This window comes from Ammospiza nelsoni, chromosome 6, assembly GCF_027579445.1.
Source record: "Ammospiza nelsoni isolate bAmmNel1 chromosome 6, bAmmNel1.pri, whole genome shotgun sequence".
NCBI classification, from domain to species: Eukaryota; Metazoa; Chordata; class Aves; order Passeriformes; family Passerellidae; genus Ammospiza; species Ammospiza nelsoni.
In genome coordinates, this window is record NC_080638.1 from 49866838 (window position 1) to 49988733 (window position 121896).

Consider the following 121896-nt stretch of genomic DNA (forward strand, 5'->3'; position numbering starts at 1 on the left):
TTGAAAATAGGATTAATGTGCTAAAGTGTGATTAGAATGGTTAAACACGATTAATTGGAACAGACTTGTATTGCCAAGGGAGCTCCGCTGTTACTGGCCAGCCTCCAGTTTACCAAGTGAACAAAGCAGGCCAACTGTCCAAGTTTTTCCATGTCTTTGCTTATGTGCCTTTTCCTTTGCATTTTCTCATAGCCAGCTTGTCTCAGAGCAGATTAAATACAGCTGAGAATGTTGGTCTAGGTCTGCAGCAAGGATCCTCGGGGAATAAGCAGGAACCTCAGGCCCAGACTTGGCTTTTCCAGTGCTGGTTGAAAACTGCCATGCACCTAGGGCAAGGGTCCAGGTGGATCGACTAGGGAGTGGGAGTAATTTGGGGTTTTTAAAATGATCTATTAAACCCCTGAACTTTAATCAAGCTGCTACCATACTGACAGCTGTGATTTACTCACACATGGCTGCGAGGGGTAAAAGGGGCAAGGACTGCAGAGCTCAGGCACTTGTCCCCAGCTTCAGAGCACATGCGTGGGCCACACGTGCATGTCTCCCCCCTCAAATTAGCACATTGGTGTGCTTTTTTCATGGGCAAATTCGTATGTATCTGTGCCATAGAAAATCTATTTCTGTTTTTTTAGTGGATGCTTGGCTGGACATTCAGAAAATGCTGCCCCTCTCCACTAACTGCCCTCCCCTCCCCCCTTGCCTTTTCCAAGCACAGATTAAGGATTTAAAGCTTAGGTAATCAAAGCTTTAAACTGATCCTGCCTGGAGAAGTCAAAATGGTTTAGTATATTGTTCTAAAAACAGAAATACCTCAGTGGTTTATTGCATGAAGATATTAGACTTTGCACAAATTAAACTCAGGAGTGCAGACATTTTGAGCTAAATTCCTGGCTATAAGCAACTAAAACCTTCACAGCAATTAAAACCATGTTTGATTTTTTTTTAATAACTCCAGGCACAATTCAAATCACAAAGGGATTGCGTTTCTCAATAACGAAATCATTGTACAGCTCATGGAGTAATGGCATTCTATCTGGGAAGGGGCTTGGAAAACACATATGCATTCACGAGCTCCGAGACAGCGTGCACGTATGTATACAACTGTCTTTTAATATTTAGTATCCTTCTTTAAAAACTATCTAACCACTAGGAACAGAAGAGTAACCATATATTTATCCTCTGGGATTTGAGATCCTGAAGCAATTATTAGAAAAAAGAAATGGAAGATAAATTCAGGGATATTTCTTGCTGCACTCTAGTTCATTTACGTGACTGTACATAAATTTCCATCTCTCTGAACAATGCAAACAGAGAGGCAAACAGCATGTGCTATCTTTGCTCATAATTTACAAACTTGCCTTGGAGTCAGTTCACTGTCACTTCCCCCTCAGGGGCTCAACAACAACCTCTTCCCTTGCTTCCTTCTGGCTTTCCCTTCTCTGCCTTCCTGCCTCCCATTCTCTCTGCCTCATACACAATACTCCATTGCATTGGGTAGATCACACTGCTTCAGGTGCAGAATGGATGTCTTTCCATTTTTCATTTGAGAGGGTGGTAGCACATAAAATCAGACCTTAGTTTCTGTTCAAAGGCACCTTAAAGACTATGCTATGGGGTCTTTCACTAGACCAAGTTTATCAAAGCCCCATCCAGCCTGGCCTTGAACACTGCCAGGGATGGGGCATCCGCAGCTTCCCTGGCCACCCTCTTCCAGTGCCTCCCCACCCACATAGTGAGGAAATTCTTCCTAATATCTAATCTAAACCTAGCCTCTTCCAAGATACATCAAAGTATGCTAGAAAAAAAAGGGAGACTCTTGTCAAGCCTCTTCACAAGCTTTCTACCTTCCCTTCGTGTAAACACAGCAACTTCCTCTAGTGCTGGGCAGTCCACCCTGGTGGCAGCAATTCCCTTGCAGAGGTTTGATTTTAAGCTGCTGCCACATGTAAGCTGGAGTCCTAAGGTTTTCTTGTATAATTAGATCAGCACTTTTAAAAATTAACTGCAGCTGCAGAAGAAGAGTTAATTACTGTTAACAACAGCAATTGCACACATTATAAGCTTGATAGCTATCCAGGTGGTCCTGCTAACCTGTCATCTCAGTGGTTGCAATGAGTGACCCATCCCAATAAAGATACTCTCAGAGTTTCCTTTTGTAAATTCTTGGGAGTCATTAAAGCCTTCCTGGCAGTCTGGGACTACACCTTTCACTGAGCAGAGTTCAAGGTGTGCCTCTGCACCTTATCAAGCCTGCTGCACACACAGGTACTCTCCCAGCTGCCCTCCCTCTTTGAACATGAATCTGGTCAAACTTGTCAGCCCCAAACCCAGAGCACAGAGGTGAGCATCCATCAGGAGAAGAACACATCCAGAATCAAAGGCCAATCCACCCTGTCAAAAATGCCAGTTGAAAGGAAGATTCAAAGCCCTCTGCATGGACAGTCCTTTGAAGCAGTCCAGTTTGTCACCGAAGCAATGAAGTCATCGTCCAGGTGCTTTGAAAACCTCTCATAAGGGCTTGCTTCAATCAAAACACGCTCAGTTCACAATGCTGCTTTCTTTTGTGGTGGCAGAAGCTGTTTCTCCCTGCAGTACATGGATGTAGATGAGATGTGGTGCAGCAAGAATGGAGAAGCCTGTGGTCCACAGGTTCTGCCAGGTCAAGTGGTGGCAAATAAAATTTCTGCTCCATACCTGGCCAAGCTCTCCACCTAAGTTATGGTACCCATGGAGAGATGGGAATATCAAGCAGTTTTCCTGTTCAGAAGCCTTCAATGTTCACAGCCTAGTATACAAACAAAAATATCAACATCTATTTCAGTTTGTATTACTGTGCTGGTCTGGGAACTGTCTCAAAACTCCCATCAGGTGTAGCTGCTCTGGCTGACACAGGCATCATTCAAATTACTTCCTTGGCTACCACAGCCTAACCTGACAGGGCTTGTGAGCACTGAGAGGGCATTGTGCCTTTTAAGACTTCCCTGGAAGGGAAGACTCAACAGAGGTGATGTCACACAGAGAACCTCTGGTGATCTGAGTTATACAGCCGTGTGGATGCCCCATCTTGGTTAAGAGCAAATATTTCAGTAACATCTCCCAGACAGCTCTTGTACTTTCAACCCATCAGAACACAAAATGAAAGGTCAATGTTTATATCTTTGATGTGGTACAAAATGGAAAAACCCATTATGTTTTAAACTACTGTGGCACCAAGCTAAAGAAGGTTTTAAGAAGAGAAATTCCATTGTCAGATGGGTCTTATAGCTCCTCACCACAGAAAGTTTGGATGTGACAAAGTCATCAGGTCATAACAGTACTTGTAGCAGTCCCAAAGGTCTAGGCAGACCCATGTCCTATCTTTAGCACCAACTAGTTACATTTTTCATAACCAAAATGTTTGCAAAGACAGTTTTTGATTGAAACTGGATTTTTGCATTCCTTGTGTAGGACACTAAGAAAGCACAAGGTACAACCTGCCCTCCACACCACTGCTGTGTATTGGAAGCTGCTGGTGCTAAGAAGCAGAAAGCTGCTGCTGTGGGTCCCAGGGTGCCCAGTGTGAGCCATGTGACCATCCACACATTCTGTGTCTTAATCATGCATTTGGGGGCCTTGCCTTAGGGGAGGTTTCCATTTTTGCTTTTTTGTCAGATATGATCAGTGTTTAGTGCATGTGCAGACACACATGACACCACCTCCAGATTAGTGTAGAACAAAACCATAACTCTCTGAGAGGAGGCTGTTCATTTGTGCACTTAGGGATGCTGCAAGCCTTGCTTTAGTTATCCAACCTCAGCTTAGGGGAGCTAATCCATCATCTCCTCACCAAAAAGGAGATCTGTCAGCAGAGAACCTGAAGCTGAACTGGAAGTGTTCCTACAAGAGAATGGAGCAGAGACATGTACGTGGAGGGGACAGAGATACAGGAATGTAGGTGGAAGCAGAACTGGGACCCAGCTTATTTATAGCACCAAGTTAAGGCATTTCAGAAGTTACAGCCTGAGTAGGACACCTGGGTCTTTGCATGGCCATTGATTTTTTTTGTGACCTATGGAAGTCACTTAGCTTTCCTTAGCCTTAAATCCATAAAGCTGGGATTATCAGTGTGACCTTGCACAACATAGTGACAATAATTGCCCAGAAGATGTAAATGAATGATGGTAGCAGCCATTGTGCAAGTAGAATGGATATATCACATTTATTTTTCTATTAACACTTCCTAAAATAATACATTGACATTTATAATTCACTTTGCTGAGTTTTTCTCTTGCATAATGTGTAGCATTATAAAATCTTTACAGGCTGAGTACCATTACATGCATATTTACAGACAGTGAAGGAAAGAGAGCTGGAACAAAATCATGAAGTACTGGATGCAATAAGGAGCTGAATGCTCCAACCCTGTTCAAGGAAAGCAAAAGCACTGGTCACACTGAAGCCAGTGAGTCCTTCTTTTGATTTCAATAACAAGCTTAAGTGTTTTTTCAGAAGGGGCCAAGGGCCCTCAACACCTAGCAGGGCACTGCACTACCTGTGTTGCCTGAAGCAGCAGCAAAGTGGTCATGTTGGGGAAATATCTCCTCTGCTTCCTGAATAGGACAACTGAGAAATTAAAGCTAAGAATGAGAGTCTGTCCCAGGTTTTACACAAAGATCTGTGCACTCCAGAGAAGAATTTGGAGAGCTTAGTAACTGCTGGCTCAATACATATTCAGAGCAAAATTCTTTTCTGCATGCACCTGGTTTGCATGAATGCCAGGCTTGTGTATGCAAGGGAGGTGTGTGCACAACTGAAAAGAGAAGTCAGAATAAAAATTATCCCTAATTTCATACGGCTCAGCAAGGGGAAAAGAGCAGCTCTGCACAGACAGGTGTATATGGCTTTCTTTAGGTTCAAAATCTGCTATAGGACACTGAGGTCTGATATGGTCTCTCTAGTTAAATGGAGTGAGCCCTTTCAACTTGAGAGTGATCCTTGTCCTTTTCAGTAACACAGAAGGAACACATTGCCCACTCTATCTGTTAAAACAGAGGGAGGAAAATAATCAGTCATCAATTCTTTGATTTTTCTGTGTAGTCCTGCTAAATCCTCCCACTTTTGGGGAGGATAAACCATACCTTTTTGGGGAGTAGAGGGCTATCATGACACATGTGGAAAACACGCAGAGTTGGAGAGCAGCATTTGGAGATGAGGAGAGCTGACCCTGGGACCAGCAGTCCTTGGAGCTGCTGACAGCCCCGCTCAGGCATCCTCTCCTCCAGGGCTCCCCAGAGCAGAGTCAGGTCCTTGAACAGGGCCTGATGTGACGTGCAGGCATTCAGCAGCTTTTCATACATCTTTATCTCTTCTGTAAGATTCAGTGCGCTACACAGATTTATGGGAATTCTTTCCATGTTCACAACTTATAAGTATTAATAACCCGTCCAAGTTGGAAAATAATACACCATTCCTAACTCTATTAACTACAGAAAATCTGGCTTCAGTTAAAATAAGATCCCCTTTAGCAATGCCCAATATCCAATAAATATTATATATAAAAAAAGCCAGGCTGCATCTTATCTGACGTGTGGTACCAGCAATGTTTTTGCCTGAGGCACTGCAAACTTCAGGCTTAAGAAGTCAAAATGACAGGGTACAGACGATCACTTGAAAGTTATAAATTTTAACCTAAAGAGTTACCTTTAAGTCTTTTATTTTTTATCTAATAATGACTACAGACAGGCAAATTCAGCAGGCTCACAAATCTACAAAGAGATATTAAAGTCATAGATAAAATTCAAAAACTGTTTTCTTAATACTTGGGGTTCTGCCACTGACCTGCAAGGAAAAATGGTATTAACATTTCTGTCACTGGTATATAAAATGGGCTCTGAGTTTTCCAAACAAGCAGTTCCATCCAGTTAGTGATGGTTTGAAAACTACTTGCCTTCGAAGTTAAGACTTAATCCTTTGGTCCTTACTCTGACAAAACTCCTGTTGCTGTTAGTGAAGGTCTTTGATTCAGTTAAGTCTTCTTCTTTCAGGTTAAGGTGTTCTGAGGTACTTAAATGACAGATTTACATGTTTTCAGTAGATATTTGGTACTTGAATACCCAGGTCTGGACCTTACTTCTACATAAAAATTACATTAGTGTGTTACTGTATCTCAGTATCTTTTGGGATTAAATATGCCAAGAGATGTCCTCAGAGTTATTCAGTGAGTCTTTAAACTGGAAATGCTTCAGACCAGCACAGCCTAACTAGAGCTACAACTTTCACCCTGCTTTAAACCAGCAGAAGTGACTTGCAGCATACCCTGCCTTAGCAAAGTCACTTGCAGTCAGCTGCCAAATCTGTCCTATTGAAGCCTGTTGGAGAATGCAAATTCCTCCAGCTATTTACTGAGAGCAGTCTGTCTCTGGCCTCACAAGTTCAATTAACCTGATAGACAGTTAATTGAAAGTTAAAATCAAATATAGTTTCAGGTACTCCTCAGATACCCTACTGTGTCCTGTGACTGTCACTACATTTCAGCCTTTTCTCCTCCCCTTTGCTCAGGGAACCTGCAATGCCACTGCAAGGACAGTGCTGGGGCAATGGCCTGTCCAGGAGCTGTGTCACAGACCAGGTACAGAATCCATCAGTAGCTAAGATTACTGCTTGCTCCATTTCTGATATCCTCAAGAATTCACAGCATTCATTCATCCATCCATCCATCCATCCATCCATCCATCCATCCATCCATCCATCCATCCATCCATCCATCCATCCATCCATCCACTTTCTTGCTTTACTTTGTGCATTACTCTATAGGCTACATGCCATTTTTAAAGGTTAGGACCAAAATGACCCAAAATTTGGTTTTATTTGAGAGTGTGGATTAAACCTTTTTAAAAGGAAGCAAGCTAGTGATGCTATTCATGGAGCTCATGGACCCTTCTGCACCTATGGATGTTGAATCAGAACATTATTTGATTACATTTTTGTTACTTACATTGCAGCACTGGCTGTCTCAGTATTGCTTATTTTAGGGAGATTTTTTCTGATCAGAGAAAGTAAGAAAACTATCTATTCAGCAAACTTATATATCATCTTTGTCTGAGGGAGCAGTCTAGTAAGCTTAGAATGACCAAAAATTAAAGTCAATTGAGAAACTGAAAGGTTTCACATGCACACCAGAAAGGAAACACATTTTCAGAATGAGATCTGGACAGTTATCTCACTGGGAACATGACCTCATGAATTTGGCAGCTCTGACCCTTCAGCAGGCTTTGAACTCTTTGGTGGATCAGTGGCCTAATCTTTGACTTTCTTTTCTTTGTAAGAATGAGGGGGAACCCTCAATAAATTCACAGGATTTTGCAAGAAACCGTCTAATCACTCATTCATTAGACTTATAAAGAGCTTGAAACTGCTGGGATTTTTATCCAGTTAATGTGTGTTCTTTACTTATTTTGTTTCTGATTATTTTTCTCTTTGTATTTTTTGTTTGTTTTGATTTTGTTTTGGGTTTTTTTTTTTAATTTATTTTATTATTTTAGTGGTTTTGTTTTGATTTTTTTTTTTTTTTGGTTTTTTGTCTTTTTTTTGGTCTTTTTTCTGTGAGTTGAGTGAGGAATTTTTTAGGGTCCCTGTGAATTCAAAGAGATATGGCACTTTTACCCTAGAGACGCCATCTTGGCCAGATTTCACTACAGCTGAAGTCCCCAGGGCCAACATTTTCAGTTGAATGATGTCCATTTGAAGCATCAGTGCCATCACTGGCTGCAGCAGTGACAGCAAGCACAAGCCACAGCAGGGAAATGTGCCTCCAGAGGCACTGCCCACACTGCTGCCCCAGTGCTACTGGGCTTTTCTGCTGGCCCAAAGCTTTCAGACATAATGAGAAGCAAGTGCAGGACACCCTGGCATGGGTTCAGACACACCTCACCTTTCCCATATGAAATCTGGCAAAGAGAAAAGCCCCATGGTGATATCTTTCCACCTTTGCACCATATAAGCCTCAGCCTAGAAAAGCTGGTGTCTTTCCATATGACAAATGGCAGCTTTCCAGTGAATACCCTAAAATTTTGGTTGGCATTTCCTCTCACAGGTGTGTAACTTGGGAAAAGAAGGAAAACCTCTTGCAGCAGCTTTTGAGTGATGTAGTGGCAATGGGATACAGCTGCCCCTCGTGTGTGCCCCACAGCCAGCCCTGCTACACCACAGTGGTCACTCACACATCTCAGGGCTGCTGGGCATCATGGACAGAGGTCCTCACACCCCCAGCCACCAAGGGTCATCATTCTAACCAAGGAGCAGGAAACTTGAGGGGAAAATGTTTCCACTGTAAATTGGACGTTCAACAGTGTCTTGGGAAAGAGCCTGACACCAAGTTACAGGCAGGGCCAGAGCAAGGGGGAGTTAAATACAGCCTGTTTTCCTCTTACAGTGTTTGAGGGCTAAATGGGAGTCTGTCAGGGTGGAGAAAGCTCTTCTTTTTATTTCCCATTATAGCTTTCATCTGCGAAAGAGGTTTGGCCAAATTCACTACTTTCTGAGCAGCAGCACTCATAGCTAAGGAAAAGATGCTGTGAAAACTGTAAAAATTGAAAAATATATTTTTTCATTAAAAAGTCTGAACTAATGGGTTGTTTGGGTCTCAATAAAATTGATATAAATCTGTAAAAGACACTAAAAACAGTAAGAACAGGAGTTTGCTTTGATCAATAGATATTCTGACATTTGTATTTCTAAGTTTTCCTAGACAGTTCCAGCAGGTTTTGAAAGTCATTAAAAGATCCTTTCACAAAAAGAGTTAGGATTGTCATTCCTTCAAATAGCTTCCTTTCACAACCAAATGAATTTTTAAAAGGGTCTTTAATTATGACAATTGTTATGGAGGCCAGATGTGCTTCCTGTTCAAAATGGCAGGAAAGCATTTTATAGTTTTCAGTTTGGACTCAGGGAGTATCTGCAGAGTATCTTAGGAGTAGGACAGGGCTGGGTAAGCCCAGTGACTGCCTGGAGCCAAGGCTGGTGTGGGGGTGGCAGCAGAGGGATGTTCTGGCACAGCCCATGCCCCAAGCTCCATGCTTGGCACAGGGATATCCCATCTCCAGCCCCAGGCTGACCACAAAGCCCAGGGCCCCTTCTGCAACAGCACCTGCTCCCAGAAATGTCCTTTTTGTAAACAACAGGAGTTAAAGATGGTTCCCTTCATCCTTGTCCAGTCCTGGCTTTCCCTTGGGAAGGAAAGCAGGAGCTTTCACATTAATTTGGGGACTCAGACTAATAGTATTTAACTCACATACTAGTTCCATTGAAGTGAGCTGAAATTATTCACTTGTGCAGAAATCAAATCTCTTGAGAAGCTGTAGAAAAAATAAAGTCCTGCTCTTAATAAATACTAGAAATATCCAGACTCCTTAAGCACAGCCATTTTTAGTAATTAATTTGCTATAGATGTAGCTAGCTGATTTAAAGAGTCAGATTTATTCTGATTAAAGCATTTACTTCCATGTCAGCAGAAGGAAAATTTACTGCCTCATGAAAACATAAATGTCAAATGTTTGCTTGAATATACAGAGTATGGTAGATAGAAAGAAGACGATGTTTTCACAGGTCATGTGCTTAAAGGTCAGCAGGGTTAAAGAGTACTTTTTGTGTTATTTTAAAGCTGCCATACATGAAGAAGGAGCTGTGCAGCTGAAGGGAAAATGGCAAGAAGGAATGTGCTCTAATGTCCACGGGAAGAGCACCAGGCACATGCACACAAACAATACCTGAACTGGCCTCAAGACTCATAAAGAAGACTTTTATATAAAATTGTGCTAGTGCCAGAACTACTCTTTTCTGTTCCAATGCACATTGGCACTTCTGCTTTTTCTGACAACAGTAACCATAGGTACTCTTCACAGAACTGCAATGTTTAACATCACTATACTTGTGGGGAAAATTGCTACATCCCAATCAATTCCTATCCAGGGAGAATTCCAGTCTTCAGAAGACTAAGCCAGGAATATTTCACCTGCACAAATGCAGTGGGGACATCGGAGAGAAAATACTGAAATAAGTTGAAACCAAGCTCTTGCAGCCAGAAATTCCTGCTGGAACTTTGGGAGCAGTCCTGGAGCCTAGCTGTAGGTGCTGAGTGCCATCCTGGAACCCTGAGAGTGCCTAGGACACTTGCACAAGACCAGCAGCAATGACAGGCGGCTCCTGCAAGAAACTCATGTCCTTATGGAGTGGTGTCTGGAAGCCAGCTGTATTTAGAGACCTGAATGTCTCCCTAAATAACTCTAAGAATGGGAATTTTTAAAGAAGAAATTAGTACAAAGCCTATGAAATTCAGGCAACTATAGACAGAAACATTAATGGGGCAATGAATTCCTGGATTTTGTGTGTTCTGGAGACCAGATCTCACTTTCCCACCACAAGTGCTGTCAGGGAGTGAAATCCTGCTCTGTGTTCTCTGTAACTTCAGGTCTTATCCTGCATAGGCTGCTGCTGCTGGCTGTGGTCAGTTTTGACCCTCTCACCCAGCACCTCAAAAAGGTGCTTCAGGATGGGGCCATTAGCCTGTATTTACATTGCCTGGTAATGCCATCAAACATCCTGCTTCCAGTCATTAGCAATCCATCCCTGCTGCCTTTCCTCTCCCTGAGGAAGTGCTCACTGAACCTGCCTCATGGATTTCTGCTTTTTCATTATTGTTGTAGTCTCCCCAGTTTATCTTGCTCTTCCATGAAACAACAAACCACAGATATGGTTTCAACCTAACAGCCTGTTTGTAAGAAACCAACCATCCTGGAGCAGGAGCACATCCTTCCCACATGCTTCAAAAATTCACTTAACTTGATTCATTGCTTTATTCTTTGCTTGAAGCATGTTTCACTTACATTAATAATATTTTACCTTTCACTTATAATTACAAACACAAAAGTGGCTGCCATACTCCAAATAATCATATCCATAAAATATTACAAGGCTATCACTTCCCAAAGGTCAAGTTCTCTTCTTTCCCTTAATTAGGATTCAAGATTTTCAACAATAAGCTGTTGCAGCAGCAGTATAGCTCTTTTGTGTTCATTAATTCACATCTCTGCTTTTTCGCTTTGCAAAGAGGAAAAAGGAAATGGTTTTAAGTGGGATAAGTATGATTTTCCTAAACAAAATAAGAAAAGGAAGTTCCAAATATGGAGGAAACAGAAGTGATCTGATTCAGTAAGAATTTACACACAAAGTCCTTGGTTTTTGAAGAGTTTATCAGTCAGTCCTTCACAATGAAGTGGTATCAGCATCTGATGTGCTGTGTCTCATGTGCCTGAAAATGAAAGTCAGAGTTCCTTTTTAATAAATTTCCAGTCAAGAAATGGATCTTCTCACACCTAAAATGGAAATAGCAATATCTTGCCTTCTAAATATTTTTTTAATGTTCTTGCAAGAGCAGACTTCATTTTGTGACTGATTAAAATAAAGCATAATTTTTCATTATGGAATTATACCTAACTTTTTAGATAATACCTGAAAGGAACTAAATCTGGAGTGAAAAAGGTGTGTTAAATCAGCCAACCTGTCTGAGAGGACAAAGATAAACATAGTAAGCAGTGTGATTTCCTGTAACATGATTTTGCTACATCTAAATATAAAAAAACCTCATGTAACAGGAACCATACCTTTTGTGTTCCACAAGAACCTTTCCAAGGAGCTAGAGAAAAAGCTTATAATGTGCTCTTACCAAAATTGTCTGTTTAAAAAATAAAATTCAGTAATCGGGAGAAGAACAAACAGTCCCTACAAAATTTAATATCTTACCATTAATAAATTTTCTTTATGAATTTCCTATTTTTCTGATTTCATGTATATGTATGTATATATATATATATATATATATATAGTATTTCCTCTAAGCTGGCTGTGCTACAAATAAAGGGAGGTTTTGCACTTTGGTTACGTACCTGGACTTAAGGATCTGAGCTAGATGCCCACCTCTGTTGGAAATCCTCTCTGTGTCCCTGAGCAGGGGAATCCACTTCTCCCATGTCTTTGTCAGACATTTGCAGGATACTACATCTGAGGAATAGTGTCTGTAAAGTGGGACTTGGACTTTGTCAGCAGTTCAAGGTGCAGTAGCTCTTCATCTTCAGCCTTGCAGGCACTGGTGCCCCCAAAAAGCAAAGTTCTGGCTGATGAGGAGGAGGGTGCAGGTTCCCAACACCAGTGCCAGCGCTTTGCCAGCACTGGGAGGTGCTGAGAGCCCTCTCAAGGTGCAGAATGCTTCTCAGGCAGTGCCCTGGCATTTTGGCTCCCCACTGCCACTTCCAGCCCCACATTTCGAGGTTTCCAGTCCTGCTGAAGAGATGACTCAGCTGCCTGTGAAGCTCTAGCAAAACCATGTCATTTTACAGCCTAATGTAAACCAGCTCTGTCTCCAATTTGCCTTCATATACCAGCCAAAAATTGTGCCAGTTCTGATGCAAGTCAGAGTTCTGAGTCACTGTCTCATTAATTTCTAGATACAAGTTTTAGGTGCTTTAAAACTTTCCTCAAAATCCAATTCCCCCAGATTCCCAGTCACTTTAACATGTCTTCTTTGAAGTCCTTCCAGTTCTAGATATTTTGGGTAGTAGGGTGCCCAGCACTGAATGTAATTTTGCTTCACTATATATTTTCTAAATCCTAGCTCTTAAAGCATTAGGGGTTTATGTGTGTGTATATATTGTACTATATATTATAGTATGTCATATAATATATAATGTGAAGAATTTGCCTTCATATCAGTGATACCAATTTTATTGGGAGAGAAATATTAGCAGGATTTGATTTTGAGTCACCAGCTGTTTTTTCTTTAGGGTTATTTCTTTTTTATTGGTGTCCCAGTGAATGACTAAAATGTAAACTAAGTTAAGACTTAACAAAACACCAGGATGATTCATACAAGCATAAAATTATATTGGTCCAAATTTTACTGAACTCTCTCCAGAATGCTTTGAGTTTACTGGACTGATTTCAGGTTGCCATCACAAAAGTGCAAAACCAGACTGAAGGTTCTCAGATATCAAAGCTGCTAGTGCCATTTCTCCAATAAGAGAAATGCCGAGCTTGAACAGAGGATAAACAACAGCAATGGTCACAGTACAACCTCAGTTTGCAAATCTGAGCAATTCTTTACTCCAGGTCAGTCATAATGATGGACCTTCAACTGATTTCAGTGGGAATTAGCCCTTATATTCACAGACAAGAAGTGTCTATATCAGCAGACATCCCCTAAACTGTGATGGCTAACAGGCATTGACTCAGCAGATGTGAGTGCCTCTGTAAGAAAGCTGTGCCAACGTGACCCTAAAATGTAGGTGGTGGGAAGGCTTAAGCAGAGCTACTTCAGAGAGCTGAAGAAATGCAGAAAAGTTTTACGTGAGATATGAACTTCAATTCTGAATAGCACAGACTCCTTGATGATTCTGGGAAACCTGCTTAGTCTGTCCCTGGATTCTCCATCAAAATGGAAGTCTTCCTCATATATTTCTAAAAGGAGAGCCATAGGATCCACCAGTGACTGGTCACCCACTATGACCTTCTTTGCTGTTGTAATAACAGCTATTGATTTCAGTGTCTTGGTTTCTGCAATAATTTGTCAGTTGGTTGTTTTGTTTTTTTTCCTGTTTGGACATAAAACTTTTCAGGAAGTGGACTGCTTTTCTACCAAGTGAGACAACAGCAAAGACCCCCCGCTTGTAGCTCACTTCCAGCTGGAAGATGGAGGATACACAAGAAAACATGGTGAAAGCATTTGTTTCTCCACAAAGAAAACACCAGTGAAGGCATTTTGAGTGTGGAAAGGTGCCTGGAAAGCAGAACTGCCCCTGAGCTCCATTCACAGTCAGAACAGGCCTCATGTCCTCACACCCAGTGAGCTGCTGCTGCTGGCCTGGAGCTGGTACCAGCTGTGCTTTGGGGGGTACCAGCTGTGCTTTGGGGGGTACCAGCCAGTGAACAGTGAAACAAAACCATCCACCACGGCACGGAGCTGCAGAAGTTTTCCTGTGTTGCCCAACACACCCAGAGTAAGAACAGCTTGCTATAAACTTGTTATATGAACCTGGAAAAGGACTTAACAAACTTAACAATGTGTTTTAAGATAGTAGTATTTAGTTTTCCAATTAGCTGAAAAAAAATTCTCTGCTGTCCCACACCTTGTGAAACAGCCTGCCTTAAAAGCTCACGCTAATTTTGCACTGGTGTAAATAACAGCAGAGAGTAATAAAAATAAAAAAAATAATTAAAAAAAAATCACTCTTTTTCAGGCTGAAACAGGCAAAACTCCATCCTTCCATTAAACAGCCATGACTGTTAGAATGCATTCAAATAACCTCTCCAGCCCAGTAAAGGGCTGCATGGAGCAAGTTGCTCAGGCTGAAAGTCTTTATCTCTACTAGAGATAACAGATGCTGATGATAACATCCAGAAGATTAATCAGTGCTGAGCTAGCTATATTTTTTGAATATGGGGTTTGAAGGTTTTAAGCAATTACATCTTAAAAATCCAACTTTCCTTTGTAAGCTACACAGTTACATACTATTGCAACCCACTCTGAAACTATTAAGCTAAAGGCAAGAAATAGGAAAACATGAGGACTTTTGAATAGTGAGAATTTGCACAGGGAATCAAAGAGGTTTCAAGTTCACTTAGTGCAGATGTTTCTATAATTGAGACACACTAGAAAAATGCATTAATGCACAAATCAGTCTTTCCTACAGTTATCTGAACCATGAAAAAATGTCCATAGCCAGGATATAATTCCCTATTAAATCCTATAGGATACTTTAAAAAAATAACACAGGTTCTTTTTTCCTATTAAACTCTTCAGGACTTTTTCAGTAGGGGAGTCCACAGGGAGCACAAACAAACCTAAAATCTGTTGACCAATTCACCCCATAACCCCTTTTCATACACTTGCCCACAGATACGAAGGATCTGAATTTTAATGAGGCCAGCTAAGTGCAGCTGGTGACCTGAAAGATTTATTACTCCCATTTAAACCAGTAAGACTTCCTTTGGAACAGGCTCGAGCTCCCTTTACTGTATGTGCCCAGCCATCCATCCAGCCCAAGCACAGACCCCTGCATGCAAAGGCAGGAACTTGCACCTACAGATTTGCTGCTGATGCAAAACACACAGCAGCCTCACAGAGGGAGAACATGGAGCCTCAGGCTTTTGACTTCTCAAAACTGTAATATGGTTGAAGCATTCAAAGGAAAGAAAATGTCTAGGACAGATCTGAGGCACCTTGACAAGAACATTTTTTTCTGATCTTTCTAAGCATGGCATAATTGTCTACTTTTAGTGTCCAACACATATAAATAGAACTGATGTGTTCTTCTCAGCAATAAAACACAGCTCCCTAAAATCGGCAGGGACCAGCTGTACCCTGCTGTAACATCCTTCAGGAAAGTTGTCTTTGATGGAAGCCTAAACCCCCAGGAGTGACTCCTACCTGCAGGTTGCACATCTGTTTGCTCCCTTCAGGCACACAGCCTCCTGCTGTTATGCTAAATTTAAACAAAGATCGCCCAACCTCAAATCCAGAGGTCAATTAAGATTATCAGGTGCTGGTCCCCAAACATACCTGCTTGTCCAGGAATGCTTCCCTAAAAGAACAGCAAACCCTACTTTTTTTTTTTTCTTTCCATCCAGACTTGCCTTGATTGCGGTGATGGACTAAAATAATGATACAAACAAGGAGGAAATTGTGTATCTCTTTATCTCAGCCCAGCAGGAGGCAGATGGATAAGTATGAATAACAAATTACCTTGCAGTGGTTTCCACTAATCAGCCTCAGGGCCGGGCTGGTTTAGCGTGAAACCATTCCTAGCCATTTTTGACAGTGCTGGTTCAGGCGTTGGACAGAGGACTCTACCCCCTAATTAAGAACCTGAAACAAATTGAAAACAGCTGTGAATAATTAGACAATTTAAGTGCTGTTAAGAAGGAATAATTTTTGTAGCCATCGTAATAAATCTTATGCTGTCCGAACCCATACATTTTATGTGAATTTTTTTCTGCTGGTGGGTTAGTGCATTACTCATAAAAGAAACAGTATCCCTTTTGTTTTGATTGGGCCTGCTTAATAACAAAAGAGCATATCACTATAAGTGGAAGTGTGATGACAAAGAGAATAGCCTTTACTTCCCTTAATTTTCAGTCGTTGTGGTTCAGATCCTGTGTCAGATTCCTGGCATATGAGTTTGGTGAAAAAAAAAAAGGATTCTTGATTTGCACTGTAAATAATACCTGAACCCAAAATACTTGACGTTTTTTAGATTTCTCTGGAAAAAAAAAAAAGTCAGAAAAATACTTAAAAATTCAGCCACTGGCCTATCAGCTTTATGCAGCAGATAAGGTCTTGAAGTATTAGCTAAGACTAGGGAAATCTATTTTTCTCTGAAATTTTCCACCTTCTTTTTCAATCTTCCAACTTGTCTGGAATTTGGTTAAAGTGTTTCACAGAAAGTAATTTACAGGTGGGGAGCTTTCGTTATGCACTGCCAAACTATTCAGGGCCTGATTCAGCAACCCATAACCGGCTTAATTAGAAATTTGTGCTGTGAACACCTATATTTATATTTAATTTTATGTTGTGTATAGCTTTTCTGAAGGCAATGTATCTGCTCACTCACTTAATGGCAACACAATTCTTAAGTCTTTGTAGGATCCAGGCCTTGCTTGAATAATGGAATTACTTGTAAACAGGATATGGAAGGAACTTGATTATTTAGAAGCACACTTTGGCTTTAAAGCTATCTTAGAATAGCATACATTCTTCTGTAATTTTGGTGGACTTGCATAATGTAATTCCAATCTGAGCACAGATTCTGAACAGCCAGTTTTTTGAGGATTCATGAGGTGCTGTTCTGTTTTTCTTATATTTTCAGAGAAAAGAAAACAGAGCTCACTGTGCCAGCCATGTTTTCACAGTTTTTCAAACCAGCCAGCAGAAATGACATGGTGAGAAAATTCCTGGTGCAAAGTACTTGGTTCTGCACTCCTATGGCCCTGACTTAAGTACAAAGAAAGGAGAAAGGGTGTTGTGCAAAGCCTCAGAAAATGAACCTTATGAAGGTGGTGGGAGTGGGAGTAAGAGTTAAGATCTGTTTTCTTCTCAGCTCAGAAAGTGGCAGGCAGCTCTGCCCTTGCCGCACCCCTTCCTGCACTGGGTCCTGGGACAGCCTTCGCTGTTCAGCATCTGCCCATGCATGGGATCTGTGGCAGTGGCTCCTGTTCCTGAAGCTCTCCCCATCCTTAACACTATTTAACCAAGGCCCTGGGGGGCATTTCTTCAACTCTGAATTACCCTTTTATGGCTTATGCTTAAAGTAGTATGACTTCATAAGGATGTTGCTATGGGATGACTCCTTACTGAGATTTCCATGACCCTGCTTCTGTCCTTACATTAGTATTTGGACATTCTGCATATGGAACCAGGGTCCCCACCGGGTTTGAGTGTGTATGAGGAGCTGAAATTTAAATTTCAGATGTTGTATCATCTGACTATATGTAAGAACTATTAATCTGCTTTGTACTAAAATGCTTTTTTTTGGAAATTGTTTTGAAAAATCCAGGATGCCACAAAAGCAGGGCAACTGTGCTGAACCAGGGCAAATATTTCCATCATTGAAGTTATTTACAACTTTCAAATTCCTTTAGGAGAAAAAAAGAGAAATAATGATTTAGATTCTAGTAATGCTTTAAAAATAGTAGCACTATAAATACACTAACCTTAATTTTCCACCCTTCACTTTTAATTCACCTACTTGCAAGTGCATGTATGAACTTTTTTCAAGAACAAAGGTTGAATGTCTTCCCTAGAAAAGAGATGCAGCACTGACAAGGATGGAATTAATAGATTTCCTCTGCATCCAGCAGGAGCAGAGGAAATATCAGCAGAAACACACCTATCTATTCATAGGTGCTTCTCCTCTTTCCTCCCTGACTACTGCTCTTTTTGGAGACCTAGTGACTAAAGAAGATCCCCAGTGGCTTCCTAATTTTGGCCTAGGATGCAGCAAGAGTTTACAGTAGCCAAAAGAAGAATTTGATGTTTCAACAATACAGCCTTTGGCAACACTGAGTTCAGGAAGCATTTGGGCAATGTGCTCTCAGGCACATGGTGGGATTCTTGGGATGTCCTGTCCAGGACCAGGAGTTGGACTTGATGATCCTGACAGGTCCCTTCCAACTTGTCATATTCTATGATTCTGTGATAATCAGTTTAGGCAGGAGTCATCAGTCACATCCGTGCTTGGGGCTTGCTGTTAACCCCAGGGATGACTTCTGGATGGGTCAGTGCAAGTCTTTGGGGGCAAACAGCCAGATACAGAGGGAAGCAGATGCAAATTAAAACCAGCCCCTTTGGTTCCTGTTGGCCTTGATGGAGTTGTGGTAGGGAAGGAGTGGTTTTGGTCACCAAAGGAAATGCCTGTGTGTCTCCCACCAGCAGCACCTCTTGCCCTCAGCTTCTCGTTCCATAAAATGCAGCTAATAGTTCCTTACCCTGTACATGGCTGCGAGCTTAATCGACTGAGGTTTATAAGGTGCTTTAGGAGCCTTGACTGCAAGTTGCTGCAGACTTGCTAACTACATTATTTCAAAATAAAATAAACACATTTTATACAATCAAAAGGAAAAGGGGAAAAAAAATTCACCACCCCTTTCTCCCCTCCAAGTCAGCTTCTCAGAATTTCTCCAGCATAAGCTACACTGCGCTCCTTGCTCACGGTTTCACAAATAGACATAGCTGGTTGGCCAAGAGATTTTTTTACCCTGGTGTTTATAATTCCAATTGGTGTAAAATTTCCTGATGGTTAACACATCCCGTTACAGACACTTTTGAATGAATGACTCATTCCCAAATAATTGACTAGCTTTGTAATTTGGGAAGTAAAAATCACATTTATGAGTCCCTGGGGGGAAGGCCTATAATGTTGTGCATAAAAAGTAGATAAATCATAAAACCTGACTTTTTTTTCATTTGTAAAAGCTTCCATTAGCCTTTGTGTGCACATTAAAGCAATGCCCTCTAAATATGTGCAGCTGCTTTAAATCACTGGTGCACTTTAAAATCAAGTCTTTTTATATCTGATGTTAAAATTACATGTTGGTTACTGTAATTCTGTCTTGTTTTTTGTGGGACATCCTTGGATCAGATCTGCTTCTGGGAAAACCTCTCCCTTTGCACTAAGTTTTCTAATCCCTGTAAGCAGAAGCCTAAGCATTTTGCAGCCAGTGGAAATGGTGTTTACCAGGTAAACAAGGAAGACAAACAGAAAGGACCAGTCAGTGCCAGCGCAAATAGGGCCCCATCCTCACTTTGCAGATGCATGAATTTTAGACTGAGGTTTCAAATAAATGCACAATGTGATTCTAATGGGATTTGACAAGGGTATTTGATGGCTGCAAGGCAAATCTATTATTATCTACAGAATATCTAGTTACAAATGTAACCCCCCCAAAGGTGGTACCGAAACTACACAGAATTTAAACTCCTGAATGAAATGGCCATGCCACTTGCCTTGCCTCTGCAGTCTAAAAGTCCCATGCACCTTTATGTTAGCAAGACCTTTTCCCACATTTTCAGAGTACTGTAAATTAGTTTAGTATGCTTGAAAGAACCTGTAATTGTAACTGCTCTTGTTGACACATCAGCTTGATGCCACACAGAGCACGACTGGGACCATATCCTTTGGTTTTGCAGCTACAGTGCATTTCAAGTGCTTGACAGGTCCAGCGCTAAGATGTTCTGAATTAGATTTGAATTACAACCGCTAAATGCCCTTGTCAAAGCTTGTTATGCCTGAAACTAGCCATATACATTTAACTGACTATTCCTATGGAAGATATACTGCTTAAACAAAGACATACTCCAAAGTTTCATACAGAATTGTCAAAATATAATTGAGTTAAAAAAACAACTAAAGCATAAGAAGAGCAATCTTTACTGCCTTTTCCCCCCTTTTCCTTCTTTGAAATAAATCCAAAGGACAATTTAGTGGAGTCTTAGTAAAAAATAAAAAGAGTGTTTGCAGTTTCCGCAGAGACATTGAAATTTATACAAACAGCAGATTCATCCATACATTGATCCTCGTGTCAGGAAAGACCACAGCAGAACTTTAGGATCTTACCCTGTGAAAAACCTTTCCCATCACGTTGCTGGCATCGGAGAGCATCTGGTGCTTCAGGAAGAAAATGAACTAAAGCTAGCAGATCGATGAGAATCAGGATCAAGCCTTGAATTCTGGAGGACTCCAAATTCATGCTTCATCAAATAAGGGAAGCACAATATTTATACATCTGGACACGTGCATGGAAGCATATACCTCAATGCCCATGTGCAGTGTGTAATGCACGTATGCAATGTTTATACAATTCAATAGAAACATAATAGAAACTTCCTTCTAACTTGCAGATACAGTTGGGATCACATACTGGTTCTACAAGGCCATAACCATACCTTCTTGGGCTAGAAAATAGCAACCAAAGAGCACAAAGCTGCTTTTGACAGTGTTTGAAACTCCGTTGGTGCCATGGGGATGTCAGTAGCTCACAGGGGGCTGCTGGTTTTTAAACCCTGGGTGCTGACACGGGCTGTGTGACTGCTGGAGGGCCCTGCTGAGTCTGTGTGACTGCTGGAGGGCCCTGCTGAGGCTGTGTGACTGCTGGGGTGTCCTGCTGAGGCTGTGTGACTGCTGGAGGGCCCTGCTGAGGCTGTGTGACTGCTGGGGTGCCCTGCTCAGGCTGTGTGACTGCTGGGGTGCCCTGCTCAGGCTGTGTGACTGCTGGGGTGCCCTGCTGCATCTGTGTGACTGCTGGGGTGCCCTGCTGAGTCTGTGTGACTGCTGGGGTGCCCTGCTCAGGCTGTGTGACTGCTGGGGTGCCCTGCTGCATCTGTGTGACTGCTGGAGGGCCCTGCTGAGTCTGTGTGACTGCTGGAGGGCCCTGCTGAGTCTGTGTGACTGCTGGAGGGCCCTGCTGAGTCTGTGTGACTGCTGGGGTGCCCTGCTGAGGCTGTGTGACTGCTGGGGTGCCCTGCTCAGGCTGTGTGACTGCTGGGGTGCCCTGCTGAGTCTGTGTGACTGCTGGGGTGCCCTGCTGAGGCTGTGTGACTGCTGGGGTGCCCTGCTGAAGCTGTGTGACTGCTGGAGGGCCCTGCTGAGTCTGTGTGACTGCAGGAGCCCGTGCTGGTTGTGAGTACTGCAATGGGCAAAGACATGGCCTAAAGCTGAAGGCTGAGAGAAAAGAGTGAAGGCTTCCTGCAGCAAAGCTGACTGCCTCAAACCATTTCTGAGCACAAAAAGCAGGACAGATTTGCTTAACCTAAACCCACAAAGTCTCAGGCAGCAGAGAAGAGGAGGAGCAACTGTAGAAGACGAGACAACCACAGGCCTGCATGCGTATGTGAGTTAACATCATCAACTTCTCTTCCAAATTCTCCTGCATGAATGAAACAAAACATCTTGGGAAAATATCTGTTACTCCATCATAGATAAGAATCACATACTTCTGGAAGTTTTCTAGACTGGAGGGCAGGTCTACTATGATTTGCTCCCAGGTTTGCCTTTGCTGACCTAAGCGCAGACACAGCCCCTGGAGCCCTGGCTTGCTGCTCCTCCCTTTCTTACAATGGGGTCTGTGAGCACACAGCATTTCAAGAGGGCTGAAATTCCCAACAGGGAGCCAGCACATGGCAGAGGCAGATGTTCTGAAGGATCCCATGCCCTTCCAGCCACTGTAGATGTAGACTCAACATCAGTCCTTTTTTCCACAATAAGGATAAAGGCCCTTCCTGTGTGTGCCTTGGCCTGTAGGTTGTGGCTCCTCTGGGGAAGAGGCTGTCCATGCCTGGGAAGTGAAGGGAACACCCAGCACAGCGGCGTGCCATTTCACCCAGGGCCTCTAGAAGGTACTGTAAGACAAACAGAGAATAATCCTGCTTTATGGATAAGGGCCAGACAAAGACCAGGACACTGCTCAGGGCTGTGTTCCCATCTCTGGTGGAGCAGTGGTGCAAACAGACTGGGAACACACTACCAAGATTTCTCCCATCTGAAGCTGCCCTAAGCATTACCTCAAAAGATGAATTCTCCAGCAGCAGCAACTACAAAAGGGTTTCTAACCCCATTCCAAGAGCAAAATGTGGCTTGAACTGGTCAAAACCTGCTGACAGCCTTAAGCAGCATGAGAAACCTGTTTCATGATGGCAGTTGGTTATTTTAAAACTGAGCTGAAAGATTAATGGTGAGATTTTCAAAAAATGTAGGCTCTCAATGACAGGAACTGACAATTTGCTCATGCAATTTCCCATCGCTGTGTGTGCAGTAGGGAGGAACGGGTGGGCAAAATGACACACAGCCATTCTGTGCCTACACTTTTTCTTGAAATCCTAGCCCTGAAAAGGCAATAAGCAAATAAGATAAGTATTTATATGAAAGGCAGAAAGACTTAGGCTGAGAAATACATTGATATTCTTTGTTAATTTTTTTATTCAATTAAAAGGCACATGCTGATTATTTTTAGCAGTGTCCCCCTGATACAATTCAGATGTAAATCACATTTCTGTAGTCAGCTGCTGCTGTTTAAGCAGAAATATTTTGACACTATAATTATAGGGTTGAAACTATGCTTTACATTAGTGTATAAAACACTCATTAAATTAAAATTCCTCCATGAAATCATGAAAATAAACAGTCTGTCTGAACTAGCATCAACAAATTCACAGGATGCTTCTGCGTTTTCTCAGGGCTGGCCTTCAAGTGACTGTGTTACAAGGCCCTTATTTAACCGTGAAGTGTTAAAGGTTCACATTCTTTTGAAGGTCCCATTCTGCTTATTTTAAAAATTATTGCTTTAATTGTTTTTACAACTTGTAAGATTTTAAAGCTATTAAGCCTCAAAGTTGTGGGAAAAATTAAAATTGTGATTATTACGACTTGCATAAGTCTGTGAGATGCCTGTGGCACTGCATTTTTTTCCAAGCTGGATTAAATAAAAGGTGTCCATGGCACCATATGTGCCATGTCACATTGGTCTAATGTGGCTGAGAAGCAGGATACATAATGTATACACAGCACCTTGAGGGATGGAAAAGAATCCAAAAACTTGGGATGGTAATGTGTTAGGGGATCCTTCTTGTCCTCTCCTTTGTTCCCCACCATCTCCCTGCCTTTCATTTCTCTTCTGTCCATCATGAACCTGATAGTCCTGAAGACAGCAGGTCCAACTGTCTGTGCCCAAAGCAGGGAGAAGTTTCTGGCAGGAGATGCCAGGACAGGAGCATCCCAGTGAGGTTCATCCACACTGCAGGAGTGGGAACAAGGGAAACAGTGCCTTAGCCCTGCCTTACCAACAGGGGGATTCATTTACTAGGTCTGTTTTCATTTGCTTTGCTCCCCGAGGATAAGTCAAAAAGAGAAGTCACTGGCCATGGGAAGAGAGTCTCCTCTGGCCTGAGGGTCCCATTAGAGGGACTCACTGATGAGCAATTGCATCAATCCAGGTTCCTCCACCACCCCTCTTGGGCAAAGCTTCCTGGGTGGGACCACTGTCAGGACCCCCGAGCCTCACAGGCATTCCCTGAGGATGCTGGAAAACCTGCATATGTTGGCACACGAATCCCTGTAAGCCCTGACTGGGTTTTGTTTGTTTTCTCTTCATCTGTACAGTGTCACTGGGCTCTTCCCAGTGCACAGAGAGAGCTGTGGCTGTGCTGGGCTGGGGAGTGAATGCACGGGATCTTCAAGATGCAGATGTTGTAATCACAGCAGTCTGAGACATTTTTGCTACATCTATATTCCACTGAAATCCACAATTATGGTTGACTTTTCTTTGATTGAAGATATTCCAGAAAGATGGACTGCAATGGTAATTGCACCATTTTATCTTAAGATATGAATCTGAGACTGATCCCTCTGGTCTTACGAAATTACAGTCAACATGTTATTTTCTCCATTTGTGCGTGAAACGTATATGCAACAGTGGTTGCTGCAATGTATATTTAGCCTTAACTTGTCAGAGCCATCAGCTAGAAAATATTCAAACCCTTCAACCATTTTATTAATCGGGATTATGCGCAAGAAAGTCTGTTTCAGAGTGTAAGTTTTACTACACGTTGTAATTTAATAGTAAAGCTTTTTTTAATGTTATAGTTGTTTTCTTTCAGCCGCTGCATGGATGATTGTTTTTTCTGTCCGGTATTACTAGCATTATGGTTAGCCCTCCTCTACCACAGGATGACATTTTCCAAACTGGATAGGAATAACCTTCTTTTCAGACCCTAGATATTACAGTCTAGTGAATTAAATTAAAGAAAGTAAAACATTTTATCACTGGAAAACATTAATGTATTATTCTGGCTTTACATTATCATGATACTTGTGGGGTATATTCAGTGTGATTTTGAGAAATCCCACTAATAACAGCAGAAATTACCCTTTTATTTTTGTTCCAGGTCATTCCACAAAATACATTTAGTTCTCAAATTAGATAACTAAAAATTTATTTTTTTTACTTAATATGTTTATTTGGATGAATTATTGGAACTCTTGGTCTTGGATTTTCAGGTTATAAACAGAATCTCATGATGATTCCTTTGGATTTTTAAATACTTAATGCAGTTTCAGTGTTGAAAGAGGAAAGAAAGCCCAGAAAGAAGCCCAGAAAAACAATTCTTGCCTAATACAGGCTTCTTCAGAAGAAGGACAAAGAATTTTAAAAATCTATTTTTTTATTTCTAGAAAAAAGAAAAACAGGTCAAAAATACTGTTTCAAAAATACTTACTTCTAGTAAGTTATTAAAAGTATCCAGCATTAAGTTTCTCATGCACATTATTTTTACTGCCTCTGTTTGGATTACCACAGGATAGGTGTTAATGAACCCTTCTGCGTGGTTATATTTTGCTTTCTGTTGATATTTTCTGGTGTCTGCTCACCACTCTTTTTTCATAAAAACATCACTGTTAGCAAAGTTCCTCTCTATAACAGCCACAGAAGACCAACAGCTGAACTCAGGACTTGTTTTAAGAAAAATATTTTTCTAGAAATTCTTTGCTGGGTCTATCTCTTATTAAAGACATTACATACATAAAATTTAGTGAGAAATAAATGATGACACATTGGTGTAAGAGTGAGTGTAAACTCTGAGGGCAGAGTGACTTAAAACAGTACCTACTGATGGCAGCATAAACAGACATTAGTAAACACTTGCCATGACCAATGCCCAAATAAATCAGATTACTCCGCAGTATATATGTTTACAGAAATAGTCATTTTGATGAATTTAAGGCACTTAAGATATTAGCCTTGCATTTCAGAGCTGTGTGATGCCCACTGATGTCACAGAATTTAACTGCCTTGTCTTGCCTCTTTGGGCACAGCTTTTGGAATATTTTTGAGTAACTCCACAAACACAACTCCATAATCTTAATTTTCCAATGGCTATTCTACCTTCCCATTTCCCCCCTGTGACTGGAGCAGCTCTAGGGATACTCAGGAAACACAAAGCTACTTCTGGTTGTAGACCTGTCACTGACCACGAGAACCAAATGTCCAGCCCTGCATCTTTCAAGAAGGGCAGTTTGGCTCCCATTTTGCATTCAGTTTCTGCTTCTTGTTGCTTCCTCTCCCTCAGGAACAACTCAATTTCTCCCACCGTGTGGTAGGGTGGTCCATTTAACAGTGATGATGGAGACATCTGAATTCCTCTGTGTCCAAGATCAACAGCTGACACAGCCATGACTACAGACTTCATCTTCTTGCCCATACCTACCCCAGCTGTGGAAATTCAGGAGCTTGTGGCTTCCTTAGCTTCCCCATGGCCAGGAAACACCAAGATAGTCCAAACCATTGGGAAATACTAGCTCTTCCCCTACTTTCTACACATCCTTCCACATTTTCTTACATTCTCCAGGAAGAAGCTTGCTCTTCTCTACCTTTTCACATGCAGGGGTTGGAAGAGTAAAGTAGGGACTAGATCCCTGTCCTTATAACACCCCAAAGGATGATTGCTGCTGTGGGGTGGCTGGCTCAGCACCATCAGCTGGCTCTGCTGGCAGCCAACTCAAGGAACACACAGCTCAAGTATGCAGAATGAGGAGTTATGACCAATGACCTGCTCATCCTCTCAGTAAAGCAGATTTCTGTAGGGATTAGGATTTTACTCCTTTTTAAAGTTGAGGAAGCTGCAGCCTAAGTCCTCCAGTGGTACAGCCATCATGCCAGCTGGAAGGCCTTGGTGGGAGGTAGGAGTGGAGGTGACAGACAGACAATCTTTGGAAAATGTGAATGTATGATGTGCACACACTCCCCACCATGGTGACAAAGAGTGTTGACAGATCACTGGTAGCAGATTTCAATTTAATGCTCACATTTTTCCTGAAAACTGAAGGGGTGCCCCAGGCTCCTCTACTTTAGAGACATGGGAAATATTTAGGAGGCAAAAGAGGGACTCCTTTTAGTGCCCAGGACTTCTCCTGGATTTGCTCCAGCGTGGCTTGAAGGCCAATTTCCATACAAGTCCTCTGCCTGAGCAAAGTGCAAGAGTCTCCTGCAACATCCAGTGGAGAGCAAAGCTTGAGCCAGAGATGCAGTGTTGTACTGCTTCTCCTCCCTCTTGGCAGCCAGCTGTGAGGCAGGAATAAACAACTCAAGCTTTGGAAACATCCCTTACCTCCACTGTGTCCCCAGGGGGTTGGAAGGCGCTAGACGGTAACTCCTGAGTGTGAGGGGTAAAACCTCCAGGGCAGCACCCACAAAGGGGCCTCTGGCTGCCCTTCTATCAGCAAGCTTTTGGCAATTAGGTGTTAATGGCCATCTTCACCTCAGCTGACTGTCCAATGATGAGGTTAGGGCATTAACACTCAGACTGACACAGAAAAATCCGATGGAAACACTTCTTGGCCTTGCTGGCAGCTACAAGTCCCTCTCTCCACCACCTCCACCTCCCTCAGCCTCTCACTCTCATGTCCCTAGGCACACTTGCAGCCTCTGATTGCTTTATTGGTTCCAGGGGAAGAACTTTACTTGTTCTTTGCACAGATCTCTCTGCCTTCCCCTACCTCTCTCTTTCTTCCCATCCTCAATTCCTGAATATGTGAGTAGTACTACATAAGCAGCACATCAAATGGTTTTGAAGCTTCCTCTGGCAAAACCATAAAATCTGCACTGGTAAAATATATATATATTTCTGTCCCAGATTCCCAATCTGTTTCCTTTAAATCCAATAAAATTTATATCATAGGGCTTAAGGGCAGAGAGCTTCATACAATTGAAACTGATTCAGTAAATGCAAAACATAAAAATAAAGTATTGGCATTCGGTATTCCTATGCTTCAATACTGCTTTGATATTTCACTATGAAACTTAAACTGGGCTGGGGTTTTATGCATTCTTTTCCCCCCTCTTTTGTTCCCCCACTTTTTCCTTTGAATTTCATCTCTTTAATCACTGGACCATGGATCAGAAATTCTCACAACTTGTTTGTAGATGGCCAGAGTCTAAAGCAACAGCTTGTTTAGGAGTTATTTCACCATCTGTTCTTGCTTTTTCCATTAGATGGCTGGTTTTACACAGAGATTCATTTTATCGCTCTCTCTGTAGTGCATTATCTTGTTTCATTCACATACTCACACAATTGCTCACTTATCTTCCTGTTTGTGCACAGTACCTGTTTGTACAGGGAGTGCACATACTTCAGCAGGCAATACTCCCCACTGACTTTCACCAGGACCACATGGAACTCATGGGAGCCAGGGCTGGGATTTCCTAAAATTGTATAATAGATCCAAAGTTCTGGTGGCTGAAAGGGGCTGTTATGATTATCTAGTCTGACTTTTGATATAACAAAGGCCATAAAACAACAAAGGCCAAGAAGCAATTCCTGAGCCAAACAAAAACCCTTCGGCTAAGCTGGAAAATGTTAACAGAGATCTCCAGTTTGGGTAATCCACTACAGCTTTGGAGAAGTCGTTCCAGCAGTCAGAGGTAGCTGGCCTCTTTTTGTGAAGAAAACCTCAGTGCCTTCTAAAGTTTCCCTTTGCAGACACTGATTTGTATTTCCTTTGCACTGATAAAATCAAGACCTATCTGATACACAGAATTTTGTCCCCATAATGGATTCTGGGTGTGCTGGTGGCCCCCAGAGGAGAGAGCAGGCACCCAGGCTATCCTTCTGAGCAGCAGTGAACTGTTGGAGTTGCTCCTCTTTCATCTGCAACCATGCCCAGTTTCTGTCTGACAAAATAAATAGGTTGCATTGGTTTCAATTTTTGTTATAAAGCAGGTTTTGAAGACCTTATCAGCTCATACATTTCTGAACATTTCTCAGTCATAATCCTGCAACAAACCTGCAAGAAATGGTGTTGCAAAATGCTCTCAGTTCTGGCTGAGGAAGCTTTTTCAGCATCAAGGTGAATCACCCATTTCTGCCTGTATCACAGCAAGGTGTGAGCTCTGCTGTCTGAAAGCAAGGACAGATGCCCATGTGCATAGGTTACACACTTCTGATCACTTCACCTGCATAGGAAAATGCTGATTAGACTCCACAGGACATATAAAGTTGATCTCACCCCAGCAGAGAAAGTTGGAATAAGTAACTTTTTTAATTTCTTCCCAGCCCTGTTTCCCATGTGTCTAAAATACATTTAATTCACAAGGCTGTGTAATTAATGTTTATTTTCCTACCATCTCCTTCATTCAATGAGTTAAACATCTCCCTAAGACTTCCCCAGGCAATTTCAAACAGCCATTTAAAATACTTATATAGATATACTAGAAAAATCTTTTCTTTCCTGGGATTCTATATCAATATGACAATTTCTTGATGTCTTCTCCTTTCAACATTTAATGTGATATAGTGACACCATTTCCATAAGTAAAACTACAATAAACTGAGAGGATGACAACTGACAGCCTGAAAAGTGAGAGATTGGAGCCTTGTACTCCTGGGAGGGTGAGTGGAGCTGGACCATAGCAGGGTCAGCCAGTACTTGCCCCAGCCCTGGACTAAACAAGGGATTAGACATAAAAACCTGAATGTTTTTAGCTCTAGAAAAACTATTTTTAATACAACTGTTTTTCTGTTACTTGGTAAAATTTTCCACCCAAATAGTGGTATTTGTCAATAAGCTTTTTTCAGAACATCTAGTATTGAGCTTCTCAAGAAAGTTTTTCTAAGGGGAAGATTTGTGCTGTTCACTGAGGAAAGCAAAAAAAATAATCAGGTAACTTTATCATTCTTTTTCTTGATAATCCCTTTACATTCCTGGTTTATTTAATCTTATGAACTATTCTTGAAGTTACCAAGAACAGCACCAGGACTATGATTTCCTCTCCTGCAGAGGATGTGTGTCACCTTTCTTGTCATACTTGGTGGCTCATGGAATTTTTCAGGGTTTTATCTGATGTACAGTTATTTTCAGAAAATAATTTTTTCTTGTACACTGAAACATTTTGCAACGGGGGTCTAAAACAGACAGAATTCAACTGGAGTATCACAAATTCTGAAGCATCCTTTCAATGGCCAGACAGCTGACCTCTCATTATTGGGAAGGAGTCCTGGAAAATTCAGCCTTTTCTGGGGTGTGGCTGCCATCTGAAGTCATATCATGCCTTTTGCTAGTGCAAATTGCTTAACACATCCAACTCTTTGAAGACAGCAAGAAATCAGTTTGACAAGCACTCATTATTCTGAAATCACATATTAAAGAGAGTAACATTTGCAAAAGCACCACAACTATTAAGGGAGAAGGACTTATATGAGGTATAACCTTACAGTGCAGCGGTAACAGAAGCATTAATAGGAAAAACCTAAGTGGAAACACTTGACAAAATAAATTAAAGCACAGCTCTCCTCTGAAAAGTGACTAAAAATGGCATCCTAGGGTCCCATGTTTATTATGTGTTACCAAGGCCAGATCAGATTTTCTCAGTGTACAAATAAGGGGCGAAATTCTAGCTGGGTTGAATTCAAGTAGAGCTTTGCAGATTACTTCAATGGGGCCAGGATTTCATCCTAGGAAACTTTTTTTTTCCTTTTTGAGAAGTCTGTGGAGACTTGACTTGGAAGATCACAAGACTGGTTGAAATGTGAAGCAAAAATCCTAAAAAATTTTAAAATTGTTTCCATTTTGTAGGGATGAAAACAGGCCAGTGTTTCATTTCTGTATTTTATAGCTGAAGATTTTGCATATGGTGTTTTTTATCACTCTTCTTATCACTGACATGTTTATTGGTGTTCCTTTCTGCCGGAAACACAGAATTTGGAAAAATGAAAAATTAAAATGAAATGATCATGTTGGCATTGATTTTGATACCCTTGTCAGTAAAAATGTCAACAAAAAAAAGAAGCCAAATCATGATGTGAAAAAGTCCACTTTTTTCAAATGACTTTTATCTTGAGAAAAAGTGAAGTTCTGAAAGAGAAAACGGCTTTCCCAAAACTCGGACTCGCATTCCCCAGTGGTTTGTGTATGTGGACTGGTTTTTTGGGTGCCTTGGTGACTTCTCTGCAGCCCATGAAGGCTGGTGGCTGCTTGTCCTGAGTACTGTAAGACATTTTAGAAGCCTGTGGAGAAGGACAGCCCCTGTGCTTCTCTCCTCTCGGGCACGGATGGGGCTGTGGCTCGGGCTGGGGAAGGAAGTTTGTTTTGCCATTTCCCATGCTGAACTCTTTCTGTGGTTAAAAAGGGGCTCCAGACTCCAGAGCTGTCAATCTGGCACTTTTCACTAGCACTTAAAAACAATTTCAAAATCTATTAAAGAAATGAGACCCCAAACCTGCAGTATGTGAACAGACAACAGCAAGAGCCATATCAAGGGCTTTGATTGCAGGCGAGGCTGGCTGGAAAGAGCCGCTGCCGTGCGGATATTGCATTTTATTCTTGATAGCACAGGACCTCGCTGGGCTTCTGTCATGTTTAAGCTGTCTGCTTCCATCAGGGAAAGGTCTTACAAGCACAAAACACATGGTCAGCCTCTCAGCCCTGTTTCAAATTTCTGCAACACAATAAATCCGTTTGTTTTTATTTCTTCTTTCTGTAAACATTTCTCCATCTAACATAGTAACTGCTGTTTATACAGTGCAGTAAAAGCACAGGTCAGAGCACAATAAGATTATAGTCTTACTTCAATATGTCCAATCCACAATAAAATAAAACCTTACAAAATATCCAGAGGAACAGTTTGGGGTTCTCTTCATATTAATGTATGTCGTATGGGAGGGTTGTATTGGGGCATAATATTTTCCACAGCTGTCAGGACTTATTTAAAAGGCAATATCCTTTTTCTGGGATTTTATTTAGGTTCTGTTTATACCATATGTAGGATTGTTAATCCCATGATGTATGACTCAGTGGTGTATGATTACTTGAAGGTAATATGTACAAAATGAGCTAAATATTTTGGGATAGATCCTTGGGATTAAACACACTGGGCTCACAACAGAGGGGCAGTATGATAAGGAGAGGACAGAAAGGTAACTGCAATCTGCTTTTGTGTCATGTGCTTGGCCCAAAGGCAAACAACATCAGTCCTGCTCAAGGGCATTCCTCATTCTCTGTGGCCCCTGAGCTCCCTTCCACAGGGAGGCTCAGATGCTTTGAAAGTCTGGAATCCTTTTCCACAGCTCTCTGTGCTATACCCCTCTGGGAAGGAAGGTGCATTTATCCCCCCTGCCCTGGCTCTGTTCCATTCACTGGGGCATGCCTGAAGAGGCAGAAATCCTAAAAGGTCAGCTACCTCAGCTTTCATGGGTGAGTTAACCATGCAGGTTGATACAGCATTCTGGGGGCTATTTGATAAGAAACACAAAACATTTAGTGTGCCTTCAGGTTTAGAGAACATGAAAGGTGGGTTCATTTCATGGCAGCGTGACTGTCCTGAGATGTGTTTCTGATCAGCTGAGAGTTCTTTGAGGTGGAAAACAGAGGCATACCTAAATCCACTGAGCTAAACTTGTCCTAAGTGTAAATTCTTCAGCCTTACACCAGGAATGTATTTGGCCTGGTGACTCCACAGGTTCTTATCTTTGCCATTTAATCACATTATTTCCAAGTGAATGGAAATGAAAGAACACACTAAAAGGCCATAAAGGAACTGTACTATTAGGTTGCTAATTTTCTCAGTGTGTTTGGTAACCAACTTGTTTGGTTAGAGAATTTGCAGAGACATCAACTTCAGTACTACCAAACTCTGGGTACCCCTGGAAAAAGATGAAATATGAAGAAATATAGACTTGTTGAGGTACCAATAAGCACCAGAGCAACAAGGTGCAACAAGGCCAGAGCCTTGTAAGTATTTAAGTGCCTGGAAAAGAAGACAGACTCCCAAGGGGATTGTTTTACAGTGCCCACAAACCTGACTCCTCCAGGTCACGCAGGTGTGGTTGAGATGGGAAGGAAGAGCTCAGACATCTGAGTAAGATGCCTGGCCAAGAGATTTAGCAGCTGAGATCCACCTGGATATCAGTGGTTTTGCCATTTTAATACATAATATAGTCAGCTTTTGAAGGGTATAAAGCTATACAATTCTCTTGAAGGAAACAGGAGCTTCAAAGAACTTAGTTGCTGGGAGCATCACCAGGAGATATCAATGTGAAACCTTGAAATCTCTGAGACCTTGGCTCATCCCAGCCCTGCAGTTACCTTGAATGATGCTTTTGAGCTCTGGGCACCCCTCTAATCTTACACAGGTGCATAAAACCACCAGGAACAGCCTGCACTCTGTACAGTGTTCAAGGTCTCCTACCAGAAAGCACACTAAGAGAGGTGCCCCACCAAGGCAAGGCTGCTCAGGAGGCTGGGAGGAGGCTCCAGCCCCAGCCATGGGCAGGCAAGGAAAAAGAGGCAACAGCAAAGAAGGAGGAGAGGGGGTGACCCCCATGGCAGAACAGGCCTGCTTGGCTTGAGATTTCAGAGGCACCTGGAGAAATGCCCTGTGTGGGGCTGGAGGGTGCAGCCCCCTGCATTGCTGCCTTGGGATGATGCACAGAGTAACACAGGGGCACAGGGAGAGAAAGCAGCACCCCTGGGAAGGGTCCATGAAATACTGGGAGAGACAATATGGGACAGCAAGGGACATGGACACTGCTGCTTTGCCTCAGCATGAGGGAGCTGGGGAGGATGTGGCCTGTTGCAGAGAAAATAGATGGGTTTGAGGTGCTTTCATCACTTCAAGCCAGATTCAGAAGTATTTACGTATCCCTAGGTAGAGATCTGAAACCTGATTAGAGGGAAAGGCTGGAAGGTATTCCATGCAGCACAGCTGTGGTAGGCTGTATTTGTGCATTCCCCAGGTGGAAACTCATGTTCAAACTTTGCTCTTATCATGGAATGAGGTATTAGTTTGGGTTGGAAGGCACCTTTGAGATCACCTAATTCCAACCTCCCTGCCATGGGCAGGGGCAGTTTCCGCTAGACTAAGTTGCTCCAAGCCCTGTCTGGTCTGGCCTTGGACACTTCCAGGGATGGGACATCCACAGCTTCTCTGGGACAACGTGTGCCAGTGTCTGACCACCCTCACAGTGAAAATTTTCTTCCTAATATCTGATTTAAATCTACTTTCTTTCACTTTTCTGCAACAATTAGCTCTTTTTAAGCTCAAAGAGCCACATGGGCAGCCTTGGCACCACAGCTGAGGCAGGAACTGAGAGGAGGCTGTGAAGAACTGTGGGGAGAAGTGAGCAGACGTCTAGGACAGCAGGCAGGGTGCTGAAAGCTCTCCCTAGGCTGAGCCAGGTGATCCAGGCAGTGGTTTCACCACCAGACCCCTGCACACACCTACAGGCAGCATTCCACCAGCAGTGCAAACATCAGCCTTGGTCACAGCTGAGCTGTGACTGCCCTGATGGAAAACAGCTCTTAATGGGATGAGTTTGGTGACTGCAATTTCCCTCCCAACTGTCAGTGTGAGATTTACTCAGCAGGGAAATGGCTCCTAAGGAGAGGGGCAGAGCTTTTCTCACACAGGATGTTAAACACAGCAGGATGCCACCAGGGATGCTGCTCAAAAACCTGTAGGTGAGATTCCAGCCAGCACACTTTGTGCTGGCCACTGGCAAACCAGGGGGCACCTGCTGGTTCCTCACACAGCCTCTTCTTCCCTCTTATTCCCACATGTTACCCTTCATTTAAAAAAAAATAAAGAAGAAAAATGGGGAGTAAAATTATTTTTCTCATGTTGAAGTGTTTGTTGGAAAATCACAGGGAGACAATGTGATTCCAGAGAGGGGGAATAGGCAGTGGGATGAATCTCTCCTGTGCAGGAACAGCAATGAATCCTCACAAAATTGGGACAGTGACTTAAAAATAATCCATGTGTTTCATTTGCTTAAAAATGCAGGGCAACTGCTGCCTGCTATCCTGCTTTTCAACCTTGAATAATGAGCTTGCTTCCAGTTCCAAAGTTTTCTGTGTCATCTAGAAATTTACATTTCTTCATTCAGAAGTTAAGGAATATTGATTGTTCAGGCTTTCTTTTTTTTTTCCCTACCAACACAGTGGGGCATTATGCAATATACTGGATATCATAATATTGAGTAGCTTTTGACATTGTGTCTCCATTAACATACAGCCACAGCTAGAAAAAAAACCTGAGAAGTCTTATGTACACTTCATAATCTGACAGACCTATTCCATTTATCATTTCTATGGGCCAAATCCTGAAGGTATTTATTAGCTATGGATAAGATTCTTGTTTATTTTTCAGTGCAGATAAAAGACCTTGTCCCAGAGCAAGACCTTCTGCTGGATGCTGTACAAGCCTTCCTTTTAGTTTAGGGAAAAGAACATTTACAGAGTGTTTTCCAGGCAAACACTGCCTCGCTCTGCCCATGCTCAGAGCAGACTGAATGCAATGGGGTTGTGCTAGTACAGTGTGCTATCTGTCCTAATCTACATTTCAAACAATTAATAGAGCTGCAGCAGCCATAAGTTCTGCTCAGGACAGGCCATAGGAGAGAAAGTTTGTGTTTGTACAGTGAGATGTTAAATCACTTCAGAAAATGGACAGAGCAGGGTCAGATATAGGCAAACTCTACTAGTGCCTTGCAGTAGCTGTTATTTTAAGTTGGTGAAAGATGCAGGATTTTCTGCTGCAATTTAATATTTTTTACACATAAAAGAGGCTGAAGATCTTCTGAAGCCATAAATGTGTCTGATGAAAACCATGGAAATTTTGCCTAACCTTCCTGTAAGCACTGTTTGATGATGAAGGCAAGGCCAGAGTAGTACCTGGTGTAGCTAACTCTTGTGGTTGTTTCTTTGGAGTTCCATCACCACCAAAACCACATGGTTTCTACAAAAACCCCAGCACTTTCCCATGCCCCATGTTCCCCCTCCCACTGTACTCTGGAGCTGACTGCCCTCTGAAGAGGAACCTGCCTGGACAGATGATATTTGGAAGCTGACACTGTGACCAGGTTTTAGGCCCAGTCAGAAGATGCAGTCCCCAGTTTTCTGCAGCACAAAAAAAAAAAAATTAAGCTTCTATGTTGGAATTCTTAAGACAAAGAATTCTATGGTGTGCTTGGTATCCAAGGGCAGGGGCTTTCCTCTAATTCTCATTACTTTGACAAGCTCTGCTTGCATGTAAATAACTCCTGCACACAATAATGCTATTATCCGGTAGTGTCTTTTTCTTGCCTTTCAATATCATTGTCAAGTTTATTTACATGGCCCCTTGGTCTTCAGTTAACACCCTTCCAGACATAGTATTTTCTTGCTCTATAATTATCTAGCCATTGTAAGGCTGAATTGGCAGACATTATATTGTAATTCTGGCACTTTTAGCCTGATTGGGGATAACTACATCAAGAGAAGACAGTCAGTGGCAAATGAGCACTTTTTTACCCTGAAAAATAATAGTTAGCTGCTACTTCAATCGTTTTTTTGACAGCTCAACATTTTTATATTTTTTGAATATATATTTCTACAAGGAGAAAGCTATTACCAATACACCATGCAAGCATATCCTGTCCATAAATTTATATTTTTTTTATTATAGTACTGCTTCACAACTCAAAAGAGTGTGGGTGACTTTCTGCATTAATTTCAGTGGACATGTCTAGCAAGAACTACAGCCTCTCCACCTGGTGAAGCAGGACCAAGAACTGCTGGACATCCTGTGGGCATGGAACAGCTTAATGGACAAATCAGAGAAATCACTGACTTTTTCTGGGCTCAGGAGAAACATGTGATGGCAGCAATGTGAAAATCTGGGACTGCTGTCCCTGGGATTAAAGAGGTTTTTCTACACTTTGCAAAGCCTTGCATCTCACTCATGACGTAAGGGCCTTGGAAGCCAGACAAGTCTTGTGAGATATTAAATATTCAATGCCTTGTGATGACAAATGTACACTGCTGAGCAGAGGGTAGCAGGGGCCATGTTTTGGGACAGCTTGTTTTGTCCTCTCTTTGTGGGGGTTGGTGTGAGCACAGAGCTCAGTGCTGGGATGTGCCAGTGCAAACATTCTCCATGACCTATCCAGCATCCCAGCCAGCACACATCCCCATGGGCTCTCAGAAGGGACTGCAGATCCTCCAGAAAACTTCTCATGACACCACGAGGCCCATTGGGATGCAAGAGACCTCCTGCTCCTCCAAAGTCTTTCTTCTCACCTCAGGTCAGCTTCAAAATCCCTTTGGTCTGTGGGAACCCAAAGCCCTCTCAATGAAACACTCTTCCATTTGCTTCTTGTGTTGGTATCTAGTGCAGCACAATAAAATAACTCAAATCTTTCATAGGCCTTTAATGTAAGAGTTTCAACACACACATTTGTACCTTTACTAAATATCTTGCTTATTCCATCTCCAAATTTCTGCTTAATCCATCCATCCAATACACCCTATAGCAAATATTTTGCCCTGTCATCTCCTTGTAAAGAGAGGGTGTCAAATACATGGCCGCCTCATTGGACACAGCTAGGGAAATAGTTTAGTCTTCCCAGAAGAGCAATTAGAGAAATCATCCCACCTAGCTGGTCAGCTCCAGCCACACACCTAATCAGCCAGGCTGGAAGCAGGAAACTTGTGATACACATGGGCTGAAAGGGAAGGACATGCAGCACATGCAGTCATACATGGAGAATTCATGTTTTTGACTCCTGTGCTCTCAAGGATCCTGCAATGGGAGTCAGTCTGATAGAAGTGGCTCTGAATCCTGGGAGCTGTTAAAAGGCCTGTGATGAACTCTCCTGGTAACCTCTCCAGGGAAGGCAAACCTGTGAGCTCAGCTGTGGGTTTGTGCATTGTGTCCCTGGTTGATAGAATTGCTATCATCCTTAGAGAAGCAGCACTCCAGCTGCAGCCACAGGCTAGGAGTCTTGCCCACCCAAACATGAAGCAAGTTATCCACAAAACTTCTTTTGGGCCAGTATTTGTATAGTATAGTTCAACAAGGACTGTACCACATTGTATCCCACCACATGCCTGCTGCAAACCCTGGGCAAAAAGGATCTGATAACCCAAAGACTGGAGATTCCTCCTTTCCTCATTTTCTTGAAGTTTCTTTTTGCCCTACTTAGATTTTTGCTGCATGTCAAAAACCCCCAAATTCTCCAAACCAATAATTGTCTGTTGTGACAATACTCCAACTCAATAACAACTCTGGAATTTAATTAAAATCTCTTATTGCAGTCCTTCTGTGTACAGGTTAGTAATCCTTGAACTTTTCATGAACTTTTTCTAAGAGCCAGGCATTTTGGCAGAGGAATGAATGGAGATGAGTAAACTTGAGAAGTGGATTGGCATCACTGCTCTTGCTGTGTCTTCAGTTCTTGGAACGGAGACAAGAAAAGGAACGTGACCAATATTGACAGACAACACTCATTTTTACTGTGTCCTGTGGTGGCAGTGCAGGAATTTTTTCTTGTCTTTTTTATTTAGTACTGGGGTTTTAATGGCTTTCTTATTTTTCTTCTTCATCTCCATAGGGAAGAATATTTCTTTTCCTTTCCATTTTATTTCCATTTGCCTTACCAAAGGAACTCTTCATAGAAAAAAGAGGAAACTACAACAGAACTGTTCATCCTCATGTGCTTCTAGCATGGTTCCATGTTTATAGATGAAACTTAGCTGTGCTTCTCTTATGTGCTTTAATTAAGTCAAAGTGTAAAGTCCCACCATACCTAATAGAAACCTTTGGCTTGGAAGTGTGACTGGTGGCATCGAGGGAAACAAGGAATTCAGTGAAACAAGGTAGTCAGTGCACTAATTAGTATCCAACATCTGCATCAGAATTCTGAAAAATGTGATTTTGAGCCTGCTCCTGAAAGGGCATGAACTGTTCTTTCCTTTGAGCTCAGCCACGTGTACTTGTGCCTTGTTGTGCTCCCAGCAGGACTCAAGGAGCTGAGGACAATGGATGAGGGAACTGATCTGACTGACCTAAGGAAACACAAAGCAAAAGGATGGGAAAATCCAGTTCAACCAGTACATCTCTAGGATGATGAGGAGGCAACAGCTGGCTGTAAAACTGCACCCAGGTATATGGAAAATACCATTTAAAACATCTGATCTATAATTATTTAATGCTGTGCATCAGCAGAATATCCTGCTAGCATAGAATAAATTCACTCCAGAATTCTCCTGCCTCAGCTCACCAGAAAAATTGTATGTTTAAGTTCTCAAACTCAAACACAGACAAGTTTCTTTGAAGAGTAAAGTCTGCTTGGAACTCATAAAAATTGTTCTTGCATTATGGGTTTTAATATTTATTTTAACTTTCTGAAGAACTGAAGAAAAGGCTCATTTATCAGTGGCACATTTCAGCAGGACAAATTTGCTTCTGTAGGGGTGCCTGTCAGCTGCTCTTAGGAGGGGAATGGCAGCAGCTTTGCCTATTCTCAAAGTTTGTGCTTCTGGTACAAACTTTGTCTATTTGTACCAGAGGTCTCAGTTAGGTCAGGGTACCCTGCTTGCTGAAACAGGCTGCAATGAGGTTTCCAAGCTGACACAACTAAAATGCTGTAGCAGAAAGAAAAACTGTGACTTGTGAACTGAAATGAGGCTTTTAATAACTGCAGAAGCAAAATAATACATCCTATTCATCAGTGATGTTCAGAAGGGTCACAGTGTAAAACACATTTCAGAATCATTGATTAGACATCTGTCAGAGAAAGGCAAGCAAACCTCAAAGGAGAAGACATTTTTCAATCAGTAGTGCTCAAAACACTGCCCATGGAAGCTGTTCCATTACAAACAGCTCTGCTTCCTCTGCTGAAGGTATAGTGGAAACATCTCATTTTTATTTAGCTGATCAGACAACCATTTCTTTGCAAAGTGGAGTGTGCTATAAAACATGCAGAATGAGGTCTTTAAGAAGTTATACATTTTCTGGGACAGTTTTTAATTTTAGACGTCTGAGTCTTATTGCTGTCCAGTCAGAGCTTGCTGGCACTTGGGGAGTGCCAGCTTCCTCAGTGTTTGAAGTGACAACTACATGAACTGTGACATTTTAAAAGCATGATGTCTGCTAGGCATGTCCCAAAAGTTGTATGTGTTTGTTAAGCCCATAAATCTTCATGTCCACTTGCTGCATTACAGTTTTAAATTCAGATTCCAACTTTTGCTTCTTTTTGCCAAAAAAAATGTATATGCCAGTGTTAAATATTTCACTGCAAATTTATTAAAACTGGGAGAACTCATGTGGAGTAAGACTCTGAGACAGGGTGTGTCTATACTGCAGCCTGGAGGTGTGACTGTGGCTTGAGCAGGCAGCAGGAGTAGCTCTTATCTGGCTGGCTGGGTACTGATAACAGGGCAGTGATGGCAGCAGAAGGCTGAGGAGCCCATGGAGATCTGGTGTGCACCTTCCCATCCTTTACAAGAGCTCTGAGGCTGCTGGCTTCAAGCTGGGTTGGACAGTTTTCGTGAGCTGCAATCCTCTTTGGGTTTCTACATGTGGACAGACAAAAGCAAAAGGAGACCATATTAGAACTTTTAATATACTATATTAGTACTTTGAACTTCTTTACTGTGCAGTGACCACACACTGGAACAGAATATCCAGAGAGGCTGTGGAGTGTCCCTCACTGGAGGTGTTCAAGAGCTGTCTGGACACATTCTGTGATTCTGTGTTTCTTGCTGAGCCCATCCGATTAGAGGAGCTTCAGCTCTTGTTTGGAAGAGGAGAGTAAGGGAGCAGCAGAGGCTCTGGGATGCCTCAGGACCTGCTGGGTGAAAAGCTGTGATGAGGCAGGAAGAAGAAGGTACAAGAAATGCCCATGGGGCCATATATCTCGTGTGTAGACTGTTCCCTCTACTCCATCCCATGGGGCTGCACCAGGCAAGCTCAGAACAACCAAGGGGAGGCACCTTCTTACCCAGAAGGTGAGACAACATGGGATGATACTGCTACAGCATGTAGTGACGGCCAAATTATTAAAAGGATTCAAGAAGAAATAAAAATTTTTAAAAGTTTGTATTAATCCCTGTGGTGGGGACATAACCTGAAGCTCCACTAGGAATCCACAAGGTATGAAGCCCCATGACTGGATGGTTTGCCAGGAAGGATAACTCTTCACTAACTCCATTGCTTATGTTCTTTCCCCAGACACCTACAGACAGCTGCAAAGGTCCCTCCTGGCAGGGCAGCCTCCCAGTCTGATCTTTTCTGACAACTGCATTTAGCTCATCCCCCAAACAGATTGGCTTCCTCCATATATATATGTTTTCATTTCTAGTGAACAACTTGCCAGTGAGACAAAGTGACAATGAACCATTTGTATAGTGGCAATCTACAAGAGTGACAGATCTGGGACACAATAAGATATTGTTTTTTACATTGTTTGAACAAGCAGTTATTTTCCAGAGCACAGAAAGAACCAGAGTGAGTGCTGCTCTAATAGCTCCAGAGTACATCTGCAATACTGTGTATTTAAGAGGAAATGTACTTGACAGAGTGGATCAGACCAGTGGTCTACTGTCTTCATCAGTAGTTATTCCCAGAGAGTTCACAGGAATGTGAGAGATATCCCACAACAGACCACTAGAAAATAATCTATTCATAAGAAAACCATCTCCTTAACTCACTTTGTTTAATGGTCTCCTCCCTACTTTGAAGGCTGATACCTTTTCCACTTTGAACCTCTTATTATTCATATAAATTCCAAACCCTGCAGAGCGGTTGGCCTCAGTAATACTTCCTGGCAGAAAGTTCCACAGGTTAATTATGTGCTAATTATTTCCCATGTTCCCTTTAAAATACCTGCATCCAAGTCAAAGAAAATGCTCACCTCCCTTTGGTTTCAGTGGACTCAGGGGCTCTCGGCCTTGGCAGCTGGGGGTGGCACTGACAAGGTGGTAAGGAATCCAGCTATACACGCAGCTTACATTAAATGGAGCGTACTCCAGCTGCCCTCATTTTTGATAGAGATCTGAGCGCTGCAGAGATTTAAGGTTCCCCACAGTGATCCATCACAGCTCTGGACACAAGCAGAGCTGCATTCTGGGATGTGCAGCTCCCCGTGGAGCATTTTTCCACTCCAACAAAGAAGTCATTGTGTGTGTCTGTGTCTGTGTGTGGGGGGGGTTGAACAGGGAGCAGGGAGCCAGCCACAGCACACTGACTGTTACCTGCAGAAGTATTGAGTAAATTGCTTCTGTCCCATCCTCAAGGCACATTGTTAAATGCTTGCTTGTGTCTGACATGAGGATGCTGAGCTGGTGCTTTGATTCCTGCCTTCATGCAGGTTCAGTTTCACACCACACCTACTCTGACCCACTGTCCACCTGAAAGAGATGGCCCAGCTCTCCCTCACCTGTCCACTGCCAACCATCTCCAATGAGTTCCTTGTGCTGGGACCACAGGACCTCTCTCTACACTGACACATCAGCTCACTGAGTAACCCAAGCAGCAGGACAGCAGCTGCTCCTGGTGGCACTGCCATGGCTGGTGTGATGGGACACACGCTGGGAGCACATGGCCACAGGTCTCACAGAAACTCACAGCCAGGGGCACGGGAGATCTGTGTCAGCTCCTGAAATTTTTATGCAGTAGGTCAGATGAGGAACCTGATCCAGCTTAAAGCTAACATGACCTTAAAACAGAAAAATACCTTAAGACAGGCTGAGATGAGAACAGTTCCCTTGCCCAGCTCAGTGTGCAGGGGCAGGAACACAGTGCTGGGAGGGCAGGAAAGCAAGGTTGGATGTCAGCCTACACAGTGATTAGATTACAGGGATTGAAAAATTATAATCTTTTTCACCTTTTAGTCCTTTCATTTGGGAATGTCTAAACATGCTACTGACAGAGCCAGCAGCCTTGGGCTTGCACAGCATGTTGTGCACAGATGCTGGCCCCTCAGTGAGGCTGAGGGTCCCAGCACAGGCTGCACTGATCCCTCCACAGCACAGGGGCAGGATGTGAACGGGAACATGAGATTCAGCAGGAGTCCAGATAAGGGGAGCCTTGCAAAGAAAAGGAAAACAAGCAGCACAAGAGAGTATAGGGACATGAAATCAGAAGAGAACGAGGTGAGCAAGAAGCAGATTTGCTTTCCAGGGTACTCAAGCTTTATCACAAGAGCTCTGAAACATCATATGTTCACTTGTTCTCTCCCTCTGGGGACAGTAGCTGCTCAGGCGTGGTGGGAGGTGACATCTGATAGCCTGGAACCTCTCACCCAAGTCTGAGAGACCAGACCAACACAATGGCCCTGCTAGACAGGATGGGCATTTTTTGCAGACCAGAACACCAAAGCTATTATAACTGTGCTTAATGTCACCAGAGTTTCAGTCTTATCTTAATGGATAGGCTGGCCCTATTTTTAGAATCAGTCAAGAATCTAAGATCAGCTCACAAACCTGTTTCCTCCAACACCCAGGTTACATTGCTCTGACTTTGAGGAAAGAGAATAAACCCAGAGACTGAAATTTCAAAATAGAAACACATGAACAGGGATATTTTAGGATATAATTTTCACAGGCCATGGAGTGCTTGATGGATGTGTCTGATGTGTGTCAGAACTGCTGGCTCCTGATCCAGTAGCCATTTCCTTCCATATTTCCAGAGGCAGAATATTTTTTTCCACAGTCTTAGGGATACATTAAGGATGGCAGCAAAGGGGACAAGGACCATTGGCTCTGCACCTACTGGAGCTTTCCTAGGGAATGGTGAAATGACAAATTTACCCATTCTAGCCTTAAAGACAAAGTCTGAAAACCCAGCCTTCATTCTTTCCCTCTGTAAATGTTGGGTTTTCCTAGCAAGCCAAAAATCATAGCACCTAAATACTTGGGAGAGAACAGTCATCAAGAACAGTATAAGCACTTTTGCTACACCTTGGCATTAGCAGTGACTGCACTGTTTTCTTTAGAAGCTTCCGAGTGGCAGGAAAGTGGATATAAAAAAAAGAAGAAATAGTTAGAAATTGTACAATATTCAAGCAGACTGTAATAATGTTAAATACCATTTTAAAGCCCCTAAACTACTTTAAAAACAACAAAAAAGGGACTGATTTACAATCTGCTTCACAGCTGAAGGGTGGAGTCCAGTAGGAATATTTGCCTTTGGATATGCTATTAAAATAACATACATATATTAATCCAGTCTTGAACCTAACTGCCAACATTTTGAGTGTATCCGTCTGTTAACAGTACAGCAGAACAGTCAAAACAGACTTTATTTTAAAAAGGAATAAAAAGATGAAGGCACCACTAAGACAGAAGTCAGTTATTCATTATGATACTTTTTGCAGCAGTGCCTCACTTCAGAAGCTGAAGAGCTGGTGGTTTCCTTTGCTTTGTCATCAGATGTTTGACTTGCAAGTCATAGGACAACAAGTCATGTACACACCCACTTACAGCGCGTGTGTGTAAATGAGTATGTACAGATATATATGAACTAAAGATTGAATTAGCAAACTTTTTTACTTGGGGAAGAGGCATGAGGTATAGACACAAGTCCCAATCCACAGAGAAAATCATATTTTGATCATGGTTCGTGGGCACCATGATAGAATTCGGCCACCAATCATGAACTCCCTTGTGACCAGCTTATCACAATGTCAGCAGCTCATGGGAATGAAGGAAGAGAGCATGCTTGCTTCTTTGAAATACCTTCAAAGCCATGGAGCAGAGCAAGCATGCTTGAATTGAAGTGTTACATGGTGGGGCACAGTCATGACTGGCAAGCACAAGGGGGAAGAGCTGCCTAACACCAGCAGCTCCCACATTACACTGCCCTGTAGGAAGAGATGAACTGCCAGAGCAAAGTGAGTGACTGTGAGAGACAGAACAGCTCAGTGACTCTCTGCAAAGCTCAGCTGATCAGCTCATGGTGCTAACAGCCTTGCTCAAAATTGCTGACAGATTGCAATGATTCACACCACACAGAGTACTGGGAGTGAGCTGAGATGTCTCTTATGGAAACCATTACAGAGCAAACCACTGGGCCCTATCTTGTCTGCCTAAACGAACAGAGCTTGACTGAGTCAGCAGAAGTTCCCCTTTTAACATGAGCAAAGAATGTGCCCCCCCTGCTTCAAGCCCTCAAAACATGCCAAAACTGTCACCTTTAAGGTCTAAGTGATCAAGATTTGCTCTTTACCTCCCCAACAATTCTTTCACCAAGTTTCCCAAACAGGAGACCAAAATAAATTGAAATATTCCAAACCATACTTGAAAAATTAAATCATAAAAAAAGACAGACAGCAAGAGAACAGGTTGTGCTTGATTCTTGGTACCAAACTCTTCCTCAGTGAGAAGTTTGATTTTTGTCTGTTTCACATGCAGTTGAAGACAATGTGGTGGAGACACAGGCCTGCCCCAGCACCAATACCTGGCAGATGACACAAGGCACATGACAAGAGGAAAACACCTTTCTGAATGTGCTGGGATCTTGAAGACCCACACTGCTTATTGCCCTCACTGCCAGTAGTTTGTGACTAAATAATAGCATCCAAAGATGTCAGTAATATCTTTTCACTGTAGGGATTACTCTAAAAATGTGGGAAGAAACCTCCCCTTCACCACATAACTTCAAACACAAAAAGCAGAAGTCTCAGGGCATAAGCACAGGCAATTTTAAAATAAAACAATTCATTCTAACAAACAGGTCCCCTACACATCTGTCCCAAAAGTACTTGTTGGGCATCCCTCATTGTTCATGGCAGAATAGGAACATTTTGGGTTGAAGACAAGTGCTGTCACCATTCTTTTGTTTTGCTTCACTGTACAGAAAAGCAGCCCTCCTCCTCAGCACCATTCTCCAGTTAGCTTTCTTCTGGCACATCCATGTCAAATTCAGGATGACACTGACACCTATCTTGGTCAGTCAGCTCCAAAATGACAGCTCTCACTTTAATGACAAAAGTTTATAATTATGTGGTAATTATCTGCGACTTGGGCTTCTGGGTACCATCCTTACGTAAAGCAAAAGAAAACGCTGGTGAGCTCCTGAGCACATTGAAGCCAAAGGGTCTGATGGATTGATGGGCTGAGGCCAAGAGCAGAGGTTCAAGGCCAATTGCTGCATTTGGCCACAACAACCCCACAGTGCCACAGGCTGGGGCAGAGTGGCTGCAAAGCTGCCTGGTGCCAAAGGAGCTGGGGGTGCCCTCTGACAGCAGCTGAACAGGAGCCAGCTGTGCCCAGGGGGCCAGGAAGGCCAATGGCATCCTGGCCTGTGCCAGCAATGGTGTGGCCAGCAGGACCAGGGCAGGGATTGTCCCCATGATTGTCAGTACTGGTGAGATCACACCTCGAATGCTGTGCTCAGTTCTGGGGCCCTCAGGACAAGAAAGACATTGAGGGGCTGGAGCATCGAGGGCAACAGAGCTGGGGAAGGGTCCAGAACACAAATCCTGTGAGGAGCAGCTGAGGGAGCTGAGGGTGTTTAGCTTGGAGGAAAGGAGGCTCCGAAAGGACCCTGCTGCTTTCTACAACCACCTGAAAAAAGCTTCTAGGTGGGGATTGGTGCCTTTTCCCAGACAAGAAGTGATAGGACAAGAGGACACCGTCTCAAACCATAGGAGGTTTCAATATCAGGAAGAATTTGTTCTCTGAAGGAGTTGTGCATTAGGCTGCCCAGGAAGTGATGGAATCACCATCCCTGGAGGTGTTCAGGAAATCACTGGACATGGCATTTAGTGCTGTGGTCTAGTCGACAGGGAGGTGATCAGTCCAAGATTGAACTTCATGATCTTGGAGGTCTTTTCCAACTTAAATAATTTTGTGATTCTGTGACCATTAGTATCAAAGAATCAGGATTTCAATCCATACTCTAGCTCAGTCTACAAACTGGGCTGGGCAAATCACTTAACAAACCATTTAACAATTTATTGCTTTTGAGTGAGTTACTTATTTTCCCCTGCCTTTGTTTTCTCCTCTGATAGAACACTCAGAGCTTTATAAATCATGAATAGCAAGTTTTGAAAGCGCTTAGAGATCTTGAGATAGCAGCACTCTACAGGTGCACGGTGCATTTATTCTTAACACTTCAGGCCAGCGGTCCTCAGCCTAAGAGCTGCAAAGCCACAGCTTACAGAGTTGGGTTGCAAGTTCATTGGAAATAAAATGGCTCACAAGTAGAAACCTTGACATGAACCTAGAAGTGGTATTGGGAATGAGGTCAGGAACATGGTGGTGAAATCAGAAGAAATGTCCATCAGTTTTGCTAGTTCCAGAAGAGCTTAAAATAGCAGGCTTTGTGCTGATAAATATGTTTCCACTCAAGGCTACAATGCAAAGTCCCACAAATGTACTTTTCTGCTGAGCTCTCCCTCAAGAACAACAACAGAAAGTTCTGCCTATGCCAGTGATCTACTCAATTAGATTTTACTTCAATATGTGTTAAGAGATTGGAACAAGATTTTAAACAAATGTTTACCCCCAAAAAGAGCCTTAACAGACTCAAACCTGTATTTCCCATGTGTGTACATCATCCAAATAATAATAATAAAAAGTCTCTGGGACATACTGTGAATATCACTTTGGCTACCAGCTTTACTGCATGGAAAGCTTCCCAGCAGGTGGTTGTAATCCTTCTGGAGAGGAACCTGGATCAGCAGTGCCTTGGGGTGTTAGGTGCCCGTCTCTTATTGGATTTATACTGTGATAATCTAAGCACAAACCCACTGCTTCTTGGGTTCCTTCATTAAAAACCTGACATTTTGGTTCATGAAGCCATGTCTAATCTAAGTACTTGGTTTGCATTTGGTTTATCATTGGCAAACAACTGCTGTCTTCAGCTTTTACAAAGCTTACTGGTTTTTCCTGGGCCTTAGACTCTCTCTTTGTCCTAAAAGTATATTTCATTTTCCAGGAACATTATGCCCTGGAAAACATTTTTCATAGGGCAATAATAAATAAATAAATAAATCTCCCTCTCCAAAGGGTTTTCATTTGTCACATATAATTTATGCCCACATAAGATTCGTTCCTTAAAATAAATACTGAAACCTCAGAGAAAGCCCTTGTTCAGGTCTGCAAAGGGAAAAAGTACGGTGCAAATGGGAGTGGTGGCTCAGAGCAGCCTGAGCCCCAGTGGTACCCTCAGAGAGCAGAGCAGCAGAGCAGGGTTTTTACTGGCCTCTGTTGTGTCTGTTGAACTGTTGCTCCGTCTTTAGTGAAATCTCAAGCAACAGGAATCCTCTATTAAAACCACCTGCACAGCTTTGTCAGCCGAGCTCCGTGCTGTCAAGTGACTTAGCTTCTTAAGCCAATACAAGTCATTAAGAAGAAGGTGAATTAGAGATTTAGACATTGCCGATAGTAACTATCTCTGATCAATTGATATCTTCCTCTGATAGAGCGGCGCTCCCCGGCCGCCCCCTCCCCTGCCTCATCCACAGAGCCCGACCCCTGGATCTAATTAGGGCTGAGGAACACCAGGCCCTCGTCAGCGCTGAAAGGCCATCAGTAGGCCTATCCATTAATAACTCTCCTGTGCGCTGTACATTGTAATTGTCAGACTGCAATTTACAGTAATCCTCCAATGCAAAAACTTAAATAGCTGCAGCTGATTTGAAATTCATACAACCAGTTGAAAGAGAGAAAAACAAGATGCACGGGTTAAAAGGCCAAATTGTGCAAGTGTGTGCGCTGAGTGACAGACATTTTAGTACTAGCCTGGGACCATATTTTAAAAGGTCACTGAAAACTTTTGGCTTGGGCCCTCTGACAAACAATGAACTTTCCATATATTTATTTGCCATCTCTTTGTTTTTACAGCAAGCAGAATAAATGAGTTAAATGACGTTGTGCGGGTCTGCACATTGTCAGCACAGGTTATAAGTCATTATTAAACTCCATCAAATCAGACCAAACCCGGTCTAGGCAATGAGACTAAAAGTTATTTGCATTCCTTCTGTCATAAAAAATCATATCCCCTTACCCAAGACTTTCGTTTCTTTATTAAATGCAGCCACAAGAGTATTTCAGGTCTGGCAATGTGAGCTCAGGAAAACCTACTCTGTATAACTCAGTGTAACAGCTTAGAACCGATTCCACTAAAATGTCCCAGTTGAGTGTATCTGGGCACTCAATCAAGACACACATATTACTTTTAAATAAGATTAGCCTTTATATTTTGCTGCTTAAGTTAAAACTTTTCATGTCATTCTCTCATTTTATGTAAACTCCAACATAATTCTGTTTTAGAGAATACTTCAAACAAATTAAAATCCTCAACTTGAATGTGTCTAGCAAAACTCACCTAATGGCATAGCAAGCTGTTTGGTGACACTAAAACACTTTTAAATAAGATGAATTTTCCCTGCGTTGCCCTGGCTTTGTAATTACTGCTGCTGAACAGCAGACGCCTTTGGTTACAATGGCAAAAGCAGCGGCTTGTGCTCTGAAACTTATTTGACAAATAACTTACAAGTGACCTGCAACATCTGTTTAAAAAATCGTCCTTTCGTATCTGCCTCGAGTTCAGCATCAATTATGAAATGCAAACATATCATCTGGGGCCAAGAGCAGCTTTTACACATACACAAGGCTCGGTGTGGGGAGGGGGCGGGCTGCAGGCGCCTTCCTTACACCATTCAGGGGAAAGAAAATGTGTGAGTGAGACTCCATCCCAGCTACCAGCTTGCAGCATCACCATCCCAGCTACCAGCTTGCAGCATCACACCAGTGAGACCCAGTGGTGCTCAGCCATGGGCCTGATGCTGTGGTGCTCAGCTCCTGGCACTCAGGAGGGCATGAGCCCTGGTGGGGTGGGATTTGGAGAGCTGGGCAGTGATGACCAAGGACTTTCAGCCCCCCTGGACATCAGCTGGAGCAGTAGGAGCACAGAACCTCCGACACCCAGCCATGAGCTCGGCTCTTCTGGAAGGTGCCAGCAATGGCCATGGAGGTGTGGGAGTCACATCCACCCCTCTGGAGCTGAAACACTGACTTAGCAAGCAAAGGACTCCACACTCCAAAGAACACCAGCAAAAGGCATTCATAAAACTAATGACAGCCTGGTTTACACTCACAAAATCCTACAGTGATGGAGATGATGCTCTTCAGCTTCTAAAACTCTCCTCAACCCTACCTCTCCATAGTTTAATACTGTGCTGCTTGGCATAACATCAGATCAGGCTGAGATTTAGCTCATGGTACAAAAGCAAATGGGAGAGTGAAATAGAGCTTCTCTCTTCTTCAGAGATTGGAAAAATTTTTCAAGTTCTTATAAGCCTTTTTATGTGGAAGTCAGTAAAAAATAAAAATAAGAAATTCTGACTGTATGTAATCCCGAATTACATTATCTTGGATCTGATTTAAAAGCTATACTACAAGGTTTGATCCAAGTAACATGTGCAGTACAGATATCCCTTCACATCAATAAATATAAATAGTTTAACTATTGAATATAAACTTTTAGAGAACTATTTCATTATTGCAATCCAAATAGTCTGCTTCTAACTTATGTGAAAGCACATGTAAAATACAGGTTGAACAACACTGAAAATATTGATTTCTGCAGCTTTAAAAGATATTTGCTTGAAAGAGATCAAAGGCAGATCTAAAAGCTTACTTGTGCAGGTCTCTTTTCCTCTCTGCTGCTCTTTTCATTTACCTTCTTATACAAGAACTTAATCAGCCACCAAGCTCAACCATCAAGTGATAACATTTCTGCAGCTAATTGTAGCATATTGGAGTCTAGTAAGGAATATTATTAAACTGTCCTATAACTCACGTTTTGTGTGAAAAACTGGGACTTGAAAAACACCTGCCCAAACAATTCATAAACACACAGCACAGCAAATACCTATGGTAATTCACTGGATTTACAACCGTCATATTATATTAAACATACAGTATCAAAATTTATCACCTATTACACAGATTCCTGTTTTAATAATATCTTGTTCTTGCACAATTGCACCTTCTCTTCCAAAGGGTCCCAAAGCACTTTAAAATCATGCATACAGGAATTGCTTCATTCGCTGTGGAAATACAGCTGCCTCTGGGGTGGAGCAGGGTTAGGGGAGCAGAGGAATTGTGCACATTGTGCTCAGTCACTAAAAACACTGACACACAGAGATGATGGCTGGGGATGGGGAGCACAGAAAATCATACCCAGGTCTCAGGAGCATTGTATAAAGGCACGATCACAGTTGCAGGTGAGGGAGGTGCACAGGCAGCTGTGGCAGGACTCAGCACAATTTAGGGCATTCTTGCCCTAGCCATCACTGGTGAGCAATCCCACCATCACTGTGAGCAACCCTGCCATCACTGGTGAGCAATCCCACCATCACTGGTAGCAACCCTGCCATCACTGTGAGCAACCCTGCCATCACTGTGAGCAACCCTGCCATCACTGTGAGCAATCCCGCCATCACTGTGAGCAACCCTGCCATCACTGTGAGCAATCCCACCATCACTATGAGCAATCCTGCCATCACTGTGAGCAACCCTGCCATCACTGTGAGCAACCCTGCCATCACTGTGAGCAATCCTGCCATCACTGTGAGCAACCCTGCCATCACTGTGAGCAATCCTGCCATCACTGTGAGCAACCCTGCCATCACTGGTGAGCAATCCCACCATCACTGTGAGCAATCCCACCATCACTGTGAGCAATCCCGTCATCACTGGTAGCAACCCTGCCATCACTGGTGAGCAACCCTGCCATCACTGTGAGCAACCCTGCCATCACTGTGAGCAACCCTGCCATCACTGGTGAGCAATCCCACCATCACTGTGAGCAATCCCGTCATCACTGGTAGCAACCCTGCCATCACTGTGAGCAACCCTGCCATCACTGGTGAGCAATCCCACCATCACTGTGAGCAATCCCGTCATCACTGGTAGCAACCCTGCCATCACTGTGAGCAACCCTGCCATCACTGTGAGCAACCCTGCCATCACTGTGAGCAATCCCACCATCACTATGAGCAATCCCACCATCACTGTGAGCAATCCCACCATCACTGGTGAGCAATCCCGCCATCACTGTGAGCAATCCTGCCATCACTGTGAGCAATCCTGCCATCACTGTGAGCAATCCCACCATCACTGGTGAGCAATCCTGCCATCACTGTGAGCAATCCCACCATCACTGTGAGCAATCCCACCATCACTGTGAGCAATCCTGCCATCACTGCAGGGCCAGCCCTCAGCTCCAGCCCTCAGGCAGTGGGCCATGGACAGGGATACAGGGATGAGCTCCCCATGGTGCAGCTCTGGCTGGTGAGGGCTTGAGCTGAAAGTTTGAAGGATCTGTCTCCAAGATCACCACCTGCAGTGCCCAGATCCCCCAGAGATAACCCCAGCTGTGTTTCTAGGAAACCACAGGAAAATGGGAGCGTGCTGATAGATATCTCTGTGGTGGGCAATGGGATGAAATTGTACAAAAATAATGCAATATTAGAAGAGATCAGGAAATGCATGGATGTTTGCTAGGCTGTTTACTCAGTTAGAAGTTGCCTGTCAAAGACTGCTGCTACCTACACCACTGAAAAATGTTTGTGCTCCTCAGCTGGCTCCAACTGCAGCTTCATCTCCTTCATACCTACCATAATTGCCAAAGTCATCTCTTATGCCTTCATGTCAGCCCCAAGTCTCTCCAGCTCACCCTCATTCAGGACCTTCTCTAACCCTCTTCGATCCAGGCAAGGAATCAACTTTGAATCATTAGATTTAGCTTTACAAGGAAATCAAGTGAGAAGCTTAAAACTGGCTTAAAACTGAAAATACTACCAATGGATTTACCCCTGCCTACTAGATTAGTCTGGTTCTGCCTGTTTCCACCACTGCCCAGCTCTTCCCCACAGTGCTCACCCCTTTCTGGGGGTGTTATTTATCTGCTGGGTTGCCCAGGTCTGTTTTCTTTCCTCTGTATATTTGAAGTGTCTCTGAATATTGGCATTTCTTCCAGCATATTTTCAGTCTGCACCTTTCTCTATTTGTTGATACATTTCAGGTGTTTATGCAGGTCCCCCATTACTCCTTGCCTCAGTGATTGCAGTTTCTGGGATTTCCTGACACACATCAACACAGTATCCTATAGAAAAAGCAGCTGCTGTATATCTAGCACGGACTATGTACTCACATCTAGTTTAGTACAGCCTATGTGCCAGAAGGCTCCGCTGGGATTTATTCAGCTGCTGCATTAAGTAACCCTTCACCTTAGCTTACCTGCCAATAAACCAACATCGCTTTACAAGAAACCTTCCACAGAGGTTGCTGTATGGTTATTTTACACTAAATTCAACAGCTTGCAATTAAATGTTGAGGAAAATAAGGATTTCCCTCTCAATGTGCATGCACAATGATATGTGTTTGATTCAGCCCTGCAAGGTGGATAGGAAAGGTCTCATTGCCTTTCTCTGCCTTGTTGTACCTGCTGAGAAGAGGGGAATTCTTTGGGAATTCAGCCCTCTGTGACAGGCAGTATATTCAGTGCTCTGTGCAGGAACCCTCCTACTGACAGATTCCACAGAAAGAGCAACATTTAAAATCCAACAAAGGCATTTGGTCCAGCAAAAAGTGGTTACTAAATGTTCCACAGATCCCTTCCCATCTCCACCAGGAGCAATTTCCACACCATTGTTGAGGCAGAGTCCCAGGAAGGTTTGCCCTTGTTCTGTGTGAGGTTTTTGCTGGCACAGCCCTGCACAGCAGCCAGACAGGGAGCACAGCTGCCTATGCCATGCTTGTTTGTATAATGAGCTCTCTTTTGCCTAGAGCACATGTACTATGTAAAGCTGGGAAAAAGGTGGTGAGTGTTGCTGGCAGGGACATAATGCCCTGCTATTTCAGCTAGAATCACCCTGAAAGCAATAATTTCTAAACTTGAAATTGGTGCTGCAAAATAGCATAAATTGGTATGGTTGTGTGAGAATAGGGCAGATCTTGGAATAGGCAGAGAAGTTGTGGATGCCTGGTCCCTGGAAGTGTTGAAGGCCAGCCTGGATGGGGCTATGAGCAAACTGGGATGGTGGAAGGTGTCCCTGACCATTGTGGGGCAGGGTGAAACTACACTTTAAGATCCCTTTCATTCCAAACTATGACTCTCTAATCTTAACCATCAAGCTCCCGAGGCTCTACTGAATTCAGGGAGGGTTCCATTCAGACCCGTTAGACAGACAGGTCTTGTCTAAAGTCAGGTGGCAACTGGAGAATGAATACACAAAAGTAAAGATAACTGACCTAGGTGGCTGTGGTATAAGAGCATGGGAGCAGATGTCTGTGCTTAACAAGAGGTGTTTGCTGCTTTTTGTCTAATGATGGTGGTGAGACAGGCAACACATACAAATAGCTCTGCTCTGCTCTTCTCTTGATGTTGCTGTATAGATGAGAAGCTAAGTAAAGTTAAAAGCCTTACCCTACAAGTGATGTGAAAATGCCACTCAAGCACTTCTGTGAAAACTACTTTTTAAAAGGAATATACAGTTGAGGACTGGACTGGTGATTCTGCAGCCTCCTCATGGAACTCAGTGCCTCAGTTAGGTAAGTCTGCAACTTAGCACCAGTTTATTACAAATGCTGGCACAGCTGCAGCAGTCCATCTCCCCTGCTTCAGGCCAAGTGGCTGTAAAGAAGAGAGGATGACCCTCACTTTGGCAAGAGATGAGAGTGGTCCTGGAGTCACAGGTGATTCCCTGGCCATGCTGCCCTCTGATGAAATCTTTTCTCTTTGTTCCATCACTTACCCTGGAAGAACATTTCCAGCTTCAGGCTACTCTGTGAGATCCATGTCATCACCTGTGTGCCATCCTTAGGTTAGGGAGGAAGAGGATTCATTCTCATTCAACTCACCTCATTTTGAGAGGGTGATCTCAGCCAGGAAAACCAAATGGTGCCCTGCAGCTCCACTGACAGCACAGAAATGGGTGGGAATTAGCCCCAACACTGTCTGCAGAGGGCATGCCTGAATTGTCATAGAATCATTGAGCTGTTTAGGGTAAAAAAGATCTCAGAGAGCATCAAGTCCAACCATTAACCCAGCAGCACTGTGTTCACTACAAAACCATGTCCCAAGTGCCACATCCATGCCTTTTGAACACTGGTGATTCTACCAGTTCCCTGAGCAGCCTGTTTCAGTGCCTGACCACTCTTTCAGTAAAGAATTTTTTCCTAATATCCAACAACCCACACAGCTCAAGGCCGTATCCTCCAGTTCTGTCACTTGTTACCTGGGAGAAGAGACTGGGTTATCTCAGGAGCAGGCAGCTAAGGAGTGTGCCACACTTTATTGAAAAGCTTGAAAAAATAGAAGCAGAACAGCAGAGGTTGCCTTTGCACATCCCTGTGTCTCTCACCTTTTGCTTGACATCTGGAATTTACACTTATCATGTCCGAAGGACCTTTGTGTTAAATTCAAATGCACACAAGTTACAGACCCCAAGTGGATGTCTTCCCAGTGACTTCAGTGAGAGCCAGACAGGAACTCAGAACTACAGGAAATTTTCAAGCTAACAGAAGAAAATTACTTCAATTTAAAAGCTAGCATGAGACTTCCAATAAAATACACATAAAAAGTCATGTTAAAAATATAGTATAAGCCAGGTAAGTGGAGATGGTTAAGCAGCAAAGTAAATGATACTGTTTCCATAAAGCTGGGAAGGTTCTTGGTTATTTTACTCACCAAAATGAAATTATTGTTCACATTCTACAATAAGGAAGGACCTAATCACTGCTATGAGGAAAATAAAACGTGCTTACATGTCAGTACTGCCTGTGTCCACTGACATGGAGATTTCCTCTAAGGAACAGATCCTGCACCTGGACTCTGGCAGCAGTGCTAAGGGAAGCCCATACATTCACCAAACCCACTCTGTGTTTTTGGATTTGGAGTTATGATGAACTTTGTTACTGCCTCTTTTCAGACAAACATTGTCCAAAACTTGCTCCTCTCAGTTTTCAAACTCCTTTTTTTGGTATGATCTTAGTTGAGAGTAATAACAGCTAACCAAATGCATCTTATTTCAACTGATGCAATTATGAAACACATTTTTTTCTTGTAATAAGGAGATGAGAAACCAGTACCTGTAGACTCTTCCACAGATAGACAGGTGTGTTCTCTCTTCAATTCCTCTGAGGTGAGCACTGAGGATTGTCAGAAGGACAGAGAGCAGAGCTTTAAACTGGCATTGAAGAAGGAAAGGGGCAAAACCAGGCTCACCAGTGATGAGTGGTGGGATGATTTGCCAGAACTTGAGGAAAGGAGCACTAATGGGATCTCTCAATGTGCTTCACCAGGCATTGGCTAAGCTGCACCACACCTGAAATGTTTCTACACTAATGCACACACCATGAGGAGCAAATGAGGAGCTGAAGGCTTTGGCCTAGTCCCAGAGATCTGACATCACTGGCATAAGTGAAAACTGGCGGGATGAGTCCTGTGACTGGAATGGCCTGTTAGAGGGTTCCAGGCTCTTCAGGAGGGACAGGCAGGGCAGAAGAGGCAGGCAGCGGTACTGCAGGTAATAAAAGGGATGGTAGAATGTATGGAGATCACAGCTGGCAATGGCACAGTTGAGAGCCTCTGGGTAAGAATCAAGAAGCAAACAAATAATGTGGATGTCATAATGGGAGCCTCTAATGGACCTCCCAGCCAGGACAATGGCAATGACAAATTATTCTGAGGAACAAAGTGTCATTTTCAAGTCAAGTTCCTTTGTCCTTATGGGAACTTCAACTTGCCAGGAATCAGTTGGGAGCATCACACAGCTGGTACAACCCAGGCCGGAAGATTCCTAAAAAACCTGGATGACTTTGTGAAAGAGGTCCTAAGTGAGCCAGCTCAGAAAGGCACCCTCCTTGATTTGCTGCTTGTCAGCAGACAGGATCCCACAAACCAAGTGGAGACTGGTGACCACAAAGTGATGAAGTTTGAAATCTCTGGTGACACGAGGAAAAGCACCAGCAAAACCTCAACTCTAGACTTCAGGATGCTCACATTACTAGTAAGTAAAATCTCCTTGGACAATGTCTTTGCAGGTGCTGGGGTCCATCAGTGCTGGTCATTTTTTAAACATCACCCCCTAATGGCACAAGAACACACAATTCCCAAATGTTGGAAGTCAAGCAGGGGAGGCAGAAGGCTTGACTTGGAAATAAGGCAAAAAAAAAAAAGAAGGTGCATACCTAGTGGAAGCCAGGTCAGGTGACACAGAGGAACACAGAGATGCTGCTGGCCACTGGAGGGAGAATCCCTGTGGCCAAAGCTCAGCTGGAGTTGAAGCTGACAGAAATATGGGGGACAATAAGGTTTTTTCAAATATATTCATGGCAATAGCCAGTGTAGAAACAGCATCAGCCCATTCCAGGATGAGGATGGTCACCTCACAAACAGGGACAGAAATGAGGCAGAGGTGTTCAATGCATTCCTTACCTCTGTCCTCAGCATTAATGATGGACTAAGGGAGTCTCAGGTGCCCTGAGCTGGAGGACAATGACTGAGAATGGTCAAACCCCAGTCAACCTTGAATTTGTGAGGGATCTGCTGCTCCAGCTGGATCCCTATAAACCTATGGGGCCTGATGGGATTAAACTAAGAATCCTCAAAGGGCTGGCTGATGTCATCACAAAATGACATCATAATTTTGTCTTTATGACATCATAATTTCAGAATCTTTCATAATTTTTAGCAGTCTTGGGAATCCAGAGAGGTCCCAGCTGACTGGAAGCTGGTGCATGTTGTCCTCATTTTCCAGAAGGGCAAGGAGGACCCTGGAAACTACAGGCCTGTCAGTCTCACTCCAGTGCCTGGTAAAGTTATGGAGATTATTCAGGGAGGTATTGAAAAACTCCTGAAAGGCAACACAGTCACTCACTGGTCACAGCCAGCACAGCTCCATGAAGGGGAAGTCCTGCTTATCAAGCCTGATTTCCTTTTATGACAATGTAACCTACATAATTGATACAGGAAAGCCAGTAGATGTAATCTTTTAGGATTTCAGTAAAGCTTTTGATACTCTCTCTCAAAAGAGTTCTTCTGGACAAAATATCCAGCACACAGCTGGATAAACACATCATGGGATGGGTGAGCAACTGGCCCACAGGTCAGGCACAAAGGGTTGACATCAGAATGGGCACCTGTGACTAGTTGGGTTCCACAAAGCTCCATCCTTGGCCCTGCTCTTCAAATTCATAAATGTCTTGGATGCAGGACTGGAAAGGATACTGAAGTTTCTACTAAAAGAGATGCCTTTGAAGCAGAACCTCTACTGCTCTTGCACCTTGACTTTCTGGAGAACTCCATCTGCTTCACAGTGCTACTCAGCAAGGGAAGGGATGGATCACTTTCTTGCAGACACCAGATGAGGCGGCCATCCCTTACCTCATTTTGCCACAGTTAACAGGATATAATGGCATCCTCAAACAATTTTTAATATTATTTTCAGACCAATTTTCCTGCAGAAAATTTGGGGAAAATTTTCTCATTTGACTCACTTGCTAGAATTGGGGAGGAGGGTGCTGTGTTGTCATCCCTACTAGCCCACACAATGGAGGGCCTGGCCCTTAAAGGCACCTTTTCCAAATCCAAGAAAAAGCTGTCTGTCACCATGCCTACCAGCAGCCTAGCAGGCTTTTCTCTATAACTTGAGACAAAATGTGCAGTAAAAGATGCTCACTGCAGATGCCAAACAAGTGACTGCTACATTGTGAAGATTTCAGAAAGGAAGACTCCTGATCTTTGTCTGGTAGGTCTGACTTGTCTCCATAAAAGATACGTGACACTGCTGTGCCAGTCAAAACATTCTACAAACACACTGCCAATATTCAGGATAAGCAGAATACTAACAGAAACCAATGAAAAATAATGAAATTGACGTTGTTAATGTTGAGACTATTAGGTCAAATTAACATAACATTTTTAAACCATGTGGCAGTCATGCAAACCTCTGTTCCAGAACCCTTGTGCTGTGGGGCTTCCCAGCTCCAACAGACATTTTGCAGGTATAACAGTCAACACAGAGATCAAATTGTACCACATACACCATCATTTTTAACTTGAGTGTCCCTTAAGAGTCTTCACATAGCTCTGAAGACAGTTCATTCATCAGAGGAAAGAGACAAGCAGACTTGTCTTTAAACAAGGTGAAGAAATATTGTTTTCACAAATGTTTTCCCATTTAAAAAAAATTTAGACTGAACAGCAATTTTTTTGTAAACTCTGGAAGATTTATGGACATATTAACAGGAATTTTAAAAAAAGCAAAACGACAATACAAGGTGAACAGACCATAACTTTATTGGAGATATACTCAGCTACAATTATTACAAAAAACTATTAAAGGTAATTGTGATCCATAAGGTGCAGATTGCAAACTTCTGCAGCATGATTACAGTATGAATGAATTACATTTTATGTCCCTTAAAGACAGCTGCAGCATGTGATGGTAAATATTTTATTGTCCATCAAATTATATTTGTTATTCTTTCTACTTGATTTTAACCATCTTTTCAGTCACACTATTTACAATAAAAATGCCTGCAATTTCCAATTATTGTTCACAAACATTTTTCTCGCTAACTTGCTGCTGCAGTAAATTCTGAGTGCATCTACAAAGCAATTAAAGTAGTCTGTGGTTGCCATTCAAATAAAAGAGGAAAAACCCCAAGGACTTTATTGGATGAAATTTATTTTTAAGAACTGTAGTTAGCTTTGATAAAAAATTTTAACTGCTAGTGGAGTATACTACAATGACCTCTAGATATTTGCTAACATAATTCATATTGAGTTACAGCTGATATTTAGATTACGTTTGATGGTCATGAACTGTAGTGTTTAAAGTTTAAAATCTAATATGAAAGTAAAGAAATTAACTTCTTGAATATTAGAGCAATTGAAAAAGGATCAATGTCAGTAATTAAGTACCGAAAATCAAAATGCTTCTTGCTTCATTCATATAAAAAAATACAGAGATTTCTGTGAGAATGTGTTCATGGGGAACCCCATCCAAAACAAACCCAGAATACTGTCAGAGTCAAGTGCAGTATCACAGCAGACCACAATGCTATTTGTCATTTTTGGACTGCACGTGCTGCTGTGACCGGGATACAAAGAGTTCATGTTCTGTACAGATAAATGCATAGAATATGTAGCATATGTTATGTCATATGCAGTAACATAAACCCCCCACATTTTCCAGTTGATGGTTCTGTATTTGCTCACAAGGAGGAAAAATGAAACTCTGAAACATACATAAAAGCACAAGATCTTCAGATATGTAAATGAATGCAGTTCCATTGACTAAAATGATACAACATCAATTTGCACCAGCTGAGGATCCAGCACCTCATCCCTGGGCTACCACTCTATTCCCCCCCAGCACTGAAACTGGTTCTTGTTCAAGTTCTGCACTTGGCAGTTGCAACACACTACTGTGTAATGAGACTTAAAAATACTAGGTTTTTTTTTTTGTATGGAACTTTAGCAGCATCAAGCTGAACAAACACTTCAGAAGTCACTACTGAGCACTGAATATTCAGACTGGACAGATTTAGTTGAGGTTGACCAAATTGCTAGGGGCTGTCTTCTCCCAGAAATTACATTATATGTGTAAAATGTTGGTTTGTTCAGAGATAATTACTGGAGTGTCAGTCAGAGGTCATTCTAATTTTAATTACTTCACGTAACAGTAAAATGATGCAGTAGAAAAATAATAGCTTTAAAATACAATCAAGAGTTGTTGCACATCTTTGTTGTATTTTTTCCACGTACAGTAAAAATGCCACAGACGTTACAAATGACCTATTTAAGTTGTGCAAGTAAATGACACATTGCAGGCATTAAAAACTATCTTTTTCAAAGTCATTAAATCAGAACAGCAGCAAGGCCAAACCACATTTTTCCTCTCTGTTAAGCATTTTTTCCTTGAAATGAGGTAAAGCATGGTACCAAGTGCAATGCTTATTTGTGCTACATGAACAGAACAGCGCAAAAAAAAGCCATAAAAATAAAAACGCAGCATAGTTAGGAGGACTGTTTAAAGTACAGTATAACAGGACTTAGATAAAAAACCCCAAGGTTCATGCCAATTAACCCCCACACCATTTATGATGAGCCTGTGTGGTTGCTTTCGAAGATGGGCTGCAACAGTCCGCTTACACTTGTGCTTATAGCATGTCAAGTGATTTCTACCCCAACCTTCAAATGATCAGATTTAGGTCTTTAATAGCGTACACTGTCCAGTACCAAAATCATATCAACTGCAGGGTAAAACACACAGATGTGGAACATGGAAACTAATATGGATTTTTCTGCCTCAAAGGATAAAAAGTATTTCAATGAGGTCACACTGGAAAAAATGGTGGCATTTAAAACGCATTTAAAAATGCATCAGCAGCAGCAACTACTTTATAGTCAGCCACTACACATTTCAGATGTCCAATTCATATGCTTTATCTAGTAACAAAGTGATCATTAAACTGTTCTGAAACACAGAGTAGGTTCAGCTGATTTTGTCTGCACCCAAACACTCCATAACCACTTCACTGCTAACAATTACCTGAAACCCCTGAGAATCTATAACCTTGTAACAATCAGTAAGCATTTTAGGCATTCAAAGAATAACTGAAATTTTAGCTTTTCATAATGCAACTAAAACTACTTAAGACTTTCTAGATGGTCTGATTTAATCTGCTGATTGATGTGAGGCCAGAAACACAGAATTGTTGACATGAGTAATCATGTATTTTCACTAAGAAAATTCAGTCCTACTACAAAGAGCAAGCTACAGCTTAAATCAGTGACCTTTTTTAAACAGCTAACGCAAAGCAATTTACATTTGAGAATTTGGACTGCATGTTTTTATTGTTCCATATCACCATTGTCATCTACTTGCTGTTCTTATACCTCCTTTTATGACTGAAGTACCAAATACTAGACTTTTTCATAAGCTAGTATTTTAATTGTTGGTTTGACTCCTATAACAAGCAGCTTTCAAATACAAGAACAGTCTTTTTCACAGACTGAGAAGTGACTGAGATAGCAATTATATGAACTTTTGAAAACTGTATTTCAGAAAAGCTTAATGTCTGCCCCTTGTCACTAAGGCATTTACTTTATTTTTTTGTTAAGAAAGCAAGAGCTGACAGTTTTGTTTTAGTGTGCATTTGTGAGGAAAGGAATAGGGTTTAAAAGCAGGAAATACAGTATTTGTTTGTAATTTAGTTCATAAGACACAGCATCAAGTTCAAACTATTGTGCTGGAAAACGTTAAAACACCTTGCTCTGCTTTCTCAAACTTCAAGCATAATTAACAGGGCAAAATTGCAGCAAACCTCTACTGATACTGGTGGGAATACAAGACCCACAGCTTTTTTTAAAAGGTAAATTAAGAGGTATTATAGTTACAGTGCAAAAAATTAAAATTTCAAGCATAATATATAAACATAGCACCAAAACAGAAAAAAACCCAATGCATGCAAAAATAAAAAGGAAAAGAAGAGAAAAAAAGAACTGAGGTATTTAAGTGAAGAGTGCCTACAAAAATCTAATTAAAGAAGTATAGGCAAAGCCTAAAAAATACAAGTATGATTTCCCCCCACGCTCCCAGTAGACCAAAACATCAATGAGCTAGTTTCTCTAAATTAAGGACCTAAATCACAGATGTATCAAAAGTACGGCAGTTATATCTCAAACATCAACTTTCATGTTATTTAACAGCACAGCTTTGGTAGATGAAATATGCATGCAATTCTGAAAAGTACAGTAAGAAATTTACGTGGAAATATCTCTAAGTGTAAAGGTGCTCTGTTTGTTAAATACGTAACCAATTGACTATAAAATCTGCAGCATATCTTAGGTGTGATATGTCTAAGGTTGTTTTGTTAGTGACAGTTTGCACTGTGCAATTATTTGTTGCTGTTTCCAGTATTGGAACTATCTAGCTTGCAGGTTTGTGTAAAACTGGAATTTTAGCCAAAGACCATATTTTGTTTATGGTATAAAAAAAACTGTAGACTAACCACCTCCTCAGAATTGTTAAAAATAACCTAATTACATATATATGAATATAATTTCTATTATAATCCTGTAATAAGTCACAGCTATAGTAATGAGTTGTACTGTAAATATAGAGCTGTATCATTGTAAAATGCATAAGAAAATGAAGGGAATGTAAAACAGTTTGTTCCAAAAAAGATCAGAAATTAAAGATTATTAATGAGGGTTTATTTATTTTTAAGGCAAGAACCTTTTTTTATGCAAGACTGTGTGGCATAAGGAAACCGAAGTTTCACTCTACCAGTATGCCAGCCATTTCAATTAAAATCTGTCCCTAACAAATAAGTGCAATAATGATTGGGAATGCCATCTTAATGTAAAAAGATGACATGGAGAGAAAAAAAAAGGAAAATAAAAAGGAGAATACTGGCACACTTAATCTTTCTTATACCCAATCATCCAGTACAGTTTATCAACTGCTTTATGACTGGCACTAGTGCACAGATTGAAGAATTCCAAGATTACTATATATATAAATCTAGCAACTGCATTAGGCATAAGCTCCCTGGCCTTCTAATACTAAGCAAAGCTGTACTGACAAGAAAAGTAAACCAAAAAGACCTGACAACAATTATTCTGAACACTTGCTAAATGTCATCATTAAAGCACTCTCGTGATTAAACAAAGCAGAAGTGAGGAAAGAAGACAAGATTGTGTTTGCGCAAAAAACTATAACTACAATTAGTTCCAAAATTTTATACATGTTAAATGTTTTGTTATTTATTCTGTTATCAAACAAACTTTAAATTCTGTCTTCCAATTTGTTCCTCTCAACATCAACTTTTAAAAATTTGCTTTATTTGTATGTTATTTTTTTCCCCATTTCATTTATTTTTAAGAGGAGTCTCAGCTGTTTGGGACCTGAGGTTGATTTGCTTTGAGGCTTCGTAGTGCTCTTCTCGCAGCTGCAGATTTGGCAATCCTGTAGCTTCTGCCAACACCTTTAAACTTTCCCTTTCCTACAACTTCCACTGTAACTCTGACCTTCCCATCGTAAGTTCTCTCTGCAGGACTGCAAAAATATACACAAGAATTACTTACTGCCAAGGCAAGGTAACGTGAAATTAGAGACCTACATTCTTTTTTCTACAGAAGTTAAAGCAGTAAAATTAAACAGAAATCATTACATTTCTCAGAAAGCTATGCAAGGGAAAAAAAAAGAACAGTGCACACAATGGTGATTAGGTTAGCTGTTTAATCCAAAAGAAATTACAAGTACTTTGTGACATTTAAAAATTCTCTGTAGTTCATGAAGCACAATTTAGAAACACTTTCTGTCAGTGTGTATGTTAGAAAGCATATTCTTACCTAAATTTGGCTGTCTCTGGCTCCATTTCCAGCAGCTCTCGCACTGGGGAACGGGGCACATTAGCAGAAAATTTTTCTATTTGATAAAAAAAGTGAAAAACAAAGATTAGCTTTGTTCTTTTCATAGCAGATGGCACTTTATTAGTAGTAATTTTATGAAAGGGCAATACCTATTAGTGGCCTCATCATTGGATAGTACACTTGCCAAACCATTTCCAAAGACATTCCACTATCCATATAAATGGCACCAGCAAGGGACTCAAATATATCCCCCATGGCCTTTGGTACTTCAATGTCTTCCTCTTTTTCTTCATCTTCTTCAGATCTTCTGAGCTGTTGGCAATTAAAAAAAAGACAAGGGTCGGAGGGAGAGAGAAGGGGAGGGGGAAAGAAAGAAATGATTGCTTCACTTACAGTAAAACAAAGATCTGCAGAAGTGTAAGATCTCCTACATCCTATATCCTGTGATGCTTCCTTCCTTTAAGTTTCTCTAATTGACAACCTTCCACAGCAAAACTGTTGCTTTATTCCCCAGTGAAACCAAGCTGCTGGTTATATCATTTTTCAAATATGGAAAAAAAAATCCCAAACACCATTGTGTACAGAATACTTTCATACTTTGTGAATTCCTTCTGTGATAATTCTGTAGGATTTCACCATGGGTCTGTTCTTCCCAATTAGAAGCAGACTTCCATCAGTTAATACTAGAAAGCTACCCATAACAAAGGAAGAGTTAACGCATCATATATCTCCCAAAAAGAGACTTCCAAAATCTCTTTAAGTCCAGTCTCTGGATGAAAGTTGCATGTACCTCTCCTTACCTTACTTACCCCTCAAGACAAGCATGAAACAAGCACTAGTAAAATAAGACATTAATAACTGAAAAACACCACCACCAGACTGAGCTAAAAGACACATTTAGGTGTTTAATGCAGCAGGCAGTGTATTCTTCTATGCTACCAATTTAAGACAATAATCTATTCTCATTATCAAAAATAAACTTTCAGTGTATGTCTTAAAGGTCTTGAGCTAATCTAATCCTTTACTAAAACACTTTAAACACACGTAATATACATTTGCCTAACTCCAAACAAAGTAACTTGAAAACAAAGATTTGACCATTATGCTACGCTGCTTGAAGAGAAGTAAGTTTCTGTCAGTTTTCTCCCCAGCAGCTACACTCTCACTCAGTTTGGGGCTTAAAATCCAATCCAGTTCTCTTAAGAGAGTGACCATAATACTTCATAAATGTGTTCCACCCAATATCTCTACCTGAAATAAATCAAACAAGTAGTCAGACCTGACACATACAGCAATACAAATGGGAATTTTGATGTTAAAAACCAAGTCCAACTGTTTTGAATAGGGCACTTCATACCAAATGTAAACTGAAGCACTTTTGCATTATACTGAAATAACAGAAGAAGAGAAAAAACTAAGAGCTGTAAGGCAAGGGACAGATGTTTCATGAGTGAGATTTGAAAAAACAGAAAAGCAGATGACGTGGAGATACACATGGAAAGCAGTCTAGCTGGCATGAACTGCAGAAACAAAGAGTCTTACATGAAACGATGAAATAAGAGTTTCAGTAATTCAGTGCCAGACCAAGATAGGGAGCAGACGGAGGGAGAGTGAAACAAGGATTTTATTTGAAACAGCTATCACACAATTTGGTTGCAACTTTGGTGAAAGTTTCTTTTTGCATACTTGCAAAAACTGAACAAGGCAAAAACCAACACAGTAAGCTCTGAAAATAAGTTCCTAGCCTTTTCACTCATAAAACAAGAGAGGTAAGAGTTTGATCTTCTAATGTAAAGTAATTTCTATTATCTGATCTTCAGGGGCATATTTCTTATTTCATGTTTAATGAATTTTTCCCTTAAAACATGGTTTTCACTTTGCAACAGAGTGCAAGGGATGTGAACACATATGTGACTGAAATATTTTGATTACTAAAGTTTTAAATTGTCTATCAGGAAAAAAAAACCCTACTAAATACAAAAATAACATGCTTACTTAGTGCTGGCATGTTATCAGACAGAATACTTTTTAAAAGACTGGTCAGTTTTTCAGAAGACAAATTATTATGGACACCTATTGGGTAACACTTTTAAAGCAGGATAATGAGTAGTCCCTGTCTTCCCGATCTTGATTAGAACTTGACTCACAAGATCCTTGTTCTCACAGATTTCCTAACCATCTTATGTAGATGAATTACTTTTACCACATTCTCCCAAAAATAGAAGTTCAGTATCATCAGCTTTCCTGCACAGCACAAAATATGACCTGGTGCTCTGCAATGCAGCTGATTTCCTCACAGCCTATTTTTTGAAGACATGAAAATTCCCGATTTTCTGGTTTTTTCAATTGCATTTCATTTGAACCTATCTCCTTTCCAGAGTGTTTGTAAGCCTTTCTTTTGGGATTCGCAAGATGCCTTTTCCCTGAGCTTGCAGGTCTTCAGTGAAACTATTTTTCAAGTGGCTCACTTGAAAGATGCATATAATGTTTCCCTGGCTTGCAGAATGCCTTTAGGAGCATGTCAGACATACTTAAGTATAGTACAGCAACATCTCCAGTAGAAGTCATAAGAAAAACAGCAGAAATTTCCTGTCAGTGTACTATATTTAATAACCCCAGCATTGTGCCAAGGTAGTTTTGTTCATGGTGTTGTAGGGATACCCTACCCTGAGTCAGCACTACTTGATTTAGCAACTCTTCACCACAATTTCATGTTGTAGCAGTGCTTCCTATCAGCTGGTGAAAGCAGCAAGCTAAGTGTGTGCCCCACATTGTTCTAACACCACAAGAGCAAAAACAATAACTAAAATGAAGTGCTACAGAAAAACCTAGAGGCAAATGGCTTTCAAATTAATTAAGTGCTGTAAATTCTAACTGATTTTATACTTTCTGAAGGCTGTATTTTACTTTACAGATTGCATCCTTTTACTACTGGGAGCCTGCTTGTTTGGCTGCTGTATGCATAAAACATTACAAAAATGTTAAGAAATCCAGTGACATGCTTCAAATCAGATACTGAACATATTTCTTCTACTTCCACTAACCTCAGAATCCATTCCTTGCATTTCATTCTTTTCCATTTGAAACTGCACGAAGTCATCAATAACATGAAACAGTTCAGGAGAGACAGCTTTGAAGTACTTGTGGTAGTCATACTTTACAGCTAATGATGCAAAAATGGTATTATTGACTAGAGCAGATCGCAGGTCAGTGAGAACTCCTGGAGAGTGTTGCCGTGGGTCTTCATAAAGGTGCTTGGTTATGAGGTAGTCCAAAATTGCATCTCCCAGGAATTCTAAGCGCTGGTAACAATCTTAAAGCATTGGAAATAAAAGAATGTACAACACCACAATTAAGTTTAACACACACAGTTTTTCCAGGCTTTCTGGATAAGAAGTTTGGTACAGTGCCATGTAAATTCCACAAACTAACATAATGGTCAGAGAAGACAATCTGTTTTTTAAAAGAAGTATCCTTGTGTTTAAAGAGATTCCTAATGAAATACTAAAAAAAAAATAATCAGGAAAACCAGGAGCTGTAGCTAATAATAAAGCCAATTTTGAACAAATTGTTAATTTGGTAGGCTAGAAAAACAGCTGTGTTTATAATCAAATAATGTTTTTACTCAAGGTCATCAAGTGCTGAGAAACATCAAAAAGTAAATTTATGAGATTCTGCCAGCAGGCTGATCTGAGCATTGTAACAGTTAAAACTTTAAAAAAAATTAAAACATAACCCCAATTAATATAAAAATCAATGTATTAAAAGCAGGGGAATACTGCTTTTAATCTGAAAATCTGAATTTTTGGTCTGATTTGCCACACATTAAGACACCTTCAAAAAAGATCCCTTTTTAGGATATGTCTTTTAAACTGGAAATTAAAAATGTCAAGCCTTTGCTTTTTTGACAGTTGCCAGGGGACATGGGAACAGAGAGCTAAGGACATCTATTTTTAGAACAAACAAAAGCAAAAACCCTCTTGAACGCAAATACAGGTAGGTAGGTTGAAAAGGAAGAAGACAAACGAGTAAGAAGTTACCATGAGAGTGAACTGACTAGCACTAAGTTGCTTTTATACCAGCTGAACCTATGACACTGCCAGATCTCTACTGCTAACTATGCCTTAAAGAGAAAAAGTTACAGGTAACAGCTATTCACAGCTGTCTCACTTGGTAAACAGAACTGAAATCTGAAGTTTTCCTACAGTTTCAACAATGTAATTTTAACTGGACACTATGCCTCAAGGTTTCTGGTAGTGTATATATATTTATCATGTATGTCTAAAAATAAATACATAATTTACTTTCAATACATTTTGTGAAATATTTGTAAAAAGTAAATACATATGTGGGTAATATCCCCTACAACAAAAAACCAAAAGAGTGCTTCTGCGTTTGGTCAGAATTGTTTCTCAATGCAGTAGCATTTAAAAATTACTTATTTCTTTAATGAAAGTACATCTTTCTCACTCTTTGGAATAAGGGTCCAATTCACTATGGGAAAAATTCAGACTGCTGACTGCAAAGAAATTTGCCAGTCACTACAAATAGGGCTGGAATTTTACCATGGTTTGCTTTTGATTGCATATTATTGTAGAAAAATGCATGCAGGTTTTACAATGAACAAATATTACATCAATTAGTATAAGCAAGAGCAATTAAAGATCACAGAAATACAAACTTCTACTGCTGTAAAATCTTTTATGAGATCATGTACAGAAACATTAAACGTTAATCTGAAACTAGTATTTAGTCTGATTTAGACAATTACTCCAAATTTTGACTTTAAATATTTAGTCAGTGAAATGCCTACACCTTAATTAAGACTTTGAATTCACAGCTTCAAAGGGAAGTCTCCCCATTCTGCACTCCTACAGATTAAACAGCTAATAAAAGCTGTAGTCTACAGTTCATCTTCAGAAGTACAAAGTGTAACATTCTTGGGATTCAATTACAGAACAAATTTGCCAAATATATTTGGAAAATATGACTGCTATTTCCTGAAGTACATGGCAATTTTCCAGAGTTCTACCAGAATTTATTTCCATTAAACGAGGATCTAATGTCAGTCATACACAGCTAGTGATACAGCATTTATCACTGATGCTGTTTCTCAAAACTTGATGAGGTCTCAGCAAATATACTTTATCTGCATCAAGTCAAAATATGAATAATCACTGAGATACAAATTGAACAAGCATCCCCCTCTAAACAGTAAGCAAAGCACTATTTTTAAGACACTGTATTCCAAGACTACTGTAACATGTGATGTCTAAAAAAAATCTATACATGAGAACACAAGATACTACTTCTCTTGCATATGCAGTATAGAGAAAAAAACTATAGAGCTTTTTGAAAACAACTTACCAGTAATGGTATTATAATGGTAAGAGGCATGAGTAAATGCCTGAAGAAGATAAGCCTTGTTCTTAAAACTGTAATTTATTTTCTTCTCAAAGTTTTCAAAACCAGAAATAAGGTGATTCAGGGTTTTTTCAGCATCTGGGTGATCAAACATACACCTTGGTGGAATCTTCAAACAGCCATACTCCAGGTCTTTACACAGAAAAGGCTCTGAATTAACTACAGAAGCAGCAACAGAATTTGGTGAAAGATTTTTCTGCTCACTGTTACAGTTCTCTCTGGTAGCACACAGAGTGCCTTCCCAATCAGTCTTTTTAATTACAGGGAGAACTTTCAGCCCCAATGAGCACAGGAAAAGCTGAGCAGCTCTTTCACCACAGCTGGTCAGATAGCAGCCCAACAGGGCCTCCACACAGTCTGCAATGCTCTTGTCAGCAATACACTGCTCTGTATGCAGGTCATAGGAGATGGACTGCTTTCCTGCATCAACACCACAGTTTTCTTCTGAGGGATTCCAGAAGCCCACTACAAAATCATCCTCTTCAACAGCCTTGCTAGGATCCAGATAGCACATAGCATCCCAAGAGCTATAGTCAAAATCATCAAAATCTGATGAACACTGAACATTACCCATGGATGACTTTTTGGGTGCTTTCCATTCATAGTTTGAATCAGTGGTTGAAAAGTGTGAGAGTGAAATTTTCTTCACAAAAGCCCCTGATCCCATTAACATATTATCAATGAATTTGATATGCTCCTGATCATACTCCAGAAAATCATCTTCAAAGTCTGTTTCTTCCTTGGGCAACCTCCACATTAGGTCTTCATTCTCTTCATCATCATTATAATCATCAAGTTTACCATTAGCCAACATGTTTTCCTTTGTCTATGAAAAAACAGAAAAAAAGAGGGTGCTGAAGAGGGAAATGAGACACTTTTACTGCAGAAAGATCAGAAAAGCAGGATTTGAGAAGTATCTCCTAATTGTAACACTGCTTTTTTATGTTCCTAAGTACATTGTCTAATCAGATGCACAAAACAAGGACTGGAATAATTGTCCTGGAATACAAACTATTTGTTACTAACCTACAGCAGTGCATGTTCTACACACAGCACATGCTGCATTTTGTGGGAACCTGTGCTTGTACTTGAATGTTAGGGACACACAATGAATTTTATATCCACTAAACACTGTACACTTGCACACCAAAGTAAACAACAGAAAATTCTAAATTAACAAATTTTAGGAAATATAAGAAAGTTCTGGATGCATCCTTCTCTCAAGCTGCTAAGTAAGGCTATTACAAACGTACGCAAATCTTCAATGCAATTTTGAAGATTTTTTCCTACATCTTTCTACACAGAAAATTAATTCAGTGGGGCTTTCTTGAGTTTTTTGGTTTTTTTTCACAAGCTATACTTCTAGCCCTAACTAATAAAAGAGAAGGCAAAAATGGTCATCAATTTTCTAATACTTACATATACACCCCCAACAGCAAAATCAATGACATATTATGTCTTTTCCCTCCTCATAATGAACAAATTGGTATGGACTGACATAAATTAAAACTTGAACACAAATATTCCCAAACTATATAATTCTTTACAATTTGTCATGGCCTCTATCCAGGAAAGCACTTAAATGTGCTGAGCTAAATGCACTGGTAGTCTCCCTAACATCAAAAGGACTATTAACAGGCTCAACACAGCAGCACTGATGTCAGCAGGAATTCTGCCACTGAATTTGATAGGAGCAAGATCAGATTCAAAGCACTTTCCTGGACTGGGTTCTGAAAACCAACACTATTTTGGATCAAGCAAAACAGCCTCTATCTGCCCTGAACCTATGCATGTCATATTGCAGGGCTCAGTCACCAATCTTGCAAATGTGTGAACCAGATGCTGCCACGGGGGGATTTTACCCTTTGGGCAAAATGCACACCCATCCAGAGGTGTGGATGGGTGGCAGCTGTAGGGGGCACTGGGCAGCACTTAAAACTGCCTAAGGATCAAACAGATCTCAGTGTTCTTCACTGGGATGGACCAGGCTTAGTCAGGTTTAGTTATCAGAGGGGAGGTAAAAAAAGTGGCTATGTAAGTTCTTAGTTTAGACATTCTACTGAAAGAATTCCTGCTGCTGCAATTCTTTATCTCTCACACACACAGCAGGGACTTCTGTAACTTAAACTGCTCAGAAAGAGACATCAAAACTGGATTTGAGATAGTTATTATAGATACTTGCAGTAATATAAAACTTAAAATAAGAATTTAACCAGTCCCAACAAGGACAAGTGCTGCTTTTTTCTTGTTACACACCACCCATCACATTTACTACTGAAATAAAATAGATGTATCTCTGAATGAGACACATCTATATGGATGCTCCAAAACAGATTTTGGCATCTGTTTTTACAAAAATGGAACAAATTATAAATTATAAATTTTTACTGTGGTTTCATTCACAAGTTTATTAAAATGAAATTGTAAGTAGCAGGACAGCTACATGAACTATCTTAACATTGTCTGTACATTATTTCTTGTACATTAGAAAAATATTCTAAGGGATAAGGATGAGCAATGGCTAAAGGAAATAGAAAGCAATTCTGATCATTAATTCTTTTGTCATTAGCATTTTTTAAAAAAATCAACTATGAACCCCCGAAGAATGATTTTTTTCTTAAATAATACCTGACTAATTTTCAGGAAGTTATTGCCAATTCAAAGGTGACGCAAAATACAGGTTAAGTGCTTTTTTAATGCTCTTTTGTAAATCGGCCATTTGATAAAATGAATGAAGAAAGGTTCTTCCCCTTAATAAAGCTTGATAAATACTAACATTTGACTACTATGTTTCAGTAATAATTTGTCATAATGAGATCTCTATTTTCAATTATAGATAATCAGCCCATGGATGGAGAATGAAATTTACAACCAGAAAAGCAAAATATCTACTTGGCACAAACCCCTACCCCCACTATTTAGTTGTGTCACTCTCTGCACTTTTGTCTGAAATCATACGTTTTATTTACAAATAAACAGTGACAATTATCACAGTGGAAGCAGCCACTGAAACTTGTGGAAAACTGAAACCTTCTAGAAACCAACAATTAGCTCCAGTCCCAAACGTACTATCTCATTTGCCAGAAAGGTACAGCAGGAAGTCTCTTTGAAATGAAATCTTGGCACAGTACAGAACCACAATAATCAGGTTTATTGTGCAATAAACATTTATTTGCACAGCACATCCACCTAACAGTACTCTCATGTGCCCTCTGGTGGTTCTAGAGCCTGAGTGTGGTCTTCAGAACTGGGAAAATGAAAGATGTCCTTGCACCTCCTTCCCCTGAGCTCCAAACCAGTCTGAAATACTTCAAGGTCATGTTACTGATTACTGACTCTGTGATCACTGGTATATGTGAACATGTCCTCCTACTCCTAGAATGTCAGAAAATAGTGTGAACCTTTCCTCAGTAAGATTTCTCACTGTGAAGAGTTTGACAAGACAGTGAGGATGTCAGACAGTGAGAGAGCTTAAGCCAGCACTGTATTTGACCTGAGAAGCAGCTCTCAGTCATACCCATGGTGCAGCCACTAGCCATCAATATTGAACATTATCTCAAGGGAGTTCTACTCTTCAATCCGCCTCAGCACTATGAAAAACATCAACTCTTTTTCATATATTCTATAAAGGTGAACTCATTATTAAAAAGCAGACAGTGTTCTGCCTGAACATATTACAGCTAAAGCAGTGTGGTAATATCACTTAAAATTTCCAACAGAAACTTCTGAAAAATTCCTGGGAGCAGACTAAATATCAGCAGAAAAGCTTTTCTTCTCTGCTTCTCCCTTAATACCTACACTCAATACTGGATGATGTGTAATAAATTTCCTTACTTCAGGTTCTGGTTAGAATCAGTTTTCCTCTAATTTTCATACAGAGAAGTTTTGGAAATTTGGATTTACCTTCTCTTTGCTGAGAACAGCAAAGTAACTGGGGGTGGTGGGATGAGGTAGGGCCAAAAGAATACAGACACACAAAAGATTACTTGTCAACACAGTTAAATAAATTCTTACCATTTCATCTTTCTCCCACTTGTCAGTGTTGCTCTTGTCCTGATTTACTATGTAACCAGGAGGAAGCCAATTGACCGGGGGATCAAAAATCGACACCACCATGCGACTTGGCAGTCCTTTCTTTTTTCCAAGGCGATACAAGTTACAGTTGCTGACCTTTAAGAAGAACATTCTGATAAACCTTTGGACATACATATACATAAATAGGCTAAAAGGCAAAAGGACCAAAAAAGTGTTATGAGTCAACCTGGATCTTATATTATTATGCATTTTCTCCACCTCTTAAAAGGGGGTTCAGTTTTTGTAATACAGTAGAACCCACTCAAAGCAAGATACACATCTTCCTTTCTTTTTTTTCCTGAGGCCAAGCATATTAGGTGCAACTGTTTCAGTTAAAGAAATTTAATATATTACATTCTCCTCACAAAACAAACTGATTGCTACTTTTAAAATAATAGTAAATAGAACCTGTACAAGTGTCATTTATTACCAGCATAAATAATCATCATTCAGACTACATTTGGAATGAAAAATTTTATTTATAGGTAGATTGACCTAAACCTTGGCAGTAAAAAGTGTTAAAACAGTTCCATATAACACTTATTGAGTCATAATCCAGATGTTATTTTAATAGCCTCTAAAATGATTATAAGTATTTTAAAGGGAAGGGAAAAAAGCATTCTCAGATACAAATATATTTCCTTTTCTTTTTTAACTAACAACCATTGATCTTTTTTTCTCTTTTTAAATGCACTTTGCATGTTTTAAACTCTTGAAATTTGAACTTGAATACTCAAGTATTCAAGTTTATTTGAATACTTTTATTTGAACAGTGCAACTTATTTAGCCCTCCTTATTTTCCAAGATAAAATTATACAATAATTTCATTTTCGGAGTGATGCATTTTATTAGAGGTCAATAGTCAATGCTCTGGCATTTAATTGAAATTATCACATTCATTTGGAAGAAAAAACAAAGAAAAGTTTTTATGGTGAATATTTCTAGCAGCAGCAGAACATAAAGACTCTGCTCCCTACTGTTTACATTTACTCTAAAATACTTCCACAAGTTTTATTTTGCAACAGTTCTGTAAGATTTCTTTGTTGTTTCATTTTTAAGTAAGACACTAAAAATTTCAAGAGAAGTTTCTTCTTGAGGAAACAAAGGAAAGTTCAAGTAAAGAAGCAAACTAAGGCTCTATGCTGCTAATTCAATCCTTCATTCAAGCATTGCTGTTTAAGAGCTTCTATTCAATACAGCTCTAGAAGTTCAGTGCACCACATGTTCTCACTAATCCAGAACTTTTAGTTTCACTCAATTTGTAATCAGATGGTTCATATTTCAAACTGAACTGCAGAAAACAGTTTCAATCAATCATAGTTACGGCAACATGAAGCCCACAGACCTGAATTTTTATTCTGATGTGCATGCTACTCAATGTATAATGAACAAAGCTGTGGAATTAAATCAACCTGCTCCCATTCAACCTTCCAGCGAAAATGTAATTTATATGGCTTGTTACAGCATGCCTTTTACACAGTATGAATGGATTGTTTCTACTCACTTTTTTGCTTCTCATGTATGACAGCCGTCCCTCGTGAGCATCAGGGTAAGTGCAAAACAAGTATGTAGTGATGGCATGCTTTAAAAATGAATCACCAAGCATCTCTAGCCGCTCCAGGTTAAACCCATCACTAGCATTTGAGAGAGTCAAAGCTTGAAGAATGAGACCAGGATTAGGACCGAGAGTTTTTGAGGAGTACCCACTGCAAGGGCTCTTTTCAGAATCTGCTCTGTCTTTTGAAAGATTAATAGCTTTTGAAGTACTGGTGGTCACTGCCATTATGGGGCATCCATCTGAGGTAGATCTGTTAGCATTTCCATCAAGGTATTTATTACTCGGTAGAGTACATTCATTGCTGGGCTTGGGCTGGTTCTCACTGTTGTATAAATTCTGAATGGGATATGAGGTAGTTGGTTGTACAGGTATGTCCTGCCTGCAGTAATTCAGCTGATTTCCTTGGCAAAAGTCTCTGTTAACTAAATCACAATTGCCATTGGCAAGATTTTTATTATAAGAAACACCATTAATTGCTGCAAGTTCTACCGAGACATCAATTTGGAGTTTACTGGGTGACTCATTGAGCAATGTTCTGTAACTCACAGACATTTGGTCATGGTTTTCTGCAGAAGAGGTTCTATTAGCACCTTGATGTGCAGCATTTTCAGGGACTACAATTGTGCTGTGCTTACAGTAATTTTCATTCTCTACTACAGAGGAGTTAGGAAGAGAGATGAAGGACTTGCTGTCAATAGACTTTTTCCATCCAAAGTCCAAGTTAGGATATCTGTAAAGATAAACAGGAGATTTGTTAACAAAAAATATTAGCAGAAGACAAGAAGACTCTACATGCACATACACGTTTTAAAAAAGCCACAGCCTTTTGAAAAGAACAGAGACTGCAACATGTAACTTCATTTCTCACAAGCAAATATTTTTCAACTGTGTTTCACTGAAAAGTGCTATGAGTTAAACAAGAGTTGCCAGTTTCATAAACCATACAGTAATAGTTGTTTCCACCTTGCAAATTACAGATCATACTGAAAAATACCTATTGAGAAAATACATGCCTGAAATCTGCAGGAAGTGATTTAACCCCTACACCAGCATCAGTGGCTGTTTGAGCTCTCAGTTCCTCTGCTGTCAAAAGGCAGTGCAGGCGGTAAAGGATGCTGGGGAGGCAAACTGCTTTTCTCCACAACGATGCTGGAATAGGATGTATAGCACAGAGCTCAGGAACCAGTATCTGGGAGAGGAGGGGGAAGAAAAGAATATTCCTGGTAAAGGTAGCCATCAGACAACTATTAAGAGAGTCCACTTGAATTCGATGCTTCTATTTTACCTGTTTATTCTGCAAACTTTCCCACTTTGCTTTCCTCTTCTCAGCACTGCTTAGTGGAAGTGCTTTTCCCTTCTGATTCAAATGGCGAGGAGTCAAAAGATTAAGTCTAAAAACCATGTGAAAATACTGTGGTGTAAGTACATAATTAATGACTAGAACTTTCTAGCCTAAATTTTCTTAAGTTTCTTAGCATTCAACTTCAAAGCACTGTGAAGTGACAGCACCATTATCTCTGGTAAAAACCAGATTCAATTAATGGTTCTTGTTACACAAGTTAAGTATCTCTCAATAAAAAAAAAACAAACCAGCAACTATTTTGGAAGACACAAATCCTCAGCTTTATCCCATATTTTAAAGAAAAAAAAAGGCACTTTACTGTCAAACTACAAACATCAGACACAAAATATGACTGTTGTTACCTCGAAGATGTGTGGTCCACATCCAGCAGTGGCTGGTTAAGATTGGTAAGGTCAAGATTATACTTTGTTTTATAATATTCAGCAAAAGTTTCATATTCAGGGGAAGGGAATTTACTCAGTGGAGTAAGATCAGTGTATACATCAGCTACGTAGAATCGATGAGGCTGATCAAAATTTCGGTATCTAAAAAAATAATATTTTGGCATTAAAGCTTTTGTTAAGTTCTTCATGTTCTAACATAATCAAGAGATTAACAGTTGAACAGTGCACTAGAGTTTTTTGGTTAATGAGGGTTCTTTTTGTTGTAGAAAACGCTTATCAACCTAACTCAAATGCTAAATGAGAAATGTGCTTTAAGACAAAGATGAATAAAGTCAATCTATAATCTGTGAAATTTCCTCTACAAGATAAACATTTAAATTAAATGGAGGATTTAGGTCTTCAGTATGTAATACAAAATCAAGCTCTGGACAACAGTAATGCTGAAAATGATAATTTCTTAATTCAGAACACCTAACAATAAAGTTTGATAATTTGGATTTTTAGCATCTGGTCTCCAATGTGATATTCTGCATCAGTAGAATTCCTCTGAGTTCCTCTACATACAAATACTGTACTACCGCATGTCTAAACTGGCATTTTAACCAAGTCATCCCCTAAATAAAGTTAAAATACAAAACCTTAAATACATAACAAGGTAAATTCACAAGCCTTTCAAGGACAGTGAAGTTCTTGCATTACAGGCAGAATATTAATATTAAAGCCAGACTGTGGCAACATTTTTTTGTGGATATCCTACTAATATCCTACTAATATAAGATTAACTACTGATTTAAAAATCTTTAAATTATTTGAAATGCTACCACATACCTTCAGACTAACAGCATACAGTTCTTTAAAAGCAATTCTGCTGCAGATACTACTAACATGCCCTTATTACAAGTATTTGTATAAATACAACAGGTACACACCTACACTATGTAGAATACTCACCGTGGAATGATAACTGCATCCTGGTAATCTTCTAACTTGAAAATAAAAGGCATTTCTTTTGTATATTGTGTACTGGGAATGCCTGTACGTGCCTCAGATTTCTCAATGTCTTCCATAAACTTAAAGTCAATGTCCAAAGTGCTGGAGTCATCAACTTAAAAAGGAAAATGCATAATTCAGTTTTCTAGGCTGAACTTTTCTGACAAGCTGTAAATTCTAAAATTTCTGTTCTTACCAACATTTAGAGGTAGAACACAATAGGCTGAATCAGCTTCTGTAGGTTTGAACTCTAGTGCAGGTTTCTCAAGACGAAGAATATGTGAAAAAATGTACTGGTGGAGTCGTGTTATCAGCTCAAGCATTTGCAGAGACAGAGTAAAACCAGATTTCTTAAGTTCAATGGATATTGTAACCTCTCCAGAGCGAGTATACACAGGAAAGTGAGGAATCTAAACAAGAACAAAATTGAAAGAAATCACAAAAGAGAATCCAAAGTGGGATTCCTTTACAGAGTACTGTCTGCTTAGTGCGGATTCTGAGGTAATGCTTGACTGACTCTACAGCAAATGGGAACAAACAGGATCAGAATTTTGAACTGCGATGATCCTTCAATTACAGATGAGACTCTGAAGGTTAAAGAATGACTGAATTGGTTTTCTCAATAGTTCTCCTTGTGTTTTACAGTTCTTCTCTTTATTAAAGCTAAGCAGAAAAGGAAGTATTTTCAATTATAAAGTGAGAAATGTGAAAGCCAGGAATATTCCTGTAACATCTTCTTATGTGGACAGCAGAAAACACCATTTAAAAAAATCATCTTCAGCTGAGTCTCACCATGAGAAAATGCCTACTAAAAAATTTCTGAAGCAAGAGATGCCAATTTCAACTAACATAGCCCACTTTTTCTGCTGCTGCTGCAGACTAGGAATGCTGAGAGAATTTGTTACCTTAGCTTTTGTATAGATAAGGTAGTACAGTGCAGGCCACCTCCATAGCTGGTATGTCTACTCCTATCATATCTCATACAAGAAAGGAGAGAAATTTTGGATTTGCCAATGCTAAATACTAAATTTCTAAACCAAAAGTTTGGCAAAAATAGATGATTCCATCTCTAAAGGCAGAAAAAGAAGTGGTGACTTGACTGGATGGACAGTGTTGCTTACTTTCTGAGGATTACTTGATACAAGCATAATTTATGGTCATTTCCAACTCTTCACTCTGTTGGGTGGGGAGTAAGTATATATGGAAAATAACAGGTTGCAAGGCATGCAGAACAAGGAAACAGTTCCTTACTTGAGGTATAGGTTTGGCTGTCAATATGCCAAAACATCTTGTAGTATCCTCAGGAGGATATAGCTTTCGTCTCCTGAAGTTGAGCTCATCAGGTAGAGGAGTCGTTAACACCATTCCTATTACATACAAGTAACAGGGCTGATCAGGTTTGGGATAACTATCCCTCAAACACTCTGGAATCTGAAAAAAAAAAAAAATTAAAACATTAACATGACAAAAATCAGCAAAGTCCACCTAGTTGTTTTTCTCTGAATAAGTCCTCTTAGGTTTATTTGGAAACACACTGTTAAAAATAAGGAACAAAAAAAAATTTTTCTGGGCTCAAGTAGTGTTTTCCTTCTTAAGCAAAAATGTTTGGCCAGCAGCCTGGCATAACAGCCATGAGATTTCCTTTGTCCTCAGTAGGTGAGCTGGGTTTTCATAAGACGACTTACCAAAAATTCTAAAGGAGAATTACTAACAACCTGTCCTATCAGTCCCCATAAAGTTCCTGTAACTTTTCAAGTCGATACTAGAGCTCAAGTGTCTGCCCCCAAAGTTGAAGATGCCTCTTCACATGGAATCATTCCCTCAAATAGGTATATAGGTGGTAAGTGCATTTGGACACATGCAGCCTCAAAAGATTGCTAAGGTAAGGTGCTGGTTCCTTGTGCCCCCTTCCCCCCCGTGCTGGTCCTGCTGCTGTGGCTCTGGGAGGGACTTCACCAGAGAGACACATCACACTCTGTAAGCCAGCACCAGGGTAGTGGCAGCCCCTTTCCCGTGCTTCTCATAATTATTCTGGGCATTCTCCTACTTTGCTATTTTCTCTTTCCTTCCTCTTTTATAAAGTTGTATTATGGCTTTGGATCACACCATTTAAGCTTGCTTGTATTTTAATCCTGCTTTCAGGTATGCTTAGAACCTTCCTTTCTGCAGTAGTGGATGGAGGCAAAACATGCCTTTTCTCACTTCAGGCAGATTGAAACAAGCTTTGATGCAAATGTCTGCATTTAACCAGCAACACTAGAGCACATTTTATGTCCAAGACCTTTGAAACTTAACAGTAGAACAGGAAAAAGAAGGAAAGTGTACATACTCAGGAAAAAAAAAAGCTTGACTGAACTTACATCTTCATTAACACAGATTCTTTTTCCAGCAGAATTATTTTAAAGTATCAAAAATGTTTTGATACACTTGGGACAAAGACACAAGCAAAATTCAATACACTGCCCTTTCATCCAGGTACTACACTATATGAGTTCTCTCATTACAATTCTAGCTGGCAGATGTGAATACTTGCAACAGCCACAAGCACTTTTAATTCTGCTGCTCATATTTGTCATGGACGTTAAGAAACCATGCTTCATGTTTGGTAGAAGCTCATTACTTTGCAGGTCTCAAAATTATCCTCCTGTTTATCTAAAAGTAAAGTGCAATACATGTAGTCCTGGATTTTAAAGTTACACTGCAGTAAAACTATGGCCTTGGCTTAATGGAAAATTACTCATAAATTTAATAACTACATTAAACCCAAGAGGATCTTGCAGACCTTAAACATTCGCCAAAGCTTCTTTTCCAGATGTGAGAAGCTGGGACAAAGGCAAAGGAAAGTATTCTTAGATTCCCTATTAAAAAAGAAATAACTGAGAAAGAATGATGCATCACTTGACAAATCAACTCCTCTGAATGAGACATCATAATCTTGCATTTTATGAATCACCCCAACTCCAATCACTGGTGAGGTAAAAGGACAGAGAAAAGCATTTGTAACAAGAAATACTGTGCAAAAATGCAAACTGTGCATCTTTGTGAAATGCAAAGATTATCAGATTCTATGAGTTACCTGTCCTATTCAAAGGACCTTAGACAGAACCTGTAACAACTGCAGAGGAAAAAGGAAGGTTCCAGAGTAGTTGCAAAATACTCTTACAAAGCTTATTTTCTCCATTTTCTCCTAAAGTATTTCCAATTCCCCCCCAAATACCATTTAAGAAGTCCAATTTTACAAGCTGGTGTAGTTGAAACTTGTTGCAACAGACTGTGAATACATTACTTAACACAGAGCTGTACTTTCTTTCAACAGATCAAGTATAATATTATAAATTATAATATTTAGAACTACTTTAAAAGTAATAAAAAAATACAGGTACACTTATTTGATATTCTAAGATTTAAACCAGGAAATATGAAATTCTGTGTTCAACCAGTAAACCAGGCATCCAAAAAAACCCCCAAACATATTTCTGTATTAAGCCCGGGGCACATCCTTAGTGTTCAATTATTTGTCCTGAAAGCCAGTAACAAGGTACAGATTTTACAGATTATTAATGCAGGTCTATTTTCTTCTCAGTTATTTTCACACTAGGCAAATAAGTGTTTGCCAACAAGCCCTACAGAAAGTGAATGTTCTCTGAGCTTACAGGCATGTTTCCAAAGCATGTGGTACCATAAACTCAGGCAGCACTGCAGGCTTCCACAGAATTAGAACATCAAAGTAAATACAAGACTTGTAAAAATTTCTGATCAGCTAAGATTAAGAGTTGGCAATTCTGTCTTATTAGTACATAAAGTATTAGATCAGAGATCTGGACAGCAGTAAGTGATACTAACAGCTTTAGGATAGCACTGTCTTCGTTTTGTAGAGCCTGGCCTTCCTGGAACACTGGTTTCTTCTTCATCATGTAAATCGAGTTCCTCCTCATATTTAACCGTTTCTTTACCAACTGGCATCAAATGATCATCCAGTTCACCTGAATATTACAACAGAGTACAAAGAAATAGCATTATGAACAACCAAATCTTGGTTCCTTCAGATACTACACAGTAGTGAAACTGCTTGTGAAAACACCTCACATGTAGAGTTCTAAAATACATGGACTACTGCAAGGCTCCAAAAGAGCAACTTTGCGGAAAGAGTGATGAAGACTGAATTTTCAGAAAAACAAATGCTTATTTTTAGTAAAAAAAAGTCTTATATTTAATTTAAAAATTGAATTCTTTAATGAAAATATCCAAAAATTCTTTTTGCCCAAAAGTGATCTCTGACTAACACACTTACTTTAAAATCACTCATATGGAGTAATACAAAGGAAGAGAGAAAATTTATATTTCTCTATCATTCTAAAGAGTAAATCACTGCTGTTGAATGTGCATTTCCAACACTGGGTAGAGCTGCCATCAGGGTGCCATTCTTGGGTATATTTGTTGGTATGAATTCAGTGTTCAAATGGTTTAACTCAGAAAAAAAATACAAACCTCAGGCCTGAAATTCTTTTTTGCTTAAAAATACATAAATACTTCCATACTTCATTAAAAAAAAACAGTAACACAGAATTATCTTTAAAATGTTCCACAATTAAGAACATGCTCCATTATCCTTACTACATAAAAAAGCTGAACTACAAAGTTCTATTTTTGGACCATGTCTTAGAATACAGTAGAGAAACCAATAAATTTAGGGTTGCATATTTTACATTTTGTCACAACTCACATAGAAAACCATGTTCTTTCAGCTGTAGGGTGCGATCCCTGAACTATAATCAGTATCCTCTACAGAACAAGACTTTTTTCCCTATTAAGTATACTCAATGCCCAAATCTTCGTCGCTTGTACTAATATTCATTTTGCTGTTTAATATGAAATTTGTTAAGCAACCAGATTTCCCTGGAAAATTTACTTCAGCTTACAAGTGTAAGCTAAATTACTAAGTACATGACCACATCACAAAACAAGGCAAGTGAAAGCAAGTGGCAATAGATGGCTACAGGAGAAGGGCATGTACATATACAACATCCATATCATATGCAACTTCTCATCTATAAAATACACTTTAACAAAGAGTTTGTTTTTCTAGTTCTTACCAATTTTGTGCAGTTTTTCACAGCATATAAGAGCGACAACTCTCTCAGCCAGTCTTGCACAACTCATTGGAGGGCCCTATAAACATTTAAACACTTTGTAAAAACTGCGGTTTACTAGCAAGTTACTTATTGTGTTTAGTGTAACACAAACATTTCAAGCAAGCAAAATTTTTGTAAAAACCACATTGATGGCAGTTTTGTGAAGATATTCAGGCTTGTTTTTCCATAGAAACCAAAATTACAAGAACTCAACTATACTACTGATCAAAACCAATAAAGGACAAGTGCATGAAACAACAATGTACAGGGGAGAATATCTAAATATTTTTGCCTTTGGCATAACAAGTAACTGATGAAAAAAGAATTATAACAAAAACAGACAGTGATCTAAAACCAGTTAGAGAGTACTGTACAGAAAAATCTAGCTTTCATTACCAACAGTGCAACTAAATCAAGAAAAGGCACAGATCATTCTTAGCCCAACATATTTATGTATTTCCATGCTTTTCCTTGCCCAAATACCTACAACAATTGAAGCTCGAAGAGGTGAGTTGATTGGCAGGTAGAGAGTAGAGTAAAATGTATGGTCAGGCAGTTCCCAGGTCTTACACTTGGGAGCCAGGTGTGTAAATGGATCACTTGGTAATCTAGCGCAGTACCTGAAGGGACAAAACATTTTACACATCATCAAAACGTGCAAATTGAAACCTGAACACATTTCAGTGGAACCTCACAGTATTGGTATGAATGCTAGAGAAGATGATGTACACTGTAAAGGTACACTACTGACTCACATTCAACTAACTTCTGAGCAGAAGACCTCCAAGTCCTTTATTACAAACCTGGTCTCCAGAAAGGTCACTCCAGCTTGTAATGATGCACAAGGCTGTTTCCTGCCAGGTCCCAGGGTTCCCATTATGTCTCCTGAGTTTACTGTTGTCTTACTCCTCCTGTTTATCATGGTTTCCCCCTCCTGCCTTTCCTCCCTTGTACTGACTTCCCTCTCTCCCAGCTTGGTATTAAATAACAACAGCCTGATGTTAAACTGTGCTAGATCGCTTAACAGTCCAGAAGCAATGCCACATACACCCAGCTGCCAGACAGCCTCTGAACCATTTACCATCTGCCATTCATGCTTCAAATCTGACTGCTTTGAAAGGCTTTATTTATCAGACAATCCATCAAAGTGGTCTGCATCTCCAGAATTTAGCTGCTAAGGTAGTACTTTGGCAATTGCATCACAAGCTTTACTTAAGTAAATGACATTCACTGTTTTTCATAGTCAACCACTTCATGACACCAGAGATAAAAATCCCTCAGTAAAACTTGGTTTCTGCCAACCCCCTTTTATTTATGGACCTAAAAACCATTGCCACAAGGACTTTGTCCACAGCATTCCACATGACTATAGTTACATTGACTGGTCCATAGCTCCCTCGATCTTCTTCCTTGTCTTGTCTTCCACTGAGAACCTTCTCTAATTACCACTCCCTTACAGAGTTGATATTTGAGTAGCTCCCATTCTGTCTGGTGGACTTTAGTTACTGTGGTTTTGTTTGTAAAGAGGGGAACAGACTGCTACCACAAGTGTGAATATTAGAACTGGAAGATTTAACTACTGTTTTAACAGTTTGTTTATTTATTTTTAAAACTAGCTTGACAAGAGCAAAAATGCAAATTTACTACACATTTTGAAGCTGAATGTTTTCAGAGAATTTAATTAAACAGGAATCAATGTCACTATATTTGTTATCAGAGCTAGAACCTCTGGTAGGATAAAGACAAAGAAAGCAAATAATCCCTTCAAACCTCTGTGACCACTTTTTTTAGGAGAGAAGATTCTGTCAAGGTGCCTAAGAGTAAATGTGTATGAGTATAATACCCCATGCATCCATGTTGCGAGATCGACTAAGAAATCTTTCAGTCAATGATATGAAGTAAGAAGTGAATATATCTCTTACCTATTTATGTGTCCAATAGCAGTGTTAATAGTAACCCTTGGACTGTTCTCATCTGGCCTCAATACATAGGGTGGAAAGACATCATCATCATCAACAATGGGTTCAGTTTCAGTTTCATTGGCATCAACAGATTTTGAGCATTTGTTTCGGAGGATCTAAACATTTCAAGAAAAGAACATCATGAGAGGTCTTTCCCTGAAAATGTAGTAAGATACACTTAAAATCCCTAGGCCCATTCCTTTGACCTCATACCTTCTCAATTGCTTTGTATGTCTTAAGATCTTCTTCAAAACTTTTGATTTTGTCTGTATCTGCTAACATAATGTAATTGGAAATTGGTGCTCTAGCTCTTCCTTTTGACTGCACATAGGAACGGTACTCTGTGGGCAGATCAAAACGCACCACCAAGTTGCATTTGGGTATGTCAACACCCTCTTCCACAATACTAGTAGCAATAAGCAGGTTGGTCTCATGTGCTCGAAATTTTCTAAGAACCTGCAAAAGTAAGGAAGGCAAATTTTACAAGATCTGTTTCCATCATGGAATTCAACAAAAGATAATAAAACCAAGATGAGTGGCTCAAACACTCCCAAAACATGTCCAGACATGGAAACACAAAACTATTACAAAGAATCTTTTCAGAAACATAACAAGACTATTTATCAGAACCAGCAGATTTCTAAGAATAAAATTAGGTATCACAGGTGTCTAAGAAGCTACTATAACCACTAGGAATGGAGAGGATCCCCCTTATTTACTTAGAAGTTTTCAGTTGTGATGTTAATGAAAAAACAAATTGTATTTTCAGGACACCATCTTTTCCCAAACACTCCTGAGGGCTGAAGCATCCTCAGGGGACAGAGCTCATTCTAGAACTGGCACTTCTGATATTTATACTATATATGAAACAATACTAAGGAAAAGTGTGGTGTCTGGAGCACAACCCAGCCAGGATGAGCTGTAATAATGTAAAATCAGGGGGTTTTTTAAACATTTTAACATTTAATAATTAAACAAATTCACATTTAGAAAAGATAAATATTAAAATCAGCTGAACTACTGAAAATGTCAGTAAGCCTGACATTCTTTACATTTGTAACATATTATATTACCACTAACACAATGCAGAAAAATTAGATAATGATCTGACTAGATATAAACATGAATTTACATGAAGTTTTAATTTGTTTGTGCAATGTGTCTCCAAAACATTTTATTGTTTTACAAACAGCTGTATCTCCAATAAGTAAGCATTATTGTTAAAAAAAGCTATAAACTTCTAGTGACTGTGCCCCAGACTCTGCCTGTTGATTTGTTTTCAAAGGCACACACACACACACAAAAAGGGTATTGCCAGTTTATTTTTTTTTTGAAGTTACCTCTTCCTGTTTTCTAAATTCTACTTCCATCTGCTTGTTACGAGGCTGGTTCTTGCCAATGCCATGTCCAGTTATAAAATTGCTACTGATGTAAGCCAGTTCTGGATCTTGCTTGCCAGCTTCTTTTATCAACCTAAAAATATTACACGTGTTTTTAGAAGTTACACAACCTACAAAATGGAGGAAAATCTATTATTTGTACGACCTATGTTAAAAGGAAAAGTGGAAGCACGACAATTAAGTCATGTTAACACATAAACTGACTGCAGTCTTCTCAAAAACCACTGTAAGGTTATCACAAGATAGACTGCATACAGAAACACATGGAGAGCTCATGCATTTTGTGCTTCACACACATTTCAGACCTATCATGCTAAAACTCCATATTTTTAAACCAATCTATTAAGGCTCTCTGTTGTTAAAGCACTCTACTCAAAATTACTTTGTTAATCTTTTTCTGTAGGCTCTAGCTGATTTTAGAAGATCTGTATCTGCTTCCTCAACAAAAGTATGTTTCTTCAGTATAAAATGTTAATTTCTAGGTTAAAATGTAAGATTGTAATTCTACTTACTATCAGAATATACATTCTGTTCAAGTACACTGGTGACAAAATGTTGACCTGTTTTTCTCAGGGGTGATGCTCAGCCTACACAGTGAGATGTTCACTACTTGTGAAATTAACCCAAATAGAGGATGTAATACAATTCTTTTAAAGGAGTAATTGACAGGGATGTGAGGAACTCTCATGCTCTCTCTTTATTTCCACTCAGTTTATCCTTTATGTCATAGAAGCAGAAAAGGCTGGCTTCTGCGTTGTTCTGATTTCACACATAAGGTAAAAGATAGCTCACCTAAATAATGCATGAAATCTAAAAATGAGTCATTTATGGATTTAGAACCACAATTACAGTGTGCAATCCAAGTAAGTATGCTGAAGCATCATTAGTCAATCAGTTTTCAGGATGAACAGAATTTGGAATTACTTAACTGCAACAGGCTTGTGAACAGGACAGCCAATAAAAATCAAGGTATTATATACAACAAATAATCCCTTGCATGTGTCACTACAGCCATCCCACTACTACTCTGCTCAAAGCACATCTATCATGTCCATTACCAGATGCTCCCCACAGCCAAAGAACAGACTGTCTCTCTCTACACCTCCAGCAGTAACTCAAACCTTTCCCCAAAAAGTCTCTAGCATTTCTGTCTCACACAGAAGTAGATGGATGCTGTGCCAGCCCCCAGCTATAAGCCTACCATCTGCCCAGCAAGCTGCTGCCAAACCAGAGGGAAAATGCAAAGCTCTCCCTGCTCTTTCTACCCTTGGGAAACTACTCAAGTCTAGCCCCCTTTCCTAGTACCCATTTTAAAAAAAATTTATGGGAACATAAACCTTGAAGGCTTTCCTCTTTTGCAATCTGTTAAAACTGGAATGAACAGAGAGATAGGCAAGAGGACAGAAAACAGGCATACAACTTGCCATCCTTAAGGAAACAAGACTAGAAGGACCCTCCTGTGCTGAAGTGCAAATGTGGTTTGCTAGTTCAGGGCCAAATGGAGTTACATTTCTGTATTTGGAGTTACATTTCTGTATGCAGTCCAGGCTCTTGAGACACAGTCAAAGAAAGTATGGGTTAATAACTGGATAGAAATATTTTTTTATTTCTTTTTCGATATGACATTTCTGTGAGGTCATACAAATTGAGTTCCTACTTAACATTTCAAACATTCTTACTTTAGTTTACTTGTATAGAAATAGACAATAAAAAGCATCTGAATAAACACTTCATAGCAAATCTTAGCCAAGTTCCTGAGAAACATATAGGACTCCAAACTAATGATTAAAAAAACTATTTGTGGTAGGTAACAGGTGGTGTTTTTCAAACACACAACTTCTGCTTTTCAAACTTCTGCTTTCAAACCCTTCTCTTAAGGGAGCTAAGAAGCACTTACAATGCAAATGGAAGGGAACTGGGCTTTAGAAAATGTCTTCTATTCTGAAAAGAAGCTTATAGGCATCAGAACTGAACTGTATACATCAACTTAAACACTGAGCGAGCCACTCCACCGAGTGCAATAATAAAGACAGAAAGTACAACTCATGCCATCAATTTTGCCCATCCTAGATTTCATAAAATGGTATTCTAAATGTACCATAATTGTGTTTTAAGAAAAATTATACTTCTGTTTGAACTCAGTTCCATTACTGGAAGTAGCTATGATACAGTAATTCAAACACTCATGACTTTCTCATTCAGTAGAGAGTCCTTCCCCTATACATAGCCTAGGTATAGCTGTCATCAGCAGAGGCCCTTGAAATCAAATGCACTCTGCTGAAGAAGGCCTACAGTGAGCTTCTACACCAAAGGCTTCCAGTCTGATGGTCAATACAATATCATGTGTTCTGAAATCAGGTGCTACATGAGGTAAAGGAGCATTTTGAGAGTCTGGCAGCTAGCTTTCAGAAGGTGACAAAAAGTTACATATAGTTTTATATTTTGCTGCCAATAACCTCTACAAAAGGCGCCTAAAGCTCAAAGATGGCAGAATTTGATCATCTATTTAATCTAGACTCTGTATTCTGTCAGGTTCAACAGCAGTTAGGATATTGTATAAATCACAGAATACAAGAATGAATGCACAGTGGAAAACCAGTATGATTTAAATCACATTCATAACAGAACAGAGAAGAAAAAAGTTTTCAGAATTCTGTTCATTCCCTATAGGGAAATGAAATACTCATTTCAGCTCAGCAAAAGACTGTTAATGTCATTTCTTCAGGACATATTAACAGAATATGTTCATTATGCTGAACAGCTTGGTTTGCCTCATACTGCAGATTTATCTGAACATATTTAAAATGCAAAAAAGGAAAAGAGAAAAGATAAAAGTTGACAGAAGTTGACATAGGCAAGTCTGCAGATGAAAGGATGTGTTATGCACTTATTAACTCAAGCAAAAATGTACCAATAGAGGGGTCAGATTTAGAGGTATCCAGAATGCAATGAACACCTGGCACAGGACATTTGCTACACTATCAGAGAAACCTGAAAAAACCTGAAAACCAAAACCAGGATAGGTGAATCAATCATGTCATTCACAGTTTGTGGCAAATGGCTTTTAAAAATTAAGTGCTATACATAACTAACATGTATCATATTCAAGAATAAGAACTGATAAGGAACTACAATACTGCCAGTTGGCAAATACTCCCACATTGATATTTTTCTTGGTGGAGACTTTAAGAAAGCACTCAGTGTTTGACTAAATAGGTGCTTTATAAACATCAACTGTGAAAGCAGTACTGGTAAATCTTGAGAGATATTTGGGCAAGGGTAAATTTGATTTTCTCTAGACTTGGATCATATAATATTGTGATTTAGTAGGGTAGTGGTGAGATTTCCAGAAGTACTGAACTCAGTAGGCTAGAGAAATTTTCAACATCCATTGAAAATATAAATCTAAAGGCCAATTATAACAAATCAGTATATGCTTATTTTACAGGTTTAGTACAGTATTTAACAATTTGCTTTCTAAAGGAATCAAATTAAAAACTCAGGTCTGAAACAAGTCCTTGAGTACAACTTTCAAAGACATACACTCTTCTCATATGCTTTAGAAATATTCTGTACGATCTCCTAAACCAGCTTTATGAAAAGAGTTCTGAAAATACAAAGAAATCCCCTACATATTCATGATATTAACATCCTGGCAGCTAAGTCTGCCTTTCTCCATCAGAATATTTTTTTTGTTAAATAAAAAGCTTTACCTATTTAGAACAACTGCTGTGTATCTTCTTTCCACAAAAATAATTCCACATAAAATATTAGTAAAGGGAGATGGGAAATTAGTCTCTGGCTTCTCTTTCTCCTCAATTTCTTCATCCTCATCATCATCTTCAGAATCACTCCAAGATACGTAATTATCCTGATTCCTATTGTTATACCATTCAACACTTTCAAACTGCTGCCGTTCATATGGTTTGTATTTGCGCAAGATTTCAAGCAGCTTTATTACTTTTGGGGTCACAAATTTCAGGTCAAGTGAGGCAGGCGAGAAGTGCTCTTCACAGAGTGCATGTATTTTCCTTAGGAAAGTGTCTGTAAACAATAAAAATTTCCTGTGCAGCTCCTCTTGTTCATGTTTGATATACTTCTGCAGCTCTCTCACCATCATCCCAGCTACCTTATCTGCACACCACGGTCCCAGAACAACCAACACAGCTCGACAGTCTGACAATATCTACAACAAATGAATTCAAGTATCAGTTCAAAGAGTACATTCATTAACTATTCATTTAAGACTAGGGGCTTTTTTTCTCTTACAGCAAAGTCTTTGTAAGGATTATGGCAATTTTTCTACTTAAAAAAATGCAGAAGTCTGTTTTTCTTATTTAGATGACCTTGGGAAATTTGCTGTTTCTAATGGAGCAAGTTCCCCTCCCCCCTTCCCCTTAAAATTATTACCAATCAACTTCAAACTGTACATTTCTGAATCTCCAAAAAACCCCAAACTTAATCAAAATTTTGTCATTTTTTACAACTGCAATTTGAAATTTATACTAAAAAGAATACTTTTTGAAGCAGCTAGATAAACAAAGCAAAAATTCTTATCTTTACTACATAACACAGAACTTATAGAATAAACAGTTTACTGGGCATTTTTACTTTATTTACTACTGACAGCTGGCAGGGTTTCAGAAGTATTTAATCAGAAAGTCGCACGGTAGCCTTAAGGTAGCCTTAGGAATTCTAGCCTAGGAAAAACAGAACACAGTATGTGTGGGTGGAATAGTAAAAAAGAGAAAACTATATCCTATTCATAGAAACAGAATAGGCAGTAGAGTACCATCATAATCTTATCTTATGAGATTGTTTCCTCCAGAAGAATGAAGCTGTCAGAAAATAAACTAGGAATTCAGAAATGGGGTACACTGATAACACTACTAAAAGGACTTATCATTTGGATGCCCTATATTGTACCAGAAGAACTACAATGGTACCATAACAGGACACTGGTTTTCAGCTGCTGCTTTCTCTTCCTTCTTCCCTTCTGTGAGGAAATAAAGAACAGGCTATCATCCTCTTGATGCTATCTTATCCTCTGTGGAGTTTATTAGTTCTAAGACTTGAGGGCAAAACTATCTAGACTAGGTGTAACTGCAATATAGAGGTTTAATACTCTACACTGCCAAGACATAAAGCACCTCAGTCTGAAACTTGTTTCTTTTCTTAATATGGGTGTCTCCATCTTCCAGAGAGCTACTGGTTTAAAACAAGCACAGAGGGCTACAAGCTTTAGATGCAGAGCAGTTAACCAACTCTTCTGAACTCTCTAAGTCATGAAGATTGCCTCCAGCCAGCATTCCTTATGTATTTTAGCCTATTATAATTTAGTACAAAAGTAAACAGGACTTCCAACTCTCATGCACTGTGATAGACTGCCTTATGTACCATCTTTCCCTCTGGCACAAATAATATTTTATAGACAGAGTCCCCAGTTTCTGAGAATGCTAAAGGAAACTGAAATATTTTGGGCTGAAGAAAGAAATACATTCTCCAAATTTCTCATGGACTGTTACAGGAATAGCCACAGTAGTGATTCACTACTGACTTCTTGTTCAAAGACTTACATCCCTACACAGCTGGCAATTAGCAGGCAGTTCCAAACCAGGAAGGCCAAGCAGGGTTAAAAAAGGTACCTGGACCCCCTGTGTGAGAGGTTCCTGCTAAACACTCCACACCTTATGGACCATCCTCTGCCAAAGGTCAGGACAACACAGGGGCAAACACAGAGAAGTCAAGTAAGACTTGAAATTCAAATTCTGTCCAAGGTGTGACACTAGTGCAATATTGTTCTAAGATAAATTACAGACACTGTACATCTCTGGCTGGAATTTTGGCCTAAATTCTTCCTTTACCAACTTTTAATACAACAGGGAAGAGTCCAAATTCTTGCTGAAGCCTTATTTCCTCTGTACTGAATTTTCAAAGATTATAGGAGATTGTGAAAATGTAAAATTTCTGATTTCAGAGATAAGGACCTACAACATCAGGGTGCAAAATTGTTTTAATGCTTTAAGCAAATCTGAATCTCAACTAAATGGAATTCTAATCAATGCTTGATATTGAAGCCCCACTCATTAATGGAAACAACTGCGTGTTAATGAACACAAAAATCAGAAGTCTTTTTGTTTCAGATCATCAAGGATGGCTAGCTAAGGAGGTTTCAGTTATGTAACATACATGGCAAAGAAAAACAGTAGCAAGGTTTCTATTCCCAGGCTTCTCACATTTCTTGATATCCTTACCTGCTTAGGAATTAAGGTAGAATCTCTTTCTTTTGAATGTACAGATATGTTGCAGTCATTCAGAAAAGCAAGTGCTTCGTCCAATTCCTTTAATAATCTTCCATACAACCCACTTTTGTCAGTATATGGTCCACAGTCTACAACAATCTCACATGGCTGAGAAGTATATCTGAATGAGGGCAAAGATCAAGTTAAACACAGCTTCTGAAAGCCAGAGCTATTTCAGCTCTTAAGGTTATACAGCAAACACAACAGCAACATGACATGTATTCAAGAACATTTCCTTCCCCACCATGAATCAATAATTAAAAATTATACAGTTAAACACTTCAGAAAAACCTCCACCTCCCAAAATACTGAACTACTTGAATCTAGATACTGTTCTAATACACTCCTAAAAAGAAGGCTAATATTGCTATTCTCATTTCAAATACTGGAAAATTTAAGCAAATTCTAATTATTTCACCAACATCTTCACTTGTTTTTCAATAGTGCACTCTCTTGCAATACAAAAGAAAACCAATCTACATAATGTAAATTTATCTCTCTAAATACATTGACACAAGTAAAGTAATTCTTATTCTTGAATGGCAGCAGGAAATGCTTAAAAGGAAATGGTTCAGACAAGTTCAAAAAAAAGCATTTAAAATGCTTATGCGTGGACAAAACACCTGTTCCATAACTTTCAACCTTTAACTTAACTTGAAACTCAACAATGCAGTACAGGTGGTAGAAGAAAACATGCTACACAGGAATCATTTCACCCTACTTTCCCCTACAACAGGTTGTTCCATTATCACCACCCTTAGTTTAAACAACACTCACAGGATTCTAGGTTCTGTAACTCACTTGCTCTGTTATTTAAGTATTTATTAGCTCCTCTCATATTCCTCTATCTTTCATTAGCTTTTAAAACCCAGGCTATGCATTTCAGGGGAAATAAAAAAGGCAACTTCTCTTGCATTAAGAGCACATTGTACTGTGGATGTTGCCACATTTTCCTAAATAGTGACATTATGGCATACACTGGATATGAAACAGTTACACTCCACACAAAAGAGTGCATTTTAAAAGTTCAGAAGTATTTTGTGAAATGTCAGGTTTTTAGCTTGGTGGTGTGTTGAGGGCTTTTTTTGGTTGTTTTGGGTTGGGTTTTTTCGTTAGAGGATCTGTTTTGTTCTATCTTTTGTTTTTTAACAACAGAAAATCACTCCCTACCAAGACCAATCAACCTTTATACTCCAAAGCCATTTAACATTCTATCTCCATCCTAAATGGACTATCAGCATCATATACACACAAACTTTTCTAAAATTTAGAAGACTAAATATTGCTACTGGTTTACTCCTCTATCCAAAATGAAAATGCAGGCATCAATTTACCAACAATCATTATAAAACACACCTGTCCAAGACCACCAAATCAGTTGCAGTTTCAGCATTGCTCTTCAAAATTTTCTCCAGTTTCTGGATCTTCTCCTCTAACTCAGCAGGATCACATTTCCCATTTAAAATGGAAGCTGTTAATCCCAAAATTCGAGGACATGATGGATAATCCTCACAGATCTGTGAAATCAAATCAAATTAAATTAATTAAAAAAGGTATCCTGCTAATTTACCTGGAAATTTACGATGCTTAGGCTGGAAACTTTTATTTCGATAGCAGGTGTTGCAAAAGGACCCAAACATTGAATTAATATTTTCTGTTCTACTGACTGGAAGTTAAACAGCCATCACATTTAAAGGTAAGTATTTACAACATGGAAAAATGGAAACAGTTAGCATTAAACAGAATACTCTTGTCATACCTACAATACATAACATAATACTTCCATGCCATATAAAAAGGTACATACGTTTGAAAAGGAATTTGGAAAGATACTTATTATGCAGGTATCTCTCACTTATATGCCAAAAAATAACATGGAGCCAATAATATTCTGGAAAGAGCCCCGCTAATACCTTTAGAGATAAGCATTTCAAAAAATAATAAAAAGTGATTAGCATATCTCATTCCCTAACTCAAATATTTTATTGATGAATTTTAAAAATTCCACTAATTCATTAAATTTAGCTTCTTTGTTAAAGACAGATTTGTCTTTAATCCCCACTGTAAAAATACAGTAAATACATTATTTTTCAACCACACAGTATCACTGAAGTCTTAATACAGTAATTTCACAGTCCCAGTAACATGCTAACATTGGTTCCACTAATATCTTTTTTGGTTTCCAATTCTCCAGCTCTCCCACTCACTTTTCTTCCTCAACCAATATATTAAACATTCATGCAATAAATGCACCTTCATAATCTCACGGTATGGATGATCCTGGATTGCAAGATGGCACTCATCAAACACCAGAAGATTAATATTTGACAGGGATAAATACTCATTTCTCAAAACAGTCAAAGCAACATGACATGTCATAACCAGAACCTAGATTGAAAGGAAAAACATGTCAGTACAAGATAAGTACAAGCTATCAGAGGTCAAGGTGAAGAAGGAAAAGTTTTCTGCAGGTCCTGTGAGACAGCATTGGCAAATACCAATCCCCACTGATATACCTACACCAGGACAAAAGAGACTAAAACATTCTCTACTGGAGAAAGCCATCTCTCTGGATGGGGGTGTATTTATATATGTCTGTATCTCTCCAGGCACGTGCTTAGTTAAAAAATGAACACAACAGACAACCTCAACAGCAACCAGACCACACAGTACAAGTATCATTAAATAATCCTAATAAATTAAGTTAGTGTCCTTATATGTGTCCCATCATCATGTGTCCAGCAAAAAAGATAGTTCTTCATAAGCTCTTAACTATCTGCAGCAGTAATATAAGCAGGATGTTATCAGAATTCTTTTTAAAGAAAAACTTATTTCTTGTACACTGACACACAAAAATTGAGTTTGTTGATAAAATTACATAGTTTTTACACTCATTTTGAACTTTACTAAGTATGGTAACACTTCCTTCTGTCAGAGTTCCTCAGACATATTCCATAAAGCATTACTAATGCTTTTACCAGAAAGTAAACCCCAAAACCCTAAAATTTAATAAAATTTTAATAGTATTTAAAGTACCGAATGCATACTCAAAATCTGTTCTGCAATTGACATAATGAACAAGTCAGGGAGATTGAAAAGAAAGGATTTAGAGATGGCTTTTTAAAAACAACCTGAAAACACCTATATATATTTGCCTCAAAATTAACATTCAAATATACCAATATGCTGGATTTCTCTTTAAAGAAGACTGAATGCATAATTGGAAGGAATCACTTTTGATCCAACCTCTCTGTTGCTTTGCTTATAGTTCTTACTTAATGCATTACCTGATGCTTAGAGAATTCCTGACTCCATTTCTCTTTTGTCCATGATTCAGTTATCTCCAAACTCGAATACTCTCCCACTTTAAGGTCTGAATGTGTCCTGACAGCTGACACTTGTTGAGCAACTTGATTCGCTTACGGAAAAAAAATAAATCTCATTTACATAAAGGTCTTCTTATACTTTACACATAACCTAGCACCACATTTCATAATGTGTTCTTTAGCTTAGTCTGTTAAACCATGTGCACATGGCAACTGACTCTATGAAGAACCATATCAAAGAAACAGAGTGCTAACTAAATTGCACTTCAGATTCAATGTCTTAACTGCAAACTAGAAAACAGAACATGTTTTATACATAAACAGATTACACTAAAAAGACAATGGAAACAAAAGATAAAAGTTATCACATCCTTGCTGTTGAAGGCTTTACACAAAAGTTTCTCCCAGCTTTGCTTTCAAAGAACTGCTGTTACAGAATATTCCACGGAAGTATTAGCAGTGTGTTTCCTCTTACCCGAGTTGACCAAGAACACAGTTCTTTTTCCATTTTTGTTGAAATCTCCCCTGATCTGATAGGACAGCTCTTTAGTGAGTAGTACTGCAATAAAAGTCTTCCCTGAGCCAGTGTTTAAGCAGACTATTGTATTATGATCCAAAGCTGCTTCAAGCAGTTCAACCTAGGTTAAAAAATAAGAATGTCCTTACTTAGAGTAATGCAGTGAAAAAGCTGACAAGAAAATAACAAAAGTGGTATATAAACTCAATAAAAGTAAAAAAAAAAAAAAAAACAAAAGTGATAAATAAATTAAATAAATTTAATAAAGTCAAGAAATAAAGTTAAGTATCACTTGAAATCTTTCAAGTGCCATACAATTAACACGTCTCTTTCATAATAATGTGTTCTCACAATCCTTCAAAAATACTAGCACATTATATATAGCCCAGCTTTTAAATCTAAAATCCTTCAGTACCACAATCTGCTCTCAGGTAGCTTTCTGCATGTATCTTTTTAATAGATGATTCTGTTGCTATATGCATGGTATGAAGAAAGAAACTACAGCTTTTAAATCCAATTGCACACATCAATTCAGCCCAATAAGCAAGCAGACTAGCTGAAGGTGATCCAAGTTTCTCAGTAACGCTAACAAAATGCTTCTGGGCACCTCTGCAGTGTAAAGAGAATTGGTATTCTAGAACTGTTTACCTGAAGGTGAAAAATCAGAGTACCCTGATGGGGTCTCTGACTTTAGAGGGCTGCTTTGAACAGGATGTGAACCAAAAATCAAAATTACTATACCATGTGGAAGACAAAGTGAGAGGTGGAAGGAGACATGATGTATGCATTCAATTGAGAGGCACAGTTTATTTGTCCCTAGCAGCATTCTGCAGAGAGTGGCAGGAGAACACTCAGCTTAAAAGCTGTTCTGCTCATTAGAGCAAACTTAGAAGAGGGAAGAGGGGATATAACAAATGTGAAACAAAGCCAAACTAAAGAATTAGCTCCTAACAGGTGGAGCTGAGAGACACATCCTGACAGTCTGCATCACACCACATTCTCCACCTGCTCTTGTTCTTTTTCCATTAATTAATGGATTTAATTGTACTTTTTTGGATGTTACTGTATTAGTACTACCACTAGTACCTGATATTTTCTTGGCGTGTAAATGTTATCATGAATTGCTTCTTGTTGCCATGGTAGTCCAAAAAATGGACCCATTGGGGAGGAAGCAGGGGTCATGAGCTGCAGTCCTGCCATGCTGAGGGATTGCAAAGCAGGGCTTTTCATTCATTCATCCAGTGTTTCTTTCATTGCATTTTTGTTCCAGCACAGCCTACTATGAGAAGAAAATGAAATGGCATTAGATACACTTGCAATCTCAAGCAGTAAGAGAAAATCTTTACCAAGAAAAGGACATTACTTGATTTTACTTACAGAAGTGTTTCTTCTCATACTATTTTCAGCAGAAAATGTTAATTTTAAATTTACAGGCACTTCTCCACTTGAAGATGTATGCTTATCAAAGTACCCCAGAAATTCAAAAGGAGTTGTACTTTATAGGACAATGCTCATTACAGGCATTTGGATTTACACACTTACATTTTAATATGAAGTTCCATTTATGGTCTGACAGAATTTCATTTTAAATTTACGCTTTAAAAAGTAAAGCTGTCTTAGCTTTATTTCAGGAAAGAAAAACACTGAAATCTACAGCACAGGCACAAGCATCAGATTTTCCATTTTTCTTTCCAACCAAAAAGGCCTTTGACAAATTAAAGCTATAAATACACAGGAATTTTATTCTAATTGCTAGGAAAATAACAGAAACTATACAAGAATGTCAGTATTTTCAAATAATCAGATTCTGATTAGATTCTTTTTAAGAACTGGCAGAATTATAGGTAATTGCTGATGACTCTAGTAAGGACTAATAGAGAATGGAATCCTTACCAGGTTAACCACCAACTTCCATAAGAAGACTGTAATTCATAAACAAACAAAGCATTCAGAACTTCATGACAACTGAGCACTACAGAACACCTTCCTACTGAGGCTATGAAGTTCTCATCATCAGGGTGTGTGTGCTAAAAACATCTGCTATTTGTCAGGAATTATCAAGGTTACAACAAACAAGACTAAACAAAAAAATTGCCAAGTAAAACAAACAAACAAACCCCACAACATAAAAACCTTTAGCCTGGGAAAGTGATTACGGCCTGATGATATAGAAAAATATTGCTGAAGTACACAGAAACATACTACATGAAATCTAAGAAATTTTGAATACTCTCCCTCCTTAAATTGGATACATATCCTATTAAAAAATCAGTATCTTCAAAAGTTAGTTTCCCTCAAAATTCCTACAAGCTCTATACTAATTTTAGCATCAATATGTGTTGAGAAATGCATAAAACTGATGATGTATTAATATTTAATAATTCATTAAAAAGGCATGAGGAAAAGCTAATTATTTTATTGCATTGAATGTTCTTGCTCTTCTATACAATAGGAAAGTTGCTAAAGTTTTGCAGATGTGCAGTAAGGAATAAAATAAATAAGAGCAGTATAATATGCTATCTAAGACAGAACCAGTAATGGTTATCAGAAATAACTGAAGAGAGAGAGTAAAAAAGGAAGCGGTACAATTAAATAAAAAATGGGGCACTGACTAGATTTCCAGAGGTCCCTTCCAACCCTAGTAATAATGTAATTCTGTAATTAAGAAAAGTATTCATTACACTGTTGCACTGTTATATGTTAATATTTTTAAATTAAATATTATAATCTGGACCATATCTAGACACTGATATTAAACTAGTATTAAATAATTATAGGAAGCCCTAAAAAGATATTAAACCAATGATCTCACTTTCCATCTCAGGTAAATATTGTAAAATAAAGAGAAGGCAATACATTGAACTACATGATCACTCCCCCTGCAGTCAGAAGTAATTTCACTTTACAGTAAGTGGTCAGATAAAGCTTCGTCTAAATTTGTTCAAGTGGCAGGGGAAGCCCTGAAGGACAGTGTGGTTAAGCTGAAATAACATTATACACACAGCTCTATTATAAAAACATATTTATCTTTTGTAGACAAACATTCAGTACTACATGCTACTTAGTGAACAAGGATATATGTAACTTCTTGAATTTAAGATCAGCAATAAACACACTTCCCCCTCCATCCAAAATGTTCCTCTTTAATATACAAAGTATGTTGATACCACTGGAATACTGTCTGATATTTTTATTTGAATGTCACCAAAACTGTCATAGTGAGAAGAAGCTTTAAAATCCTAAAAAAACTCAAAAGGAACAAATGTGCATTTCCACAGGACATAGTAAAGAACATGCCTGACATTTTATGTTTTTTTCAATTGCTTTAGGATGATCTCCAAACTCATGGCAACCTCCTCATTTACTTTTCACTCCTGTAATGTAAGCTACCATTTGAGACCAAGTATTTCATATTACCTAAACAGATAAAATGGATCAATATTGCTTTATTTAGCTGTAAATAAAGAAGAACAGTCTACATAAATCACAAAATCAGTATTATGTCATTATTCATTTCAGTTGTAATACAAAAAAAGGTTCCTGTAGATTCTTAAATTGTTTCTAAACATTTCAAAGAATGCATACAAGCACATGGAGGTTCTAACAAGGCAACTACAGCAACTTTATCTATAGAGTGTTCTAATCTGGCACAACTAAAGATGTTTTGGCTCATACTGTTCAAACCCCCTGCAGTGTCTGAAGAACACAAAGGTCTTCTGCATGACTACAGGATTTCACTGAAACAGTCTCAATCATACTTCTCTACTTGCACAGAGTAAATGGTGAAAAACAACTAATATTTGCTTTGTTTAAAATGAGACCTCACTGTCATAATAATTGCTAGAATGAACCAGGTAACCAAACGTTTTCCATAGTAATAGCTGAAGCTGATTCCTCAATCATTCTTGTACATAAGCCCAGCCACTTCAGTTATTTATAAATCACTTTAGATGAGCAGCTCCTCTTCTTTGTTTACTGCTCCACCTGCCATGTGTTTCTTTTTCAAATGATAAATACAACTTTGGGAACATATAAAATAGCTATATCACAACACCAGAAGGGAATTAAGGAGAGAAAACCAACTGTTTTTAAAAGGCTGCTAATACAAAACAAGTACAGGATCCAATATTACAAATAATTCACTTCTTTTGCTATGCATCTAGTAACTGTGATACCAGTTCAGCTACCCTGCTGTAAGAAGTAAGAGGATTTATGCTCACCTATGGCTCCAGCTTTATCTGGAAAGGCTGTGAAACAACATATACTCTAAACTACAACTTTGGTTTCTGTGTACCAAAACAGCACTGTGGGCCACTGCAATCATACCTGGGCAGAGCCTGCATGAGTCACAACATATTTGAAAGAACATATACAGAGAGGGAATTTAAGCAAAGTCAGGTAAAAAGAAAAAGTTATCCACCCAAATCAATGTTTCTTTCTGCTATACTAAGATTTCCTAGTCCTGGCCCTCATTTCTATGATTTGTATTGGAAGTATATAACGTCTGACAAGATCAATGTCAACATTATTATGGGAGTAAGCCAGAATAATGCAGTAATTGTATCATTCTAGAGTCTCTATTTCAATAGCAAGGAAAAATATCAAGTTCTTCAATAAAAGAAAAGCAGAACAGGATCATCTAGAAATAAAAAGGGAAAGAGCACATCTACTTGAAGAACAGATTTTAAATTGAAAACATTTGAGAGGTAAGCACATATGTTCAGAATCTATGGACAGAAAACTGAACATGAGCTAACTGAAACCAGCTAACAGTGAAGTGTAACAAAAAGTCAAACTAGTCCTGCTCAGCCAGTGTTGGGTAATAAAGATACTTTTTAAGAGGTTCAGTCTTTGTTCACTGCATTATTTTGAAACCTGACAGAACAAGAAACTGTAAGAACTTGCTGAAGCTCAACTTGGAGTGAGAAACACCTGAAACAAATCATACTTCCTGTGACTCTAGACTAGTTATGGAAGCTGGGTAAGGCTCAAGCTTATTTGTTCTACTTAAATAATAGAGAAAGTTTCAGTTTCATGGCCAGCAATCTTGAGGGTTTTAAGAGCAAAATTCACAACCTAGTGTCCTTATTTTAACGCACATTTATGTGAACAGATCATGATTCCATCGTTTAAAGAACTGTTTTTCAGAAAAATACACAATGTTGGAAATGAAGTTAACAACATGCAACAGCAATTTTTTCCAGTCTTCAATAAATCTGGAGCTGTGATGTAGGTTTTTCAGTCACATGACTATACCAATTTGAAGCCATCCCCTGGCGCACAAAAGGTTTAATTCAAGGTTTACTGCACTAGGGAATACAAGCCAAACCAACCAGAGGCTTCACCTGCAATGAGACATCCTGGATCCACTCCTGCTTGGAGGCCAGTTTAAAAGATTTTTGGAACAGCAGTGAGGTGCACAGAGAAGAGAGCAGTGTCCTGGGGATGCAACTTTCAAGGTTTTATCACCATTCATGAGCTTAGCTTGTGCTGTATTCACAAGTTAATGCAAACTATAATCATCTCCAATTAACAACAAAAACTTCTTACTGCCATTTGCAGTGTATTTAATTTGTTTCCTATACTGATTTGTAAATTTGTACGGAATATAATCCTTGTGATACAAACATTATTTCTGATGCTTTAAGATTTCATCTTTGTCCTGGAATGTCTAATTTATCCTCTAAAAACACTCTCAGCATCAGCCAAAACAAGTTAGCCTCAAGAGGTAAAAATAATCCACTTACTCTAAATGAAATAAACCACAATTTATAAAAAAATATTAATAGAACCTTGCTGCTTGAAAATTCTCTCACATGAACGCTTGAAGAGTCTGAATGCAATTTCTTTATAGCACTTTCTATGTTCAAGTGCTACATGAAATATTAACTTGCTGAATGATCTAACACAGAATTCTTACTTGGGTAAAGGAGGACCAAATAAAAAGAAAAAATGTAAAATATTACAAATACAAAATACAGAGTTGAAAATGAATGTAAATGTTAATATGCAAAATGTAAAATGTCACTGAGAATGTTCCATACCAACTTACATTGTAAGCATTCAAAGACAAGAATTGGTGAACTTGCAATATTTCTATGTTGTCTGCTTTCTAAGCTTTCTTTCAAAGTGTACTTTTTAAAAGGATTTGACTTTTTCAGTGATAGCCCAGAAAAGCACACTACTTCTTCCTAAAAAAGCAGTTGATTTTGTTAATATTACTCTGGCAACTTCAGTTCTCTTAAGAGAACTTAAAAATCCCAAACCAAACACTCTCAGTTTTATATGCCAAAGAAAAAGTCCACAACTCAAACATCAAACAACTGTCAATATTACTCAGTAAGATGAATCAGGAATCTCTTTTGTATTGTGCTCTCTTTAACACAGAACATATCTTATGAGACATTCTTTCTCTCTCATCCTTCTAAGATCTTTATCCCATGCATTGCCTAACAGCAATTTTTACATTTGGTCTTACAATACTCTTAAATAAAAAAAAATGTATTTCAGATGTGCTCCTTTCCAAGAAGGGAATGTGTAGACACTTACAAATCTCAAATATAAGTATTCCTTTAAGGACCATCTTCCCTGGTTTCCCTAGCACAATCAGAAATATACTTTGTGAATATTAATTTTGACTGCAAGAATTCTATTTTTTCTATTCTTCTGATACATAACCAGTGACACATTGGTCTTTAATAGCCTACCAAGGCATACCAGCACAACAACAGCTGCTTTCTGCTGTCCAGGAAAAGTTTCATTACAGAGCTTATTAAAACAAAAGTTAAATTGAGGCTCTACATTTGGATGAGCTGATTCTGAAGCACTTCTACAAGCAGTACAAGAGTTAACAGGTGAAATTCCTGGCAGACACTTCCTAAATGTCTGCTTGTAGGAGAGAAATGGAGTACAACATGACACTCAGCAGACTCAGAAAACCCCTTAAGTCCTTCATGAAGTGTTCAGTATGACCAAACCTGGACTTGGGGCAAAAGCTCAATAAACACTTTGTGTTGCATTCAGTCCACCTCAACCAACAGAGACAGAAAGTCAGCATTCACATGGAAGTTGTGCTGCTGCACAAATGCAAAAGGATTATGCCAATATTTATCAGCATGACACACACAGGCTGCAGGGCATTTACAAGTAAAGCAATGCAACGTAAAAACAAAAATCAGTTTTGTAGCACATCTGCAGTGATTCCAGTGCATGAGGCACTCAGAATAAACATTCAGAAAGGGGATGTTTCTGCTTTAAAGAATACAGACCTGCAGCCAGATTCTGGAACAAACTTTCATTTATTAAAATGATGTGTACAAGGCCAATGCAACAATCCTAACTATGCAGTTGCCTAATCAGCAGTGTAGAACTGGTGCTATGCAGACTCCTTTCACCTCCCTAACAGATGACAAAAGATACAACATGAAGTATATGGATCTAAGATGCAAGGCGAGCACAGCAGAACAAGATACATTTCTGTCTTCCCTATGTTATCAAAGCACATTTTTCTGCTATGTAGTTTTAATCAGATAGCCTCTTTGCCTATTTTTGCTGTACTCATATTTCAAACTGAAGCATACTATTGAAACTAAGACCTTGATTTACCTGTCATATCTTTTCCTTACCATTTACTTGGTATCTCCTACCTGGAACAACATATGAATTCAATTCTAATTCTAACCCCTTTGTACCCAGTCTTTTTTTTTTTTTTAAGCTGATCATATTTCACCAACACAACCACATTTGAATATAAGATCCAGAAGAAGAGCACACAACCATCCTTACAAAAAACTGAATAGATTTCTGATTATATTTAACTTCATAAGAAGTATCAGGGCAAGAGTTTCATGGTAAACATCTAAACTTCTACTAATAAAATGAAGTAGCTACTTTCGTTTTTCTTTCCAAAGAAATTCAGTCAATTTCTATAAACTCACATATGGAAGTTACTTTACTCTACGGTTCTGAAGCATCTTTAAATACAAGCCAGGAGAACACAGTGCAGTGATACATCAAAACCTGCTTCTCCCATACCACAAAGCTCAGTCTTACCGTTTTAATTTCCGCAGTCTCTGTGTTTATGCTTCCTGAACTGCATTTTGACATCATGATATCAGCTTGTAGAGTAATCACATAATTTGTAAGCCTTGACTATTAAAAAAAAACAAGAACAAAAACCTATGAACCATAAAAATTATTTGAAAAGGGAACTACAATAGCAAGATTAATTGCAGTTAATTCAGTTGCTTAAAAGCATTTATGTGTGTTGAGTCTACAACACAAGTTGCTGACAGAAACAAATCACTTAGGTTCACTATGAACATGAATTATTTTAATTTACTATCAGAACCTAAAATTTAAAAGATAATTTAGTTTAAATGTGTACATACTTCCCCAGTCCTATTTCTAGGTTACTTTCATTAGTTACTAGGCTCATGTGGGAAATACATAAGTAGAGTGATACAATTTTGCTGTTTTTATAACTGTACTGCTTTTTCTATCCACATGTATTTTCACTTTGATTTAAGACATTAAAAAAACCAGAGTTCAAACTTCTTTAAGCTATTTCAATTTAAAACTGCAAGAAATACAGTCAACTCATGAAAAAGCAGCACCCATTTCTCTTGATGTATATTGGTCTTTTTAGTAAAAGAAAAAATACAGTGCACTTAAGATGGTGATTTAAACACAGAAGTAAAATTCAGAAACAGATAAATTCATGACAGTGAATTTCTAGATATATTAGCCAAACACAAATACTGTATATTTATACTGAATATATTATATATATATGCACACATATGTAAAACTAGACTTTAAAGCAAAAATACCATATTTCAGCAGATCAAGAGTCTTCTTAAAGCGAAAAATTTAAGAAAATTGCACAATACATACACCTGAAAGTGTGAGTTTTGCCAGACCTAAAAAGAGATTGTGAAGCCCAATTTTTTAAAATCAATACTGAAAACTTAAACACAAAATGGATCTTGATGAAAATCTCTCCTCCAATCAATTCCATAAAGTTAACAAAGAGGACACTCCCAAGATTAGTTCAGTATGTTCATTTTTACCTCAAACGCTGATGCTGAGCTTTTCCAGAGTCTCCAATCCCGTAATTTTGTTTCACCCTAGGTAACCTAAAAGGTAACATAAAGAGAGAGCATTTTACCATGAACTGCCATTAAAATCAACTGTGCCATGTGGTAGTTAGTCTGCTTTCTTGCATTTTAATATTTAGCTCTGTAGCAAGAGCACATGGTCCTTCAAAATCTAATTATCATATGCCCCTTTTTGGCCAGGGATACAGTCAGTGTCTGAAAGATCAGCTTTACGTGCTCAGGAGATATTTGCATGTTTTGTTTTATCTGCTGAAGTAATTGCTAGCTAAGGCCAATTACATTCACACTTTTCTCCCCTGTGCTCCATGCATGTTTCACCTAACACAGTAGGGAAATCCAGAAGAAAATTATTATTCAACACATTTAAGAGAGACATCTGAAAGAACATATGTTTTCCCAGAAAACAAAGTAAACAATTATTATTTTATAAGAATACAAAAGGAATGCAGCACAGAAAATCTGATGGATACTGCATTCATGTACAAAATAGACTGACAAAAAATTAATTCCCTGGGCCACACGTAAAATTTGTGCTTGCAGCATACATAAATATATCCTTTATTTTAAGCAAAAAATACAGCAAATTGCTTCTAAGATGTAGTAAGTAGAACTTAGATTTATTATAGCATATTCCTGTTATGTCTAGGTTATTAATTTATTCACTACCTCTAAACATGAACCAGAATATATATATTCCATTGAACCAGAAAATAACCTAACAACAGAAAACTGCCACATCCACGGTAAAAATATAGAAATATACTCCACTCTCTATATATTTGCAAGAGAAGCTGAAGGGAACAACGCAGCATTTGGACACCCCAGCAAAAAGCAAACACGAACAGAAAGAAAGGTTCAACCCTTGTCAGTAAAGCTACTGCCGCATGCGTGGCTTAACAGAGCAAATTTACTTTACTGCCAAATGGCAGATGGCAAGCACGAAGCACAGAGAGCAGCAGGTAAGATCTGAGAACCAGAAAAGAGTATAAATCTAATTCTCCACCAGCACAACCGCTTCCTTCGGCACACGGAAGCCAAAGACCTGGGCTTGAACCAATCGACCGGCGGGCAGGAGTTTGAATGCCAACCTAAAACCAGACAGGCCACATTCCTGAGATGCAGTCAAGGTCTAGCACAAAACAGCCGCGTCTGTGCCATTAACATCTCAATGGCGCTGCTGCACCCGCCCAGACAAAGCCGGGCGCGATCCTTCCCCGGCGGGCCGCGGGCACTGCCCAGGGACAGCGGCACCGCCGCGGCCCCCGGCGCCCAGCGGCCCCCGGGCTGCAGCCACAGCCCGCAAAGTACCACAAACCGCATGAGAAAGAACAAAATAAGCAATATTATATATGTGTGTGTATATATATACGCATACATACATATATACATATATACATACATATATATGTGTGTTTAATTTTGCTCTATAGTTTCTGAGAATCTTGTTAAAAACAAGCAAAAAACACAAAAAGGAAAAATTAGCGACATTTTAGAAACCTAATGTTTAGCAATGTCAATGCCTTCTGTGAAATACCACGGCTGCCCCTTTTTTTTAAATGTCACCTTTTAAGAGCTCAATATTCACGTATTTTATCAACAGGTAGAAGGAAAGAGTTACAAGATAAGCAGACAGACACTCCTCTGAAACACACCACAAACACAATAAATACTCAAAGTATTAACATAAAAACAAAAATCAGTTCCTATAAAGACATCAGGAGAAGCATCCAAGAAGTGACACAGCAGGCACTTGCACAAATCTCCAGCGCTCTAGAAATCCGCGAGCAACCACAAGTTACTTCTGCAAATCTCAGCCAAGATCTTCAAGTATCTTGACTACTTCCTACTGAACACTACTAATGCAAAAACCAAGTATCCAAATATTTCAAAGAACACAAAATATATCAACAGGTTTTATTTTTATTTCATGGGATTGTAATTCAGTCCTTGAAAATAATCACTTTCATACGATACCTAACTTGCTATTCAAAAAGGATGGTCTGGAAAAGGATAACTGAAGTTTACAGGGTAACACTTGCTGTCACACTAAGCAACAGGCTGAATCTGAAAGACTATCAATGTTCTTGCTCTTCAACATCTTTGACAATTTGAAATTAAACAACTAGTACCTAGAGCAATCAAGTCATTATGGAGACTGTTAACAACTTGAAAATGAAGTTATTTTGTAGTAAGTTCTATGCAACTGAACTTTTAAAATCACATGGTTTATTTAGTGAATAAGGCAATACAACTGAATTCCAGCAGGAACAAAGTCCTGCATGATCTTTAGGGGGGTAAGGTAAAAACTTCATTTATTATTGGGAAGAAAAAGTACATCTAGGCTAGCATCTTGCCTCTATAATCACAGCTGGTAGCTGAGGGCAGGGGGGAAGGGGTGACTACAGAACAGGACTTATCCTTTTCTTCCTTTTGTTATTTCAGCAACTTAATATTTCAACTATTTTTCTTTGGTTTATTATGGTACAAACAATAAAGTTACATCAGAAACCATAGTACAAAATCCCTATTGCCTCAGATTAATTTGAAAGCAAAATATTCTTTGACATCCAAGGACCTAAGCCTTCATGGAAGTCAGGAAAAAAATTATGCCCAGGACACACACCTCTATAAATATAAAAAAATCTGAACTATACAAACACTCTGAAACACATGCATTGGTTTTAACAGCAATTAGAATTAAATTATGCCACATATTTGAGGGCTTTTTGCTGCATAGGAAAACTGCAGCTCAATGTGTAGATTCTAACTCATGGGTAACTATAATATCAGTATCACTTGTAGGGATAACTGACCATATCTGTGAATTTATTTATCATTTGGTCATTTACTTGGGTACCAAATTATTTACTTGTGACGATTTAGTTAATTTAAAGGTTATGTTCAAGCTTTTCAGGCACTTATGCCTTTCTACAGGAAGGCAATTAAGCAGACATTAGAGCAGGGATTTCTCTCTTCCCCAATTTGGGGGCAAGCTGTGAGGCAAGTACAGTTCCAAAGCATTAATTATTCTTGCTTTGGATAAGTAAAAGCAGCAGCTGCCCCCTGAATATAACCCCATGTGGAGACTTCAATCCCATTATTTGCATAAACATAAACCCTTTCTCTGCATGGGGCTGAAAGTCAAGCTCCTCAAAACAGGGGTATTCAACAGTTCACTGTTACCACTGTGCCACAACATCCAAAATTACCAAGTTCCCTACATTACACAAGGCTTTCTCTGAAGTCCTTAACTGTTTGATGCAAGGCCAGCAGACATTTGGATTGTAAATCAAGCTCTAAAATTTCTAGCAATTCTAAAATGAGCCATCACATCTACTGCAGTCAGCCATATCAATTTATGTACCACCCAAGAACTGGTGCTCAAATTCTAGCCCTAGTTTCAATAAAAACACTAACAAAATAAAAAAGTATTTATCATCAATGGTGAATTAAGCCAACTCTTCCTAGTGCAACCTTAAAATGTGTATTATATGTTGAGTAGCACATTATTTACTCCACATTTTATGTTCTGTTGTTTTCAATTTCATCCTAAAAAAGAACAACTTCTCACCAGTGACACTACTGGGCTTCACGTGGCCTTTCCCTGAAGTGAACTTGTAGGCACACTACTGAAATTTTCTTTAATGTGAAGCTGGGGTGAAGTCAGTATTAAATTAATACAAATATGTAGTACAAAGAAACCTTTTTCCTCCCAAATTTAGAGGACATTCAAAGCTCCTCAGCTGTCGAGAATTCATCAAAGAGAAAAAAACCCACAACAACCAAAAAACATACTTGATTATTTTATTGAAGGAAAATATGTGAATTAACTTTCAAAGACAGGCCCACTAGGGTTGTTATTTTTGTTCTGTTTGCTTCTTGTTGGGTTTGTCTTTGTTTTTCTTTTGGAGTATGTAAGAAGAATATGTAAAGGTGAGGATGCTAACCAGGTTGAGTCAACACCCCTGGAGGTGTTTAATGAAATGTGTCCATGTGGCACTTAGGGACGTGGCTTTGGGTGGACTGGCCAGTCTTACATTGTTAGCTGGATTTTAAGGGTCTTTTACCTAAATCACATGGAATTCTACAATCCTATGAAAATGCTCTGTGGCAAACTAAGAGCGTTGCAAGGGCTCTCACACAAGACACGAGCAGAATAAATGTGCCTCATGTAAAATAATGTGACTCAATTCCAAAGTAGAGAAGCTATAGTTACTTCCCTGTATGTAAATACATACACTTAGACAAGGACATGAGCATTCCTTCACATTCTTTACAGTTAAACTAATATAAGACTTCAGCAGATCTTACCAATTATCAGCTTTTATCTTTTAATGCAATCTTTATTTTTCAATATTGTCCAATAAAGCAAACATTTCCACACTGGCTGGGGTTCAAAAGTGGTGAGAAGCCATAAATATTACATTTTACCAGTATAATGCTCCAAGCCTCATGTAGCAATTTCATACCACAGGTTATCTGGAGCACTGCTGACCTTCCAAAACAACTGACACAACACTGAAGCTGAATAAAAAATATCCAACAATTTACTTGGCAAAAAGATAGTGACAGAAGAGCTGAATCCCTTATTTAAGGCAAAGTGGTAAAAATACCTACATGATAAGACATGTTCTGTGTACTGTCAGTCCTGAGCTATTGGTAGGAAAAACTGGAATGATTTGTAGAGACTTGAGGACTTCCTCTTGTGCTAAGTAACTCCAAAGGTTTTTATCTTCAATTACAGCTTCTTTTTTAATAGATGCCTTAAATAAAATTCTAAGGTTTAGGAGTAAACAAGGAATCCTAACTGAATTTGAAAAATAAAAATATTTAAGATCTACAAAATGCCATGTGGACAGTTTCTTTTCCCTGATATGTGGGGTCAGAGGTGTCCAAATATTGACTGAGAAGCTTTGTATTTTCTTTCCTTCTTTGAAAGCTTTTCATATTATGATCAACCATGAAAGCTGGAACAAGGTCAAACATACTTCACTGCTAAAAGAGGAGGTGGTTTAACCAGTTCATAAAGGTCCCTTAGCTCCAATCCTGCTGCAACTAAGCACCACTAAACCTTGCAGAGATCCAAATCAGAAAACAGACCCATCCCTGATTCATCCATCAATCTTGCTCAGTAGCAAAACAAATTCAGGACGAAAAAGAATAAAGTGAGAAAATAGGTGTACTTGAGAGAGTTCTCTGAATGTATATTGATAGGTATCTTTTCCTTATGCCAAATGTAGATTACAGTTCAGAGCAGTATTACTCCAATTTTCTACATTAGGTCTGCTAACACAATATAGTGATGGATACTCTTAATTATGTGGGTTAAAAAAAAAATCTATGTAAGTTGTTCCTGCTCATTGAATGCTAACAAAAGCTCTAAAACCTGAAATGAGCTGCTTTGCTACAGCAATCATTTAAAAAAATATTTGGGAGGCATGAAGGTGGAGGTAACTTTTTACCTTTAATTTTCCAGAATGGAGTGAGAGCTATTCCTGCATATATACAAAAGCATTCCCAGATATGCAAATGACAGGATTGTTCCAGACATTGAAGCAGTTGTAAATACTGGATATAGTATTTACTGAATACTCATTTAAAATTATTATAGAGGCAATTTAGAAGGAAAGAGAAACTAAATTATTGTTAATTCAATTTTTTATATTATTATCTAAAACTACTCAGGCCTGAGAAATAATGTTTTAAAGGAGTTAAATCCCTGTAAATAGTGCAACTGAAGGTTTCTGACACTATGCTGGGTTCTGGAAGCAATATAACAAAGTTACTTTAGTACTAAACCTGTCAATTAACTTTTCCGCTAAGCACAACTCAGAATTAATATATTCCTAAACTCGTTTCCATTCCAGTCCCTGTTTGTATTATTGACACAATATTACATTAAAAAAGACACATATGTACAGGACCCTAGTCCACAGCCATTAGTTGAAGAGAGTTCCTTTCTTCTGTAGTATTAACAGACAGTCCTGCAATTCAGTCAGTTGTGAACTGCATTTCAGAGCAGAACACAAACATACAAGTTTGAGTAGAGACTCCTATCAAAAACAACAGGGCAGATTTTGCTGTATTCAAGATTACTGGCTCCACAAATCCTGGTTTTTAAAAACCAGAAAATACAAAGTGAAAGAAAGAAATCCTTCCTGTTCTTACCACATTAGCTGTAGTTTGCATTGATGTTGCCAAACCACCAATTATTATGCCTGGTATCATCTAATTAACAGAAGTACAGTAGCTTGATTGCAGCAACATTCAGTAGCCAACATGTAGCAAGCATGAGCAAAACCTCTGAGGTGTTTTTTTAAATTCAATAGTTCTCAATTTTCAGAAAAAAAATGCAGCCAAATTCTGTGAGGCTGCCTAGCAGCTGCATTGGCAGAGCCTGGACTACCTCCCTTTCTGCTGCTGCTGGGCTCAGCTCCTACTGTGGATCTATTAAGGCCTACCATAAGAACACAGCAACAGCCTGGCAGGCACATTCCTGGTGACTGACAAGGAATGACCTGAAAGGACAGAAGAATGGGATAAGCAGTAGAACACATCTCCTCCATTCTGAATGAGGGAAACAAAATTCAAATTCACATCCCAACTCACACAGTTATCACTGTATCACTCCTCCAGTCTGGGCAGCTCTGCACATGCATCAACTCTTGCACTTAATGATGAGCACTGCATTAAGAGTACTTTCTTACCCACATTTATTCTCACAATACCCTGCAGATGACCAATTCCAGCAGGTCAGACTATGCTTCTCCAGAGATCAATCAAGCCCAGACTCTCTGAAGACATCCATGAAGCAGCACAGAAGTGAAGGGCAGCAGTAATGAACACACAGTCAGACTGGATGGATCAGAAGAAACACTGAGAGCATGCAAGCAACTAAGAACTTGAATTAGTTATGAGGGAATAAGGAAAGGTGCAAGATTCTAGAAGCAAACCAAAAAAGACATGAATGCAATCAAAGATTTGGAAAAGCAGAGATACTTCAGATTAAAAAAAAAAAAAAGAAAAAAAACAAACCAAAAACCGCAAAACCTTACTGTAACTCTTTATATACCAAATAATTTCTTTTATCAAGAAGGAATAATCAAGCATTTTAAAGTTAATTACTCCACCATTAACATGTCAATACAGCAAATCCAATTAAATCAGAGGTATTAACATCCCCAATTTTGATGCATACTGGTAAGCACCCCGGATTTATACTAGGAAAACTTAAATCTAGGGTTATTACAAAACTACCCTATTAGTTGGGAACTTACATTGTTTTTATAGTTTTCCTTAGAAATGACTGCATCCATATTGATAACATTTAGGCTGATTCACAACACAGGCATCTGACTAAGTAGAAGAATAGCATCACAGCCATCAACGTTGCAGCAATCACACCATTACCCTTATTCATTGTTATACTGAATTATGTAGAACAACTTTCCCCCTGCATACTCTGGTGTATTTGGAAAGAATTTATAACTCAATTAATGCAAACTTATACTACATTTATAATAACAGAAGTTGAAATTATTCAGAATAAATATTTAAATACAAGTGACTTTCAATTTCATTGACTAATCATTTGCTTTCATCAGCTAATGAGCAGCTTATTTGAGTAGGCATACATAGATGCATTAAGATGCCTAAAGAGGCAGATAATTGATGACTTCCAGAATGACTTAAGCAGATTACATGCCTAACTTTCAATGGAGATTTCTCTCTTCTTCCTCAGCACTGCTTTCTCAACACTGAACAGGTAGTCTCTCACTTCTCTTTAACTACTGATTTTAAGAATTTACCTTTTTCATAATTTCCTAATTTACAATTCAAGCTACTTCAAATACATACTAAGACTGGTGAAAAAAAAAAAAAACCACTAAAGCAAAAAAAAAAAATCCCAAAAACCAACATCTAGGCTTCTAAGACTTGTAATAGGAAGGTAGTTTTGAAATAAAATTTTAAAGGTATGTGATTTTTAATTTAAGAATTAAGTTTGACTTTGTGGCAGACAAGACACTAGAGAAACTGAGACTAATCAACTAAAGCAATGAAGTACATTGAAAAGCAAGAGTGCCTTAAATCCTTATGAGCAAGCTGTCACTGAGAAGAGTGACCTTATTACTCCTCTTTTAGTAGGATTAAGAATGCGGCATGTGCAGAGGTTTTACATCCCATCATTTCACCAGATCGGTATTTCACTTTTACTTCCTCAAATATGCTTATAAAAATCTGCAGCTGGTTGTACAAATGTTTCCAAAACAATCAGAGAAGAAATAAATTCCTGATGTAAACAAAGCACAGGAAAGATTCTTTTCATTTTATCACTTTTTTTTTTCATTTTCACTCAGCAGCAAGACAAAACACTGAATAATAAAGGCTTCCTGGTGACAGCTTACCATGCATTTAGTACAAGCACTGTTACACCCCCAAAGCATCACCCTTCACTCTCTTCAATCCACCTGCTGCCCCCACAACTGTTCCCAAGTCATCTGTGACCACAGCCGAGTCAGACCATAACAGAATGAAAGAAATCACACAGAATAATTTGTTTCTTAGATGAATTAGTCTTAAGTGCTCCATCTTGATTACTGCACTGATATTATAATTACTTTTATTAAAAAGTAGTTCATATCTCAGAATAGTACATGCTAAAGAAGTACGATTAGTAACAACTAAAGAAGTACTATTAGTAACAACTAAAGAAGTTGTTAATACAATTGTTTTTTTATTTAACTTTCATAGCATAATTTTCCCCTCACTTTGTGCCTATCCTGGATTTACCACAACTGATTTTCATGCACAAACCCACAAAACTACTGTCATAGCACACTTGTTTATAACAGTAGCTATTAACAGTAAGTGAGAAAGTATAAAGTTGAGAAAAACATGGTACAATTATTTTAATTAATTGGTGAGAAGTAGTAGTTTGAGATTAGTTTTCATGAGACTGTACATCCAATCTGATGACAACCTAGTGCTCAATGAAGGAACTCCACTGTCACTGCTCCTTCCCTTCTCTAACAGCTTTGACACTTGTCTGACTTTCTGGCAGAAAAATAGCTCAGGACAATACAACCAAGTGGTATTTTTTTCCTTGACCAAGGCAAGTTTTCTACTGTCTCAGCAATTTGAATTAAGTAGTTGAGATAGATCAGAGGAGTATTAGAGCTGCCATGAGGAGGAGGTTGCCATCCACTTTGACAGCCACTTGAATGCCTTCATTACAGAAAACAAGGAAATTGGATTCAACAGGTTTTTGACTGCGCAATTTAAAATCAGACACCAGCTTCTTTTCTCTATTGCCAACTGCTGCTGAACTGTGTTACAGAGATCAGTAAAAATTCCAACCCCAAAACTTCTTCCTGTGTGGTCCAAAATTATTTAAATGGTGCCAGAGGAAACACCTAGAGGCAGCAGACTGCAGTAAGGGGATGAACCGATAAAGGGTTTGAACAACTCCTATCAGCTGACAATGAATACATTAGTAGCACTAGTGGCACACTACTCCAAATGCCTGCCAGAAATCAGCACCTGCTTCATCCTTATGCCAGTCACATGCCCCAAAATTGTCCAGTAATTCCTTGCAGATCCTCATCAGCTGAGATAACAACTGGCCAGTAGAGAGTCAACGAATCATGAGTTTTGTCACTAAAAACTCATCCCGTACTCAGTTTAGGCAACACATAGTCATTAGAAGACCATTTTCCAGATAACTTACTATTAATCAAGGCAGGTTTACCTTCTTAACTTCAACACAGCAAAGCATTAACTATGCAAAGATTACAACAGGGAAAATTGCTCATCTCCTGGAAGTTGATCATACGTCTTTCAAAGACCCACGGAGCTCATAAATGTCTTTGGCATTCCTCCAATCCTTTTTTCAATTAAATACTTGAAGATAAAAATGCTTTACTTTCCTAAAACCTACACACTTTCTCCTCCAGAGCTTCATCACCCATCATGCCTAAACCCATTGCTTTCAAATCCCTCAGTAGGTGGTACAGCCACACTTCTGTGGTGGAAGATTTAATTAACTCAGAGCCGTTGAGACTGATTGCACAGTAAACAAATCAACTTATCTATTCACTACATAAACCTATGGATAGACTGGGTATACATTTCTGGAAATACCAGGATATGTTTTTATTTTTTGATTTATAATCTTTGAAAGTATACAGACAGTTTCTTGCTGCCCTATCACTCACAGCTCGCTATCTCTCTTTAGAGTTTAATATTCTTTAGGAACAATGAAGAAAAGAAAAACTTTCCTCACATGCTTTTTTTACAAGTTGTAAAAAATTGTGAGGCTGTCCATGAGACCTTGCTGGCAGTAACTGTAGAAATAATGAAAAAGATACAAAGATAATCCCATGGCTCTCAGTAACAAGCTTCTGTCACTTCCCCCTTACAGTCTCTGCCATTCACGCTGACTCTGTTCATTAAACCGGTAGAAAACATTCAGATTCCAATTTTCCTCTTACTTTGTTTCACACCAACAGCAAAGTATAAGCAGCAAGAACAAATGACAAGAACACACATGTCATCCTGAGGACTCAAAAAACACCCACCAGAAACAGAGGTTTACATATGTGCTTGTTTGGGGTATTTTTGTTTTAAGAAGCAGTATACTTTTTTTATGCTCATTATCTATCTCCAATAGTAATTTAGTTTCTACAGTCTTGGAGGTCATTGAGATAGCACTATGTTAGACAGCAAGAACCATGAAAAATTATCTTCAGAAGCTGGGGGCAAAGGGAGAAGCATAGATTTTTTTGCCCCAAAACAAATTTTAGCGTTGTTTTTTAGCGTTGTTAAGAAGGGATCTGACCTCTGTTATGTAGGAAGTTGACAATATGGGCATTTGACTTTAGTTGAAAGATGGCAAAGGTTGTGGGTCACTAAAAAACAACTGACCAGACTTTTGGTTGTATTGTAAGCACGTTCATTTTACGTCTTCTTCCAGAAACAAAGCTGGTAGCCATTGACCATGAAGATATAGCAAAGAACAAGTTTGCCTGCTCAGAAAGACACATCTTCAGTGAGGAGTTAAAAGTCTTACTTAAGATTGATCCCAGACACTAATATCCTGAATAAAGAAGATATACTATAAATGAATATTATTAATTCATAAAGCCCCAGTTAAGAAGTAAGATTCAATACATTTAAATGTTTTAAGGTATGCAGAATATAAATATCTGAAAAATGCCTTTTATTTATGCACTTGAAAGTTAAACACAAAAGAGGAGGTGAAAACAAAAACACCTGAATTAACTTGCCAAAATTTAGTGAGAGAAGTTGTCTTCTATGGTTTGAGTGCTGTCTAGAATTCAGACCACCCCTACAAGTTTTTACTACAAACTACAAGGCAACTTCACCTTGAGATAGATAGCTAAGCCTTTTTCATTAATTTCTGCTTGAACAAAAAATATAGAGCAGAAAGATGATAAAAGGCCAGTAACAGTTCAAAGAAAGCTGTAAGGAATTTGGTCTAGATCAGAAGCCAAGGAGACTTTGCAAACGAAAGAGAAACATGAATTGCAAAGGTAGCCAGCCCAGACATGCTTGCATACCTAAATCACCTCAGTGGAATCAAAAAAATGAACTTTAAAAAGCAAAATGTATTTACCTCACTTCCTCAGAAAAAGGGATTTATGCAATCAATAAGTGGGCAGGCCTAAAACTCCAATTCAGTTTTCAAAAACAGAATCATGAAATTGTTATATTTAAGACCAATTTCTTTACTTCTACCCAGCTACTTACTAGCATCTCAGCTGAGGGAAAGGCTGCTACATGTCTTGACAAATTATCAAGAATCAGAATCCAAAGAAGACACAGGCATCAGAAATCAGGTTTTAATAACTAACAATAAGGGGTTGGGTCAAACATGCATTTGGGGTCAGGTTTTTTTTTATGTTTATATGTGTATTTACACAAATGAAAAAACACAATGATACTGATATTCAAAACAAACAAAGAAAAATCCCAAGGCCAGCTTGGGTCAGTCCCAAACTGACCACCTGTTTGCAGCAACCAACCCTTCAAGTCAGAAACCACCCTGGTGCTCCTCAGATCTCTCACACTCATTCAATGAACCCAAAGGAATGAATCCTTTATAAAGAATAACAGAATATTTAAAACATGGGCAGAAACTGATCCTGCCAGCTTACATCACAGAAGTACTGAGTCCCTGACATAAAGAGAAGAAAGCACAGCAAACCAAGATTTTCTACTACAAAAGATCAAGAGAGAACTCTTGATTTTCTGTCTTGGTAAGAAGGAACTCACTAGTAACACCCATGCCAACCAAAACACAGATCACAACTGGCAAGTGTATTGCACTTCAAGGAAAGACCACGACAAGCAGCACTGAAGTCTCTTGGATCCAGGAGTATTTACAATAGGAGAAACTGGAAAATATTGCCCTTTCTTCTCTTTCCCATCAGAGAACAGCCTTTCAACACCTCCAGCTGTGCAGCAAAACAAGTAAACTCCTTGACACGAGTTTCAGTTCTCTGCTTCTTGACTGCATGATTTTGAAGGTAACAAATATAATGGAAAACTGATTGAACTAATGCAGTCTGCAATACAGAGCAGAAATAACAAGGGAATTCCAAATATACTACTCAACATGCATTATGTTACTAGATAAGCATGCAAGAACTATCAAAACCAAGAGTTTACCTAATATTATTATATGGCACACATTAAAGTGGGCACTACTTTGTTCTCTAGATTAAGTCTTCTAGAATGTTTATTTTAGTAACAGTCCTAAAGCCACCATATCCCCCCAGTCAATACAGTTTAGACACCAAAACTTGAAATGCCAACAAAGACTGTAACTTCAGCTAAAAAATGAACTTTTAGCTTTTACTATACAACAAGTTTCTTCTCTTCTGGTTTCTCACAATACATAAGGTACTCACAAAAGGCTAAAGGATGAAAAAATAGACGTCAAGAAGGTGTAAAGCAAAATCATGCCTTCTGCTCTACTCCAACTATTCTTAGCCTTCAGGACATAGCATTCTAAAAGCACATTCCAACCATTTTACAGAAGCTCCTGTTTTGTTCAACACTCTAATTATACTTTTACTTTCTTTAAAAGTAGCACTTCCTAAAAGTATTTATATAAATAAAACCAAACTTCTATCAGTCTGAAGAATTTATTTGAACACATGAAGGTGATGGGATACAGATGGCTGGTGGTTGGTCACAGTCAGGCACTGGGACACAGGGGCCACCTTGCTGTTCTGCCAACAACCTACCAGGCTCAGCATACCCCCTAGTTTGTATTACCTACACGAGAGGGAAAAAGGTCAGAGAGAATTATGGACAACAGAACAATCTATCTCAGAATGTTCTGAAGCTCTACTTGCTGCCTGATAGCGATGCCTTTTCACTGGCCCTAAAATCACAAACCAGACACAGGTGACAAAAACGGGTCACCTTTATAAGGGTCCTTATGGTGCACAACATGCTGGAAGAAAAGTGCCAAAGATGCACACATAAAATAAAGCAGATACAATTTCTGTATGTTTAGAAGTTAGCATAACCTACAAGAATCCCCAATTAGAGACATAGGTGATGAGGTAATTCCCCCCTGGTTCTACCCTTTTCTGAAACTCCCCCTGGGACAATAACTAAACTTTGTTCATGAAAATGTGTCTGGAGAAGTCATTTTGACCGCAGTTCCCGGAGGACCTAAGCTTGGACCCCCAGGGCTTGGTGCCACTGGGGAATTTCTTTTGTCTTTCTGTTCAATGGAGTAGGTAAAATACCAGCTATAAATATAATAAAAGGCTACAGAGCTACAAATATATATGTAAAGAATATAGCAAATATATAAAAGCAAAAAAGGCATAAACCCCTTTGGTATCAATAAATTAACCTATGCCCCAAAATAAAAAACCTGTCTGTAGTCTTGGCACTTACTGTAATGCTCATCGACCCTAAAGCCCTAGAATCCTTTTCAAAACCTTCCTGAATTCTTGCTCTCACTTTTATTCTAGAGCTTATCTGAAGAGAAATCAAATTATTTCAGCTGTTTTATCCATTCTGCTTAATAACTCCTTGCTCTCTTAAGAATGCATGTGTTTTCATTTGGTTTGCAGTAATTTGCATTCAGTACAGATCAATGCACATTTAGTTAGTTCATACTGAAAGCCAGAATAGATCAGATACACTCAGACTCTGAGCACCTCTGCTGAAGCAAATCCATACACTTTGCTGAAAAAGTGGCAAAGTACTTTGCACATTTTTGAGGTGGGAAAGGAGAAACATGTATTGTCTACAAAAAAAAAAAAACACCAAAAAACATGAAAATACATCTGTTTTTGAACGGCAGGTTTTAGGTTTTTTCCATTTGTATGCTACAGATGAACAATGTATTTTTAAGAAGAAAAAAAGAGTATAACTTCTAGAAAAACATTAGTGTAATATAACAGACAAAACAGCTTGGTTGGCTTCCTCCTACCAGTAACCAGTGGAGGACATGTATGGAGCTGTGTAATTGCAGGGCAGGCAGAAGTACCTTCCAAGGATCAGCCACCTCGGTGTTTGCCAAGACTGAAAAGATCCTCTGCTTTCTAGAGCCTGGGATGAATTTCACTACAAATTCATTGTTTCAATTGTCTGGTAAACTTCTGGCATTCCAAACAGACTGATGCACCACATCTGTCAGTTACACACAGTGTAAAGGAGTATCACATTTGTGTTCGTGTGTAGGATACAGAGATCCTTCAAAAACAGGAGAAACAAGCAAACAATCAACACTTCCCTCTTCTACCTTCTTCATGACTCCCTCTGTGATGTTTGTTATCCCTTCACTGGTATGTCCTCCCTCATGTGAAAAGCCCTAGTCAATTCTCCATCTACACTTCTCCTAGCCTAATACAACCTTTCTAAATTAGAAGGGAGATAAAGAGAAAATACCCAAACTGCATTTAATATTAAACACATGGGCTGAGAACAGGTTTATACAATCACACACTGATGTCACTGCCTTCTCAATTCATTGCTAAATCTCGTATTAATTGCTTTGTGGCTGCCAAGCACTGACCTGCCACTTTCACAGAACTGAATTATCAGGATGCTTTGAAGAACAGCAGTAGCTAATTCAGGGTCAACGCTTCTGAATAAATATATACATATTTTTAACCCTACCAATTAATAAAGTAACAACCCAATTATTAAACATGTTAAAAAAACCACCTTCCAGCTGAAAACTGCTAGTAGCATCTTCAAAGCTCATGGACCACAGTGTGGAGATAGACAATAAGAAAGACTCTTCTAAGAGAGGAATAGTTATGAAATGAATTTCAGTTAGTGTCTGTATGAACTTGCTAAAACAAGCACCACCTCCACCTACAGAACACACACGTGCAGTCAGCATTTCAACAGAGCATTCAGAGTGACTTATTTAAAGAAAACACATAAAATACAGTAAAACAGGGCAAACTGAGTGTCTGCAAAGGTAACTTTTGATTAACACGTTTATGGAAAGAAAACGGAAGACAATCTTCCAACCTACACACGTTCACCATTTGAGCCAACCACCTAATTTGAAGACCAAAATCTTAACATCAAAAATACTCAAAGCTGATCTGAAGTGCGAAACATCCTCTGGACTGTCAGCAGGTAACCGAGATTCACTATTCACTTTGAGAGTCACTTTTATTGAACCACTAAATTCTGATTAAGCGTAATGCACACAAAAAATACCATTTCTTTATTAGATATGAGTATCACCCCTATTTTCTACTCATGCGGGCTACATCTATATTACCTAACACAGCAACGAAGTCCTGTGCAAAAATATATGTCTCTTAACCTTGCACTTTTCACGCACATCCACACAGCAGAAGATCTGCCTTTAATCACGCTGCCTTAATTTACCCTGGAAAAGGACGGAAAGGAAGCAAAAAAGAGCCAAGACGTTTTTATACCGCCTTTAACATCAGCACTGCTGAGTTTAAACTCCTTCACCACCCGCCACTGCTTTCCCGGACACGGCGGGAGGGCCCCGAGCCCCGGGAGGCTCCGGCGCGGCTGCCCGGGGGGCGCCGCTCACAGACAAAGCCGAGCGGGGCCGCAGCAAGGCCCGGCCGAGCGGGCCCCGCCGGCGCCGGGGGAGCTGCCCAGGCCAACCGCGGGGCCCGGGCGCCGGCGGCCGCTGGGGCGGAGGCGGGGCAGCACCGCCCGGGCCCCGGGAGGGAGGGACGGGCTGCCGCCATCACACCCCGCCGGCGGCGGCGCCGGGGCCGCGGGAGCTGCGGCCAGCGGGCGCGACACACCCGCGCTCGGCCGCCATGCAGCTCCCGGCGCGCCATCTCCTACCTGCTCGGACCGGACCCAGCCCGGTGCTTCTCCCTACTACAGGCCGCGTCTCATTGTGCTCCCGCCGCCGCCATTTCCCCGCCGCCGCCGCCGCCTCAATCCCCGCAGCTGTCAGGTCCCTCCATTCACCTGGGCCCGGGACGGCCTCCCCCTCCCTCCCTTGCCCCTGCGCTACGGCCGGCGCTACGCAAACGGAGCGCCGCCCCCGCCCCTCCCGCCCGTACCAACGGGGGCCGCCCAGCGCCCGCGGCGCAACCCCGCTCCGAGAATTCCGCCC

The 121896-nt window shown here is 39.6% G+C and overlaps 1 protein-coding gene across 3 annotated transcripts; it reads right to left on the bottom strand.

Annotated features, from left to right (window-relative positions):
• Positions 1-58618: 58618 nt before the first annotated feature.
• Positions 58619-121679, bottom strand: DICER1 (dicer 1, ribonuclease III). Of its 3 annotated transcripts, XM_059473484.1 has the most exons (29): positions 121620-121679; positions 105231-105296; positions 104212-104310; positions 97246-97438; positions 96118-96280; positions 95604-95734; positions 94570-94704; positions 93673-93833; positions 92269-92437; positions 89728-90200; positions 85955-86087; positions 84828-85070; positions 84576-84730; positions 83141-83273; positions 82615-82690; positions 81365-81504; positions 78773-78952; positions 77718-77931; positions 77483-77636; positions 76490-76672; positions 76071-76176; positions 75799-75974; positions 74732-75515; positions 73168-73323; positions 69097-69979; positions 66774-67042; positions 63879-64041; positions 63709-63784; positions 58619-63412 (listed from the first exon to the last, which is right to left on the bottom strand). In XM_059473484.1, exons 4-29 carry the CDS (start codon positions 97387-97389, stop codon positions 63247-63249), a joined length of 5766 nt encoding a protein of 1921 aa, XP_059329467.1. In that variant the 5' UTR covers positions 97390-97438; positions 104212-104310; positions 105231-105296; positions 121620-121679; the 3' UTR covers positions 58619-63246. The 3 variants fall into 3 exon arrangements, with proteins under 3 accessions (XP_059329467.1, XP_059329468.1, XP_059329469.1); XM_059473485.1 differs by lacking the exons at positions 92269-92437; positions 93673-93833; positions 94570-94704; ... (4 more) ...; positions 105231-105296; positions 121620-121679 and having other exon boundaries at positions 89728-90058; positions 90144-90173; XM_059473486.1 differs by lacking the exons at positions 58619-63412; positions 63709-63784; positions 63879-64041; ... (4 more) ...; positions 75799-75974; positions 76071-76176 and having other exon boundaries at positions 76485-76672; positions 77722-77931.
• Between the last annotated feature and the right edge of the window lie 217 nt (positions 121680-121896).

Coding starts and splice junctions, on each gene's coding strand:
- DICER1 (XM_059473484.1), bottom strand. CDS start 97,389: ATGAAAAGCCCTGCTTTGCAATCCCTCAGCATGGCAGGACTGCAGCTC. Junction 96,281..97,245: donor ACACGCCAAGAAAATATCAG/GTACTAGTGGTA, acceptor TTTTTAACCTAG/GTTGAACTGCTTGAAGCAGC. Junction 67,043..69,096: donor CCATTATAATACCATTACTG/GTAAGTTGTTTT, acceptor CAATGCTTTAAG/ATTGTTACCAGCGCTTAGAA.